Source organism: Brassica napus, chromosome C7, assembly GCF_020379485.1.
Source record: "Brassica napus cultivar Da-Ae chromosome C7, Da-Ae, whole genome shotgun sequence".
NCBI lineage: Eukaryota > Viridiplantae > Streptophyta > Magnoliopsida > Brassicales > Brassicaceae > Brassica > Brassica napus.
The window spans coordinates 44,489,850-44,593,215 of NC_063450.1; the positions used below are offsets into that span (position 1 = coordinate 44,489,850).

The window sequence follows — 103,366 nt, forward strand, 5'->3', positions numbered from 1 at the left end:
ATACATTACGTTGAATTTGCCAGAAATGTTATTGTAGCTCGACTCTAACGTACTAACCACATCCATGTAACACGTCTTCCAAACCCCTAACGCATTCAACGTTTATTTAAAATTGGAGTGGATGGAGATTCGAGGTTCAAAACATTAATAACAACTAGAATAAGACCCGCACCTTGCGCGGAATAAAAATTATATATAAAAATTATTTTATGTATTATATGTTTTTACATATTATGAAATAATAAATATATATTGAATAATTAAAAGTCAGTAACTATTACATATATAATTAAATTGGTGCGAACGTATAAATCAATTTTATTAATCCAAACAATTTTTTTTAAAAAAATTTGATAGGATATGTAATTAAATTTAAATGATATTAACATACATGGTATATTTTTGATATTAATGTCTATTTTTTTTTTAAATGATGTTTTCTACTCATATGTTTTTCTGATCATGTGTATTTTTAATAGCAAAAACTTTAAATTACTGATAACAAAATTTTCATTGTGGGATTAATAATTTTAGTAATTGATAATTTTTAAAAAATTATCAATGTTAGTCCAAAACTTTTATCAAAAAAAATTATTTAAAGTAAATTTTGAAACTAAAATATTTATTTATTCAATATGGTTTATAGTTTAATTTAGAATGATATATATACATATATATTTTAAATCTTAATGATTAATTAAATTAGACTTTTACTTATATAATTTTGTAATTATTTGTATTTTGTCATAACAAAAATTTTAAACCATGGATCGCAAAATTTGAATGTGAGACTTTTAACAGTTTTAGTAATTTATAGTCATTTTTTAAAATTCAAAATATAAAATATACAGAAAAATCTAAATTTTTATAATATGGTTATTGTGTTTTTTAAAAGTTATTTTAATAGTTTTAAATTAAACGAATTTGATAGAAAATATATTTTTTTATCAGATCTTTATTATTCAAAATCATTAATTATCATATATACTTTATCCACATTAGACAATTCCATAATCTTTATTTAAGGAAATAATAAATGACATTAATAATGAATTTATGATTAGTTTAATAAAAAGTTTATTATATAATTAGATGGACCAACCTATTTCTCTAGTAATTCTAAGAATCATCCTAGTGATGACATGTGGCTACAAAAAGAAGTCGTAATATTTCACAAATAATATATAGGGGATATTAAAATATGAAAAGAATTATTGGATCGCAAAACTCAGATTTAGTGACAGCACATCTAGGCCATGCCAGGGTATACCATGGTGGCAATGATTGATTTTAACTTTTTAATGATCAAGAGTGCACTTTGAAAAGCAGGCATAATTATATTAGAAGGGACATGTAATTTAAAGTCAAAACGCTTATATCCGTAATTGTAGGTTTTATGTTTCAAATTTTGGGTAATCATTCAATATTTTTCAGTGGTTGTGTGATATTGAATGAAAGGGATTTGAACTGCTGGTGTTATAATTACATGAAGTTGCTAAAGTAAAAACCAGAAACTAAAAAACTGCTTGTGTTATAATTACACGAAGTTGCTAAAGTAAAAACCAGAAACTAAAATACCAGAATTTAAAACCACCAATCAAGTTTTTAAAAAAGCCAAAATCTATTGTAAAATCAAAAATCAAAAACTAAAAACTAAAATCTAAAAACCAAAAACTAAAATCTAGAATCTAACAAAACAATCATCACTGAAGTTATATTATACCAGGATTGATATATATATAGCTTAATAGTTTGTGGTGCCAGTGCTCAATATCCGTTTTCACCTGAGTTCATTACTTGCATAGTATATTGTGAGAACAAAGTTATATCACTTAGGAACCCTTAGGAATAACTCTTGTTAGATCTATCAATATTCATTTTTTTATCAACATGGAAGTTCCAGTCCTTGTACATATAATCTTTCACAAATCCTAAGTCAGCTTATATATTGATTTTAGAAAAACTTTCGGATAATTCAAAACAATTTGCTTAAAATAATCTCTTATATACTAAAGCACAAGTCACATGTCCAATAAAATGATGACAAGTGGAATGTTTAAAAAAAACAAAAAAAAAAAAAACCAACTAATAGTTTAATGGTTAAAATTCTAAACCAATTACAAAATTAAACAATTGTAATGAAAATAATTCTCTAACAATAAAGAACCACACTAGCCCTAATTTCATGACACAATTCAAACTGTTTCATTGCCTATATAATTATCAATTAACCTTTTGTATTCGTTCTCTTTTTTTTCTTAATTGTTTATTTTTTTCATCACTTTTCTTTGGGTTTTAGGTGTAGCAACAAACTTTCTTTGATTCTTACAAAAATAAAACTAAAAGATCCACAAACCTGATGTGGCAACGCAAGGCTTCTTCCCCGAGAAATATTGTTACCCATATCATATTTTTTATTTGTGTTTGCTTAATATTTTTGGATCTCACTCTGTTCTCTAATTCTATCATCGCCTTGATTTATCAAACCTCACCCACTCACGTGCATGATTTTCTTCAAAAACTCAGTTATAAATTTGCAAAACACAAAACACTAAGGTCATCTTCTTTTCGAAAACAAAAATGTGAGACAAAAGAAAAAATGGATATACCAAAGTTTTTCTTTGTCTCATATGTTACTCTTCAAAAATCTCTTTATGTTTGTAGGTTTTGTATAATTAGATTTTATTTTATTTCATAACTAATAAATAATGATTGACTGATGCAGATTTCAAAAGATGTGAAAAGACCAGAAAATTTAACACTATCCAAAAATTCTATCAACAATAATGAAATTACAAATATAAATATCATATTTACTAATTTTTTATCGTAAAAAGTATCATATTTGTAAACGATGTCTACATGGAAAAGATTAGTGAAAGCAGAAGTGTTTTTTTAAGACTCAAGGAAATTTTGAATTTCATAGCACAATTCAAACTTTTCCATTATATTTTCTGCATGATTCAAGTTAAAGATGTTATGAGAATATACTTCTATTTTTGTAGCTTAATTTTTCACAAAATGGTAGAAAATTAGAGCTTTATTCCACAAAATAAACTATTAGAAACGTGAAGTTATTATTAGTGTAAAAAGGTATTCTTACGAAAAAGGTAACAACATTTACATTTAAAATTATAACACCTAAAATATGTTTAACTAGATGAAACAGTTGTGTTTAAATATGTTTAAATAGTCTTATTTGATTGTACTATCTATTTTTTATCTATTTGTTGGATTTCTGACAAAAAAACAATTTCAGTTAAATTCTAATTCACATATTATTAAATTCTAATTCACATATTATTATTATTTTTGGTCAATGCATGGTTTCATTGTTTAATTTGTTATGCTAACATGAATAGTTTTATATTTTAAAGCAGTATTATAATATTTACTTTTATGCGTTAGCATATTATCTTAATTTTTTTTATAGAAAGAAGCTTTCAAAAACATGTATCCCCTATATATTATTTGAGAAGCATTATAACTTCTTTTTGTAGCCACATGTCATCACTAGGATGATTCTTAGAATCATTAGAGAAATATGTTGGTCCATCTAATTATATAATAAGTTTTTTATTAAACTAACAATAAATTCATCATTAATGTACTTTATTATTTCCTTAAATAAAATTTACGGAATTGCCTAATGTGGCTAAAGTATATATGACAATTAATGATTTTGAATAAAAAAGATTTGAATAAAAAAATAGTGTATCTTCTATCATATTTGTTTAATTTTAAACTATTAAATAAATTAAACAACCACAATAAACATATAATAAAAATTTAGATTTTTATGTATATGTTATATTTTGAATTTTTACAAACGGCTATAAATTACTAAAACTGTTAAGAGTCTCACATTCAAATTTTATGATTCATGGTTTAAAAATTTTGTTATGTCAAAATACAAATGATTACAAAAATTATATAAGTTAAAAGTCTAATTTAATTAATTATTAATATATATATATATATATATAATTTTAAATTAAACTATAAACCATATAAAATACAATATTTTAGTTTCAAAATTTACTTTGAACAATTTTTTTGATAAAAGTTTTGAACGATCATTGACAACTTATTTTTTAAAATTATAAATTACTAAAATTATTAATCCTACAATGAAAATTTTGTTATCAGCATTTTAATTTTTTTTACAAAAGATATAAATGATCAAAAAGATTATATTAGTAGAAATCATCATTTAATAGACCTTAATATTAAAAATATACTAAAATATATTATCTATGTTAGTATCATTTAAATTTAATTACATATCCTATCAAATATGAAAAAAATATTTTTTGGATTAATAAAATTGATTTATATGTTCGCACCAATTTAATTATATATTTAATAGTTACTAAACTTTAATTATTTAATATATATTAATTATTTCATAATATGTAAAAATTTTTAATACATAAAATAATTTAGAGATTATTGGCTAGATATACATGAAAAAGAAAGAAATTAGCTAACTACCCAAAACAATGAACAAATCTTAATCCATGTACACTCTTTCGCCCTCTTTGACCATTATGCCCCTACACCGCAACACGTAGAATAAAAGTGAGGAGGTGAAGATTTGGTTTGATCTCTTAAAGTACAATCTTAATTAGGTTTCTATAGACACATAGGCCTGCAGCTGCTTTTTTTCCTATCCACTACTCATTTTGTTTTATAATTAATGCATTGCTGAAAATCTTCAGAAAATAGGGGACAGTTCACACGCAACACTTGAGCATCAACCTATTCTTTGAGCATAAATCCAACGGGTGAGAACATGACATCCGTAACTGAGTCAGACACGGTGGAACCACTATTTTCAGCTATTCATTGCAGGACCGCTGGATCTCATGGGGAATATTGATCCGTTGCAGCCACGTTTGTTGTCAGGCGATAATAGTAATATTATCAAGTTATTAATGGTCCTTGTCGTTAAAACTAAAGTTAACGGGCATCATAGATGGTGGGGTGTTAACTTATGGCATAAAATATGTTTTCAAAAGGTTTAAAACTAAAGTTAACGGTCATCAACAATTAGTTTGTGCTAACTTATAACGTTAAATAAATGTCTGACTAAACTAAAATTGAGTTATTATTCGTAGTGGTCGCTTTTAATGAGGAGAGTAGAAATAGTTAGTCATTGTTGGTGCAAGTAAGACAAAGAGATCTTATTTACAAATGCCATTGTATAATCTACTGTAATACTTAACATCTACCATAAACAAAACAAAAATGTGTTTGCATTGTCAGCCCAAGGATAAAACCTTTATTTTGTGATGTAGGAACTACTTAAAATCATAGCAAATAGGATCATCTTTTTGCGTTCACATATAACAATGAGGAATAAAAAGTACAAGCATTTAGTGAGGCACACAAACAACATCGGGTAGAACATGCTTAGGGGTAAACTGATGCAACAAAATGTAAAGAAAGCTCTGATCGGACACAAAGAAAATTGGAGCTCCATTCACACAGGTGTTGTGTCGCGGTAGTGCTGGCAGTGAAGAAGGAGTAATCTCCATGCATCCCTACATATCATTTGAAGTGTGCGCCTGTCGGAGTATGGGAAGACATGTTAGCACTTGGAGATGTTATGTGTTACAAACGATAGTAGCAGATATTTTGCAGGGTAACATTAGTTATATGAGTTAAACGTTAAATAGTACACGCAAAAATAAAGTGTATTATGGATACGCTTACCTTAGGTGGATCTGTTGTGTCCGGAAAAAATTGTCATTCAGTTCTTGGGTCGTTATAGACATCCCGTTCCCAACAGTAAAACACTTGAGATATAAACAAAGTGATAGGTTTAGAGAAGGGAATCCCGTTTAGAGAACAATTACTTGGTCCTGAAAATTTTAAATATATGATTGAGAGTGAGCTATGACATACTTGTTCTTCCCGAGACTTTGTCTCATCGATAGATATACCTCTTCAACATTGTCAGTGTTGGGTGCCGCCGCCAAACATTGACTTCTTGAATACATGTTCTTCAGCCGGACCATGTTGTCCACGACCTCGTCTTCTACCTCATCCTCCTACAAAATCATTTTCAGAGTGTAGCATCCTTTATGATGGATATGACCCCTGCCTTCAGCATATTCACAACTGTTAATTATGGTTAACTAACATCATTAATAGCTACTGGTTAAATTGGATGCCAACTTGTAATTTCAGTCTTTATTTGCAAAATGTGGTCATTATCAAACTTGTATAACGAGAATATGAAAATGTCACTGCTACAAAACTCCACTCGTAATCTAGCATTGGTCATACGATATAGGATTTTACATGGGAGTGTGCTATCTATCAATACACATTATTCTTAACAAATACTATAAACTGTAGACGTTAAGTTGCAAGATAGTCCTACATATGAAATTATACCCTTTAACAAATTAGTATTACGTGTAACTAATAGCAGTATTTCAAGGATATTTTTTACTTTGCATTTTTCATATTTTTTCTTCACTCTGAGCATCCACACGACAAGTTACTGACCGAGACTGCCGGAGATTGAAGGGATTTCTACTTGTGATCTGATCTTTCCAAATATGGTGCTCCGCATAAACTCTACCTCTTCTAAATCTAGAGCTTGGATTCAATCCTCTTCGGTTTGTGATATGCATTAACCCTTTTTCCAATGGGTTCTTCGCCTGCTGCAAATCATACATATCCCCGGTTGTTAAGTTTCCGTGCTCTAAAAGAGAAAAATATAGGTTTTGCTTATAAGAAGAGAGATGAATGAAAGGTATTAGTTTTGAGGAAACAAATGAACTCTTTCACTCTCTAAATGCTGATTTTTTATTTTCTAGAATTCTTTTATTAGATCATAGTGCGTAGTATTTGGCATGTAATAGAGATTTGCTATCTAAACACTCTGACACAATATCTATAAGGGGATAGCATAGGTGTATAGTTCCATGGGGGTTGTTTCGTATTAATTAAATTACAACAGTACTTTGTACAGTGATAGGGTAGTTTGCTAATTTTGCGATTTTCTGTGCATATACCCCCTAATTTCTCAATAATTTATATATATAATGTTTATCCCGCGCAAGGCGCGGATCTTAACCTAGTGTTGTATATATTTTTCAAGACCACATCATAGAAATTGTTTAAGAACTTCTAAGTTTATGTATTAATGATTATCAAGGTTAAGAATATATATCAATAAAATAATAATTTATTTGATAAGTCATTACAGTTTATGATCAGAAAATTTAGAAGACATTAAAATTGAAAGGTGCGTAGCACCCGGGGGACAATACTAGTTTGAACTATTTCTCAATTTCTATGTGTCCTCTTTGCAGAGGAAACATGCTAATCAAAATTTAAATTTAGGACACAAAAAAACGAATCTCCTTATACTGCCACTAAGTTACCAACATCTTTTTTTTTTTTTTTTTTTTTGTCATCAACAATACAGACTCATACTGACTCTGTAAACCAAACCGGGTAATCTTCATCCATGTGAACGACGAAAGACGATTGCTTTCTAGCACTGCGTGCTAGACTATCCGCCTTTGAATTGTGCGTTCGTGGTACATAGATAAGCTCTGATCGGGTGAAACTCTCTTTCAGGATTTTGATATCATCCAAATAATTTGCAAAAGCTGGCCATTCTTCTGGTTCCGAAACCATTTTCACCAATTGAGAACAATCTGTTGCAAACGTGACCTGAAATTGACGTAAATTCCTCATACATTCCATTGCCCATAGTAGCGCTTCCATCTCCGCATGAAGAGGCGAAAGACTAGCCCGAACATTCCTCGCCCCCAACAATCCATTAAAACCTTCCAAAGTACTAAGCCAACCTTGCCCTGAAAAAGTAACCCCCTCTTTCCACGAGCCATCTGTGAAACACCATCTTCCTGGGATCGACGGCAATATCATATCTATTATTGGTGGTGGCATCCTCTGGTCATTCACAACTTGTGCCTCAGCCCACAATGTCGATTCTGTTTCCGCCAATTTAAGCGTATCCATAGGATCCATATCCAAATTGCTGAAAACTTTATTATTCCTAGCTTTCCAGATGTACCATAGTATCCATACAAACTGGTGATCCTCCATCTGTGGTAAAACTCTCCAGAATAGATGATCCATGTTTGTGAAGAGAGAACTTGTTGGAAAAATAATTGGATTTGATGGTATCTTCGAAAGAGCCCAAACTTGGAGAGCTGGAGGACATTCAAAAAACACATGATTTATTGATTCCTCAGGAGCTCCACATCTTGCACAACAAATATCCCCTTGAATCCCCCTTGCTTGTAAATTCTTCCGCACTGCTATACACCCTGTCACTAGTTGCCATAGGAAATGTTTTAGCTTTGGCGAACACCGTATTTTCCAGCAGAAAGCCTTCAATACATCCACTGTGGGACCAATCAGTATTGGTACTCTTTCTCTATCTGGATAAATCCGCTCTACCTGATATCCTGATTTGACCGTATATTTTCCATTTTTTGTAAAGTGCCATCCATCTCTATCAACCCGCTGAGTCCTGCTTAGGGGAATACTTTCTATAAGTTTCGCATCCTGAGGGTCCACCAAAGCCCGAATTGCGTCTGAATTCCAAGTACGCGAGGTAGAGTCAATGAGGGACTCTACTGTAAGGTCCGGGTATAAATTATGTTGATTTTTATTAGCTGGTCTCGGGCGAGTGGTTGGGAGCCAAGGGTCATTCCATGCGGATATAGAAGACCCTGATCCCACCCTTTTGATTAGTCCTTTGCTAACCAGAGATCTAGCAGAAATAATACTCCGCCAGCCGTATGACGGAGAATATGAACGAATCGGTTCCAAGGGTGAAGCATTCCTAAAATACCGACCTTTGAAAACTCGAGAAAATAAGGTGTCTGGCTTCTCTATTAAACGCCATAACTGTTTACCAAGCATCGCTGTGTTGAAATCAGTGATATCTTTAAACCCCAGACCTCCATCCTCTTTGTCTACACATACCTTGTCCCATGATTTCCAGTGTATGCCTCTTGTACTTCCCCCTGGACTCCACCAAAATTGTGATACCGCGCTTGTCAGTTTTTTCACCGTTGCTTTAGGCAATCGATAGCAGGACATCGTATGATTTGGTAATGCCGTAATCACTGTTTTAATGATCACTTCCTTTCCACCTTTTGTGAAAAACTTGAAAGTCCACCCATTGACTCTATTACTTAAACGATCTTGTATAAAGTTGAAAACTTGAATCTTTGATCCCCCCAGATTTTCTGGTAAACCAAGGTATGATCCCATTCCTCCAAGATTCTGAATACCCAAAATATCCCTTAATTCTTGTCTGACAGATTCTTCAATCTTATATCCAAATTGAATGGATGACTTATCAAAATTAATTAGCTGCCCTGAAACTGCCTCATATTCTTTTAAAATCCGAAGAATAGTTTGACACTCTTCCTTTTGAGCTTTACAAAAAAAAAGACTATCATCCGCAAAAAGCAAATGAGAAATCGATGGGCAAGCTCGAGCCACCTTCATTCCCGAAATTTGTTGCCCTCTCTCTGCCTTTTTTATATTTGCAATTAAAGCCTCAGTGCAAAGAATAAATAAGTAAGGCGATAAATGATCTCCTTGACGTAAACCCCTATGTGGAACAATGAGGCCACGTGGTTGACCATTTATAAGAACCCGATATTGAACCGATGAAATACATTCCATCATCAATTTAATCCAATGAAGATCAAAACCCATTTTCTGCAATAAAGCCTTAATAAAATCCCATTCGACTCTATCATATGCTTTGCTCATATCCGTTTTTATTGCCATATACTTTCCTTGACATGCTTTATTGGTCCGCAATCCGTGAAACATTTCCTGGGCGATAAGAATATTATCAGAAATCACTCTTCCTACCACAAATGCCGATTGAGTTTCAGATATGAGTAAGGGAAGATAGATTTTCAATCGCTGACACAAAACCTTGGAAATGATTTTATATCCGACATTACAGAGACTGATTGGCCGCAGTTCTGTCATCCTTGTAGGTCTCTCCGTTTTTGGTATCATACAGATATTAGTAATATTTAATCGTGCATCCATTGCCCCCGAAACCAAAAAAATATTCACCATCTCGACCAAATCATTCTTAATAATATGCCAGGAGTGTTGAAAAAATAATGCTGTCATGCCGTCCGGTCCGGGCGCTTTTTCTGGGTGCATCATAAACAAAGCCTCCTTAACCTCCTCCTCCGTCGCCATCCTTAATAGACGTTGATTCATCTGAGGAGTGATACCCGGTGTAATCTCTGTCAGGAAACTATCGAATTCCGATGGAGAGGTGGTACTAAATAAATCTTCAAAATAGCCTACTGCCACCTTTTCCACACCATTATCCTCTGTAATCCAATTCCCATTAGCATCATGTAGTCCTACAATTCTATTACGGACCCTCCTTTGCTTAGTCAAAGCATGATAAAATTTTGTGTTAAGATCACCAGAAGAATACCACATGTTCCTACTTTTTTGGTGCCAATAATCTTCTTCATCCTTGTATGCGTCTTGTAATTTTCTAGACACCTCCAAAATATCCTCTTGACATCTGTTATTATCCATTTGTACCTCTTCAAGTGCCTGTTGTAGCTCATTTATTTTTTCTTTTCCGTAGGGTGGATTATTTTTCCGCCATTTAGCAATTTCATGACGACAATTACTAATTTTTCCTACGATACTCTCTGCTCCCCCTCCTGATCTTCCTTCGCTATGGTCTAGCCAACCCATTGTTATTGATTCCAGGAGACCCGCTTGTCCAATCCACCTCTTATCGAACCGAAATTGTCCTTTCCTTCTGGGAACTTTATCTTCTAAATAAGCCACCACTGGCCGATGATCAGAAGCCACCATCCCAAGATACTCTGTAAAGGAACATGGAAATAGAGTATGCCACTCTTCATTTGCTAGAGCACGGTCCAATCGACATCTAACCATCACTGCCCCTTTCCCTTTTCCTCTTCTCCCTTGCCAGGACCATTTATTTCCTTTAGCCGGAAATTCTAGTAAACCACTATTCCTTATCATGTTATTGAAAGGGATAAAAGAATCCGCACTCCTTATAGACCCTCCATCTTTTTCATGATTTCCAGTAATCTCGTTGAGATCACCAATAATAAACCAGGGTTCAGACCTCGCCAGTCCATATCTAGTTAACCGTTCCCACACGTGTTCCCGCATTTGTTGAACCGGGTCCCCATATACAAAGGTAAGGTAAACCGTTTTACCCAGTGCCTCCGCTTCCACATCAATCATTCGGTTGCTAGAATATAATACCTTTACCTGATACTCATTATTATAGAAAAGCGCTAATCCTCCACTTCTCCCCACTGGGTCTATTGTGACCAGATTATCATATCCAAAGTGAGCTTGCCATTTTTGGACAAACTCTGGCTCTTGTTTTGTCTCTGCTAAAAACAAAAAATCCGGCTTATGTTTATGCCTTATCTCGCTCAAATAGCTTAAAGTTCATTTACTTCCCATTCCTCGACAATTCCAACTCAATACCCGCATTTAAAAAATTGTTCTTTTTGTGCTCCGGAGAGCCGAGTTTATGGGTGTAATGATACACTATATCCACATTCCAAATATTTTCCTTTATTTGTGATCCAAACCATTCCATAACAATCCAAAGTGATACCACTAATATGGTCCAATTGTTATCACTTATCCTCCATAAGAATGTAAAACCGGTTTCATAAGCAAAAGGAGATCTGCAATCTCGTGAACCGCAAGATCCAACTATTATATACCCAAGAAAATCAATTCCATCATCACAGTTAATATCTACAGCAAAACAGTTTATTGCACCAAAATACCAATTTTTTACACTTGAAATACCTATTCGTTTTGAGGATATTAACGGCCTACTTGCATTGACAAATCGATACAACTCACTAGGCCCAAAAAAGAAACGTCTATACATATTCCGAATTGCGTATACGTTCCATTCAAACCAAACCCGGGGTTGACAATATAAAAAACCAGCCACCTCCTTATTGAGATCACCAACGGTTTCCACACCTTTCCACGTCTAGAACCATTAATATTCATTGCCTTACTCTGCAAGTAACCACAAATCCATAACCCTCTTAATTTAATCTGAGCTAAAGTTTGCCATCGAAAAAATTCAATCGATATCAATTTACGCCAAGCCAAGATCAGCCCTTCCATTCCATCTTTCCACCATATAAAATTATAACTATATAAACCATAATGACAAAGATAAGACCATACTTTCATAATAACCACTAGGTACTCAATTTTAATAGCCCACCATATCTCCCACCACCACACTTGTTGAAAAACAAGGCCTAGCGGCCTTAGTTTGTATCTACTCCATGTCGCTTCTCCCCTTAAGCTCAAACCCTGTAGTGCAAAAGCCAGTAGACCTTTGTCCCGATGAATCACCATGAATTTCCATTGTAATCTCAATCTCCGGACCATAATTATTGCAACTCTATCCCATTCTTCCTTTGGGAGAGATTGCGACCTGAAACAAAAATAGATACAAGTAGGATAGCACTGCAAAAATGTTCGAGCCCGCCACCAAATCCATTGTTCCCGATCATTTTCCAGTCCAACTTTGCAAAGTATCCTTGTCCTAGACCTAGGTAACCCGTAGACCAGAACAAAAGCAAACCAAACATATGACTCAACTGTGATAATTATCTCTAATAGACCCGAGTACCAATAACTGTAAACCTCAGTATTATTCCAATGATCAAACAAGCGTGAAAACACAACCGACAACCAAAGACAACACCAACAGCCCGACTCTATAAAACCCATAATACCAGATAACAAATAGATGCTCCAAGAGCTTATTTGGAAAACTAAAAGCTTAAAACCATAACTGAAAACCCCGTTACTTAAACCCAATACGAGAGACATTTGATTCATAAATTATGGATTTTTCATTCCAGTCTTCGGGTTTGAAGTGCCCTTAATCTCCTGGTGCTTGCTGTGATCTTCATGACGTGTACCTACCTTTGCCGGAGCTCGTTTTCGCGGAGACACAAGCGCAGAAGCTATCCTCATCTTCGTACTCCCCGCGGTGCTAGGCTTAAAAAGCCTCTTGCGAGTTCCTTGCTTCTTTGCCACATCTCCTTTAACATGTGCTTTCTCCACCTCCATATTTTCATTTTCTAAATCTGCTGGAATAGCTTCTTCATCATCTTGTTCCTTTAGCATTTCCTCAAATTCCCCATCCGAGCAATCTGGTAGATCGTCTGCTGCATCCATATCTATCCCATGCTCAAGACAGATAGCTCTACACTCGTCCATGTCCAGTACTTTATCATCCTCCAAAGTTGACGGTTCCACTATCAGGCTTTTGATCATCTGAAGCCCTTCCTCTGCATCCATAGGGTCCGAAATTACCTCAGATCCTACAGCTTGAGTCTTGGCCAGCTCTTCTTGAAAATCCTGAGAGGGGAGAGTTTTCTCAGACTCTTTAGGATTTTTTATTTCTCCCTCCTCATGAACTACTTCTTTTGGAGCTCCTGACTGACCTGAGGAGGATCTATTACTTCCTCCCTGCCCCTGACCCTCAGCCCGGGGTTCTTCTCTTCGGGAAGATCTATGTCGAGAACCATCTCCCTCACCCCTAAAGCTCCTGTGATTAGTAAAAGGCCCCTTATTGCCTCTATCAGCCACTTTCACCCATTTTGAGTCAGCCTCTTCCACCATCTTGCCTTTACCCTTCCCATAGTAGTCCCTACCGTCTCTTTCCTTGTGTTGTTGATTCTGATTTCCATTTATGACCACTCCCTTATAGCTCCGAGCTCGATCATCGTGTTTCCCACCATCATACCATCCTCCATTTCCTTCTCGACCCTCTCTTTTCTTCTCAGGCGACGCCTTCTTAGCAAGAGGGCATTTCTCCTCCTTATGGCACAAGCTAGAACAAAGTGGGCAGTATCCAAAGAGCTTCTCATACCTCAATGATATTGCTGCTTCCTCCCCCTCGTAAAATTCTCCACCCTTGAAGTCCAAAGTTGTTTCAAAGCAAAGCTCCTGAAACGCGTCCACCACCACCTGCACTCTGCAGTGCTCTACATCTACTGCTACTGTTCGTCCAAGTGCATCACCGAGGCTCTCAAAGGTAGGCACCGTCCTGAACTCCATCGGAACACCTATCACCCTAATCCAGAACGTTATCTCTGATGGGAAGAGCTGCGACTTCTTCGGTTGCCACCGTGCTAACGCCAACATCCAGTAATCAAAATGATACGGTTGCAGCTTCAGTACCGTATCTATCTCCTCCTCTGTTTCAAAGTCGAACCGAAACTTGCCAAAACCCAAGTCCGTTCCAACAACCCTTTCCTCCAGCTTCCAAATCTTCGGTACGTTCTGGATGAGCGCCTTCATTTCCTGCTCTGGTGGATTCATGCATCGTCCAATCAAGGACTTAGAGTAAGTCTTGATTAGTGCCGAGTTATCAAAGTGAGGCACCGAGATCTTCATTCTTTTCCGAGCCGTTTCTCCTTCCTTCATGTCACCACCATTGCCGAGAAGTTGGCTCTGCGTCATAGTAAACAGAAAAGGGAAAACTTTCTCTTTGTTAGAAATAGTCACTAAAGAAAACGACAATGATATACAACAAAGAGAAGGTTCAATATGAGTTTTATAATAATCCCGGTTTTCCAATTCCTCAATCCCATATCGCCTCCCGTTAATGACATATATCTCAAATCCAATCTCATCATTGAAAATCCAATCCGCCATTTTCCATAACCACTCATGATGATAACAGATCCAATATCTCCATATCTCAATTAGAGCAAAGCCTTGATCACTTCGTATATTTCCTTTCATAGGGTAAGGAAACATGATATTTTTGTAAGCAGAAATGATACCTGTAAATCTCCATAATTCCGTTTTGATGACAATCGAAATCATGCTCCAGTTAAATACCCGCAACATCCGCAAAAATCCCCAATTCCATCTTTCGAAAACCCGTTCAAATCGCCTGAGATCTGAAGATCTCAATTCAGAACCCCCCAAATCTTTCCTTTGCTGATCTTCTGCTCCATTATGTAACTCGTATCCAATTCCAGGATCCCATTTTTGAGAAAGCATCGAAACCCTAGATCATCGCCTATGTCGCCATAGTCGAGAGAAAAAATTTTGTTTTGAATATATCAATATTCATTTATCAGTCAATATTCTTGTTTTGAATATAGTCTCCTTATACTGCCACTAAGTTACCAACATCTAAATATATCAATATTCATTTATCAGTCAATATTCTTGTTTTGAATATAGTTTGAGCAAATATCTTAATAATTGTTTGCAAAACTTCATGGTTAATCTTAACATGTTTACCAAAAATGCATGGTTAATAGTCATTTGGAAGCTAAGAAACGTGTTTCAATCATCTTCCACATCAAAAACATTTCTTATACATAATGATAGTATTATCTCAACATGTATGCAGAAATATATTGCCTTTGTTTTACGTAGTTGGTTTCTACCAATTTGTGATTTTCTTCTTTTTTTTTAGATATTGATACAGTATAATTAACTATGTTATAAAAACAAAGATATTATTTTGTATACCCAAAAGAGATGTTACGAGATTTAGAATCGGTGTACTTTGTGTGTCATGTGTGAGATGATGGGAACTGTCATGGCCCCCATGCAATTAGTTCGTCCGTTATTATCAAAGCCAAACCTTCTACCATTATTATTGTCGCGATTCAATCCAACGTTGGTCTATATCTAATGTCACTGTTACTTATATTTTCCTATTGGATCGATTATTCATCCTCACACTTCATTATCAGTGCCTCTTTTAGACACTTTGTAAAAACAAAACAGTAGTCAAAGAATTTACATAAACCTACTATACTAGTGGTAGTTTTTTTTTTGATTTTGAAGAATTTTACTAATTGTTTATTCATGAGATGGCCAAAAGAAATACTACATATTACCGAAACATTATTCAACATTTAGAGTACATAAGAACTTATCGACAGGGGTCCATGATAAAAAAAAGATGAAATTTAACATCTAAGCAATAATCACATATTAATGATTACATGTCCATTACCATTATAGCACCGACAGTAGTTTCATATAATTCAAAAAGGAATAATTCCATAAGAATCTAATTTGCAACACCGGGAACTCAAAATGTGTAATGTAACCCCTTCTTTTTTTATGATTGAATAAAAAAACTATGATTTGAAATGAAACAACATAAACTTGTTTCCTACAGTCAGAATCTAGATTTGTCTTCAGTGAAACATACTATGTTGATGATATATAAATTTTGAATACCAAATGGATACACATTAATGCTGCAGTAACAGAATTTGTATTCAAGGTTGGTGTCACTAGTGAAAATGGAACGATTACATTTGTTATTCTTTATAGTAAATGTAAATGCGAATGTAAAAGTAAATACGATACTAACAAGAGAGACATGAAACAATTGAGGATAGCCCCAAAAGAATTAAAAATTTTTGGAATTTGAAATAGAGAGAGGGAGCAGAAGAAAAGGAAATAAAAAGAAAAAGATTTGACCAAAAAAAAAAAAAAAAAAAGAAGAGAGACTCTCTTTCTCTCTACTGCGCCTCCTTTTTGCTTCTCTCTTCTTCTTCCTCCTCCTCCCTTGGTGCTGTGTTCTCTGTCATTCTCTCTCTCCGTCTCTCTTGGCCATTGGAGAAAGATAAATCACTTTAAATAAAGTTATACTCTTTCTAATTCAACAACTACTACAAACAAACAAACGACGTTTTTTTCGATTTAGATATTTAAAAAAAACTGTTCCTTTTGTGTAAAGACTTCTCCTTTCAGTTTCCAAACGCCATTTCATCACTCACCAACCAATTCGATTCATTTCGAGGAGGAGCAGAGGAATCAGATTTGCGTTTTCTTTGTGTTCATCGGAAGAAGAAGAAACAAGTTTAGCCCTTTGAGACGGTACCGTGTCTGTCTTCTCCTTCTTTAGTGCTTTCTCTTTCTGGGTTTTTGATCTATTTTTTCTCTTTTGAGATTTCAGATTGAGTTCAGGGGTTGAGAAGGTGAGAGAGATCTTGGAGAAAGTTTAGTGCTTTCTTTGGATTTGAATGTCCTCAACTACTACATTGCAAGGGTTTCGTTTCCTCCATGACTTCTACCAAGCGAGCCTACAAGCTACGTATCCTTTTACATGTCTTCTCTTTGGTATTCACTTTAGGGGTTTGATCTAAGAGTCCTTGATTAGCTTAATCTCCTGCTTTTATTCTTAAGGTGTACTCACGAGATCTGTTTTCATCTTCTTTTTTTGTTTTTTTTTTAACCCGTGGAGTCATTTAAGACCGCTCTCGAGACTTGTGTGTTTGAATTTAAGACTGTGTCAAGTCAAGTTGAGCTTTGACTAGAGAGTAGAGAGTCTCATCTCTGGTAGCATTTTGCTTTAGCCTTGACTTTTGTGTTGTACAAAGAGGAATTCGTGGCACATTCTGCTGCTGTTAACTGTCTCAAGATCGGAAGGAAGTCATCTAGGGTTCTGGTTACAGGTGGGGAGGATCATAAAGTCAATCTCTGGGCTATTGGTAAGCCCAACGCCATTCTGGTTAGTTCTCCCCATCTTCTGCTTCTATCCTCGCTTGCCTTGGTGCACTCTATGTTTGGTTTTAGGAGAAGTTTCTTGCAGATAATGTACTGGAATAGTTTGAGTGTTTATCAACAGCTTTATCTATTTTGTGGTCAGAGCTTGTATGGACACTCAAGCGGAATTGATTCAGTGACGTTTGATGCTTCGGAGGTCTTGGTTGCAGCAGGAGCTGCTAGTGGTACCATCAAACTTTGGGACTTGGAGGAGGCAAAACGTAAGTTTAGCTGTTTATAACAAATCCTTATTGTTTGGCTCAGTTTTAAATCATGTGATTACTAATCCGTTCTTTCACTTGATTTGATGTCTAGTTGTCAGGACTCTCACTGGCCACAGATCGAATTGCATATCGGTGGATTTTCACCCTTTTGGTGAGTTCTTTGCGTCTGGCTCACTAGACACGAACCTTAAGATATGGGATCTGCGTAAAAAAGGTCCCATCCATACTTACAAGGGCCACACTCGGGGAGTCAATGTACTCAGATTCACCCCGGATGGTCGCTGGGTTGTATCTGGAGGAGAGGACAACATCGTGAAGGTTGGTTGCCTCTCTGCATTTGAGCTGAATAGCTTTAAGACCACTGTATTGTTGTTCTGAAAATTCAATTAACTTAGAACCTTTTTCTTTCTCTGTTTAATGGATCTGATATGCAGTTTGTCTTTACCAGGTTTGGGATTTAACAGCTGGAAAATTATTGACCGAGTTTAAGTGTCATGAAGGACAGATTCAAAGCCTAGATTTTCATCCTCATGAATTTCTTCTGGCAACAGGTTTGTATTATTCTTTGAGATTTTGTAACACTGACGCTCTCTTCTTTTGGGAGATTTTCAAAGTCCACTCTACTACATCCTGTGAGATTTTCATCTTATTTTACATAATTTGAGAGTATCCTGTTTTTGCCTGTGGTAAAAGGTTCAGCTGATAGGACTGTAAAGTTCTGGGATCTTGAAACATTCGAGCTAATTGGTTCTGGTGGACCTGAGGTACCAGCTTCTTTTATGTTAGACTCAAAATTGGTGGCATTTTATTTATCAGTCTTACCTTTTAATATTTCTCTTTTTTCGCTAGACGTCTGGCGTCCGTTGCCTGAGCTTTAATCCAGATGGGAAGACGGTGCTTTGTGGATTGCAAGAAAGTCTCAAGGTAAATTCTTTCATACTTTGATACAACAGTATGTAGCTACTAATTTTGCATAAATGTTAAATCAAAAATCACCTCTTGAGGATTCGTTCTTTACCTTTGCTCCTTTTGCCTTCTCTCCTTACGTTACTTTTGTGGTCTAATCAACTGCAAATTGTAGATTTTCTCGTGGGAGCCAATTAGGTGTCATGATGGAGTGGATGTTGGATGGTCAAGATTGTCAGATATGAATGTTCACGAGGGAAAGCTGCTTGGTTGCTCATACAACCAAAACTGTGTAGGCGTGTGGGTTGTAGATCTCTCGGTATTGCTCTCTCCCTACCCTATTTTTAATTCTTTTATTCCTTACTCCCCCACTCATTTTCGGATACATTGCCAGCGCACTGAGCCATGCAATACTGGAGATGCTGCTCAGTCAAATGGACAAGCAGAGAAAAAGTCTGGCTCAGGAAGAGATTCAGTAGTTCTCAATGATAATAACTCAAAGACTATTCCAGGCAAGCTGTCTGTTTCCCAGAACGTAGATCCTTTACTGAAGGAAACAAAGTCTCTCGGAAGATTATCTGTTACTCAGAACTCTGATCCTTCGACAAAAGAAACAAAGGCCGTTGGACGGTCGTCAACATCCCACAGTTCGGAATCAAAGCCTCTAGGAAGGTTGTCAGTTTCTCAAAATTCAGACGTTGCTAAAGAGTCAAGGACGTTATCATGTATGCTTCTTGTTGTCTCTCTTTACTATTTATATCAGCGCTGGTTAAATGATATGCCATTGTTTTGTCTGTTTTGAAGCTACGGGAAGTGTACCTAGCACTCCTCATAGGGTCAGTTTAGCCAGTGTTTCAAAAGCTGCCGTCTCTAATGCTGCAACGTCAAGGAGGAATTTTACAAAAGCTAACCCAAAGGGGAATCCTGTTAATAAGGCTGCAGATTTTATTCAGGTGTTTGTCCCCAGAGAAGACCCTAGAATTGAGCAGGCGGCTGAATCCAGAGCAGAACTTGACATTATTGCAAGAACAATGCCTTATTCGTTGCAGGCAGCTGATTCTAGAAGGTCGCCTAGCAGCAAAAATAACCAAGATCTGCCAAACGCTCCGGTTCTTGAAATGTCCGATTCTCAGCCAGTTGAACCAAGTAACATACCGGATAAAAACACATTTCCCGGTGGCAAGGGTGGCATGCGGGGTGCAGCTGAGCGAAGCATCAACGATTTTAGATACAAGAGATATGGCAGGAGTAACTCAAGGTCACGGATGGGATCACCTCCAAGAAACCACGATGAAAACTGTAAGTTGCTGTGCCTGTTGAGTTTAAATAGATGATGTTCTCTGTTCTTAAGCTTTTAGTCTTTGTTTCAGATGACTTGGTAAGCCACAAATCAAGTAGAGAACCAAGTCCAACTGAAAGTCGAAAAGGAGGTAAATATTCCGATCCAGCTTTCACCTTCTTATTGAAAATGAGTTGTGGTCCCCTTACTCATGTGTCTTACCACATCAGGAAGATTCCAGTCACTCGTCATAAATAGGGAGAGAAGAGGAAGATTTTCCAACTTCGAGGGTCCTGTTTCTAATTTTCCGGGTGGAGGAAATGCGGCGGCTCCTAACATCCACCCTTCAAATATGGTAATAGCCTTAAACTCTTTCTGCTTTCAGGTTGAGATCTTTGATGCTATAACACACTTAACTGTAAAGTAACGAACAAAGGCGTAGCTACTTTTTCTTCTTTATTCAATCTCACATGTTACTGCCTTCAGGGCATCTTAATAGACATACATATTCCTCCGAGATCCAGGCATAATAGATATTGTATTTCCTTCCATGTAGTTCAAGCAGAGAGGAAACCATATGCCAGTTGAACAAGGGATCGAGTCTCCTTCTGAAGATAATATTGTTGAAGACATAATGGGGAAGCACGATCAATTTGTCAGCTCTATGCAGTCTCGTTTGGCTAAGTTACAGGTAACATGAAAGCAGTCCAAGTTGTGATAATGTTGTTGGCTCTTTCCTAATTAGGAATTGGAAAGGCCTCTAGTTTTTTTCTTTGCTAAATTGTTTTACCCAATTTGCAGGTAGTTCGTAGATACTGGGAAAGAAATGATGTTAAGAACACGATAGGTTCGATGGAGAAGATGGCTGATAATGCTGTAAGTTTCCCTCTATTTCTACTACTAATAGAGTTATTATCCGAGAAAAAGATTAGCAGCTCAAGCAACTCTTCTTATTCATTTTTGTTTTACAGGTTACTGCGGATGTGCTGAGTATAATAACCGAGAGAAATGAGATTATGACACTGGATACTTGTACCTCCCTTCTTCCCATTCTGGCAGCTCTTCTAGCAAGTGACATGGATCAGTAAGCCTTAACAGAGTTGAATCTTTACGAACATAGATACAATACATTTGCGGTTTGCGTTCTAACGATACAATATTTTATATTTAGGCATTTGAACGTTTCCCTGGATTTGCTGCTTAAGCTGGTTAGAATGTACGGGTCACCAATTTACTCATCACTGTCCGCTCCAGCATCTGTTGGTGTGGATATCGAAGCCGAGCAAAGGTTGGCTTGGTTTTTAAACCTTATCTCTGCCATCATGTATCTTAATATCGATAGCATACTCTCATGGAAACATGTTTGACTGCTATGTAGGATTGAGCGCTACAGTCGTTGCTTTGTGGAGCTAGAGAAAGTTAAAGCCTGCCTTCCCTCGCTGTCAAGGTAAAAAACCTCATAATCTAGTGAAACGTGAAGGTTTCATAGTTTTCTCATTAATGATGATGTAACCATCTATGTTGGGCTTTGTGTAGAAGAGGAGGTTTGGTGGCCAAGTCTGTGCTTGAACTCAACTTAGCATTTCAGGAAGTTTCATCATAATCACTCCGAACTCCAGAAAAGCACAGAGCAAAGCCCATCTTCTTAGTGGCATCGTCCCAAGTCCTGTGCTTGTTTTTTTTTAAATGTGGATTTGGTTCCAAAGGGGAGTCTAACAAAAAAAAAAACTAAAGCTGATGCTACTCTCTTACTAAGTTAACCAAAAGAGTTTGGAAGGCTATAGATTCACTCCCGAGTTGGCTGCTTCCGGTGGCCACTCCATGACTTTTTATCACCCAGTTACTAATCTTTGTCTTTGCTTTGGGGAAGTGTATTGCTCTAACTATGGTGTGTGTAGAGAGAGCCGTATGGGCTGTGTATTGCTCTCCTAGTTCTTATATGAATACTAAAAATATCTGCTCTTTAGAAATAGACATGTTCAGTGTTCTTCTCTCAACTCAGCAATAGATTTTTTTTTTTAATGGTTTCTTGGATTTGATCTACTGTCATCAATCATATGTTCTACGTTCTTAATTTATGAGCCTGCCATCAGTTTGTGACCAATCAAAGGGATTTAATTCAAATCCTAAATGAGTGACTAAAACTTCTTCAATTTTGAAGAGAGAGTTCTTAACTATAACCACCATTAATGCAATCTGTTACATTTGATGATCACCGAGAAATATTTTACTGCAATTATTTAAAACTAAGGTAGGTAAAGAGGCCAAATAAAAATGTACAACATCTATAGATAAGATGAAGAAGAAAGAATAACTTATGGAAACTTAAAAGACATAATAAAACAAAACATGGAAGAGAAAGGACAGACTCTAGAAACTGCAATGAACCAAACAGACTAGAGATTACTTGAGGAAACGAAATTGCCAAAACGATGTAACGGAATTGTCACCAACTACCTAATAAAAACAAAACAATTTATTTCAACATTTTTTTTTGTTCTGATATAGTTTTAGAAAAAATGGAGAAAATGAAAATGACAGTGAAGAGTAGTAGCAAATCCCATGCCTCTGCTCTGAGCTACGTTAAGAGACAACGACCATACAGTCTTTTTTTTGCTGTACAACTTACTCTTCTTCACATTCTAAAGATCCTCCCCTTATTTTCCGAGGCCAAAACTGGTCACTTTCTTTTGTCTCTTTTGTAGATTTAGATTCTCTTCTTGGATCTTTATTCTTATATATCGACCAGAAAATCTAAGCTTGGTTAATTATCTCGAATGTACTTCTCTTGATTATTAACACATACGATTGGTGAGACCAAAACTACATCCATTTAATTAGTCTTTCTTTGGGTCAAGACGTAAATTATCTTTACCGGCGACTCAAGATGCATGTATATGTGTAATGGATGGATGAAGTAGATGTGTAATGACTCAAGGTTTACATTATGGCGAACACTCTTATATGTCAATAATAAACTCCCACCTTTGCTACAGTGTCTGGTGAAACTGTATAGTCTAAGCAATAAAACATATGCATGTGATGATGCCAACAAATTAATCACATGATATGTAGCCATGAAGTAAATATTGAAGAAAACAAAATTCGAACAAAAAAGTCACAAATTAATTAACAAAAACTAAACAATGTAATATAACAAAAAAAAAATCGAAAATTTAAATGCAAAACAACAATTTGTAATCTCAGGTTAATTATGTGAGAGTCGGTTGGTTAAAAAGTATATAACTATAGTGTTTTTAGATATCAAGAGAGTATTGTAGTCTGAGATGGTTGTGCAGCTGATAATAAATAGTTGGTCTGGTCGCATGGAACTATTTAACTACAAGCAAATTTTACCCACTCTTCTATATGATTGCCTACTTCTTATCGCCGATTTTTAACTACAAGCAAATTTTACCCACTCTTCTATATGATTGCCTACTTCTTATCGCCGATTTTTACTGTTTGGTGGATTACTGTTAGACGGTTAAAAAATAAATACAAACATCAGAAGATTATTTATAGATAAAAGGTGTACACGTGTAAATGTATAATCAAAATATATCTAAAATTAAAAATTGAGAGGTCAACATCAATGCTTCTCCTTGGTACAACTCTACAAACAAAGACAGAGATACTGCTTTTATAAGTAGTCTTCCTTCTCCACAACTGACTTTATTCACTTCACACTCTTTTAGCTTTGCAGCTCTCTCTCTCTCTCTCTCTCATTTCTCACTTTCTACCAAAAAGGAGGAAAGCAGAAGAAAAATGGGATGCATAATGGTAATGGAGCTAGGGAAGAAGGAGAAGAAGCTAATGAGAAGTATTTTATGGAGAATCAGAAGAGAGATTAAGAAGATGAAGAAGAAGATGAAATCCCCAAGAGACAAGAACAAGAAGCAGACAAGTTTCAACTACGATCCTCTTAGCTATTCTCTTAACTTTGATTCTCTTTAAACCTAAAATATGTCTTGTTGCTGTTTGTTTATTTCAAAATCAGTTTGTGCGATATAATGTATGTTTCTAATGCCATGTCTGTTGTCTATGCTACTATGTATTAGCCTATCGGGTTATTATTAACAGCTTTTTAAGTTGATTATCTTCCACAAAGCTAATATTTAACGTGAGATATCACTAATATCTATCGTTTTAAAAAGAAGAAAATAGTTTTGTAGTTTGAATTTAGTTATAGTTCTATAAAATCTTCTTTCTTGCAGATAGAGGTAAAAAGTTAGTCTATAATCTCCCAATGATATCATACACTGTAGAAAACACAGAAGAGAGAGAGAGAGAGAGAGACTACAACTAATCACCTATCTAATCATTTTGACGCAAGATTCTTTTAATCAGTAGATAATATATATTATATACTGTGAAAATGAAGAGAAAGTTAAGATGATGAAACCTTTAGATATTCCGCAAACCCAATCATAACTTGGATTTATAAATTTTTACTATAATCGGCTTCCTAGTCTTAAGTATTTAAATGTGTATATATTTGTTTTACTATAAAGTCTTAAAACTATACACAAAAAGAAAAGGAAGATTTGAAAGATGGAGAGAGAAGGATGTGAGATTCTCTGAGAGGAGGGGCACAGGAAGCAAGAAGTGAGTGAGGGTAAATTCACCTTCCCATCACCCTAAAACCCTAAAAGTCTTTTCAGCTCTGCAACACCCCCACATGCCTATATCTCTCTCTCTCTATTCCCTAGCCTTTCTGAATCTCTTAACTTTTACCGTTAGGCACCCACTGTCCCGTAATTTTACTATTATCTTAATCACAATTACTTTGGATGAGTCCTTGCATAAAAAAAACTCTTCCATCTGAAGTGTATTCGGGGTCTTTCGCCTGAACATGCAAGGCATCAGATGAAAATTATATTCCTCTCTATATATTTTCTTGGGAGTTAACTTATATACACTTTATATTGGGCCGGACCATTATTTTGTTTCATGCTAATTAGTCAAGGACCATTTGAATATACTTTATTAATGGGCATACTGGAATATCTAGCTATAAATGGGCCATACGGCCCAAATAACTTAAACCGAAAAACCCTAATAAATAAACAAAGAAATCGAGGCCGCGAAGATACGGGGATGATAGGTGTTGGCTGAGTGTGAATGCTCTACACAGTCTCTAGAGCAATAAAATCAAAGTAATCAGGCTTTATTAATAAAAACTAAAGTTAGAGCCTAAAATATTTAAAAGAAAATATAATGGATCTAGAAATCAATTTTTCTACAATGCTTTTAAACCTACAACAATAAAATTTAAAGTTAAAGCCACAAAATCTACCGCTTAAATCTTAAAGCAAACAACCGAAAGCTACAGCCTCTACCAATCAAACCCGTACTCACATCGGACGACAGCAGAAAGCGAATCTAGACCGTTTATTATCATCGCGTATGCAAAACGAACGGTGGATTAGATCAACAGCTAATAAAAAAAGGAAATCGCGGGAGTATATAAGCGCCACAAAACAAGTTTCGTTTCTGAAACTTTCTCATCGATTCGATTCCTCGGAGAGATTTGTTATCCTAACTTCCGATCGAGATAAGAAAGAGATGACCAACAGCAACAACACCTTACTTCGCCCCAAATTCGTCAGCTCTTTCGCTATATGGTTACTCTCTCAATCTACGATCTAATTTTGATTCGGATTTTACGTTTCGATCGAAGGTTTGGTTGTTTTAGTTTAGGGTTTAGGTTTCTCACAATTTTTAGTTTAATATTTAAACGATTACAGTGAAGGATGCAACGAGAAAGTAACTGTTAAGTATAAATATATGCACAAGTGCAACCTCGACGCCAAAATCGGTAAATCTAATCTCTTTCGTTTTCCTCGCGTTTGCGTTTCTCATCGATCGTCTCTTTAATCGCTTTTTTTTTTTATTGCGTCTCTAATGAATCAGGAACTGAGGCTAAGAAGAAACCTCCTACCGCCTTTTATTTTTTCATGTAAATATTCTATCTTTTGATCACTTTTGTCTTCTCCTTTTATAATGAAAAAAAAGCTGATTTATTTTTTTTTCTTTTCGGCTTTTGCAGGAATGATTTCCGCGAAACTTACGAAGAAGAGAATCGATATGTTAACCTTAAGGATGTAAGACTGTACAACCCGAGCTTGTTGCATTCACTGGTTTTACAACATGACTATGCTGTTTTAGGTTCCAAAGCTTGGTGGTGAAATGTGGAAGTCTTTCCCTGAGGACGTGAGTCCTTTTTCCTGAGGAGTTTCATGTTGCCTATTTGCTTATTTATTATCTTCTTACTCTCTGTTTTTTTGTTCCTTGGTCCTTTTTTTAGGAGAAGAATGTTTATAGGGATAAAGCTGCTCAACTTATGGAAGAATATAACAAGTCGCTTGAGAGCGACGATGCTGATGATGTAGTATGTGTTTCTTTGCTTAAATGGTTTTGTCTTTCCTTATTTACATGGACTCTCGATTTCTAAGATGATGATATTGTGACTTTTTTTTCTTGGAGGAGGATGAGGAGAAGGAAGTTGATAACAAAGGAGATGCACCAAATGGTTGTCGAAACGGTAGAGGTAGAGGTAGAGGTAGAGGAAGACTTGTTCGGGGAGGTCGTGGTCGGTGAAGTGCGTTTGGCTAATAAGCATACATTGTCGATCAGGTCTTACCAAATACTTTTAATTCGGGCTGTTTCTATGCTTTTAATCAGAAGCTGTTTCAGTCTTCTCGTTTTATCTCGATGTATGATCTTTCATACCACTAAGTAACAGACTTTCATAAATGATGATTTCTATTTTTTTTAAAAAGGGGGTAAAGAACAAGAATGGGAGATTTTTGATGACTACTAGAACTGGAAGTTATTGTTTGGTTTACTCTGTTCTGCTGGTTGAATCAAAGTGATAATAATTTTATTTAGATTAAAACAGAATCACAGAGGTATAGAAGAAGTACAGATTAAAACAATAGGATAGGAAGTGAATAAGTAAAAAGACAAATAGAAGATATCATCTATTTTTTTTTGAAGAAAATGCGTAAAGGGATGGGATTAAGATCAAAGTCAGCGGTTGGACTGGCCACTTCAAAACATGTGTTTGTTTTCACTTCTCAGTCTTCATGCAAGGTGGTAACGGCTTGCCACACAAGCAAAGGTTGTGCAAATAAGCAGCTGCAGGAAAGATGTTGAATGGTCTTCCTTGTGGAATCAGTCCGCACAGTCTGTTAGCCCTGAAACTCGCATGTTTCACTGCCTTGATGTTCAACAAGCTATCTGGGATTCTTCCTGTAAGTGCATTGATCGAGAGGTCGAGCCAGTTCAGCTGGGCGAGCTGTCCTAAAGCTTGAGGTATGACTCCTGTGATGTGATTCCTTGAGATGTCTAGTCTCACAAGTTCAACAAGGTTTGATATTGAACTTGGGATTTGTCCGCCGATTTTGTTGCTCCCTATGTTGAGTACTTTGAGGTTCAAGCTCTCTGCGAAGTCAGGGATCCTCCCTGAGATTTGGTTGTTGGTGAGATGGATCTCTTCCAAGAACCGGCTTGTCTTGTTGTTTAAAAGGCTTGAAAGTGACCCTGCCACTAGATTTGAACTTAGATCAACGGAAGACACCCCTTCCGGCAACTTGAGCTTGGAGAGATCGAACCTGAGCTGGTTCTTTGAGAGCTTAAGTTTCTGAAGACTGGTCATGTTGGCGAGAAGAGCTGAAACATCACCTGTGAGAAAGTTTTCAGACAAGTCTAGCGAGATCACCTCGTGTGGTCTTGTTAGCTTCGGAAAGGTTCCTCTCAGTTTGCAACCAGCTAAGTTGATCTCCGTGAGTGGCTTGTCTCTGATCCAGCTTGGAACCGCTCCAAGATTAAGGTTGTTGTAGGAAAGATCTATCGACAGTAAAGAAGGAAATCCTCTGCCTACAACAACAGGCAGAGGATCAGAGAAATGGTTTCTGGAGAGATTGAGAGACCAGAGATTCTGCAGTCTTGTAATGGATGCTGGTATGTGACCAGTGAACTTGTTGCTGCTCAAGTCAAGGATAGAGAGCGACTGCAAATTGCTGATTCCGTCAGAGAGTGGCCCAGTCAGATCGTTTCGCTCCAACGACATGTCCTGAAGCTTCCCCAAGTTATAAACAGAAACTGGTATTCCCCCGGATAATCTGTTACTAGAGAGATGAAGAGTGGTTAGATCCCGAAACTGGCCTACGAAATCCGGGATTGGTCCAGACAACAAATTGAAGCTGAGATCAAGAATCTGAAGCTTGAGAAGGTTCTTGAACGCCACAGGGACTGGACCTGACAGAGAGTTTCGAGCCAAACTCATCGTAGAAAGGCTTCTCAAGCTCCCCAGACTCGCAGGGACAGCACCCGAGAAGCGGTTTCCAGCCAATGAAAGAGATTCCAGCATTGGAAGGTGGCCTAAGCCAGTAGGAACACTTCCGCGGAGAGAATTATCTTCGAGCGCGAGCTGGGTGAGACTAGTTAAGTTTGAGAAGCTGCTGGGAATCGAGCCGGTGATGAATTTGTTTCCACTAATGACCAAAACCAGGAGAGATCCGAGACTCCCCAGTGAAGGTGATAATGTGCCTTTCATGTAAAGAGTTGGTTCGGTCAAGGAGCTTTGCAGCACCAAGCTTGTGACTTTCCCTGTGGCTGGGTTGCATAGTACGCCTTCCCAGTCTCCATTGCAACAATCTTGGCCGACCCATGAAGACAGAACTCCGGTTGTGTCCTCGACGATGCTGGATTTGAAAGCGAGAAGTGCTGCTCTGTCTTGGCTTGAGCAGATTACTTGTGATGAGGAGTGAACAAGATTATGAAGAAGAGAAGAAACAAACAAGAGATTCAAAACCCATCTCAGGTTTTGCATTTTGGGAAAATGGGTTTCCGATCAGCTTAACGCAAAAGTGGTTAAAAATAAAGATTTGTGCTCGGACAAAAGAAACTGACAGGAGTTAACTTTGACTTGAATTTGGATAATAAAAAAAAAAAAAAAACTGTTTTATTATTGTTCCTTCGCTTAGACAAGAAGGTATAATGATCCATCCATAAAAAAAAATAAAGAAAGAAAAATGAATGAGCTGCAAAAAGTATTTTCTTTTCACTTTAATCAAACAATTGTTGGATTAAGTCTGGTTGGATCTAGAAAAATGATCCACCTTTATTTATAGCCTTGGTGAAAAAGAGTAAAATATTTGTTTTTTTGAAAATTTACCAAACAAGTCTTGAAGAGATTCACATGGAGAATTGTGACCGTTGGATGAATCACGAGGATCCTAGTTTCATTTCGAACGTTGGAGCGCAGATCAGTTTGAAAATTGTTTACACTCCTTTGTTTTTTACATTAGAAGTATTCTTCTTCTTTGTGTCCAAGCTCTCAAGAGGACATCATTAAATAAATTCATGTGAATTCGTGATATAGGCCACTGTTTGTCTCATGATAAAGTTATAATAAATCAACTATACAGTATAATTTTTCAAATAATGCTGTTAAATCAGGATTATATACCATCGGTTGAACGTAAAGTATTTGATCTATATGTTTATGTTCGTAACCATGTCTTAATGATATTGATAAAACCCAACACATGAAGATTCCTTTTCAAAAAAAAAAAAAAAAAAACACATGAAGATTCTTTTTGTCTGAAAGGGGAAATTAATAGACGATAACCAGATGACCATAGTTTAAATATCTTGTTATATATGTTGGTTGTAACTTGTAACAATCAATTCCTATTCTTATTTTATATTTGTTAAGAAAATAAATGAGAATTGATTACCCATTGAACACCAAACTTTTTTTAGCACTTGAGGATATAACTCTTTGATCGTTGAATATTCATAGCGATGTTACTTCTGCCAACCTGTTGATTTGTGATAAATGTACTTCATCACATCATAAGGCAATTTAAGATGGAAATTAGATATGGGTCGCTGAACTTACAAGTCAAAATTATTTTGAATAGTTATAGCTTATAGGCAATACTAGTTTTGGCAGCTCGTTGAATTGATATACATCTACTTTTATATGACAAATGAAGATGGAAATTAAAACATTAGATGTGGGTCGTCCAAACTTTAATATCAAAACCATCATTAAAGTAACACAAATCTCCACTACAATAACAGTTTCGGTCGAAGCTACAAAATTTATTTTTGTAACGACAATAACACAACTCCCAATCCCATCCATTATGTGGTCACCAGAGGCAGCTTTTCATTCACCAATAAAAATGCTAGAAAGTAATAACTCACTGTAAATCATTCAATAACAACTTGCTACATTATTGTTAATCTTTACTTACTTTCAAATATGAAAATTTACTCTATTCAAATCCTGTTACATATGATATTAGTATTATCCGTGATCAGTCAGTCTACTAGGGTTAACTTTTAACCAAAAATATGAATTCTTAATCATTTGGTGTATATATATACTGTTTTTATATTCTTAAATAATATTACATCATCAGTTTCGTCAAGGCGAGAGTAATACTAAATATGATTCTGTCGATAGCGAATCTAGAGAACACAAGCAAAATGGAAATATATGAATTTAATATTTTGAGAATTTGATTTTGAACTTTATTTGCTGTTCTTCGCTGTGTAAGGCTTTTGAGTTCATATTGTTTTTAATTATCTCTCTCTCAAGTGTATTTCAAAAGCGTCAATTGCGGCTTGATAACGGTCCGTGTAGGACATTACCAAGCATTATATAAATATACACACATTAAAATAATTTGTTGTGATTAATTTGAAAAGAAAAACTATTCATAACCTGCCGCATAGACATCGTAATCAACAACACAACATGTAAGTACGACAGTATGAGCCTCAAATGTGGTGGACGCCCACTGTTTTACATACTGCATGGACGTAACTAGGAACGGTTCGCTCTGATTAGGAGTTGATAAACCGGGTTTAGGAAACCGGTTCCAAGTTCTCTAAATCATTCAATTCCACATAATGAAATGGTTAAAGTTATATAAATGGTGTACTGGGATAGTGGTTTCGGCGCAAAAAATAGTTTTGTTGTGCGTCTAATTCAATTTTAGTTGGGAGGAATAATTTACGTTATATCATACTAGTTATTTATTAGTAACGGTTGGTTTCAGATTTTGAAAAAAATTAAAGAAACTTTTTCTTAATTAATAAAAATGGTTAAAATAATATTATTTGAATTGAAAAATGTTTCGTCTTATAAAATGGATAAACATTTCGTACTAACCCAAAATAATTAACGTTCAGAAAGGTATTAGGGATATATATCTCACATAGAGAATTATAATGGACCTTAAGTAATATATAAAGAGTTATGATCAATTCATCACCAATTGATTTTAAGTTGGAAACTCATAACAAACCCGAATCTAACAGGATATCAAAGCCAGATTCCTAAATACCCTAAACTCCTAATTAATATTAACCATTCCGATCAGATATAAAGATCGTATTAAACTCGCTCAACCGAGTATAAATATCCTAAAGTTCCGAGATTTCTGACCGATAAAAACCATTATCTCGAGGAGGATTATTAGGGATATATATCTCACATCGAAAATTCTAAAGGAACTTAAGTAATATATAAAGAGTTAGAATCAATCCACTGATCACCGATTAGTTTTACGCTAGAAGCCCCCGTGAATCGTGATAAACAACAAAAGGTGTTCGGAATTTTGAAACGCAGAGTAAAGTGTATGGACTTTGACAGCTAGAATCGACCATAGTGGGAGTCGTTACTCGTTAATAAGCCGAAAGGGTTGACAACAACAAAAAAAAAAGAAATCAAATTGGTGTGTTTCTGGGTTTTATATTAAAAAGTGTCTTGACCCTACTTCATGCTCGTTTGACAGCCTAAGCAAAGATTTAGAATCATTGTACTTCTGTTTCGCAGTTGTTTCTTGTTGATGAAATTGAACTTTTCTCTCTTTTTTCGGGGGGCCCTTTGGAAAATTAACAAGAGAAATTGAATCTTTCTTTCTTCTGCCCACCAAGAACCAAAAAGTTACCACAGAAACAAAAGAGCAGAGCTTTCGAACTCAAGCCCAATAGATCATAAAGCCCATATAATGATAATCTGGGCCATGTATAGATTCCATTTCATTTTTGCGGGATCTGATTCTCGTCGGCGGCTAACTTGGGAGGTTTTTGCTCAGACGGAGGAGAAAGGGAGAGATGGGTCAAGCTCAGAGTAACGACAACTCTGCCTCATCCACAACGCCGACGAGTAATACTCCTCCTCCTTCCACGAATCCGCCGCGGGATTCTGATGGCGATGATACTTCGATGGGGTCTCTCCTTGCAGGTTCGGCTTTCTATATCTCCATCGAAATGAATGTCTATATATTAGCTGAAAAGTCAATTATTTTTGTGAATTGTTTTAGTCTATGCTTTTGATTACCATTGAAATTGCCTTATTCTCAGTTTCTGTTCTTGTTTTAGCTCTCTGAGTACCATTTATAAGCTCTCTGAGTACCATTTATAAGCTCTTTGTAGTTTTTGTGTTCTTCTCTGAGTGATATTTGACATCCTTGTCCTCTCCATTAATATTACAGAAGCTGCAGCATTTGGTGAAGGTGACAATGAGAACGAGGTTAATCCTCCTACTCTCTCTTACTCTGTTTATTCGCAAGCTCTTTTCTGAGTTTTTTCTGACAAAGCACCAATTCCCATCAGTCGCTTGAAGCCAAGGCACAGAAAGCTCTCGATTGTCCTTGCATAGCTGATCTCCGCAATGGATCTTGCGGGTCTCAGTTCACTGAAGCGTTCCGTTGCTTTCTCATCAGCACTGCTGAAGAAAAGGTAAACCTTGCTACTAGATTGTTTAGGCTGATGGAACCAAGTGCTGACAAAACATTTGTTTGTTGCAGGGATCAGACTGTGTGCATCCATTCGTGGCCTTGCAAAAATGTGTCAAAGCCAACCCAAACGCATTCTCTAAAGAGGTTCTAGAGGACGAGAAAGAGACCGAGAGAAAGGAAGAGCAGCAGCAGCCTGTGCAGCAAGACCATAGAATCATCCCTCCTCTCTGGGCAAAGGACCCTCCTCGCAGTGGCAAATCCAAGCTTTAGAACCTCAACAACAGCACAAGAAGCTTATTCTTTCTCTCTTCTTTTGATTCTTCTTCTCTTACGAACAACAAAACTGAAGAAAGTAAAAGAATACATTGTGTGGCCGTTTGGTTTTTACTTTTTAGTTTACATTCTCATGTATGATCATCCAAAACGAATCGCTTATTCGGAAGCTCAACCGTTTGGTTTAATTCACAGAGCAACGTTTAGTTCAGTGCAATGATTTTTTTTTTTTTTGGTCAACTATGACTAACCGGTTTAATTCGGTTTGATTTGAGATATTTAATTCATTCCAGTTTTGGATAAAAAGAACTGCAAAGCGTGCGTGGGTGATGAAGAATATCTCTCACAGTGCTCAATAGATACAGTTGCGTGACTCGCGAATCTGCGAAGCTTGCACTCAAAGGATAGGAAGAGAGAGGAGTTATCTGAGAGGCGTTCTAGGGTTACGATTCTGATCCGATTGATTGTGCGATGGAAGAAGACGGCGGCGATGCGAAAGTGGGAATGCTGGAGAGCTTCATGAGAAACCAGCAGAACTCTTTGAAATCCCTATTCCACCGCAAGAAATCCTCCGCCGGCCGTGACGGAGATGGTTCTCCGTCGCCTATCGCTTCCCCGAAACCTATCCCTCAGCTCTCGCTTCTCGCCAATTCCGTCGTCTCCCGCTGTTCAATGTACTTTCTCGAACACATTCCATATGATCTCCTAATTAGGTTTATACCGGCGATTGCATCTTCTAATTGATTGATTTAGGATTTGTTTTCGTGTTGCCGATTGTTCAGTATCCTCAAGATTCCAACGCAAGATTTGCAGCACCGATTTGATGTAGAGTTGCCTGAGAGTGTTAAGCAGCTCTTGACGTACGCGAGGAACTTTCTCGAGTTCTGCTCGTTTCAGGCTCTACATCAAGTAATGAAGCAGCCTAGTTACTTAAGTGATCAAGAGTTTCGTCAGCTCATGTTTGATATGATGCTTGCTTGGGAGACTCCCAGTGTCACTAGTGAGAATGAGAGCAAAGTGAGAACTCTATCTTGTTGATTTTTTAACTTATTTGGAACGATGATGCTTTATATCTTATTTTCCAATTTTAGGATGCAGTGTCTCCCTCCACGCAAGACTCTGAGGATGAGGACGGGTGGTCTCTGTTCTATTCAAGTCCCACATCTATGGCAATGCAGGTTATTTCCATCTTAAGACTTCTTTTGTTTATGCGTTAGTCAAATTTGGAAGGAACTAACAGGCTTTTTTTTTTTCTTCCTGAAAATATGCTTAACAGGTTGATGAGAAAAAGTCTGTTGGACAGGACGCCTTTGCAAGAATCGCTCCGGTTTGTCCTGCCATTGCAGATGCAATCACCGTACATAATCTTTTTGATGCACTGACTAGCTCTTCAGGCCACAGGCTTCATTTTCTCGTATATGACAAATACATCCGCACACTTGACAAGTATGAACTAACTACTGTTCTTAAAGTCCCTCATTTTGTTTTTCTGCATTTGTTGACTTGTTGCACCATCTGATAGTGTTATCAACCGTATTTTTCATGTCATTTTTTGTACTTAATTTCGCTTTACTTCTCTAGCATCGCTTTTGCTTTATTCTTACATCAAGCACACTCATGATTCCTTAGCTGGCAACATATAATGTCAAAAATTTATTGTTGCTTGTTAACTAATATTGAGTTGAAGATGAATTATACCGGTGGTTCAATCAGTGATATCAGAATAAGTATGAATCTTTTTGGATATCACGGGTCTGATTTAGAATGAGATCGATCCACAGAGAAACCATGTTTTCTTACATTTGATTGCGGATGTTTATTTCCTCCAAATATCTAGTTTCTCTTTTATTTTTCCTCACCCGTTTTCTATTTTGCAGAATTTACAAGGCTGCTAAAAGCTCTCTTGGACCTTCAGCTGCCAGTCTTCAGCTTGCCAAGGGGGAAATAGTTCTTGATATAGATGGTGGCAATCCTGTTTTACCAGTTTTCAAACACGTGGGCATCTCAGCATGGCCTGGTAAACTTCTGGAGATATCTTTGCATATATCACATTTTATTTATGCTGACCTTCTGAATTGGCAATAAAATCTACCTTAAGAAAAAGGAGAAACCCGAAAATCGTGGTTTAAGTTGGTTGATTTTGTTTCCATTTTAACAAGTATCAAGCATTTCCTTTTGTAGGAAAACTGACACTTACCAACTGTGCCCTGTATTTTGATTCAATGGGTGGTGGTGATAAGCCCATGCGATATGATCTCACTGAAGACACAAAACAGGTCATCAAACCTGAGTTGACAGGGCCGTTGGGTGCTCGTATCTTTGATAAAGCCATCATGTACAAATCGATTATAGTGTACGTGTGCTGGTGAAATACAATGTTATTGCTCTCTTGTTTAATGACCATTCACAATATCTCGTACTCATGGATATATTATTCCTTTTGCGTTATCTTCTTTTGTATGTACAGGCCAGAGCCGGTATATTTTGAATTTACGGAGTTCAAAGGAAATGCTCGTCGAGACTACTGGTTGGGTATATGTCTGGAGATCCTTCGTGTGCAATGGTTCATTCGAAAATACAACTTTAAAGGGATTCAAAGATCAGAAATACTTGCAAGGGCAATCCTTGGCATATTCCGCTACCGTGCAATAAAGGAAGCTTTCCAAGTCTTCTCTTCTCAATACAAAACATTGCTTATATTCAACCTAGCAGAAAGCCTTCCTGGTGGAGATATGGTCTTAGAAGCTCTATACAGACGAGTTTCTCGCATAACCACCGATGTTCAGTCTGATGTCAGTTCTGTTCAGTATATGAAATGGCCCTCAAACTTATCTCCAGTCTCACTTATTTTGCTTGAGCACTTTGGATTGAATCTAGAAACTAGTACGAATATGGGTGAAGAAATGACAATCGTAGGGGATTTTTGTGTTGGGGAGACGAGTCCATTGGAGATAGCTCTGAAACAGTCCATCCTAGACACAGACAGAGCTGAAGCTGCTCAGGCGACTGTGGAACAAGTGAAAGTAGAAGGAATTGACACTAATGTTGCAGTAATGAAGGTATCACGAGATACTTTCTATTCATCTTTAACTTTTGTTTTTGGCTCCGTTGTTACTATATTAACCAATAATCTCATTGTAGGAACTATTACTCCCTTTCATCAAACTAGCCTTGCGTATAAAACTCTTAGCATCTTGGCAAGAGCCTTATAAATCGACAGTGTTCGTGATCTTGGTGAGCTATTTGATAATCAGGTAAGATTTCATCTTTATAAGACATGATGACAAAGGATGATAGAGTTCCGTCACATGATAACTCGTGAAAGTGATGATGCTATGTTTTGATCTGCTGTGTAAGTGTAATGACATCAACGATCTTCTTATGTTGTGAAGTGGGTGGATCGGTTTCATACTACCATTGGTATTAGTCCTGGCGGCTATGGTAATGCTATGGCGTAAGCAATTCAACAAAGGGAAAGAGCCAAAAGCCGTTCGAGTCAAAGCTCCACCGAGTAAAAACGCAGTGGAGCAGCTACTCCTACTACAAGACGCAGTCAGCCAATTTGAGTCGCTAATTCAAACCGTTAACGTTGGTCTCCTCAAAATAAGAGCCATTACTCTCGCAATTCTTCCTCAGGTATGATACTGTCATCAAAACATGATGACGATTAAGGTAAAATGTTGTCTGCGGCTAATATAACTCCCTCTGTTTGTATGTTTTACAGGCGACGGATACATCGGCTATATCGCTTGTGATTGTGGCAGTGATCTTGGCGGTTGTTCCGGTGAAGTACTTGTTAACGATGGCGTTTGTAGAGTGGTTCACGAGGGAAGTTGGGTGGAGGAAAGCGAGTAGTGACCGGTTAGAGAGGCGGGTCAGAGAATGGTGGTTTAGGGTACCAGCAGCTCCGGTTCAGCTCATGAGAGCCGATGAAAGCAAGAAGAAGAAATGATACTTGTCTCTCTCACGCACATTGTCTCTGTTTCATCATGCAGATGTTTTCTCTCGTTTTTTCCAGTAATTGTTCAGGTTTATTCGGAAATATGAAACACTTAAACTCGTTTCTTCAATGGAACCATTTGAGTTACTGCATTATGAGTATATATAATATATATATATATATTTTTTTGCAGAGTATGTGAATATCATTAGAAAATGAGAAGTTTTGTTTGTACAAAAAGTTTAAGCGGGCTAGCCCCTTTCTGACAAAAAAAGAAAAACAGAGAAAGACTACAAGGTACTAACTACTAGGTAGGTTAGTTTGATCACTCATACTTCAGCCAAAGTCTCATTAGGTTATTGAACTTTTTGTGGTTCTTCCTTGCAATGATGGAGTTACGGACGAGTCTATCAATCTTCTTGAAAGTATGCGACACCGGCGTTGAGATCGAGTTATGCAACCTGTTATTACGCTCCCACCAGAGTGAATAAACAGTCGCCTGAGCAGCTAACCGACGAAGCGTGAGGGGACATACATTGTCTTTCAAACCAAGCCAGTCCATAAATGCCGTCCTTGTGTGAAACCGGAACGGGTTATAGCCCAATCTGTGAAGGACTAGGACCCAGAGATGATCACTGAATTTACACCGCAGAAATAGATGGTCTCTGGACTCCAAGTATACATTGCAAACACAACAAGAATCTAGTGTGTTTACAGCCCATATAGCAATGCGCTCCCTTGTGGGAAGACGGTCGAGATGAGTCATCCACATCATGAATGCTTGACTTGGGATTGCTCCTTTGAACCAAACATTTTCAGTCCATGATTGTCGCTCTCGTCTGTTACGAATAGCTTCCCAGGTTAACTTTGTAGAGAAAGCCTCCAGAGCCACATTTTCCACTTCCCACTAACTTTGTAGAGAAAGCCTCCAGAGCCACATTTTCCACTTCCCAAACATAAGCATCCGAGACAGTAGAGATAGAGGGGATAGGTACCGTGCACAGATGAAGCTGAAGAGTCTCTGCAGCTGGTGATCTAGCGTGTCTGAGTTTCCATCCAACAGGTGTGCAAGCATCAGCAACTGTAGAATGAAGTGGAACACCAAGCGCTCGAGGACCCGAGGGACCTAGGAATGTGATGAGAGTTCCCAATGGAGTCCATTGATCATACCAGAAACTAGCCGTTCGCCCATTCCCAACCTTGCATCTTAGAAAACATTCTGCCGTAGTTCTCAGTTTTAGAATAGACTTCCAAATCCATGATCCTTGCTTTGCTTCATCTAGGCTCCAAAGACTGATAGCTTTCAAGCGGTGTTCTTTGCACCAGACCGCCCATAGAGATTCATTTTCTTGATATAGAAGCCAAATAAGCTTCAGATTCAGAGTTCTATTCCATAAAATAAAATCCCTTAATCCCAGTCCTCCTTCTTCTTTTGGGAGACAGCAGTTCGCCCATGAGACTCTTGCAGAGGCTCTAGTTGTGATGTTCCCATTCCACAAAAACCTACAGCATAAGGATTCCACTTGTTTGACACATCCTTTGGGCAGGAGGAAAGTGGAGAACCAGAAGTTAAGAATGCCATAGATCACAGAGGATATTAACTGTCTTCTACCCGCAAAAGATAAAGCTCTAGAGGACCAGGAGGAAAAGTGAGCTCTTAATTGGTCAAGCAATGGCCTGTAGTCACATATTCCGAGCTTCTTATGCATAAGAGGCAGACCCAAATACCTGACCGGGAGCGAGCCAACAGTGAAACCAATGCTGTTCATTTCAACAGATTCTACACTATTCAGTCCTGCAGTGTAAAGTTCTGTTTTGTTGCGATTCATATACAGACCTGACCAAGTTGCAAATCTCTCAAGGGTAGCTGATATGTGGCGGAGTGAACCGTATTCTCCATCGAAAAAAATCATGACATCATCAGCAAAAGCCAGGTGAGTAACAAGGGGGTTCGTTGCAGCTGGATGGTACCCTATCTGACCAGAGGCAAACTCCCTGTTGAGCAATTGAGAGAATACTTCCATGGCTAAAACAAAAAGGTACGGAGACAGAGGGTCGCCTTGCCTCAGATCCCTTGCTCCTTTGAAGTAACCACAGAGTTCTCCATTGATAGAAACCGAGAAGCGGGTTGTTGAAATGCACTGGTGGATCAGGTTCACAAAAGATGGGGGGAATCCAAGCGTTTGGAGGATCAGAATAATGAAATCCCAATTAACTGAGTCAAAAGCCTTCTTTAGGTCGACCTTCAGCATTGAGCGCTTAGAGATGCTCTTCCAGTTGTAGCCTTGGACTAGCTCCGTAGCCATAAGGACATTTTCAAGAAGTAATCTCCACGGAATAAATGCAGACTGGGCATTGGAGATAAACAAGGTAGGGCAAGTTTCAGACGTTCTGCAAGCAATTTAGAAACAGCTTTATAGACTGTGTTGCAGCAAGAGATCGGACGAAAGTCGGCTATACGGTTCGCATTAGTCTTCTTCGGATCAAGGAAAGGATTGTGGTATTCCATTGCTGAAGAAGATATCCTGACGAGAAGAACTCATGGACTGCGTCCATTACATCTCTGCCCACAGATTTCCAATTCCCTGTAAAGAATTCAGCCGGGTATCCATCTGGTCCATGTGACTTATTCTTCGGCATAGCGAAAAAGACCTCTTGGATAGCTGTATCAGTGACAGGTTCATTTATAATGTCCAGAATCGAGCTGTTGAGAGTGGTAGGTAGTAGGTTTGACAACTCAGAAACAACAGCAGTAGAACAAGTCTGATTTCCGCCCAACAAAGTTTCATAGTAACCGACAATGTGCTTCTCAATATCCTCTTTGGATTCTAACAGATTCCCACCATCATCTAGAAGACAAGAGATCAAGTTGATAGATTGCCTGGTCCTGAGAGAACGATGGTAGTAAGCCGAATCACAGTCCCCAAATCCCAACCAGTTAACTTTAGATCTTTGCTGGAGTAAAGAATCCTCAGCTCTAGCTAGAATACTCCATTTGTGGTGAGCTTCCTTCTCAGAGAGTGCAGCCTCAGGTGTCGGGTTATTTAGGGTCCGTAGTTGGCAAGCTAGGAGCTCATCAAAAGCCTCAACAACTCGCTTCTCCAGAAGAGAGTAATTGTCTCTGCTGAAAGATCTAATAACACTTTTAATCGCTTTCAGCTTCCTAGATACCATCAGCATCTTAGAACCCTCAAAAGGCAGAGCACGCCAGCACTCTCTGATGAGAATAGGGAAGTCTGGGTTCTGATTCAGCATACTAAAGAACTTGAAGGGTTTTTTCGGCTTTGAAGAGGTAGTATCGAGGAAGACGCAACATGGACTGTGATCGGAGATTCCTGGATCACCAAAGACACCTAGAGCATTTGGAAACATGGTCAGCCATTCATCGTTAACCATGATTCTGTCAAGCTTCTTGGACACAAGAGTAATGCCTTGTTTATTCGACCAAGTAAAAGAGTTTCCAATGCAAGCCAGGTCTGTAAGCTCAACTGAGGTTACACATTGCCCAAATTCTCTCATTCCTAGAGGGGAGGAGAAGCGGTCCGCTGAAGAGTGTTCATCAGCAAATAGAACTTGATTAAAGTCCCCCAATCCTGACCCTCCTACAGTTAGAGCCATAAACCATTGTTGCAGCAAATTCCAAGTTACTCAGGGGCAGCTTAACAATGCAAGAAATCGACTGGAGGGATTTGTGACAAACTGAGACAGCCACAGAAGGATGCCATAGTAACCAAATTTTTCCTAAATCCGAAAACTCGTAATTACATTCGTATCGCCATTCAGGGAAGACTCTGCTTATGATAACAAGGGCTTTATCCGGGTAGACGTGGGTCTCGACAAGACCACCAAAAAGAGGCTGGTACTTCTTCAGCCATTTCTTTATTCCGCGACGTTTTATTTTATCATTTATTCCTCTAATGTTCCAGCAAAAAATATCCATTAAAAGGTGGAAATCAGAGGTTTAAAGGGCCTCTGACCCTAGCTTTCCTTGCAGACTTCTTCATCCCTTTAGTAACCACATCGATGAAGCGATCTTCTATATCAAGGGGATTATCTTCATCTTCATACTGACTATCAGAACTTGAATCAAGGCCAGAGTCGGAACTTGGAATGGAGTGACCAAATGAAACAGAGCCATTCAAATCAACGACAAGGAGATCCTTTCGGGCAGGGGCCTGAGTTTGCCCAGCTTGGCCTTTCTTCGAGGTACCAGCTTCAGCTTCTTGGCCAGAGCCAGTGTGCACTACCTCTGAGGACTTCTTCTTGACTACAAGAGGCAAGGAGGAGCGAGCTACTGAACCTACATGCTTCTTAGATGTCTGAACAGACAGAGCATTACCAATAATAGGAACCTGACTGGCAATTGGAGCCTTATCCTTCCGCAGACCAGTGCGCAGACGAGTGCAATCAGATGCGCCATGCTTAACTGAGCCACAGATTTCACACTTCAGAGGAGCATTAGGACATTTTGAGATCGTGTGGCCCACTTTCCGACAGTGGCTGCAAAGAGAGGGTAACCATGGACTAGATACAGTGATACGAACAACCTCACCAGAGTCAAACTGAGCGTTGACAGCTTCTGGTAACGGTTTCCTCGGGTCAATAACTGTGTAGACCTTGGCAACCTCAATATTTGTAAGATTTTCCGTCGAGGGATGTAGGCACAAGGGATGACCCACTAACCCTGCTATCTCCTTCAGAGCATCCCTGTTGAAGAACTGAAGAGGGACTCCTGTGAAGTCGAGCCAAACTGGTACCGTAGAAAGCTCAGGTTTTTCTGCTTGAACTTCTGGGGACCATTTGGCTACAAACATCGTGTTCCCGTCCACTTGCCATAGGCATTGACTGAGAATGCGTCGCCGAGCATTAGGACAAGGAACTCTAAACAAGAAGGCATGACCGTCCATCTTAGAGACAGAGATATCACGTCGGTGCTTGCTCCAAATACCATTGACAATAGTGTGAACAGCTCCTCGAGCAGGTGGTTCCTCATAGAATTTTCCAATAATAAAAGAGTCCCAAGCTTTCTTGTTCTTCTCTATGACAGAGTTAGGAATTCTTATACAAGCTTCCACAGAATCAAGAGTGAAGGGAGTGCCCTCTGGCTCGAGTTTCTTTGTGTTAGACTTGACAAATTTGCGCCAGTGGTCCGCCGCACTTTGTGGTCCTGACTTGGTGTTAATTCCTCTGGTTCTTGTTTGGACTGGTTGAACCAAATCAGCAGCGATTTCGGCCGGTACAGAGTGATCTGTAGCTGGTTCTGAAGATGGAGGAGAAACAAACTCTCCCTCTTCTAAGGTATCTGTGACTGTATCTAGAATCTCAGTATTAGGGTTTCCTTGAGCTGAGACAGTGATGGTGGCTGTAATGGCACCAACAGGTTCGACAATCGCCTCAAAGTCGGTAGCTTGAATCTCAGAGATAAGGTTTCTTTGAGAAGATTCGGTGGTGGTGGCTGTGACGGCACTAGAAGAGTCAACTATGGGCTCAGCGTCTGTGATGGTGGCTGTGACGGCACCAGTAGGTTCGACTATGAGCTCAATGTCAGAGGTGGAGGCTTCAGCGGCTACACGGGTCCTGTAGCAAGGTTCGCTTTGAGCAGAGTCGATGATGGTGGCTGCGACGGCACCAGAGGGATCGACTATATGCTTAGAGGACATTGCTAGAGACACAGAGGAGACAGGAAAGCCTAGGGTTCGAAGATCTGAGGTGGAGTCTGCAACGAGCTCCAAAGAGACTTGCGCAGAATCTTGAGATCCGGTAGAGGCAGAGGAGCCTGAGGGGGTCTCGTCCTCCGGATTGATTTTCGGTTTCTTTTTCTTCTTAGCCATCGGATCTGGGGGTGACCGTCGCTTGGAGAGACGGCGGTGGATGGAGAAGGATTGGGATCTCAGTTTCGCCGGTGGAGAGAAAAAGGAGGGTTTTTTTTCTTGTGCATCAGTATATATAATATGGTACAACAGTAACTATTAGATGAAAGCTAAGTACAATTAGTTCACTCACGATTCGATTGTAGCGATCTACCAAGACTACGGAATCATCAGATATTCATTTTATACTTGTTTCTCATGTTAAGAATTGCACTACCAAGACTATGGAATCATCTCTGATAAGTGTAGTTACGAATTTATGATACGACAAAGAGAATACAGTATATAGTTATAGAATTTTTTTGACAGCGTATATAGTATAGTCTATACTGTATAGACTTGTGAATATATAATTTTGGATTTTGTCATGTAATTAAGAAAATCTACGTGGAATGACAATGCACGAGCGAGAGTGCATGGCAAGGCCAACCCATTTACATGCCGGAAAAGCGTGGAATCGTCCTCCAGTGACCAGATATTTCTTTCAGGCTAAGGCAAATTGTCTCTCACGTCACATTTCTTACTTTTGATTTTCTAATTTATAAACTTTTGTTAATAATGTCAAATACATCACACACACGTCGGAAAATATTAACAAGTACATATTTGAATGTGACCCGTCATATTCTGTTATGGTTCTTCTTTTTCTTCACTTTTATTTATTTGCATCTTTTCTTTGACCAATCACTTTTATCTACCTGTCGACATACATATTCGATTGCTGATAAGCTGAGACAGTGCTATGTGAGGAAGCGAAAGAAGGGTCAAGAGAAAGAAGTGGAAGTTCATGCTGAGCTGGATGATTGAAGCTTGATGATTGGATGAAAGAGTTTGTTAGAAGTCAGTTAGAGTCAGTTAGACTTGAGCTGAGTATAAATAGAAGTTGTTGTATTCATTATGAGATAGCTTGTATTTGGATAAGAGTCTTTGACTTGAGGAGTGACGAGTGGGTTAAACCACCGTACTCATTGTTCTTTACAAGTGTATTACTCAGTATCAATATACAGAAGTACTATTCAGTTACGGATAGAGTGAGGAGTATTGTTACGCTTATTCTATCAATTGGTGTGTAGTGTTCCGATCGAAGATGGCGATGACTCAAGAAGGCGGTGGCGACAGAGGTCGAATCGAAGCAGTGGAAGTTTCCGTTGGCGAGTTGCGACGGCGATTCGATTTGTTTGAAGAGAAGATGGAAGCGATGACGGAGATGCTCGAACAAGTCGCAGCTCATACATTCAATCGATTGAAGAAGGATAAGGCAATCGCAGAATCTCTGATCAGATCGGAGTAGATACGGAACTCTCAGATCTTGGAATCACCGGAAGTGGAACCGTTAGGTCATCGGAATAATAGAAGTTCGTTCGCATCTCGCGATAGTTTGGTTAAGAAGATCGAATTGCCAAATTTTGATGGATCAAAGCCATATTGTTGGATTAGTCAAGCTGAGAGATACTTTCGCGCTGCGAAATATGAGGAAGATGAGAAAATGGAGATTGTGGCTTTGAGTCTAATTGGTCCAGTGTTGCATTGGTATTCTTGGGAGGTGACAGTAGAAGCGTTTCAGACCTGGGAAAATTTTAAAGAACACATGCTGGATAGGTTTGCAGAGAGTATCGATGATGAACCAGGGAATAGGCTGTGTGCGTTAACGGGGTCAGTCAGAGCATATGTAAGTGAATGAAGAGCTGATTAACTTGGTGAAAGGATTGAGTGAAGCAAATCTCATCAATAAGTTCTATACGGGGTTGAAACAAGAGATGAAAGAGGTTATAAAAATGAAGGAACCGAAGGGATTGAGAAACCACATTGCAGCAGTAGTAAAGATGGAAACCAGCTTGTTCTGTCAAATGTTGAGTAGGCAGTCTGCAGTGAAGGATTCTTGCCATCACAAATCAGGGTTCAAGTTCTCGCGCAACTATCAAGCTCCACCAGTCACAGACGGTAATCAAAAGGAGATGAACGACAAGGGTAAAGGGATTGAGACGGAGAAAACAACAGCTCAAGCTTACGTTAGACCAAGACAACACCTTACCCCAGCAGAATTAGCAGAACTCAAAAGATTAAAGCTCTGTTTTAAATGCAGAGAGAAGTGGTTCAGGGGACATCTTTGCGGTAAACCAGAACTACAAGTCTTGACATTGATGGATGGTTGGGAGATAGAAGTGATGGAGGAAATGTGGGAGAAGGAGATGCAAGATGAGGATATCTTTATGGAGATATCTTTATGCGGGTTCTTGGGTTATGAGTCACCAACTACACATAAATTGCGAGGCAAAATTGGAAAGTTAACAGTAGTGGTGCTAATTGATTCAGGAGCAACTCACAATTTCATATCTCCAGCATTACTTGAGAAATAACAAATTCCTTGTAAGAAGTTTCCGGACCTTCCAGTTGTGTTGGGATCAGGAGCGACAGTGAGTGGATTGGGGATCTGTAAGCAACTTCAAATCGAACTACAAGGGTTGGAGTTCTGCATTGATTGTGTCTCGTTAGAACTTGGCCAGATTGATTTGGTGTTGGGAGTTCAGTGGTTACGTACTTTGGGAGTATGTGAAGTAGACTGGGAACGACATGAGATGAGTTTTATATACAGAGGAAAACGAGTAATGTTGGTTGGGGAAAAGGACTTACATGTTTTGCCTCATTCTCTCCGATGTATCTCAACAACATCTCAACATGAGCGTCTGGAGTTAGATGAATTGTTCATGACACAAATAAATTCTGTACAAGCCAATAGACCGATCTCTCAGAAGATGGAGGCATTACTATCAACATTCGAAGAAGTTTTTTCATTACCCCCAGGTTTACCACCTATAAGAGGACATGAGCATGCGATTGTCCTTAAACCTGGGACACCACCTATTAGCGTAAGACCCTACAGATACCCGCAGGCACATAAAGAAGCGATGACAGCTTTGGTTGAAGAGATGTTGAGGAAGGGAATCATTCAACCAAGCAAGAGTCCCTTCTCTAGTCCCGTGCTATTAGTCAAGAAGAAAGACAATACATGGAGGTTCTGTGTGGACTACAGGGCTGTTAATCAGGCTACAGTGGAAGATAAATTTCCAATACCTGTCATTGATGAGCTCTTTGATGAATTGAACGGAGCACTAGTTTTTTCCAAACTGGATTTAACTGCAGGCTATCATCAGATCATAATGGAACCTCAGGATGTGGAGAAAATATCGTTTAGAACCAATGATGGACATTACGAATTCTTAGTAATGTCGTTTGGTTTAACAAACGCCCCAGCAACATTTCAGGCCTTGGCGAATGACATCTTCAGGCCATATCTTGGAAAATTTGTGTTGGTATTTTTTGATGACATTCTGATCTATAGCGCATCGGAAGAAGAACATTTGGAACATTTTCGTGTGGTCTTGACGGTGTTAAAGACTAAGGGGTTATATGCTAACAAGAAGAAGTGTAGTTTTGGCCAACAACAAGTGGAGTATCTTGGTCACGTGATCTCTGCAGCTGGTGTAGCAACTGAGGATAGTAAGACCGAGGCAATGAAGTTGTGGCCAACACCAAAGACGATCAAACACTTGAGAGGATTTCTAGGTCTCACTGGCTATTACAGACGCTTTGTTAAAGGATATAGCGTCCTGACAAGGCCTCTTACAGATTTGCTGAAGAAGGACATGTTTGTTTGGTCTGAGAGAGCTCAGGAGGTTTTCGATAACCTCAAGGTGGTGATGACAACAACTCCGGTATTAGCTCTGCCAGATTTCACAAAAAAGTTTGTGGTGGAGACAGACGCATCTGGTTTTGGATTGGGAGCAGTTTTAATGCAAGATGGTAGACCGATTGCATACTTCAGTCATTGCTTATCTCCAAGAGAACAGTTGAAGCCGATATATGAGAGAGAGCTCATGGCTGTGGTGTTGGCAATAAGGAAATGGAAACACTATCTTTTGGGTAGAAGGTTTACAGTTCATACGGACCAGAAGAGTTTAAAATTCTTGTTAGAACAACGCGAAATCAACATGGGTTATCAAGAATGTTTCCGAAGGACTCTCAGTTATCTTCTATCACCCTATTCGCTGTTACATTACCAGCGGTGATTCAATTAGAAGACATATACAAGGAGATAGAAGAGGATGATAAGATTCAACGTTGGTTTCGTCAAGTACAGAGTGGGAAAATGGAGAGACCGGGCTTTGTGATTCAGAAGAATAAGTTGTGGTTCAAACAGAGTTTGGTGATTCCAAAAACATCTAAATTCATTCCTTTGATTCTTGCTGAATGTCATGATGGGTTGATAGGAGGACATTCAGGAGTGTTAAAGACCTTTAAGAGAATTCAGCAATGGTTTTACTGGGAAGGCATGTTCCGCAGGGTACAACAATATGTGGCCGCTTGTGCTACATGTCAAACTCACAAATACTCCACTCTTGCTCCAGCTGGGTTGTTGCAGCCTTTGCCTATTCCAGTTCAGATTTGGGAAGATATTTATATGGATTTCGTCGAAGGTCTTCCTACGTCTCAGAATTGTAATGTGATATTTGTGGTAGTAGATCGACTGAGCAAATATGCCCATTTACTCAGTTTGAAGCACCCATTTCAGGCAAGTGATGTAGCGAAATGTTTTGTAGCTGAAGTGGTTCGCCTTCACGGGTTTCCGAAATCAATTGTATCAGATCGTGATAAGGTGTTCTTGAGTGATTTTTGGAAGAAACTATTCCGCTTATCCGGTACACAGCTGAAGTATAGTACGCCGTTTCATCCACAAACAGACGGCCAGACGGAGGTACTGAACCGTTGCCTTGAAACATATTTGCGGTGTTTTGCTTCGGCACATCCTCGTACGTGGCATAAGTTCTTAGGATGGGCCGAACTCTGGTACAATACGACGTATCATACTTCACTCAAAACTACTCCGTTCAGAGTAACATATGGTCGAGATCCTCCGGGATTGATACGCTTTGAGAAAGGTTCTACGAGTAATGGAGAATTGGAGGTGTTGTTGCAGGAGAGGGATGCTATGTTGGGAGATATCAAGAAGCATCTAGAGCACGCTCAACAACTTATGAAAAACAATGCTGATAAGCACAGAAGAGAGGTTGTGTTTACAGTTGGAGACCAAGTTTATTTGAAGCTGAAGCCGTATAGACAACAGTCAGTTACAAGAAGGGTTTGTCAGAAACTGGCTGCCAAGTACTTTGGCCATTTTGAAGTCATGGAAAGGATAGGCAAGGTAGCGTACCGTTTACGTTTACCAGCAGAGTCCAAAATACATCCCGTATTCCATGTTTCACAACTGAAAGCGGTGATTGGGTCTGTTCATGTTGTTCTTCCATTACCGTCTCAATTGACTGATGAGGATGGGTTGGTAGTACAACCAGAGGAGGTGGTAGCTACTCGTTATAATGATAAGGGTTGTCTCGAGTTATTGATTAAATGGGTGGGACTACCGGTACATGATAATACATGGATTCCCGTGGGAGAGTTCCAACAGCAGTTTCCTTCATATGCGCTTGAGGGCAAGCTTCGTGACGAAGGGGGGGGGGTATAAGCTGAGACAATGCTTAGCGAAAGAAGGGTCAAGAGAAAGAAGTGGAAGTTCATGCTGAGCTGGATGATTGAAGCTTGATGATTGGAGGAAAGAGTTTGTTAGAAGTCAGTTAGACTTGAGCTGAGTATAAATAGAAGTTGTTGTATTCATTATGAGATAGCCTGTATTTGGATAAGAGTCTTTGACTTGAGGAGTGACGAGTGGATTACCGTACTCATTGTTCTTTACAAGTGTATTACTCAGTATCAATATACAGAAGTACTATTCAGTTACGGATAGAGTGAGGAGTATTGTTACGCTTATTCTATCAATTGCTCGTATATTATACAGTTAAAATATCTTATCCGACTAAGGACATAGACCCCGAAAATGATGTAACAATATAAAGCTCGAAACTGAATGGTTTGTAAATATATAGTTGACAATATTCATGCTACAAGATAAATGGGTGATGCGTAAGGTAATGCATACATATTTGACTATTTTTACCATTCAGATATAGAAGAATATATCACTGTCAATCATTTGATTCCAAATATTGTATACAACGACTCAATAAAGAGAAAAAGAATATTAATAATCTTAGAGATAAGACATCGAAGATTATTCAGGGTTTGGTAGAATCGACACTACCCACTTCAAAAAGAAAAAAATGTTGGCATCTTAGATGTCGTTGTGACATATATTCCTTCTTTGAATTTAAATGTCTTGTTAACGACTAGCGAATCATTCATGTCTTAACAACTAACTAATCATTCACCTTTTATACTTTCCGAAATTCATGTATTTAGAATCATCTATAGCTAAATACAATGTCCACTAAATTTCATCATGCAAATTTATAATAAATTAAACTATATTTTTATTAAAACTATATATGGTACATACACCATGTGAATATCACATGGGTGACGAATTGATGAAACAACATGTATATTATATGGTGGGATGGGATCCAATTCAAATGGATCTCCTTTTGTGTGTGTTTATTTAACTATTTTCATGCTTCTTTATTGTTTATATATATGAAATAAATAAATTATAACCGATCTTTCTTATCATAGCATGAAATTAAAGTAATAAAGGCATCAGAAAGTAGCAATGCCAACGCAGAAAGCTCCAAAGCCACGACGTCCCCTTCTGCATGGCTCCATTTGCTCTCACCTATATAAAAAGTTTTACGTAATATCTGATTTTATTTGGGTGTAACTGGTAATCAAGTTGAGGAATACTATGAATGCAAAGAATTAAAAAAATTGGAATGCCAACTAATGGAATGATGGAAGTTATGAAATAATATTAAATGGAATGGATAATTGGAGATAAATATTTTTGTAACACAAATGGTAATTTTTTAATGGAATATAATGGAATGGAATGAAAGTAACTTTTAATTTAAATCAAATTATCAAAACATGTTAAATATACCAATAAACGTGTTTGATATTAAATTAGATTTCATAAAAATTTATAAAAAAAATTTTAAATACAAATATTTATTTAATATGTAGCAAACAAAATGTACGCTTGGCTATATACAACCTATTACCTATAGATCAAGAAACATTAATATTTAAACTTTTTCTGAGGGAAAAAAAAACAGTTTAGCAGACGAAGAAAGGAGAGAAACCAAATTTTGATTTGTGGGTTTGATATCTACGTATGACTGTTTAAATAAGAAAGAATATGTTGTTATTCTTTTGTTTAGTTAGTAACAAATCCTATTTTGCTGCAATAAATAAATTACATAATATTTAAACTTAATTAAGAATATTATTTTTTATTTAGTTTGATTCCATTCCACTCATTCACGTGCTTTTTTATCATGAAAAGATTATCACTGTATTTTTTTTGGTTCCACATATTCCACAGGAATTAATGGAATGGTAACTGTTTTTAATTTCATGTAAATGATACACTTTTTTTGGAATCTCTTGGAATAAGCCATTCCAAATAGTTCGATTCCAAAAAATACTAATCCAGTTAGAGTTATCTTGTTTCATGTTCCAGTTAAACAGGAAACATATCTTATCTCCTATACATATATAGATAGATATATGTGAAAAATTAAAATCAGATTAGAAAAAGGAGAAAGGAAAAGTAAAAAAAAAGAGCTTATTTTGCCAACTTGTAGGTAAAAACAAAAGCTTATAAAAGACTACCGTCATTCCGAGTTATCATGTTTCTTTTATTTTTAAACTTTTTTTCTTTTAAAAAAACATTTTAGGCATCTTTAATACCAACCTTTTAAGTTTAATTTGATATTTGGATCATCAATTTGAATGAAATCCTAAACTGAAATAAAAGGTTTCGAGACATTTGAAGAGGATTAAACTGCATTCCTAAGTTGTTTTAGTTAGGGGCTGTTCGTTTGGAAATCAAAAACAAAAACCTAAAACACTTCACCAGTTTGTGTCTTTACATGGATTAATTTGGTAGTTGCAAAACCTTTATTTATTCATTTCTTTATGTCTCCTTTAACTATATGATTATTTTTTTCTCAAAAACAATAAAGAAAAACAGAGCATATGCTTGATCTTCTTATTGCCTTTAACCCCAAAAAAGTGACTTTATGTGTGTCTTGATGACCCATACATGACTCATGCTTTACCACAAAGGTCTCAAGACTCAACAATTCAAAGCTTTGTTCAACTGGCTCTTGTCTATTCTTTAAATAGTCATCCCACTACACGGTTTCATCATCACCATCACTCATAATCTCTCTCTCTCTCTCTCTCTTACTATCTCAAGATCAAGATTCAAGATCACTACTCAATCCTCCAAGATGACATTGAGCACAGTCCACCAGCAGATTATTGCATTACCAGCAGTCAAGACTGCTCCTGCAGGTTACTTGCCTGATCCAACTTCCATTAACAAGCTCCAAATCCCATCTCCTTCCAAGAAGTCTGAACAAAGCAAGAAAAAATCGATTCTCCGAACCAATAGCTTCACCAATGGAACTAAAGATCAAAGCAAGTTAGGACCAAAGCTAACTGAAACAGTCAAGAGAAAGATATCCCTAGGAGCTAAGATACTTCAAATGGGAGGCTTAGAGAAGATCTACAAGAGGCTCTTTAGAGTCTACGATGAAGAGAAACTCTTCAAGGCCTACCAATGTTACCTATCAACAACAGAAGGTCCCATTGCAGGCTTACTCTTCATCTCGTCAAAGAAGATTGCTTTCTGCAGTGAGAGATCTATCAAAGTGGCTTCACCTCAAGGAGATCTGACTAGGGTTCACTACAAAGTGTCAATCCCTTTGTGCAAGTTCAAGGGAGTGAACCAGGGTCTGAACACAAAGAAACCATCTCAGAAATACATTGAAGTAGTCACGGTCGATGGCTTTGACTTCTGGTTCATGGGATTCATGAGCTACCAGAAAGCATTCAACTGTCTCGAGCAAGCACTTTCTCTCGAGCTATAAGCCGAAGGTTGAAGAGGAAATATTTCATTTCTAATTTAATATATTTTTCAATCCAAGAATGTTAATTAGGAAAGAGCCTAGAAAATTCAGGCAATATTGTACAAACTTTTTTTTAAAAAATTAGAGCTTTAATGTTATTGTTATCCGTTGTTGACAAGAGCATGAAACTGAATATATTTACTGATATCATCTGTTTTCCTTAATTCACAATCCCATCATTCACCACAAGATGCGTTGAGTTTCAGTGTCAAAATTAATACCATTTAATAGCCGTTCCCATTTCTAATAACCAATGACGTTTTTAGCATATGAACAAGGCCGAATCTAAAAAGTAAAATAATTTTTTTAATAAATATATAAATAGGATTTTAGAATTTATAGTTTCGGGATTTTAATATTTATAAAAATTTCAAACATATATAGATGAAATTATTAAGTTTTAAAACTACATTATTAATTTTTAAAAATATACTATTAATACTTTCTTAAACAAAGTTCTGAATTAGTTTGAGAAAAACACTGTTAATATATCGCCTTATGTTCTTGAGGCCTATATAAGATTCCTAAAGTCAACCAACAAGATTGTTACACAAGAAACTCAAAACTGATCTCAAGCTTCTGAATCTCAGCCTTCATAGCTTCATGGCAAGAAAGTTTTATTCCCCCCCTCCTCCCGCCTCCCCCAATAAAGAAAGAAGTCAGAGTGAACGTGCAAGAAAAGATTCAACAAAGTTATACTTGTTAGTTAATTAATTAGTCTGAATGTTTACGGAGGGTAGTAAATTTTTATTAATTTAGTATGAAATTACAGAAATAAAGGCATCAGAGAAAGCTTCCAAAGCCACACGACGTCCCTTTTGCATGACACAATTTGTTCCACAGTTTCATACAGCGTTACGTAATATTTGATTTGATACTTTCTTGTTCCATGCATGTTCCGATTAATCAGGAAACATATCGTATCTTCTATTACTTCCAATGTTCCACCAGAAATGACACTTTCCTCTCTCACACGGATTGTCTCTGTTTCTAGACACGCTTTTGATTATCATCATGCTGATGTTAATTAATTTTCTCTCTTTTTGTCCCAGTAATTGGTCAGGTTTATTGGAAAAATGAGACGCATGAACTCGTTTTTTCAATGGCACCATTTGAGTTATTTCATTTTGAGTATATAATATGGTAAAACATAAACTATTAGATAAAAGCTAAGTACGATGAGTTCACTCTGTTAATGAGACGAGTCAACTGTAATGATCTAGAGCAATGAATATCAAATATTATTGGATTTAAAAAATATTTATGATCATATTTTTTTTTGCTAAATTTATTTTTATTTATCAATACTCTTTTTTTTTATATTGTTTCGCATGTTAAGAATTGCACTATAAAGACTACAAAACATCCCTCTGCTAAGTGTTTAGTTATGATTATGAACTTATGATACGACAAAGGGAATATAGTATATATAGTTATAGACTTCTTTATTTCAACGTATATAGTTATAGACTCATAAATATATAATTTTTGATTTCTGTTAACGTATATTTTTATCAAAAAGACAACTTTTAAATAGTCATTTTTAAGTTTTTGTCACCAAAATAATCTTAAAAAATGACAAAATAGTTTTATTTTTATTTTTATTTTTTAATTTTACTTTTTAAATTTGAAACTTCACCCCTTAACTCTAAACCCTAAGTTTAAATTAGTTAATCTTAGGGCATAAATATATATTTATCTTTTAATTAAAAAATTGGTCATTTTTCTAATTGAGGGCTATTTTTTTTGTGAAAATAAATTAAAAAAGTTATCATTCAAAGTTTTTCAAAAAAAAATATTTTGTAATCAAGAAAATCTACGTGGAGACGACAATGCGAAAGCGAGAGTGCATGGCACATTTACGCTCCGAGAAAAGCCTGAAATCATCCTCCAATGACCAATATATCTTTCAGGCTAAGGAAAATTGTCTCTCACGTCACTTTTCTTACTTTTTCTAATTTATATGGATGGTGCTTGAATGCGTCAATGTAGCCTTCACGACATGGTAGAACAGCGAAGAGATATTCACCTTAAATTGTGACGTTGATATCCAATCCACACCTCGAAAATTCGTCGAAACAAATTCTACTGCATCTTCAGGCCCCAAACGGACCACTCCACAAGATAGTAAGACGGTTATAGATATGGATAAACATCTCCACGAGAATGGAAGGAAAGCACTCCTTAAAAAAGAAGCAGAAGATGATAATGCTGGTCCCGATGAACCCACCGGTAAATGGAAAAATAAACTACTCTTCGAACAAAAGAGATAAAGCTTTAAGTGTATATCTGTTTTGGTAAAAACTCCGATGAACCCACCAAACATTTTTAGCAGATGAATCAAGGAGACCAATCCACCCCACAACAAAGCGGACTGTTCTTCACTTTTATCTATTTGTATCTTTTCCTTGACCAATCAACCATTTCCCCAGCCCTCACCGAGTTTACCTGTCGACATACATATTCGATTGCTCGTATATTATATAGTCAAAATATCTGATCCGACTACGGACATGGACCCCGAAAATGATGAACACTATAAAGCTCGAAACTGAATGGTTTGACAATATATAGTTGAAAATATACATGATACAAGATCAATGGGTGATGGAGGTAATGCATAAATATTGACTGTTTTAATCAATTATACAATATCGAAGAATATTACTGTCGATCATTTGATGTCCAAATATTGTATACAACGACTCAACAATGAGAAATAGAATATTAAGTTTATTCTTATGATAAGACATCAAATATTATCCAGGGTTAGGCAGAATCGACACTACCCACTTCAAATAAAAATATATGTTCGCATCTTAGATGTCGTTGTGACATATATTTTTTTTTTGTTAAGTATGTTAATTTCATTAACTGGTAATGACATAGAGAGATTACAAGAGTTTGAAGAAATCAAATCCTAGAAATCTAAAGCGCTAGTTAAAGCAAATGTGTTAGAGAGAGCCACAAAAAAAGGTAAAAAAGACTCTCTAAAACAAACCAAGGTTTAGCCACACTCTCTAGAGACATGACTAAAGCTTTGCAGAGTACGAATTCCTAGCAACCATTAAGTATCAGGAGATCACAACATGATCTTGCAACCGGAAACCTGTAACAAGAGAGGCGGTCATTAGAGTTCACAACCGGAGAACAGTCCGAGGCACCGCAGACCTTCCCAAAGGCGACTCCAAAAGGAGGACAGGCGAAGCAGGGTTGACTAAGTCCTGGTCCGGCCATCACAACTAGCGAAGTCCACTCCAGACTAAGCTTACTCTAGAAAACGACAAGATCAACTCTCTGAGAAATCCAAACCGAAGCGAAGACGCCAGCAGATAAGCACGAGTGAGATACAGGCTGGCGGAAGCGGAGGTTATACGGCTTGACTCCGGTCCCGGCAAACAAGCAGAGCACTGAAAGATCTGGCAGCTTAGCTTCGAAAAGGGCAGGAAGTGGAAGTCAAATTCTTTCTGAAACTTTGAAATCGGGGGAGGTTTGAGCTCCCATCAACAGGCAAAAAAATGAGGGAACCCAATAGAAGGCAGAGACAAAGCAGAGAACTGAAATCCCTGAGCTATCTCGAACCACCTAAGGATCCGAGACCATCCGACGCCATGGTAGTTGTTGTGAAGACATAACGAAAAAGAAGTCTCCGGCGAAGCCCTCAAAACATTGCTTTTCGTCTTAAACCCGAAGATCTACACGGGAAAGTTCTAGCTAGAGCAACCGAAGACAGAGACAGGGGTAGACAGAGGAGGCAGCAAGGCTGACCAGAGACGCAGCGGCAGCGACACACTGAAGCTCCGGCGAACCCTCCAAGGTGAAACTGACCCAGATCCACCGAAAGCCAAACCCTAGATCTACTTTCTAAACGGTGCCTCCTGAAGAGTTCTGAACATCCACGACCTCGCCATCACTCCAGGGAGGCTGGGTACACACCCAGAAACCGGTTTGATTCGCTGGATCCGGCCACTATCCTAACGAAAAATCAGAGGTGATGAAGCAAGGAGGAGGTGGAGAAAACAGAGCTCGATAGGGGTGAGGTTGGATGGAGGGAGCGATTTGGGGTAGCGACCGACGACTAACGACCACCGCCGGCCACCGGAAACGAGGTTCAGACAGTCAGGTTCGAGGAGACTGAGGTTTGGTGAGAAGAAAGACTTGAGAGAAACTTCCTCTCACCTCTCTCTTCAATTACTTTTTCTTTCTTGCCAAATTGTGACATATATTCCTTCTTTGAATTAAAAACTACCGATCGAATCATTCATGTCTTAACAACTAACTAATCATTCGCCTTTTATACTTTCCGAAATTCATGTATTTATATAATCATCTATAGCTAAATACAATGTCCGCTAAATTTCGTCATGCATATTTCTAATAATAAATTAAATTATATATTTACTAGAGTAGGTCTACGCTTGGAACATTTGTATATTTTATTTAAAAATTATTTCATGTTGGAAGAATTTGGTTATATATGTGCCTTGAATTATTATGTTCGTGATTGTTTTCCTTTTTTCTTTTATTATGTTTTTGGATAAAATTATTTGATGCTAGAATCTTCAACTTCAGTCTTGTTACAATTAAATAAACTTTATAATTTGACGGTTGAGATAATTTCAAACTGGATGTATTCTTTTTATTTTGGTATTATATACTTATATATATTTGTATCATTTTACTTTCATTTATATTCTTATATCTTGTCATTTATTACATTTTTCATCTGGATTTTGCAATTATATACATTTTATTTGTATCTCACTTGTAACTGTCGATCATTGCCAAAGAAAAAATCTGGATCTGCAATCCATATTAAATCCATGGCCTCAAGAGCAATTGAAAATATGGGATGAACAATTGAGAGATATTAATTTAGTTAAGATGAGTTCTTACATAGGTAGACCTATCATTTTAGAAGAATCATGAACTCTTTTTCCTTTGAACTGTCTTTAACACCTCATTACTTCTCTAACCACATAGCAAGTAAGACGCTTTTAATTAAGAGTTTATGGAGCAACGTTTCTACGTGTGGTTACTCTATAAAGGTGTGGATTAAGATGCATCCCCAATGCCCTTTGCAGAAACACTCTTAAGGAAGACATGCATAACCTTTTTCCTTGATGGTTCCCGGAGTAAAATTTTAAAGGTGGGGATTAAGATGCCTCCCCAATGCCTTTTGCAGAAACACTCTTAAGGAAGACATGCAGAACCTTTTTCCTTGATGGTTCCCGGAGTAAAATTTTGAATGCTCCGTCGCAAGACCTCAGATGAGAGAATTCTACCTCTCATGGTTTCAGTTATTCTGCTGCTTCATCTTCACTTTCACAGTTAGCCCATGTCTCCCAATCATCCGAGAACTTCTTAATATCATGTCTCAACTTTTGAGGTCATGGTCTATTCAAAAACATGGAAACTATGTACATACAAAGTTAAGAGAAGACAAACAAATCAAATTCACCTAAATTAATATGGTTCAAGGGGTTGGAGATATAAAATTTAGAAAAACATATAGAAACTTTATAATCTATTCAAAACATAAACATAAATCTTGTACCTGGTTATGTAGCATCTCTGGTTTGTTTGTGAAGACTACACACTCTCATTTCTTACTGTGGTAGAGATACGGATCATGTGCTAGTGTTAGAACATCAGGCCTATCTGCTTGGTTAAATGGTAGACATCAAAATCATATCCTGCAGAAAATGCAACAGTAAGTGACTGTGGAGATATAGTTTAATAATCACCATCTCTCTTCCATGGACTTAACACTCTCAGGCTCAATTTGTCGAACCTAAACTTCTTCAACCTCACAATCCTCCATGTTTCAGGCTCTCGTGCAAGGAACACTCTACTGTACCTCCTTGACCAATCTTCAAAATCCATAGAAAGAAAAACAGAGCAAATCATTTCCTTTGGACTGCACAAAATTCAGACGCGGCGACATTTGAATGTACGCATAACACAAAATTGTAACGAAGCACATAACGTCCTATTCAAATGATTAATCCAATCGGTACTTATTGAAAGAATATACCTTTATATTCTTCTAATTGAATAAGTCTTTTCTGTATCTTCGGTTTCCATGATTCTCTCCCATTTGTTAGGGATTTACTTCAACTGTAATTGGCATATATACGCCCTCCTTTATACGATGTAGATCAAGTGAGAATACAGAAACTTTCATGGTATCAGAGCCATCTCTCTGATCCAATTTTTTCTTTGTTTTCTTTTCTTTTTCGTTCGTTCTTCTCTGCTCTTCTACGTTATCGATGGCTGCCCCAAACGCCCCGACCGAGAGAGCCTATGGAGTAACAAACATAAAAACTCACATTCCTCTGATTTTGGACCTTGATGAACACAATTACGATGCGTGGAAGGAGTTGTTCCTCATGCATTGTCTCACTTTTGATGTTCTCGGTCATCTTGATGGTACAACCACACCAACCGGTGACGATGATGCTGTGTGGCACAAACGGGACGCAATCGTTAAATTATGGTTGTACGGTACCCTAACTAAGCCACTTTTCAAAACCACCTTCAAGAAAGGAGGCTCAGCTCACGATGTATGGACACGGATTGAAAATCAATTCCGTAATAACAAGGAAGCTCGAGTGATGCAACTGGATAATGGTCTTCGCAACAAAGAGATAGGAGATCAATCCATCAACGAGTACTGCCAACAACTCAAATCCATTGCCGATCTGCTGTCAAATCTCGATGCTCCAGTGGAAGAGAAGACACCGGTAATGTACATGTTGAACGGTCTCAATGAGAAATTCGACTATGTACTCAATGTTATCAAACACCAGAAGCCATTTCCCAGCTTTGATGATGCAAAGAATATGTTGGAAATGGAGGAAACCCGATTGAAGAAAGTTACTAAGGTCACGGCGTCTCACACTGATCATGCCTCCTCTACCTCAGCGCTTGTAGCCACAACTACACCAAACACTGCACCGCAACAATCACAGCAATACAACAATCAGAGGCACAACTCAGGCCGTGGCAACAGAAGAGGTAATCGAAACAGAGGACGCTACAACAACAACAACTACCATCAGCGCCCTCCGTACAACAATTGGGGACCTCCACCGTACTGGTACGGTTCCTACAACACCTGGCAGCAGCCTCAGCCCTCACAAGCTCCGTGGCAAGTCCCCCCTAACGCTCAATATGCTACTCGTCCTTATGCAGTTCCGACACAGTCAACACCTACGTCTCAAGCTCACTTAGCCGACGCGAACATGATACCAACTAAGGACTTTGCAGAGGCGTTCAACACCATGACACTGACTGATCCTTCGCATAATGGCTGGTTCATGGACAGTGGTGCCACAGCACATTTAGCTTCCTCGTCAGGTATACTCCACTCTGTTTTTAATAAGAACATCGGAAAGGCTGTTACCGTTGGCAATGGTTCATCGATACCAGTTTCTTCTTCTGGTCACTCTTCCATTCCTTCTCAGTCTCGCTTATTACACTTAAAAAATGTGCTTATTGCTCCAAACATTGTTAAAAATCTTGTCTCCGTTCGTCGTTTCACCACTGATAACTGGTGTTCTGTTGAATTTGACCCTTTTGGATTTTCTGTGAAGGATCTGGAAACGTGGAAACTCTTACTCCGCAGTGACAGTGCAAGTGATCTTTATCCGGTGCCTTCTCATCTCAATAAACCATCGGCACTGGCAGCTATCACCCACGACTCTCCTTCAACTTGGCATAAGCGTCTCATTCATACCAGCAACTCTGCTCTTCATTCTCTTACTTCTTCGGGTTTTATTTCATGTAATAAAGACAACATGCCTTTTTGCAATGCTTGTCAAATTGGGAAACACTTAAAACTTCCATTTCAGAAATCCATCTCTCAAACCAATAAACCATTTGATCTTATTCATACTGATGTGTGGACCTCTCCGGTCAACAGCTTAAGTGGTTGTCGCTATTACGTTTTATTTCTTGATGATTTCTCTCATTACTTATGGGTTTATCCAATTCGCAGGAAGAGCGATGTTTTCTCAAAATTTTTACATTTCTCCGCTTATGTCAAGAACCAGTTCAACACTCACATTAAATCTTTGCAATGTGATAATGGTGGTGAATACGATAATTCTCTTTTTCATACTCACTTTGCTCAAAATGGCATAACTTTCAGGTTTTCTTGTCCTTATACAAGTCAACAAAATGGCAAAGCTGAAAGAATGATCCGAACCATAAACAATGCTATCAGGACTCTCTTGTTCCAATCGCATCTTCCTCCCTCTTACTGGGCTGAAGCTCTACATGTAGCGGCTCATGTCCTCAACATTTTGCCCTCTTCTGCGATTGGTAATATGTCTGTTCATGCACGACCCACGTGAACCACACATGAGTGCCCTTCGCCGTATAATACGCTACATACAAGGTACGAAGTCACACGGTTTGCAAATCTTTAAGTCCTCGCAGCAAACTCTCACCGCTTATTCTGATGCTGATTGGGGAGGTTGCCCTGATACACGTCGCTCCACCTCCGGTTATGCCGAACAAATTAATTTCTTGGTCTTCAAAGCGACAACAGACAGTCTCAAGATCGAGTGCAGAGGTAGAATACAAAGGTATCGCAAATGCGGTTGCAGAAACATATTTCTTACGCAATCTTTTGCTCGAGCTCCATTGTCCTTTACGCACAGCTACTCTGGTCTTTTGTGATAACATCAGCTCAGTATACATGTCTACGAATCCGGTGAAGCACCAACGCACAAAGCATATCGAAATCGATCTTCACTTTGTCAGGGAAAAGGTCGCAATGGGGCAAGTACGAGTCATTCATGTTCCTTCCTCACTTCAGTATGCGGACATCTTTACCAAGGGCTTGCCCACTTCACTCTTCACAGACTTTCGATCCAGCTTGACCGTTCGCTGCGCCAACGATCTCACTGCGGGAGGGTGAAAGAATATACCTTTATATTCTTCTAATTGAATAAGTCTTTTCTGTATCTTCGGTTTCCATGATTCTCTCCCATTTGTTAGGGATTTACTTCAACTGTAATTGGCATATATACGCCCTCCTTTATACGATGTAGATCAAGTGAGAATACAGAAACTTTCACTTATAAACCTCAAAGGAAATGGAAGCTTTGTTTTTCAAATCGCCGGAGATACCTTCGAGTCAAGAAGAAGCATATCGACGCCCATACACTCACCGTCTCTTTTCACATTCATGGAAGGTGGCTTCGAAGTCAGCAAGGAGGAATGATGAGTTCGCCATTCTGCTTCTAAGAACTGAATTAGGAATCGTGCTAGGAGTGGGATAAAAGATTTATGGTCGTTAATGACAATGATAGATTGCATTTCATAACAGTTTCAATTTTCCTTACCGGCGTAAAAATTCCAAACCAAACGACACGAACGGATTGCTCCATATCGATTCTCCATATGAATATCACATGGGTGACGAATCGATGAAACAACATGTATATGGCGGGATCCAATTCAAATGGATCTCCTTTTTGTATGTTTTATTTTACTATTTTCATGCTTCTTTATATGAAATATATAAATTATAACCGATCTTTCTTATCATACCATAAAATAAAGTAATAAAGGCATCAGAAAGTAGCAATGCCAACGCAGAAAGCTCCAAAGCCACAACGTCCCCCTTCTGCATGGCTCCATTTGCTCTAACCTATTAAAAAGTGTTGCGTAGTATCTGATTTTGTTTTATCTTGTTTCATGCTCCAGTTAACTAGGAAACATATCTTATCTCATATACATATATGTGAAAAAATAAAATCAGACTAGAAAAGGAGAAAATAAAAATAAAAAAAGCTTGCTATTTTGCTAACTTGTAGGTAAAAAAGCTTATTGGAGACTAACGTCAATCCGAGTTATCATCTTTCCTTTAAAATAAAAAAAAAACTTTTATGGCATCTCTAATATCAAAACTTTCTAAGTTTAAATTGTGATTTGCATCATCAATTTGAATGAATTCTTAAATTGAGAATTTTTTTTCCTGTGCAACCTTAAATTGAAAATTAAACGTTTCTAGACATTTGAAGAGGATCAACAAAATTGCACTCCGAAGTTGTTTTGCTATTTGAAAATCGAAAACAAAAGTTTAAACACCTAACCAGTTCTTGATATTACTTAACCAGTTATGTCCTTACATGGATTTGGTAGATTGAAACCCTTTATTTATTTATATGTTTATGTTTCCTTTTAACTATATGATTATTTTTTCTCAGAGTACAATAAAGAAAAATAGAGCATATGCTCGATCTTCTCATTGCCTTTAACCCCGAGAAAGTGGCTTAATGACCCATACATGACTCATACTTTACCACAAAGGTCTCAAGACTCAACGATTCAAAGCTTTGTTTCAACTGCCTCTTGTCTCTTTGTCTTTCCCTTTAAATAACCATCTCACCACACAGGTTTCATCACTCACAATCTATCCCTCTCTCTTTCTCTCTCAAGATCAAGATTCAAGATCACTACTCAATCCTCCAAGATGACATTGAGCACAGTCCACCAACAAGTTCTTGCATTCCCTGCAGTCAAGACTGCTCCTGCTGGTTACTTACCTGACCCAGCTTCCATCAACAAGCTCCAAATCCCATCTCCTTTCAAGAAATCTGAACAAAGCAAGAAAAAATCGATTCAGAGAACCAATAGCTTCACGGACGGATCTAGCGACCAGAGCAAGTTAGGACCAAAGCTGACCAAAACAGTAAAGAGAAAGCTATCCCTAGGAGCTAAGATAATTCAAATGGGAGGCTTAGAGAAGATTTACAAGAGGCTCTTTAGAGTCTACGATGAAGAGAAACTCTTCAAAGCCTACCAATGTTACCTATCAACAACCGCAGGTCCCATCGCAGGCTTACTTTTCATCTCATCAAAGAAGATTGCTTTCTGCAGTGAGAGATCTATCAAAGTGGCTTCACCTCAGGGAGATAACATGAGGGTTCACTACAAAGTGTTAATCCCTTTGTGCAAAATCAAGGGAGTGAACCAGAGTATGAACACAAAGAAACCATCTCAGAAGTACATTGAAGTAGTCACGGTCGATGGCTTTGACTTCTGGTTCATGGGATTCATGAGCTACCAGAAAGCATTCAACTGTCTCGAGCAAGCACTTTCTCTCGAGCAATAATAAGCCGAAGGTTGAAGAGGAAATATTTCATTTCTAATTTAATATATTTTTCAATCCAAGAATGTTAATTAGGAAAGAGCCTAGAAAATTCAGACAATATTGTACAAACTTTTTTTTTAAATTAGAGCTTTAATGTTATTGTTATCCGTTGTTGACAAGAGCATGAAACTGAATATATTTACTGATATCATCTGTTTTCCTTAATTCATAATCCCATCATTCATCACAAGATGCGTTGAGTTTCAATGAGAAATTAATACTAGTTAATAGCCGTTCCCATTTCTAATAACCAATGACGTTTTTAGCATGTGAACAAGGCCGAATCTAAGAAATAAAATATATTTTAATTAAATATATAAATAGGATTTTAAAATGGGCAATTCTCAATAGACAATTTTCAAGTTTTGGTCACAAAAATGGGCCATAAGGTGGAAAATGACTAAAATATTTCATTTAATAGGTAAAATGACACTAATACCCTAGATAAAAAAAAATAAAAAAAATGAAAAAACATAAAAAAAAAAAAAAAAAAATTCTTTTTATAGTTTTAGATTATATGTTTTCAAATTCGAACTTTTTTATAAATTGTTTTTTTTTTGAATTTTTTTTTCAAATTTTTTTTTATTTTTTTTTCAAATTTTATTTTTGTAATTCGAAAATACTTTTTGAAACAAATTTTTAAAATTTTTATTTTCAAATTTTTAATATTTATTTTTTATTTTATAAAAATTTAAACCTCAATCTCAAATCTCCACCCCTTAACTCTAAACTCTAAGGTTTGGATTAGTTAACCAGGTATAAATATATATTTACCTCTTTAATAAAACATTTTGGTCATTTTCCTCCTTGTGGTCTATTTTTGTGACCAAAACATTTTTAGTACTATCCTAGAGTATTTCTCTTTTAAAATTTATAGTTTCGGATTTTTTTTCAAAGTTATTAAAACATATATAGATGAAATCATTAACTTAAAAAACTAAATTATTATTTTTTAAAAAATATACTGTTAATACTTCGTTAAACAAGGTTCTGAAATAATTTGAGAAAACACTGTTAATAACTGAATCGATGTCGACATAAGTTCCTGAGTGGCCTAAGATTGCAAAAGTTAACCAACAAGATTGTTACATCAGAAACTCAAACCCCCACCGCCCCCAAGACAGAAAGAAGTCAGAGTGAACGTGCAAGAAAAGATCCAACAATTTTTTTTCTAAGATTCAAAACACTTAGGTTCATCCACGTGGTGAATTGTTAAATTCATGACACTGTTCATAACCAATCAAAGTGCCATGTAGCGGTAGTTAAAAAATAAAATAAAAATAAAAAAATAGCTGAAAAAAAACAACACCGACATTAATTAACGTCGTCTAAACTCTAAAACCATAAATCTAAATCTGAAACACTAAACCATAAATCTCAATCCTAAAATCTGAACCCTAAATCTTAAACCTTAAACCCAAACTCTAAACAATAAACCTTAAATCATAAAATCTAAACCCTAAACCCTAAACTCTAAACCATAAACCATAAAACCTAAAATCTAAATCATAAATCCTAAACTTCTAAACCGTAAACCTTAATCTTATTAACTAGCAGATGGGTTTACGGTTTAGAAGTTTGGGTTTAGGTTTTAGGGTTTAGATTTTAGGATTTAGGGTTTATTGTGTGGAGTTTGGGTTTAGGGTTTAGATTTTAGGATCGAGGTTTATGGGTTAGTGTTTTGGATTTAGGATTTATGGGTTTAGAGTTTAAGTTTTTAGAATTTAGAATTTTGCAGATGGCGCTAATTAATGTAGGTGTTGTTTTTTTCTAGCTATTTAATTTTTTATTTTTATTGTCTTTTTAAACTATTCATACATGGCATTTTGGTTGGTTACGAAGAGTGTGGTGAATGAGAGTGAACCTATGTATTGTTCTTAACTAATTAGTCTGAATTTTTACGGAAACCAAAAAAGGTAATAGATCTTTATTAGGTTAGCATGAAATTACGGAAATAAAGGCATCAGAAATTCACAATGCTAAAGCAGAAAGCTTCCAAAGCCACACAATTACGTCCCCTTCTGCATGATACAATTTGCTCCACAGATTCATAAAGGGTTACATAATTTTGATTTGATATTTTCTTGTTTCAGGCATGTTCCGATTCATCAGGAAACATATCGTATCTTCTATTACTTCGACAAGAATTGACACTTTCCTCTCTCACACGTATTGTCTCTGTTTCTAGACATGCTTTTGATTAATGGTGTACATGAAAGAAGTGTACGTACACATGGATACTATCTTTTTGTTGTCCATTATGTGAAAACATGCACATGTGTGTACTAGATTTGTAATTATGTAGGTGGATCATATGTATCTAACATCATCTAACTATCTAGACATGCTTTTGATTATCATCATGCTGATATTTTCTCTCTTTTTTTTCCCAGTAATTGGCCAGGTTTATTCGAAAAATGAGACGCATGAACTCGTTTTTTCAGTAGAACCATTTGAGTTATTTCATTTTGAGTACGTAAAACATAAACTCGCAGATGAAAGCTAAGTACAATGAGTTCACTCTGTTAATGAGAAGAGTCAATTATATTGATCTAGAGACTAGAGCAACGAAAATCAATTGTATTATTGTTTTATTTTATTTTTGCTAAAAAGGCTGATGTTAACAAACTTGTCGAAACTAGGTTGTTAAATCAAGTATCTATTGGATTTAAACAAAATTTATTGATCGTATTTTATTTTATTTTTTGCTAAATTTATTTTTATTGATCATATACTCATTCAAATTGATTATTGTTTCGCATGTTAAGAATTGCACTATCAAGACTAAAGAAACATATCTCTGGTGAGTGTTTAGTTATGAACTTATGATACGACAAAGGGCATATAGTATATACTTATAGACTTTTTTTTTGTCAACGAATATAGTTATAGACGATGTCAAAAAAAAAACGTATATAGTTATAAAAATAATATAAATTTTGGTTCTGTTAACGTATATTTTGTAATCAAGAAAATCTACGTGGAGATGACAATGCACAAGCGAGAGTGCATGACACATTTACGTGCGGAAAAAAAGCCTGAAATCATCCTCCAATGACCAATATATCTTTCAGGCTAAGGAAAATTGTCTCTCACGTCACTTTTCTTACTTTTTCTAATTTATATACTTTTGTTAATAATGTCAATTGTCAAATTACATCACACACGTCGAAAAATATTAACAACTTCAGGATAATTACATATTTGAATGACCCGTCATGCTCTGTTATGGAACTTCTTTTTCTCTGCACTTTTATCTATTTATATCTTTTCTTTGACCAATCAACCATTTTCCCAGTCCCCACCAAGTTTTACCTGTCGACATACACATTCGATTGGTCGAATACTATAGTCAAAATATCTTATCCGACTAAGAACATGGACCCCGAAAATGATGTTACACTATAAAGCTTAAGATTGAGTACTGGGTTGTGACGGTAGAAACTACAAATAATATGGTTTATATACATATATATAGTTGAAAATTCCCATGCTACAAGATAAATAGGTGATGCTTAAGGTAATGCAGATTAATATCGACTGGTTTTAACTATTCATATATAGAAGAATATCAACGTCGATCATTTGATTTCAATACACTGTATCTGCGGGTTTAAGAGCATGGGCAGCGGTGAACCGCTCATTGGGGTTCAAGAAATTAATTTTTTATTATTATTTTTTTTTTTCGTTTTATTTTAAAAAAAAATTTAAATAAAGTGACCAATAGCGGATCGCCACGGGGTGTGGGGTCCGCTGAACAGTCACGACCCGGGTTCACTCGGGAGAGACGGGACGAACCGAAGTCTTCATTTATGCTTATTTTAATATATTTTTTTCGTAAAACGTGCGACCTCCTCCCCCTTGAACTCCTGATGCGAATGCTCTAAGAGTTGAGCCGATTATACACAACGGAGCAATAATGAGAAAAATAATATTAAGTTTAATCTTAGCATAAGACATCGAATATTATTTAGGGTTTGTTAGAATCGACACTAGCCACAACCCACTCCAAATAAAAATTTATGTTTGCATCTTAGATGTCGTTGTGACATATATTCCTTATCTGAATTTTAATGTCTTAATTACAACTACCGAATCATTCATGTCTTAACAACTAACTAATCATTCACCTTTTCGAAGTTCATGTACCTATTTATAATCATTTATACCTTAATACAGTGTCCACTAAATTTCATCATGCATATTTATAATAATAGATGATTAAACTATATATTCATTAACTATTTATGGTACATAAACCATGTGAATATCACATGGGTGACGAATTGATGAAACATGTATTTTATATAGTGGGATCAAGTTCAAATGGATCTCCTTTTTGTGTTGCTATTTAACTATATTTCATGCTTCTTTATTGCCCTTTATATACTAAACAAGATATGAGTCTGTTGCAACGCAACGGGTTTTGTTTGATGCTTTAATTTAACTATAAAATAATAAATCATTTTATTATAGTATTATGATTGTTTTTTGCATATATTTTCTGAGATTTATTTTATAATTAAAACCTGTTTTCACACATAAGTTCAAGTAAATATTTGTATCTTATAATCATGGTGCATATATGAATTGTTATAAACTTTATACTAAAGATTAGAGAAAATAATATACATAAACAATTTAAACTGAACACAATCCGAAAAAAAAAATGAAAAGTAATAAAAATGGAAGTTATGATTTATTCTAGATATATGTAAATAATTTTATTATAGTTTTATGATTGCTTTTTGCATATGTTGTTTGAGATTTATTTTATAATTAAACCTCATTTTACACATAAGTTTAAGTTAATATTTTTATTTTATAGTCATGGTACATAAATGAATTGTTATAAACTTTATACTTAGGATTAGATAAAATACTATATCTAAACGTTTAAACTGAACACAACCCAAAATAAAAAACTGAATGAAAATTAAAAGAAATGAAACTCAAATACATCAATCGAGTCAATGACAACATTATACATGTTCTTATGTAATAATTTAATGTTTTATTAAATAATTCCTTTAAATTTATTTTGCTAGGATTTTTTTTTTAAAAAGGAAAAAATTATATTTTATAAATCTCATTTTATTTACAATTTAAAAAAAACATTAAATACTCTTTTACAATTTTGTTTAAGATTTTAGAAAAAGAAAATTACTATCATATAACCTATTACAATTATCTTCTCTGTAGAATTTAAGAAAAAATAAATTGCTATGAAATAAATTATTTTTATTTACTAATAAAGAAAATTTACATTTCATATCAATACTAATTTTACACTACTTTTGTTAATGAAATAATTATTTTGTATCATGTTCATCATCAAATACGCTCTTAAAAATATTATCAAATAATATTTTACAATTCTCTTTTGGTTAGGATTCAAATATATGATACAATTGTTTTTTGTTTAGGATTCTTATATAAATAAGAAAAAAACTATCAAATATTCTTGTACAGTTTTTTAGGATTTTAGAAAATGAAATTAATATTACATAATCTTTTACAATTATATTTCTAGGATTTAGAAAAATAAAATTTCTACCAAATAATTAATTCCAGTAAATATTAACTATTTTTAAAAGTTGCCATTTTCAAAATATTTTTTTTCCAATATCACTAATATTGCTTACAAATTTTCCTTTTAACTAAATATTTTTTACTATCATGTTTATCATTAATTTTTATAAGTACAAATTACTATTAAATAAAATTTTACAATTCTCTCTCGTCAGGAATTTTTTAATAAAAAGAAAAAAATTCTTAATTGGTTAAGATTAGAATTTTTTTTTTTTTTTAGAAATCTCTTTTATTTAGGATTTTAGGAAAAGAAGAAGTTATTTTCACATAATCGCAGTTTTTATTGACACATTCACAATCTATTTTTCTAATTGACACATGTCACAATCATATTAGGTAAGATATTTGAAGTTAATTTTGGTTTATATTTTTTTAACACAAAATTATTAATAAGTAAAGTTAGTTAATTATAAGAAAAATAAGATTATTTTTATATATTTATTTTATTTAGACTTTTAAAAAGGAAATTAATTATTCACACATACTCATGTACGATAATAACATCAAAATATAAAATTTTGTTAGCATCACAAGATGTAGTAAGGATAATAAAAAGTTGAGTTGTATCAAGAAATTAAAAGAAAATACCGAGGTAATACTCTTCATGTAAATACTATTGTGTTTTGTAAAAATAATATGTAGAAGTTTAAAACTAAATATATATGTGAAATATTTGTAGCTATTTTTGGTCATACTTTTTTAACATGCAAAATTATCTATTATAATATGAAAGTTAGTTACTTATAAGACAATAATAAGAGTACTTTTAATTTTTTTTTTTAATTAGGCTTTTACAAAAGTAATATTATTTATTTAAAAGTTAGTTTTTATTCATTTTTTTTCATAAATAATTTTTTGTACTTGTAGAATTTTACAATTAGTTTTTGTTTAACATATTTTCTTAAAAGTTAATATTTATCTTTTATAATTCCCTATCTTTAGTATCTATTAAAACAAACATTATAATAAATAATAATAATAAGACTATTAAATAATATTTATAATTAATTTTTAAGAAAAAAAATCGCTTTTTTATTTTAGTATATATATTTTTGATTATGAGAAAGTTTAACACATATCACATTTTCAAATATATAACTAACATTGTCACAATCATGTAAATTAGCAACTTCAAAGAACCAAGTTTTTTATAAAAATACTAACAATAATAATAATAATAATAATAAGACTATTAAATAATATTTATAATTAATTTTTAAGAAAAATAATTTTCATTATTTTAGTATATATATTTTGATTATGAGATATTTTAACACATATCACATTTTTAAATATATAACTCACTTGTGTCACAATCATGTTAATTAACAATTTTGAATAATTAAGCTCAATATAATATTTTATAATTATATTTTCATTAAAATTTTAGAAAAGGAAAATTATATTAAATAAATTGTTTTCAAATATGTTTTTAGGATTTTGAAAAAATAAAATTTCTAAAATAATTACTACTAAATATTTTTAAAAAACTATTTTTACTTAAATAATTTTTAAAAGTAGTTTTTATCAAAATTCGTTTTATTAACTGATTATATATATTTTAAATTATTATATATTTAAACACATGTCACAATATTATAAGAAAAATTGTTATCAAATAGTCTTTTGCAATTGTATTTTGATTAGGATTTTAAAAAAGGAAAATTACTATTAAATAATATTTTAATTACTTTTTAATAAAATTCATTTTTGTTAATATCTTAATATATATATTTTTAATTATGAGATAGATTAACACATGTCACATTCTTAAAATATATAACTGCCATGAGTTGCGATCATGTTAATTAAAAATATTGAAGAACCAAACTTTTAGAAAAAGAAAATTCTATTAAATAAATGGTTTTCAATTTTTTATAGGATTTTGTAAAAATAAATTTCTTAAATAATTACTACTAAATATTAAAAAACAATTACTGTTAAATAATTTTTATAAGTAATTTTTATCAAAATTCGTTTTTATTTTCTTATTATATATATGTTTAATCATTATATATTTAAACACATGTCACAATATTATAAAGAAAATTATTATCAAATAGTTTTTTGCAATTATCTTTTGATTAGGATTTAAAAAAAGAAAAATTACTATTAAATAATATTTTAATTACTTTTTATTAAAACTTGTTTTTGTTAATATCTTAGTATATATATTTTTAATTATGAAATAGATTAACACATGTCACAATCTTAAAATATATAATTGTATGTGCCGCGAAATAATTTTTATAAGTAATTTTTATCAAAATTCGTTTTCATTTTCTAATTATATATATGTTTAATCATTATATATTTAAACACATGTCACAATATTATAAGGAAAATTATTATCAAATAGTTTTTTGCAATTATCTTTTGATTAAGATTTAAAAAAAGGAAAATTACTATTAAATAATATTTTAATTACTTTTTAATAAAACTTGTTTTTGTTAATATCTTAGTATATATATTTTTAATTATGAAATAGATTAACACATGTCACATCTTAAAACATATAATTGTATGTGCCGCGATCATGTTAATTAGCAACTTTGAAGAACTAAGCTTTATATAATAAGATACTCGATAAATAAACTATAACCGATCTTTCTTATCATATCTTGATTTTAAAGTAATAAAAGCATCATAATTCAGAAAGTACCAATGCCAACGCAGAAAGCTCCAAAGCCACGACGTCCTGCATGGCTCCATTTGCTCTTGCCTATTTTAAAAGTTTTACGTCATACCTGATTTTCTTTTATTTTATTTTATCTTGTTTCATGTTCCAGTTAACTAGAAAACATATCTTATTATACATATATAGATATATGTGAAAAAAATAAAAGCAGACTAGAAAAGGAGAAAAGAAAAGTAAAAAAGTTGCTATTTTGCCAACTTGTAGGTAAAAAAAGCTTATTGGACTAACGTCAATCCGAGTTATCATCGATCTTTCTTTTCTTTTTAAACTTGTGGGCGCGCATATCTAATATAAAAAGTTTGAATTGTGATTTAATATTGTAAGGATAATCAATTTAAATGAAATCATAAATAGAAAAGGGGTAGGATTCGTTTTAAGATGATCCATAAAATTGCACTCCTAAGTTACTTTTTATTTGGAATAAGAAACCTATAACACTCCACCAGTTCTTGAGATTTACTTTACCAGTTGAATCCTTACATGGGTTTGGTAGTTTTAAAACAATTTTTTTATGTCTCTTTAACACTATGATTATTTTTTTCTCAAAAATAATAAAGAAAATTAGAGCATATGCTTGATCTTCTTATTGCCTTTAACTCCAAGAAAGTGGCTTTATGTGTGTCTTGATGACCCATACATGACTCATCCTTTACAACAAAGGTCTAGAGTCTCAACGATTCAGAGCTTTGTTTTAACTGCTCCTTGTCTCTTGTCTCTTGTCTTTCCCTTTAAATATCCCTCCCACCACACAGTTTCATCATCACCATCACCCTCAATCTCTCTCTCTCTCTCTCTCTCTCTCTCTCTCTCTCTCTCTCTCTCTCTCTCTCTCTCTCAAGATCAAGATTTTAGATCATTACTCAGTCCTCCAAGATCATGACAATGAGCAGAGTCCACCAACAAGTTCTTGCATTCCCAGCAGTCAAGACTTCTCCGGCAGGTTACTTGCCTGATCCAGCTTCCATCAACAAGTTCCAAATCCCATCTCCATCCAAGAAACCTGAACAAAGTAAGGGAAAATCGTTTCTGCGAACTAATAGCTTTACTAACGGAGCTAGCGAGCAGAGCAAGTTAGCACCAAAGCTGACCGAAACAGTCAAGAGAAAGCTATCTCTAGGAGCTAAGATAATTCAAATGGGAGGCTTAGAGAAGATTTACAAGAGGCTCTTTAGAGTCTACGATGAAGAGAAACTCTTCAAAGCCTACCAATGTTACCTATCAACAACAGAAGGTCCCATTGCAGGCTTACTTTTCATCTCATCAAAGAAGATTGCTTTCTGCAGTGAGAGATCTATCAAAGTGGCTTCACCTCAGGGAGATAACATGAGGGTTCACTACAAAGTGTCAATCCCTCTGTGCAAGATCAAAGGAGTGAACCAGAGTATGAACATAAAGAAGCCATCTCAGAAGTACATTGAAGTAGTCACGGTCGATAACTTTGACTTCTGGTTCATGGGCTTCATGAGCTACCAGAAAGCGTTCAACTGTCTCGAGCAAGCACTTTCTCTCGAGCAATAACAAGCCGAAGGTTGAAAAGGAAATATTTCATTTCTAATTTAACCTATTTTTCATTCCAAGAATGTTAATTAGGATAGATCCTAGAAAATTCAGACAATATTGTACAAACTCTTTAATCCTTTTGTTATTTATATCCTCCATTGTTGACAAGAGCAAGATTGAATATATTTACTTGCATCATCTATTTTCCTTAATCCACAATGATGCGTTGAGCTCCAATGTGAAATCAATATTTAATAGCCATTCCCATTCCTAATAATCAATGACGTTTTTAACATGTATAATTACTAATTAGAGTGGTCGAACAAATTAAACTCGAGTCTAAAAATTTAAATAAAAAATAAATGTATAAATTAAGATTTTAAAATTCTAGATATATTTCTAAGTTTTGGACAGACATTTTTTTTTAAAACGGTAAACATATATATATGAAATTATTAACTTTAAAAACTACATCATTGTTTGTTTAAATTATATATACAGTTAATTTTTTTTTTTTTTGAATACGGTTCAGAAATAATTTGAGTAAGATTCCAAAAGTTAACGAACAAGATTGTTCCATATGAAACTCAAAGCTTCTATACCTTCATGACAAGAAAGTTCTATTTGACCCCCCAAAAAGAAAGAAGTCAGAGTGAACGTGCAAGAAAAGATTCAACAAAAAGTTATACTTGTTAGTTAAATAATTAGTCTAAATAGTATTTACGGAAACCAAAAATGGTAACAAATTTTTATTAAGTTAGTATGAAATTAAAGAAATGAAGGCATCAGAAGGTCCCAATGCCAACGCAGAAAGCTTCCAAAGCCCCACACGACGTCCCCTTCTGCATGACTCAGTTTGCTCGACAGATTCATAAACCGTTACGTACTATATGATTTGATATTTTCTTGTTTCATGCATGTTCTTAAATCAGGAAACAAATCGTATCTTCTATACGTATTTAGATATCTTTTCAAAAATTAAAACTTATTGACCGGGTGATTGTGGTCGAGTGGTAAGGAGACGAGACGGAAACGCCAACACGTTTCAGGTTCGATCCACCTGCTTGTGGATTAGTCTGGGTCTCTCCTTGGGCCTGAGATACCTCAGGTTAATCAAAAAAAAAAAAAAAAAATTAGGGTAAAAAGCAGTGATATTTTGAGCTTGATGTTTGGCCAACTTGTAGGTAATAATAAAAAAAGCTTGTCGGAGTCTAACGTCATACCGTGTTATCTTTCTTTCTCTTTAACTTTGTTTTTGTTCTTTTTTCTTTTGGATCTCTAATTTTAATATTATTTTTACGTATAACTTTAACCTGTGATTTTGTTATATAAAACGATCAATCAATTTGTAAATAACATTAACAACTACAAAATTTTAAGAGAAATGATTGAAATTACTTTACAAATTGTTTTAAGAAGATCCATAGAGGAGCTCTTTTGCACAGCTGAACTGTTTTCGAAATTTGGAAAAGCGAACTCAAACAAAAATACTAACACATTTAATCAGTTATTGAACTAAAATATATTGTAAAACCTTGATTTACGTATGTCTTGCAAAAAAAGGCAAAACAGAGCATATGCTTGATCTTCTTCTCATTCATTGCTTTTAACATCAAAGAAAGTAGCTTTATCTGTGCGACTTGATGACCCCATCCATGACTCACCCCATTACCACGAGAGCAGTGCGAACACTTATAGCTAACATAGAAGCAGTTAGAATAAAATGCCCAACATTTTAAATTACAATAACAAAATACTATTGTTACATAGCAATTTTTTTTTATAAAAAACATCAAAAAAAAATTATTCATTATAAAGTTCTAAATATAAATTTTGCTTTTTTCAAATTAATAATAAAAGTTTCTAATGTTTTGAATCATTTTTCAATGCACAAATTAACCAATATTACTTAACCTTTTCTGAATCTTAATTTTTCTAAGATTAACTATTTTGTTGTCTATTTTTATTTGGTTATTTTACTATTTAAACTACCATAATATCATTAGGTAGCTACCCATTAGACCATTATAACGATAACAATCAACATCTATGATTCTCTTCATCTAGTCTATATTAAGGTTACCCAAATTACTGACCATATATATACATTCTATTATGTAGGATTAAAGAAATATAATTAATAAAAGATGATTTAATCAAAATAATAACTAATGAAAGATGAAAAATGCCCTGGTGTCATATTAAAAACTAAGAAAAGATGGTCTATTAGTTTTTTTAAAAACTGCTGCCCTAAGCGAAAGCTTCATTTTTTACAATGGAAGCACGGCCGTGATTACCACAAAGCTCCTCAAGTCACAACGATATGTTGTTTTAACTGCCACCTCTTTGTCTTTCCCTTTAAATAACCTTCACACCACACAGGTTTCATCATCACCATCTCTCACAATCTATCTCAAGATTATTATTCAAGATCACTACTCAAAACTCAATCCTCCAAGATGACAATGAGCAGAGTCCACCAACAAGTTAGTGCATTCCCTGCAGTCAACACTACTCTGGCAGGTTACTTGCCTGATCCAGCATCCATCAACAAGCTCCAAATCCCATCTCCTTCCAAGAAGTCTGAACAAAGCAAGAAAGAATCGATTCTTCGAACCAACAGCTTCACAAACGGAGCTAGAGATCAAAGCAAGCTAGGACCAAAGCTAACTGAAACAGTCAAGAGAAAGCTATCTCTAGGAGCTAAGATCATTCAAATGGGAGGCTTAGAGAAGATCTACAAGCGGCTCTTTAGAGTCTACGATGAAGAGAAACTCTTCAAGGCCTACCAATGCTACCTATCAACAACCGCAGTTCCCATCGCAGGCTTACTCTTCATCTCATCAAAGAAGATTGCTTTCTGCAGTGAGAGATCAATCAAAGTGGCTTCTCCTCAGGGAGATCTCACAAGGGTTCACTACAAAGTGTCAATCCCTTTGTGCAAAATCAAGAGAGTGAACCAGAGTATGAACATAAAGAAACCATCTCAGAAGTACCTTGAAGTAGTCACGGTCGATGGCTTTGACTTCTGGTTCATGGGGTTCATGAGCTACCAGAAAGCTTTCAACTGTCTCGAACAAGCACTAAACAATAATTAGGAGAGAGTCTTAGAAAGAGACAGACATGATATTGTACAAACACATTGTTTTCCAGTGATGAATATATTTAGCTGATCCAAATCAAAGAAGCTTCATTGATCACAACAAAAGCTTTAGGACAAACACACACACTTTGCTCCATTGTATTACATTAGAGAATCAGATTCTTCCAAATATCAGATCCAACGAAAAATACACACACACTTACTGGATAATAATCAAGGGAGCCGTCACAACCAATTATACAATGCACAATAATGTACAAAATCTTCAGAGAAGGACTCACTGATGAACCATAAGCCATGAGTCCACTCATACACGTGACACAGAGAGAGAGAGAAAGAGAGAGAGAATAGAGTGAGATCACAGAGGGTTTAGGGCACACCACAGACAATCTTCCCAACAGCAACAATCATCAAAGCAGAACATCTGGCTCGGTTAAACTTCCCGAAAAGTTAACTTTACAACACGCAGGGAACTCGAGACCAGCTTCACTGCATCTCACTTCCGTCACATGCGGAAGAGACCTCACATCCAAATACTCCAGAGAGCTGCATTTCTCCAAAAGCTTGCCTATCCCCGCAACTGTGATCTTAGGACAGTTGCTCACCTTCAAAACCTTCAACCCCAAAACATCTTCGCTCCCCAAACCCTGGAAAGCATTGTCAGTCACCTCTTCGCAGCAACCGATATCAAGAGCCTCCAAGCTCTTGCACTGCTTCAGGACGCAGGTAAGTGAAGAGTCGGTTACATTCAAGCACCAGTCCATCCTCAGGTTCTTGAGCCCGTCTCTGCAAGAATCCGCCAGCAATACGATCGACTCATCAGAGATGTCTCTGCATCCACCGATGATCAGAGTCTCCAGATTCTTGCAGAACTGAGACAGGGAGGATACAGACTCGTCCCCAACTTTGTAACAGTCCAGCAACTTGAGCGTCTTGAGCGAAGAAGCACAAGCTTTGGCCACAGAGGAAACTCCAGCGTCTCCCACGTTGCTGCATTTGTTGATATCCAAAGCTTTAATCTTTCTGCATCCTTTCACAAGATCAGCAAGGCCTGAATCGGTTATGTTGGTGCAGCCTTGGAGCCCGAGAGCTTCCAGGTCGCGGCATCTCTGAGAAAGTGATTTCAGTGTTTCGTCGGTGATGAAGCGACATCCAGCTAGATGCAATGCTCTCAGATCATGGCAGCCTTCTGCAACGGCTGAGAGTCCTTTGTCTGAGAGCTTTCTGCAGTATGATACATCAAGAAACTGCAGAAGAGAGAGACATCGCCCAATTGAGGCTAAACCAGTATCTGTAATACCTGTTCACAGTAGTCAAAATCATTACACAATATTCACAACAACCCAAAGGATACAAACAGAAACATATCCCTCCAAAGTATTGGTTTCACCAACACATAAGCCATCCACTTGGCAAAGAAACAGGCTTATACAGACACCAGGAAGTTCAGACAGAACATCCATACCATCAATACACAAAGAGAAGCAATCATAGAGATGTTAATAAAACAAAATCATAGTTCCCCTTTTGATGAATCATCAGAGAACAAATCTAACACCTATACTGTCTTAAAAATTCTTCCTTTTTAATCAGATATGAAACACAAATAGATAAAGAGGAAGACTTTTAATTGTTTTCCAAATCAAGTACCTTTACAGGTATGCAGATTCAAGACTCTGAGGCACTTGAATCCCTCGGCGATGACAGCGAGATCAGAGTCAGTGACGCCTGGATAAAACGACCTCGAGACTGACTGAGACAAGTCCAGCTCCACGATCCGAGTGAACCTGGATGCGAGGCGTCCGAGCATGTGCGGACCAGCACGCGCCGCCAGCTTCTTCCGGTCGGTGCTCTGCAGATACAGCCACCGCTTGCAGACGAGACCGAACACTTCCTTGTCCTTTTCCGTGTCTAGCCTCGACAGTATCCACCTCAGCTCGTCGTCGGTCAAAGCATCGTTAACGCAGACCGAGGCCATGTCCAGAGAGAGAGAGGATTAGGCCTAATCTTAATCTAAACCTCTCTTTCTCAGCTGATGTCTTCCTCTTCTCTCTTGCTGTTAAAAGGGGGTGTTGTTAGATTAGATGAGACTTACTTACGGATCCTGTGGTACAAGGAAAGGCAATAAAGACTCTGATGTGAAGATGACGCAAAGATCCTCCTCATCTCTCCATGTTCGGGTGGATGGGGGCAATTCAGGAATTTTAGTAACAAAGGAGATGCGTCTTATCATTGAGCACTTCCAATGGCGGTCTCCTTTGTTTTTTGTTTGGTCTCTAACAGACACTCAACCAATGAAAGTCAACCAATTGAGAGATTGAGAGAAGACATGTGTTGCTGTCTTTCTTCCTTTACTTTAGTTGCTTGTCTTCTTCCACTTTTCTGGCTTTCAGATATACAAAATCAATATTAAAAAAATTCCAAATTTGCGTCTAAAGTTATAATCTTGTCTTTAAAACACACACACACACACCACTTTTGTAACCGTTATTGAATCTGTTACACAAATCTTTAAAATGGAGTGTCATTTGTGTGAATCCTCCTTCGTTTGCTTGTGTTCTCACCTTTGAGATAAAGCCTGTGTGGTCTGGTCTACTCACATATGATTAAAGTGTCAAGAGTACAAAGGGAATACCAGAAGCAACACTCTCTGCATACTCCACATACTCTACTCCAAAAGACTGGTTCAGAAAACACTCCTCATACGCTATCCTCTCAGCGAAAAACCGCCACACCACAACCGTGAACAAAACAGCTGAAACAGGATTACACAGCATAACCTGTGTGCCAACCGACCAGACGAGAAACCCGCAGTAGCTCGGATGCCTCATCAGTCTATACACTCCATGAGTCACAAGCCTGTGATCCTCCTCCTCGTGGTGGTTGGTCTTTATCAAGTGTGTGAACGATCTCCCCGCTGTTATGATAGCTGTTTTCCTGATGGTTTCGCCGATGATGATCATTACGAGTCCAAAACTGCTGACCCACCACGTGTGTTGTTGTTTCAGCTCCGGGAAGAGGGTAATCTCGGTAAGGTGTTCGACCAGGGCCAATAGCATGGCTAAAGCGTAGCGCTTGCTGATCAAAAGTGAGGTTAGAGATACGTTGGAGGCTCCGTGAATGGCGATGGCTAGAATGTATTCTGATGTGTGGAAGAAGGTTAATGATAGTAGCATCTGAGATAACTGTCTGATGCCGGTGGTGTCACTGAAGATCTCTGTCATTTTTTCATTAATCAAAGAAAGTCTTTTTTATTAAGTCAGGACTAAAACTAGAGTGTTCACTGGGTTGATCAGACACTGAACATGCCACTATTCGATTCTACACAAAACATCAACCAACCAACAGAAACTCTAGACACTTAGCCTTTTGAAACTGTTTATTTAACAGAAAAGACTTCCCTTTTAATAACGCACTTTATGGGCATGAGTCGTAGCGAGATAATCAATTAATTGAGAGCTTCTGCGAGAAACGAATTGGTAGAAACAGGAAACTATGCGACGCTGAGGAAGCAGCCAGAGAGATGATTTTTGAACGTAAGGAAGAAGAAGAAAGTTTATACCTTTACGTCGAAGAGGTAGATTGTGCCATATAGCCAAATCGTAATCTGAGGAGATGAAGACCAAGGAAGGAGAAGAAACCTACTGTTTGTGTATACTCGAAGATTAAATTACTTTGACATATCATATCATATGGAAGGTTGACTGATAAGAGATTGTGATGTTTAGTAACTTTTGACTTGGTTGTTCAAGGAAGTAACTCTACCAAAATCTTTTAAGTAAAATAACAAACAAGTCTGTGTCATATTGAACTCTCTCTCGGTTACATAAAGCTAAAAAAGATCGGTCACATGAGAAAGCACTTGCTTCTTGTTTGGGACCCCTGTTGCAAAAATTAGACTCTGCCTAAAGCCTTTTTGTAAGGATATGGACTCTTCGAGAAAGAGTTTTTTTTTTTTTTTTTTTTTGAGCTTAGGCAATTGGGATGTTGGGTTCACCAAGATTCACAAACGCCTCAGCACGTGCCATCCTACTCATTGCAGCGTTCCACGACACCAAATGGTTCAGAAACGAGTTTATGTACCTACCCCTCTCGTTCTACCACCACCACCACCCCACGGAAAACATTAAAAAACACTCATCAGCCTTTTCTTGAATGAACATTAAAAACAAAAGATTGTTGAAACTGAAGCTAGCTTGTTACCTTGTAGTCTAGGTAATAAGAGTGCTGCAGATAAAGAAATGAAAACGCAGTATATTACAAGATTCATTTCTAAATGTTTCTTGATGTAAGAGAGGAGATAGTATTATACCTCCCACACATCCAAGCTGATAATTGGCTGTAAACAACAACAAAAAATACATGTGATCAAGAGGAAACATCACATTATAACAAGAAAAAACTAATGAGACTCTCTCACATACAATATCATCCCACACTAGTGGGTTAATGGCGTTTGAGGTTTTCACCACTTCAAGTCTTCTCTCTTCCCTCTTCACTGAAAATCCCCCCCAAAAAAAAAAGAGAATCAAGCTCAGAGTCATTCTTTTAGTTTCAAGTTAATCTATAACAAGTGAAAAAGCTTGTAGAGTTATCTCACAAACAAGCCAGACCCAGCCAGAACCAAACTGAGTAAGAGCTGCATCAGTAAACTTCTCTCTGAAATTCGTGAATGACCCAAAATCTTTCTCAATCTGCTCAAGAACACCCTTTTGAGGCATGTCTCCACCACCAGGTTGCATTGACTCCCAGAAGAAATCATGGTTATAGACCTTTAAAACAAACAAACATTAGCTTGTTGTCCCCCCCCCCCCTCAGGTGAACTGTGTACATACAAGAAGCCAGCTTAGAAAGTCAAGTTTACCTGCGCAGCGTTGTTGAACTCAGGCAAAGGATTCCCGTTGTTGTATGTCGCCTTGATAAGCTCTTCCATGGTGTATCCATAGAGCCTATCATCTTTCCCTAACTGTTTGTTTAGATTGTCTACATAGCCTCGGTGGTGTTTACCCCAATGCACTTCTAGTGTTCTTTTACTCATATACGGTTCCAAAGCATCCTAATTCACATATTGTATTCAATATCAACAAAAACATGTTCTAATAAGATCAAGATGCAATTTTTTTTTTCTCTAAGATCACTACACCTTTCACCCAAAATTAACAAACTTTTCACAATCTATGTGATTATTAGAGAATATACCGAAGCAAGAGACACATACTAAACTGAGAATCAATAAGCAACACAAAGATAAAAGCATCTGTCTCATTTAAGACTTACAAGAGGATAAGGAGGGGTCTTTAGACCATAGTAAGCTTCAACCTTTAAACCGCCCCGGGACACAAGAGAGCGTCTTCTCTGCTGATTACTCTAAACAGAAACCAAAAAACACACGAAAATTCAAAAGCTTTAGTGATTATAAGATAACAGAAGCAAAAACCACAAGGGGATTTTCAAATTAAGGAGTCGAACCAGATGGACAAGCTTGGAGGATTTCAAACGTATACTAGAATCTGTAATACTACAGAAACTGCCTGTCGTCACAACACAAGAAGCCATTGTTAGAAAACAGAGTTGCTTCTTCACTCCTGCGATTCCGACAGTGGCCTTATCAATCTGTTGGTTCGATCCGGTTGATATTATAAAATTATAAAAAAAACTAGGGAGGTTTCCCCTCCGGTTAACAAAAATCAACCGGTTAAGCGAACCGGAAGGGAGGTGTGCAACAGCAAGGGTTTTAGCAAATTCTCTGAAACCGACCATCGCAATAGCGTAGCCTCCTCTGTCATCAAGCCGTGAGCTCAAAGCCTAAAACCCTTAGGTATCTATCTGGGTTGTCTGAAAAAGCAATCCTTTTTTTCTAATTCTGTTGACTTTTTGATCAAACTAATGGCTGGAAGAGCTGCGACATCGTCGGCTAAATGGGCGAGAGAGTTTTTGCTCAGAAGGAATCCTCTTGGAGCGATTCGAAACTCTTCTTCTGCTGCTCCTGGCGCGGCTTCCTCTACACCTAAAGTCCCTCACTTTTCCAAAAAAGTAAGCACCTTTGGATCAATCTCTTGTTTGAAAAAATCAATCTTTTTAGGCTGTCTACTAGAATTTGTATCATCAAATGCTTATATAGTTATATATTGTGCAGTAGATTTAGATCATTTTTGGCTCTTACAAGACCAAATCAGTTTCTCAGTTCTCAAAGTATGAAGCTTTAAATTTTTTAGGGAAGGATATTGACAGGAGCCACCATTGGTCTTGCCATAGCTGGAGGAGCTTATGTCAGTACTGCAGATGAAGCAACCTTCTGGTACTAGTGCCTGTGACATTACGTATCTTTGTCTTTTATTCTCCTTGTTAATTTTGATCCATCTTGTGTGTTGGACAGTGGGTGGCTGTTCTCAGCAACAAAGGTTGTTAACCCTCTCTTTGCTCTTCTGGATGCTGAGTTTGCGCACAAGCTGGCCGTCACGGCTGCTGCTCGCGGGTGGGTGCCTAGAGAGAAGAGGCCTGATCCACAGATCTTGGGACTTGAAGTTTGGGGAAGGAAGTTTTCAAACCCAATAGGTCTTGCTGCTGGATTCGACAAAAACGCTGAAGCCACAGAGGGATTGCTAGGACTTGGGTTTGGCTTTGTTGAGGTTGGCTCTGTAACTCCAGTTCCACAAGAAGGCAACCCTAAGCCACGTATCTTCAGATTACGTGAAGATGGGTGAGAATCTCAAAATCCATGACCTTTTAATGTTTCAGATAATCTCAACTACTGAATAATCTTTGCTTCTTGTCCTTCCAGAGCCATTATCAATAGGTGTGGGTTTAACAGTGAAGGGATTGTTGTGGTTGCAAAGCGGTTGGGTGCTCAACATGGTAAAAGAATGTTGGCGGAAACATCAGGCACTTCGTCATCTCCAGGTGATGAAGTTAAACCAGGGGGCAAATCCGGACCTGGTATACTTGGAGTCAACCTTGGAAAGAACAAGACAAGTGAAGATGCAGCTGCTGATTATGTCCAGGGAGTTCATAACTTATCCCAATATGCTGATTACTTGGTAATATATAGAGCATTCATTTGATCTTCCCTACCATAGAATTATTTGCTCCTAATTTTTTTCATTTTTATTTTTCTCTACAGGTTATAAATGTTTCATCACCCAACACAGCAGGGCTGAGGATGCTTCAGGGGAGGAAACAGTTGAAGGACCTTGTAAAGAAGGTACAAGCTGCTAGGGATGAGATGCAGTGGGGTGATGATGGTCCTCCTCCTCTTCTTGTGAAGATTGCTCCTGATCTATCCAGAGGAGAGCTTGAAGATATTGCAGCGGTGAGTTGTAATTTAGAAAAAAAACAAAACTCAATACTTTCCACCAAGTAAAATGGCTCTTACAACATTGTATTGGTATTGGCTTGTGTAGGTTGCTCTTGCTCTCCACTTGGATGGGCTGGTAAGTTATCTTGATACACGAACTAACCTATGTTTCATCAGTGATAATACTGTTTTTTGTGATTGTCCTATAGATCATATCAAATACAACAGTCTCGAGGCCAGATCCTGTAAGCAACAACCCAGTGGCAACAGAAACAGGTGGTTTGAGCGGGAAACCGCTCTTTCCTCTCTCCACCAACATGTTGAGAGAGATGTACACCTTGACACGAGTAAGTTTTTCTTTTTTAATCTAAAAAGAGATATCAAGGAACTAAAACATTTCTGATTCTGGTTATTGGCTTTTTGCATGACATCTTACTTAGGGAAAAATTCCACTGATAGGCTGCGGTGGTGTTAGCAGGTAAACGTCTTTAACATGATTTTATATTGTGAGGAAAACAAACACACAAAATTTTGATTCAGATGATTTTTCTTCAGTGGTGAGGATGCTTACAAGAAGATAAGAGCTGGAGCTACTCTTGTTCAGCTGTACACTGGGTTTGCGTATGGTGGACCTGCTCTCATCCCACAAATAAAGGTATTTTACTGGTCTTTTCTGGGATCGGGGAAGTTTAATAAGCATAGAGAAGTCTAAAAGCTACATTCACAAAGTGAAAATTCACAAGATTCATGAATCTTTTGGTGTTGAGAACTGAAGTAAACATCTCTTCTAGTCAATTCTGCATATAGGCTTCTTCAGATAATGTCTTCGTTGATACTTGTGTTCATGTAATTTTGGTGCAATAGGAGGAACTGGTGAGTTGCTTAGAAAGGGACGGCTTCAAGTCGATCGAAGAAGCAATTGGTGCAGATCACCGATGATGATCAAACACGAACAAGAACAAACTACGGAGAGGATAGAGAGTCCTTTTCTTACAACAACAAAAACAAAAGAGTTGTATTTAAATTTCATTGATTCAGTTGTTTCTTTCTGCCTAAACAATAACATTGATGGCTTCTGTTTCTTTGCTCTTACTTTATGGGAAATAACTAAGCAACAATTGTTCTCTTTGATATTACAGCACAAAGTTCTTATAGAACACAAAACATATCCCGATTTGAGATCATAAGATTCGTTACAAAACTGATCAGACAAAACAAATGTGCAGTCTCAAAACATCAAAATAGTAAAAGCCACAAGAGAATGAAGAATTTTCAGGACGTGGTTGCTGCTTGTAACTGTCTAACTTTACCCTGCAAGATCATCCCGGCTTCATCTGCCACGCTTTTCTTCTTGGCCAACACCTTGCATTAAACAACAAACATTCTTAAACCTCAAAACAAAATTATCGGGTAAGCTGTAGACATAGGTCTTGAAACAAAAGGGTATTGGAACAACTTGGCAATGATGCAAGATTAACGTTAATAAATATACTCATTGAAGGACAAAGAAAACGGAAGGAGAGAGCATCCTTGATAAACGGAAACAATAGGTCAGAACTAACAACAAGTACTGGAACATCACATCGAATGTGGATTGAAATGATGGATACACTACTAAAAATGAATGCTGCATATCTATGGCTCTAAGGAGTGTTTGTTAATGTGTATAAAATAACCAACCAAAGGCTCTAGCAGCTATTAAACTATCATCCCTCAACCTTTTTTTTTTTACATTTACATTGGATCAGTCACTAAAAAGAGCCTATAATGTTGAGATAAAAGGAAACAAAACATTAGTTATAGAATCCGATTCCATTCTATCCACTTACTAATTACACAGCATTGGTAAACGTTAATGAGGACACTTCTAAGGCATAATCTATATGTTTTTTTCCCCCAATCAGGATCTACCCAAAAGCATACCTCAAAGAGTTGTTCATAGTTGGATTTCAACAAGTTGATCTTCCTTTGACAATAGTCTTTTCCATCCTCCATTGTTTTCTACACACACATATTCAACTTCTTCACAGGAGTTAACAAACAACTCCTAATCACACTTCTTTATCTATATTTGTATTGTACCTCTATGAAGTAACCAGTGCCGATATCAACTAGAACCTTATCAGCCTCATCAAGTGTCCCAGGCACGTAGAGAGACGCAGTGAGTGGCACAAGCATCTTCTTACCTTGAGGTCTAAGAGAGAGATCGTTTAGAGCTCCCGCGGCGGATTCGAGGCGAGCGTTGGCTGTGCGGATGTTGTTGAGACTGTCCTGGAGGAGATTCACTTCCAGATCCGCTTGCTCCTTCAACGCTTTCAGCTGATCGATCCCCATCTTCTCCAGCTCTCCTCTCGCCGATGATGACGCCATTCTCTCTCTCTCAGCTGCGGCGAAAGCACTTCTCCGTACTGCGAGACAATGTCTGGCCCATTAAGTGGAGTTATCGTTAGAGACGAAAGCCGGCCCATTAATTACCATACTAAGGCCCATATAAGTCCATTTAACCGCGCGAGAAAGTGTTCCTGAAATTATTTTTAAAAAACATTGTCGACCTTACATGTCGTATGTTTTTTACACACTGCTCCGTTACTATTTTTTTTTTTCCGCCAAGTTATTTTTTATTAATAAAGGAAACTAAGCCCAACAACAGTACCGAAACAAAGTCCAATAAACTACTACTTAAAGCCCATCACGAGAGGGCATACACAAACCAACTAAACGGGCCTACGGCCCAAACCGAAAGTACCCCACTAAGCGGGCCGGACGCGTCCTTAGTGACCCATGCCTCAAGGAAACTGGACGCGTGTTGAGATCTCGTCGTCAGCGCGACACGCGTCACCTATGCCTCAACTTGACCATCGCCGCATCGGAGCACCGCCGGAAAACCACCACCATACACCTCGTTTCGTCGGAGCTTCAATACCGAAAGCCTCCACCGATATTTATATTTTTTGGTAAAAAGTGTCGATATTTATTTTAGGGTTGATCTCTTTAATGTACGATTGAATTATATTCGTAGAATTTAAAAGTCTTGAGTCTTTCTATAATGATTTTTAGTAATCAACTCCTTCTGTTTTTCTTGGTAATATTTAATACGGCACAGAGCTGGTAGATTGAAGCTATTTACTTACATGTGTCGGTCCAAAATGCCATATAGACAAAATAATTTTATTAATATTATCATTTGCCAACCTATAGAAATTATTTTTGGTAGACAAGAATGGGACCATGACCATTATTGGAGTTGGGGTCATTTTGGATGATTCGACAATAAAAGGTACGGTATGTTTTGATACGAGTTGATTACTTTATATCCCCACCTATAATTATTTGCATTATATTAGATAGCTGAGTGTTAATTACTCTAGTACTAATTAAGAAATGAAAACACCAACTTTTCCGTTAAGATCTTTCCATTAATGGAATTCTTATTTTATGGCAAATTGTTTAATTCGTTGATTGGTTAGGGCCGCCTAAATTATCTAAGAAAATCTATCTAATCTTTTTTTGGTCAGCAGAAACCCATCTAATCACTTTGATAGTATTCATCAAAATAGAACTGTGATAAATGAACAACATTCAATAAATGTAGCTATGATCGAAAATATGAAACTACAATTAACATTATCTACGCATTAAGTCATTAACTGTAATATAGCATACTTTTCAATTCTAACGTCATATGCGTTGCATGAAATTTTTACTACTTCAAGCTTTGAATGTATCACGGGAAATTAAACTATAGTTTTAGTAACTAACTTTATTTTTCGCACCTGTCCTTCACCAAGATTTAAATTACTTACTCTGGCCAAAATAAAATAAAAAGCATTAAAATAATCAGTTAGAAATTTTGATTGTGGATGCGCCACATATCTGAGTAGCTGCTACTCTGAGACGAGACATTATTATAACTCCTCTTATTCGTTCAGTTTTGCTAGAGCTTATTATGCCTCTTGAACAAAAATATAGAGAACCTGATTCTACAGATAATCCTGTCACCTTTTGGTTTTAACTCTTCAGCAGTAAAAATTACGAGTCAATCTTCTATCTGACTAACGTGACATAAATTCTTAGGAAACAAGTGGGCAATAAAAGTTGAAGAGATTTCAGACAGATGACACGCCTCTGCTTCGTCTTTTCTATATTTACTTAATCCTCTGTTTTTGAATTCAAACCGAGACGCGAAACCCCAAGAAAACAACCGTCTGAAACTCACAATCCATATGTAGATTCATCCATCCTCCATTTCGATTTCAGCGAGACAATCACACTCACATAAAAGCTTTTGTCTGTAAAATAAATGCAGAGAAAGGGAACCAAACAAACAAACACCAAGAATGGAACATTTATTAAAATAATAATGTGGTTAACAGCTTGCGCACTTTGCTCGCCACAATTGTTGTAACACATTACACAATTAGCAACAGAAAAAAAACAAACAATATAATATAGTATCTGGAATTTTAGACGACGGCTCTATTTCGCCGGAAAAACCAGACAAGAAGGGGGCCAAAAAAAAACCTCCGCGGTTTCTTCATTACCCTACATGAGGTACTTAAAAGTAAAATCTTGGTTCCGATGAGATATCGATCTTCCACAAAAAAAAAAATAACAAAAACCTCTCTGACACACAGGTTCTTAAACCCTAAACCCTAATCTTAAACTTAAAACACTAACCATACTCTCAAATCACTCTTGGAATCATTCAACCAATCTCTAAAAAAAACTAAGACACACACACATAGAGAGAGATAAGCCACTCGGGTAAAACAATGCAGGAGATTGATCGATGACAATAGAGAAGACAGAGATTAATATTTTTATATACCAAACTAAAAAGGGAGCTTTAACTTCATAATCAACGTTGGTCATCCTCTCTCCGACCCGACCCGGGAGCTCCACCAGATAAAGAAGCAAGCAAATTAAGATGACCCGGAAGATAGTTCCCCACTCTAGCCGCCGAAGCTTCACCCATTGCAGCTTGTTGCTGTTGCTGCTGGTGTACAAACAGTGCAGCAGCTGGTTGCTGCTGCTGCTGCTGCTGTTGTTGCAAGAACATCTCTTGATGAGAGGCAAAGCTCCATACTTGTCCGAAATCCGGCCTCGCCGGAACCGCCCAGAACCCAGCCGGCGTAGCAAAAGAACCCATCTCCTCCTTACCGCCTCCTGAATCCTCTCTCAGGCGTTTTCCGAGTATAAACGGTTTATGATCCAGCGGCGAGGACAGAGTGCAGTTCGCGGAAGTGGAGATAGTGGTGGAGCTTCCTCGGACCGCGGTGGAGAAACTCGCCGGAGTTGTGCCGGTTCCCGTCGCGGCGATGATCGACGGCTCGGCTTGGCGGAGCAGCCACTCGATTGTTTGGCCGTCTGATTTGTGCCCGAGCTCTCTCGTGAGCTGGAACACGCGAGCCGCGCAGATGATTGGCATACGGATCCTCCTCCCTCGTCCGTCGACTTTGCTGTGTCTATCTTTCGCCGGAGGTTTCTTCACGGCGAGAGCTCCGTCTGAAGATTGTTTCTGATTCTGCTGGTGTTCGATTAGAGATCCGTTAGAGATCATAACTCCGTCGTTGTTGTTATTAGACATGGTTCGTTTTGGAGGAGAGAAAATGGTGGTGGTTTCTTTTGTTTTAATCAGTTCTCTAATACTCTCTCTCTATCTGAAACACATATTCAGAGGGAGGGAGGGAGGGAGGGAGGAGAAGCTAATGATTGAGAGGCAGGAGCTGGTGGAGACAGGAAGGAGAGCACATGGGTGGTGGGTCCTTTTCACAGCTCACTCCCTCTCTTTCTTTCTTTTTAGAGGGGACTTTTTTGTCACGACGCGGTGACCTTCACGCTCCTTTACCTCCGGTGAGGGCCACGCTCCGGCAATGGAATTTAAGCCAGGTGGTGGGTCAACCCGGTAGGACCCGGTCCTTTCTGCGGTTGATGCAGGCTGTTACGTGCATTTAAGAGACGTTTATCCTATGCTGTTTTTTCGGCCACGTCACCGACGCTACCAGAGTAAATCTCTCACCTTTTACTATTTACTAACTGTAACTCGGGTCTGAATCTAGATACTATTATCACACAGGCCCGGTATGTATTTGGATGCTTTTTTTTTTTTTTGACAACATATTTGGATGCTTAAAACACACACAAAAATTTGGTAGCCATAAAATCAAAAATTTTGATATTCTAAAATTTCTATATAAGAACTTACAATTTCTAACGTTTAAAACAGGTGCTTTGTAATTGTTGGGGAGAAAAAGCAGGTGCTGTGTAAACTTTAGCTCAAAAAAGGAAAAACAATTTAGCTCAGAGCCAGCCATGTTACCACAGTAACTCTTAGCCACTAGATAAAAATCTATTCTCGATCCAGTAAAATTCTTACCAGTTCAGTTCCATAAAACTTTTTAAGTTCGGTGGAAACTAATCTGTTGGATGAAAGTTATTTACATCTTACCTATTGAAAAGATTGAAAAAAAGGAGTCAATCAGTGAGGTAATTGATTGGTAAGTAGACTTTGACATCAAAACTTATTAAGTTATAGTTTTTTATTTAAATTTATAATAGGCTATTTTCTTTGCCATTCGATTTAAATATCTGCAGTCTCACGTGTTTTACGTGAAATGGCAAATGTCGAAAACTCTATTATTCAAATTCCTTTGTCGACAGTTTGGCGGATACGCAAGATTTTGTTATATTTAATTGTCTCGTCGATATTTTCTTTTGTATTATATCGTGACAATAATTTATTTCATGACCTAATGCACCCATAGCATTTGCTAATATATTTTCTAATTATTGTCGCACCTTAACAAATATTTCATTAAACCGGTTTATTTATTGTTAAGTGTAAGAACTTTATTTTACTACGTTAGGGACAACTTATATTTATAAAAAATATTAAAAATATAATTTAAAAATACAATACCGAAACGAACGATTAAAAAAGAATTGCATATTCAGATGATTAATCTCTTTTCTTAAATTTTTAAACGTCCGTAATGCGACGGTTTCATAGCGTTAAGATTATCAAGATACAACTGTACAAATCTTCTGATCTGCATCAATTTATCAAAAGCCTAACAAAACTAGTTTTACGTTGTACTCTCGTATATTAGATAAAAAATACTAACATAACTATTTAAATGTAGGAAAAATTATTTTTGATGTTAATCATCTCAATTCACTATATTTCTACATTGCCATGAGGCTTTATATAGAAAAGGTGAGTACCACAAAATATTACGTCTAGGTTTTTCTTTTCAAAACCAAAAAACGTATATGCATGGTTATGGAGTATTAAGTGTCATGACTACTGACCGTAACTTGCAAAGATAATATTAGTGTTTTTGACCAAATCAATGCTAATATTTATTTTGCTATGGGTATACATTTTTTATATTTTACCAAATATAAAAGATAACCATGAATATGATTTAAACCATAAGTTATTAGAAATAAGTCTATCTAACATATTTAAATCCAAATTCAAACCCAACATCCAATGCGTTTAAGTCACGCATTTTAGGATTCTATTTCTCGTTTAAACGAATTCTACTTTTGATATTCGATTACACTATTTCATAGTGTTTACGGTTATTCCGATGAATGTCTTTGCCGCCCAGAAACTTACTGGTAAATGGTATAAAACCATTTTGTCAAAAATGAGTTAGATGATTAAGTTATATGACACGATACCCTAACAACAACGATCATGTTGGGGGAAGATCATGGCTTGGAATGTAAGTAATAAGCTTCTTAATATCTAAGAAAAGATGACAAGACTTTGTTAATATGTAATTTGTTAATATGTAAGATTAGACGACCCGTTTTCTGAATAAAATTAATCAAATCCTAAAACACCTTTATTAATCTTAAGCTTTTACACTAAAAACATAAACATCATCGCCATCATCAGTATCACCACCATCAACAACACGAGCATACTTGCCCCAGAAACTATGATCCTTCCACACTCTCGCCATCTCCTCAATAGGAACTCCTTTCGTCTCTGGCAACAAGAAGTGAATGAAAACCGTCATGATCAAGACCAAAACGGCGAAGAAGTAGAACAGACCAAACTTCATGTGGCAAAGCATCGTCACGAAGAACTGTCCAATGAGGAAAGTGAAGAACATGTTCACGGACACGTTCAACGATTGTCCCGCCGATCTGATTTCCAATGGACATATCTCACTCGGCACTAACCATCCCAGCGGTCCCCACGACCATGCAAAACCCGCCACGTAGAGACATATCAACCCCAAGAGTATCTGTGTATCGACTGGCGACAATGACCCTTCCCCGTTTACTCCGAATTTCCAACCAATAATCGAACCAACTGCGACCTGAAACCGAAGCAAAACAAGTCTGTCAAATTTCATGGACTTCTAACTAAATCTCCTATATATTATTCATGATACATCGTATGAAAGTTTATAATATCAATGCTTCGAAAATCATCGGTCGATGCGGCATCTAGGCGTACACCTAATCATCAAAATCGACTTAAACAAAATGATTTTTAACATTTCTAAGAAAATGGTCTCGGCGTTTAAAAAATTGGTTTAGGCATCCTCCGTCTAATCAATAATCCCATATAAATCGCCTAATTACCACCTAGCAGATTTTTTTAAAGTTGGTTTATATTCTTATACACACTATTTAAAGATTAAGGTTACCTGAGTCACTATCATCTGGATACCACCAGCAAGAAACAGACCTCGGCGTCCAAATTTGTCGACAGAGTAGATGGAGACGAGGGTGGAAAGGACATTGACAAGACCGGTAATCACCGCGGAGATAAGAGAGGCGTCCTTCCCAAAACCAATGGTCCTAAACAAGACAGGTGCATAGAACATGATGACATTGATCCCGGTCAGCTGCTGGAAGAACGGGATGAACGTGCAGAACACAAGCTGCGGTCGATACTTAGTTTGCGCTATATTCGTCCACGGATGCTGAACGCTTTTGGCAGACTCACACGCCGCGCAGAGATCCATAAACTCATGCTCAACCTCCATGGTTCCTCTGATCTTCTGAAGCATCCTCTTAGCCTCTTCTTTGTTCCCACGTTCGAGGATCGAGTTCGGCGTCTCCGGCAAGAAAAACGATCCCACGAGCAAAACAGAGGCAGGAACCGCGGCTAGGCCTAGAGATAATCTCCATCCCACACCGTTCTTGAGGCTAGGGGTTATGTAGTTGATGATGTTGGCTGCTAAGATCCCCATCGTGATTGCTAACTGGAAAGCCATGTTGAGAGCTCCTCTGATCTTGGCGGGAGCCATCTCAGAGAGGTAGAGAGGAACAGCTTGGTTAACGAATCCGACGCCAACGCCAAGAAGCAGCCTCCCGATGATCAGCATCTCGAGGCTGATAGCGAAACCGTTGAGAAGAGCTCCGGAGAGAAACGCGAGGCCTCCGATTGTCATCGAGACTTTACGACCAAAGAGCCTTGTGATGGATGAAGCGAGGAATGAAGCGAATAGAGCAGCGAGGTAGAGAGATGAGGTGAAGAGAGTTAGAAGCTCGTTGTCGTATTTGCAGTATTCTGTTTCGCGTCCTGTTTCGTTTTGCATTTGACGTTGCATGTCTGGGAAGAATCTCGTTAGAAACTCCTCCATTGATGTCACTCCTCCTACAAACACATATTCACCATGAGAACAATCAACATAATAAAACAGAGAACATGATAAATTTCTTGGTAGGCAAGAAACAAACCTGAGATACCGATATCGTAACCGAAGAGGAGACCGCCCATTGCAGCCACAATGCAGGCAATTACGACAAAAGAGGTCACACCGCCTTCTTCATATTCTTCTCTATGGCTACTATCGGTTACAAAAAATCCTCCTCCCATGACGTGGACGATTAAGCAAACAAACAAAAAATGCAGCGTTTTAGGGGCTCTAGATGATAATTATGGTTGCTCGAGCGATCAAGAAGGCAAGAAGAAGTCAAGTTTTCTCGTCTTTGTAATACAAACAAATAGAAGAGAAAAAGATGAAAGAAAGATTGTTCTTCCGGAAACTCCTTTCTTGCTTCTTGATCGTTCTTGCAACCTTGGTAAAAGTTGTCTGAATATTTTTTTCACAACCTTGAATGAGTTTATTAAAGACTATTTTGGGATTGTTACCCATTCTGTCTAAATACATAAACATCTATTTTCAGTGAAAATCCTTAATAAATCCATCAGATATTACAAAGACACTAAGCTGGATCCTTCTTTATGTGCAATCAATAACCTAATTTGAGTTATTCACTCTTTCTTTAGCCTGACAGGTATAATTTGAGTTAAGCTAGCCATTTTAAAATCGCGTTCGCGTTTGGAATCTCATGGGGGCTTTTCAGCTGGCCAACTGTTCTCAAGACAAACATCAAATTTTTATAGCAGAATCTTTACTGTGAAATATCAGAGAACAACAGCTTTTTGCCAATGTTAATAAACATTATTGTATCCAGCGAAACATGATATGTAAACAGTTGACCTCTATTTGGCAAATGTGTGATGATGATGATTGATGAACAAATATTACCAAAAAAAATATAATGTAATGATGATTGATTATATAATTAAAGTTTCATTGTGCTTCTCATGTGAATTGTACTTCAAACAAAGGTTCCATAACCACACCAAACAAACACAAAATAAGACATCAACTGGCCAATTAAAATAGGTAATAAAGATAGAAATGATACTTCATTCATTCATTTGTCTCCTGATAGTAAGAGTAAAAATGGCCGAGGATTAATTATCGTTTTGAAGATTAGGCTGAGCAAGCTGGAGATGGTAATTAGGATCAATCTCCGAAGGAAGCGTAGCAAGCTGAAGAACACTGTTTGGTTGTTGTTGCTGCTGCTGATGATGATCGTTATAGTACTGAACCTGCTCTAGAAACTGTTGATACTCCCCTGGTTTGGTCTCTATCCCAGCTTGCTGAAACTCCATCGCGGTACGGTGCTCATGAAGCTGCAATATAAGTATACATAGTAAAAATATGTCATTCAATCGTGCAAACAAAATTAACATTGTCTAGCTAATAACCAAACTTACCCAACGGTACATATTTTTGTTATCGTCTTCTAGCATCCGCCTCTAAAACATGCATAAAACATGGTATTGATCAATAAACCCGCCGTATGAAGGTCAGTTTTGGAAGGAATAGTTTAAAAAAAAAAGAATGATTCGAGAAGCGACCTTTCTGCTTAGATTCTCCAACTGTTGCTGCAGCAACTCATTCTTCAATATATTAACATTAGAGATAGAAAAATAGAGATAAATCAGACAGAAATGTAATGAAATATAGTTTTAAGGGAATATATTTGTATGAGCATATATTACGTTTACCTTACGCTCGCGGACTTTAAGGACAGAATGCTCGAGCTGCTGCTCTAGTGCATCGAGCTCGTGTGGAGGAATGGAGGCTAAGTCATGTCCATGGTATGGACGCAGACGGAGCTCAAGCTTACATGTCTCTCTTCTTAGTACTTCAATCTCCTGGTACAGTTCCTCCTATATATATACACACAAAAACTCCATACTAAATTAGATTCTTGTGAATTTTTTTAAATTTTTGTTGTTTTGGATTGGTAAAGACCAAATGAATAAATGTGCGTATATATATTCTACCTGGCCGTCATTAGGGTCAGGAAGTCGCAATCCGTTGGTCTGCAGGTATCTCTCAATGAGCTGAGGCATCCTGTTCAATAATATTGGTAATTATGAAATGTGTATATTCAATCTCACAACGTCAAGACTTCGATAATCAATGGAGGAACACAAAACTCAAATAACGAATCATCTATTCTCAAGATTATGATCGATATATAATTATATATACTTTGACAAACAAAAACTAAATGATTAATATATATTCTGGCCAAAAGAATCGGTTACAAGGTAAAAAAATTAAAAGGTGTTTTCCATTCTTTGTTTTGTGAAAGAAAACTTAAAACTACTAGAATATATTTCTTCTCACATTGCAGGGCAATATATTAATAAGTTTGTCTGGTTTAGGAGTTAGATCTAAAATTTCTAATTAGCACATATTTATAATTAATTGTACTTGAATCGAATTATTAAACAAGACTTATATATAGGTATGTTTGTATATACGTTGTAATTATTACTCAGTATTTTACAAACACAGACTGAGATCTTTTTATGAGAAAGGTTGTTCAAGAAATGTCAAATCTTTGCAGATCTCTTTGCTCATCAGGTGTTGAAAATATATAGAATTTGACCCATCTATACCATTAATGATTATATATATACATGCATGTACGCATATATACAAAAAAATACTACAAGAATAAAATATATAGCATCGGAGAGATTCTTAAATTCTGGACCAAATTAAAATCTTAAAACATTTTCATGGTACCTGCTACTTCAGAAACTAATGATGAAAACTCTGCGTTCATCACAAGCACGAGGAGATATCATATCCTCATTTAATTAGATCAAATACAGTTGACCAAACAAAAAAAAAAGATATCAATACATACACATGTATGTATAGATCTCAGAAACCCTAATTTGAGAGAGAAGAGAAGAGAAGAAGGAGCTAACTTGGAAGGGTCGGAGCAGTACTCGGTGAGCTTTCCGGTTGCGGAGAAGACGATGAGACCGATGTGAGCATCGCAGAGAACAGAGAGCTCATGAGTCTTCTTGATAAGACCACTTCTTCTCTTGGAGAAGGTCACTTGTCTTGATGTCCGATTCTCTATCCTCTTTATCTCGATCTTCCCTCTTCCCATCTCTCCTCTCTTCCTCTTATTCACTCCTTCCTCTTCCTCCTGATTCAAATGTTTTTGTGAGGTCAAAAGTTAGATCAACTAAAAAGAAATCTCTAACTAATTAACTATAAAACGAGCCAAAAAAAACAAAAATCTAAAACCCTAGAGTTAATTACAGGATTCATAAAAAAAAAATTACAGTATTCATTTCAATGGTGGTTTGATTCTTGAATCTTGATGTGTGAACTAGAGAGAAGCGAAAGAATGTGTGTGCGTGGGTTATATAGTGTGAAATATATAGAGATAGAGAGTGAAAGAATGAAGAACAAAAAAGGAGAAGACAGTCTTTTAAAGTACTTTTTGTTGAGCTGTGTTCTTCTAAGGATCTGGAAATGGAGATCAGTAGTATATGAGGTTGGATGACACTAAGAGGAGAGAGGTTAATGGCTTAATGCTGAAGAATGTGCTTAATTACTCTTTCTATTTTCTCTATAACTCCGTGTGTATAGCGTGTGTGTTTTTTGGTCATCTGAAATTTTATTAAGCTTAAAGATTACAAGATTGCATCAATTATAGCTTGTGGTCTCATCTTACCATTTCCTATAATTCTATTTTTTTTGGTCAAATCTATAATTCTATTTTCTCTTTTTTTTTCAACTATAATTCTATTTTCTATTTTCTCTATATGCTAATATTTTCATCTCTTTTTCTTCTCCTTTCTTACATATATATTTTAAAAGTTTTCCTCTATAAATTGGAGAGTGAAAATAATGTTTATATAAGGCTTACCTATTTCAACATCAACAACTTCTTAGGGTTAGTTAATTTACATGTTACTGCTAATATCGTAAAAATAAACTCTATATATATATATGTGTGTGCTATAATATGGTTAAAATTTTCTTTATGTGTGTGTGTGCGCGCTAATATCGTTAAAAACATTATATATCTCCGTTTTATTTTATCTGTAAAGTGAATTACTCAAGATATTATACCAAACACTTGACTACAAAGTAAATAAAAAAAAACCAGTTAGTTGTAATCTCTAATGGCAGTTATGGTAATTTCTTGAGCAGAGAAGTCCCTTTTCAGTCAAATTTAAACCATTAATTTCTTTGATCTGCCATGCATGACGCAATCGTATAAAGATTCCAAAAAGGAAATTTCATGAAAAAATGTTATAAGGAAAGGAAGTTACCACAAAAGGCAAAAGGCAAAAGAGAAAGTAGCCAAATGGGAAAGGACAAAGTGTAACAATATTTGAAAGTGACTTTTTATTATTTTTCTTACCCACCTCCTAAGCGCCCTTGATTCTTTTATTTCAATAGTAAAATCAATATATGTGTAGTTAAGCTAGATTATCTGTGAAGTTTATATCATCATCTTCTTCTTTATTCTGTCAATTTGAATCAAATATTCACTTACGAAAATCGAATTCAAACCTGAGATGGCAAAGCACAAGACATGCTACCCTCGTTTCATAAGAAATAATTGTTAATCTTTTTGTATGATTTGAATTTTATAATAATTTGGTTACAAAATGAGAGGAAAACAAGAGAGGAACATGCGTCTTTTAATTAGACATCAACATCACCACACAAAGCACAGAAAAAAATTGTGGTGGCAAATTATACAGTTTATGAAATGAATCTGAATATTGTGTGTGTGTGTGTTTGGATGGTTTACTATAGCTTTATGACATACTGAAACTGGAGTGTTGAAGTTTTGAAAATCAAAATTGGCATATAGATCCTCTAGCTATCAAAATATCTAACATATAAATTCGTGACATGTACATTATATAGAGTTTCTGAAAAATGTATACCTTAATAGTAATATCAGCAGCTGCATATCAGATCAGATTGCTTTTAACTAAAGAAAAATCGGATAATACGAGCTGATGAACTACTATTTTAATGGCATGCTTGTAACAGATATGCCAAATAGAAGCCAAAATGTCGATAAAGTAACGAACGAATTTACACAGTGGTAAAGTGATCATCATAACGAAAATAATAGTACATAGACAATTTACATATATGTGACGTGAGCAATACAATAATAACAGTCGTTGGAGGTCAAATGAAAAGTCTTTTCCTTTGAATTTTGGGTCATCAGATTTTTTTTAAGGAAGCAGCTCTTGTGTTCTGTCAGAGACTCGCAGGAAACATGTTATGGTTTCTAAATTAAGAAACTAATAATTAGAGACGAAGAGTTGGGTCCAAGGCTGTTTTCGTCATTCCAGCTACCCCACTCTCCTGCATCCCTCTATCTTACAGGCTTGTTTGTCTACGTATAGATGTAATTATAAAGTTTTATTTATTTATTTACTAACATTCCTAATTAAATGATAAATGTTCTGATTCTTTTTTATTTTCCTTTTGAGGCTTACGTAAAATCTAGACACAGAAAAAAAAGAGTAAGACGTATGACATGAAATCACATGTTTCCACCGCCCACCACCCTTCCTTGTCCCCCCTGACCCTCCAGATCCCTCCCACTTCCCTCCTCTTGGCACCATCCCTCCTTCTCGAAAATCCCCTGTCAAACCCTCCCCCTCTTTTGTTTCTCAATCTCCCACCAAACACACTGTTGTTCAAGTTGTTTCTTCAGCTGTGAACTCCCACCCTCCCTCTAATTCTGCTTCTGCTGCTTCTCTCTTATCTTCTTACTTCAATCCCCCTATCAATCTCTCCAATTTCAATTCTAGATCTGTGAACAGTAGCAACGCTACAGTGAAACGCAGAGAACCCTATTCTAATTCTGGAATTTCTGCTTCTTTTCCCCACGGATTACTCGGCTCTGCACCACCGCCCCTTCAGCATCTTCCTCCCGCTCTCAATACATCCGATCCATTCCCCAATTTATCTAACTCCCCGCCACCCCCACCCACTACCCGAAACTTACCCCCGACTGCCCATGTGCTCCCTACTGGCTCCATTCAACCTAATAACACTTGGGTTAATAAGGTCAAGAACAATATCGACAGGTCGCTACAAAGACTCTCTCCTCGCTCGTATGGCCCTACTGGGAATCCTAGAGTTATCATTCCAGATGAAGTCTATCAGTTGGGAGCTGAACTTCATCGAGATTTTGTGGTCTGCAGATTCCTTGGTAGAATCCCTGCTTACTCCCTGATTCAAAATGTCCTCAACTACATGTGGGGCAAGGGTAAACATTTGGAGATTCACTTGTCACCTGCGACCAACTCTGTTCTTGTTCGCATCCCCAATGACTATATCAAACAGAAAGTGCTCCTGAAGGGCTATTGGTATGTCGACACCACCATGTTCTATGTCTCCCAGTGGACTGCAAATGCTGACAACTCTTCTCCCTCACTTCAACACGTTCAGCTGTGGGCTCATCTTATCAATGTTCCTCTTGATCTAATCCACAAAAAAGGTCTGAGTCACATTGCTGGCCAGATTGGAGAACCTAAGGAGACGGATGATTGGACTTTAAAAGTCTCAAGTACCAGCGTTGCTCATGTAAAAGTCGAAGTAGACGCTAGTGTCCCATTACCAAAAATAGTTGAAGTTGGCCGTCAAGATGGCTCATTTGTTAACGTCACTGTGGAATACCCGTGGGTGCCACCGATCTGTGCAAACTGCAAAGAGATTGGACACATTTCCAAGAACTGCCCCAAGCTTCCTCCACCTCCGAAACCCGCACCTTCTGGCTCTAGACAGGGGCATCTTTCTCATACTTGTTACTCTTGTAAGGAACAGGGTCATCTCATGAAGAATTGCCCGAAGAAATCTCAAGAATGGACCCTAGTCAAAGGTAAATCAACGTCCTCTCCTAAAAAGACTAGCAATGACTCCTCGGATACTACTTTGCAGCACCCTCCCCCAGCTATCACCACCCTTCTTTCCCCAAATTCCACTGTTTCTGACCCCGCCTCAAGTCCACAACTACCCCCTACCCCCCTGATCCTCCTATTGCCTGTCCCCAACCGTCCTCGATGCTCGTTGATAATCCTCCATTACCATCCCTTTTGGAAGAGAAGACCTTAAACATCTGCGATTCTGAAATGGATGATGCACCCGGTCCCTTGCCTCCTGATTTTATCCTTGCGCTCCCTGCTCCCCATACCTCTCGCCCAATTATCCCTACCCTTCCTTCGTCCACCTCAAAACTTGTTACTCCCGTCACCTCCACTTCCTTTAACCCTTTTATCCCTACATCCACACCCGTACCGAACCTGATCTCTCCAAACCACCTACCCGAACAATCTCCACCCTCATCCTTCTCAGCTATCCCCACATCTAACCTTTTTCTCCCCCTCTCTTTAGAAGCCTCTTCCACCCCTTCTACCTCTGGACCCTCGTCTCCTCCCTCTGCCTAAGGGAAGGACGACCCCCATATGTAATTATGTCTATAAAAACCTTTTTTTGGAATGTCCGTGGACTTAATGATCCGGACAAGCATCACCTTTTTACTAGTTGGCTATCTTCTAATCAGCCTGTTGCTGGTGCTATTTTGGAGTCACACATAAAAGAACCGAACCTGAATCTTGTTATGCAGCGAGCCTGCAAAGGTTGGAGTTACTTCGCTAACCACGATACTGATGATGATGGGAGGATAATTGTAATCTGGAAATACCCGGCTACTGTCCAGATTCTTCACCAATCGCGGCAATCAATCACTTGCTCTGTAGCTGTTCCTGGGTCGACAACTTTTCATCTATCTGCTGTGTACGCATCTAATCTTAGAGATGAACGTTTGCGCCTGTGGGAAGATCTAAAAGAAGTGCAAACCACTTTATTCTTGGAGACAAGAAACTGGATTGTTGGTGGTGACTTTAACCAGATCATTCATCATTCCGAGCACTCTTCCCCGGCTGTTGATCACATTACCCCAGACATGATCGAGTTCCATGATACTATACTTGATCTGGAGATGGCCGATCTCAGATATCAAGGTAGCTGTTATACCTGGACCAACAGCTCACCCTCTAACCCAACCACTAAAAAGCTTGATCGTGCACTTGTTAACTGCCAATGGCTTCAGTCATACCCAAACAGTGTCGCCTCATTCCTACCCTTCGAGTTCTCTGATCACTCACCTTGCCTCATAGACCTCTCCTGCCTCCTCCCTTCCTCAGGAACCAAACCATTCAAATTCTTCAACTTCCTCACCAACCACCCTACTTTTGTGGACACGGTTGAAACGGCTTGGATTCAATGTGGAAACAGGGCAAAGGACCTCTGTGTGTTAGCTTATAAACTAAAACACCTTAAAAGAGCGTTAAAAACACTTAATAAAGAGAGCTTCTCGGATATTTCTAAAAAAGTGAGTGTAACTAACATTTTGCTTAAAGATGTGCAGGCTAAACTACTGGAGGACCCATCCACTGAGAATTTTGAGGCTGAAAAAGAACTACACCATCACTGGAACTTCTTGCGGGGTATTGAGGAGTCGTTCTTCAAACAAAAATCAAGGATCAAATGGCTCCATCTCGGCGATCAAAACACATTATTCTTTATGAGAGTGGCTACTTCAAGACTGTCATACAACTCTATCAGGTCTCTCATGCTCTCCAATGGTGTCCTCATCACTGATCCGGAGCTGATGTGCAAAATAGCAGTTGACCACTTCACGTCGATCCTTGCTCCTTCAGAACTCCCTCAGCTACACTCTCCTTTCCACTGGTTCCTGCAGATCATTCCCTTCCGCTGCAGTCAGGAGCAAAGATCCGCCATTGGCTCCTTTCCTTCTGATCTGGAAATCACCACAACAATCCTCAAATTAAATCCCAACAAGGCGCCTGGGCCTGATGGCTTCACATCTGCGTTCTTCAAATCTGCATGGAGCATTGTTGGAGAGGAAACTATTGCGACTGTCAGACAATTCTTCTTGTCTTGTTTCCTGCCTTCAGCAACGAACGCCACAATACTCACCCTCGTCCCAAAGAAACCGGGAGCTTCATCAATCACTGACTACCGGCCCATTTCCTGTTGTAACACGACGTATAAGGCAATATCTAATCTGTTGGTGAAACGCTTGAAGATCATTCTACCAGAAGCTATCTTGCCCAATCAAACGGCCTTCATCAGAGGAAGACTTCTAATCGAAAACACCCTCCTTGCTTCTGAAATTGTGCAAGGTTATCACAAGAATGGGGGACAGAAACGAATCACCATCAAAATTGACATAACAAAGGCCTTCGACACAATTAGATGGGAGTTCATATTCCAATGTCTTCGAGGTCTACACTTGCCTGAGATTTTCATTCATTGGATTCAAGCGTGTGTGTGCTCAACCTCCTTCTCTGTTGGCTTCAACGGTTCCCTACATGGGTTTTTCAAGGGCAAACGAGGACTACGGCAAGGAGACCCTCTTTCCCCTTACTTATTTGTAATTGCCATGAACTGCTTATCCCTTTCTCTAAATATGGCAGCTCAGAGAGGAGACTTTAAGTATCACTCCAAATGCGACCGGACGGGCCTTACACATCTATGCTTCGCTGATGACCTCCTCATTTTCTGTGATGGGTCCGCTGAATCTGTCAACGCTATCCTAGGCGTGCTGAGGGACTTTGAAGCACGATCAGGACTCGGGATCAGTATTGAGAAGACATCTATCTACTATGCAGGGCTCAAACCCCATGAGATGGATGCAATAACATTCGCGACGGGTCTAACTGCTGGCGTGCTACCTGTCAGATACTTGGGTGTACCCTTATGTACAAAGAAGCTCTCGATTCTTCACTGCGCTCCATTGATCCAATCGATTAAATCAAAATTTCAAGGTTGGAGCTCGAGATCACTTTCATTTGCAGGAAGGCTTCAATTGATCTCAACTGTAATCTCAGGAATAATAAACTTTTGGTCCTCCGCTTATATTCTTCCCAAGGCTGTCTTAGCGGAGATCGATGCTCTTTGCTCAAAATTTTTATGGAAAGGGAAACTAGATGGAAGTGGTGGTGCAAAAGTGGCGTGGGAAAAGGTCTCTGTTCCTAAACAAGAAGGAGGGTTGGGGTTGAAGAACTGGGTATGCTGGAATGCTGCGTGTGCGATAAAGCTCATCTGGATACTATTCTTTAAACAAGACTCTATATGGGCTACTTGGTATCTCGCTGAGGTGCTTGAGGGAAACATCAACAACTTTTGGGTCATCAACACCAAGCAAAAAAACTCTTGGCTCGCGAACTACTTACTGTTACAGCGTGACACTGTCTTCGATTGGATCAAGATGGTAGTGGGAAACGGCGAGACTTGCTATTTCTGGTCAAGTAACTGGTCCCCTTTCGGAAGCATAACGAAATACCTTCGAGGAGAGAGCTCCCGCAATACTGGAATCCCGACAGCGGCGACCTTGGCGGAACTTTGGGATCAGGGCACTTGGCAACTCCCCCCGGCGAGATCAGAAGGTCAAGTTAACATACAGACTCATCTCACTACACTTGC

The 103,366-nt window shown here is 37.1% G+C and overlaps 21 protein-coding genes across 24 annotated transcripts; 10 read left to right on the top strand and 11 right to left on the bottom strand.

Moving 5' to 3' along the window:
- Positions 1 to 12,317: 12,317 nt before the first annotated feature.
- LOC125589685 lies at positions 12,318 to 15,151 on the bottom strand. The gene is made up of 2 exons (XM_048761992.1): positions 14,883 to 15,151; positions 12,318 to 14,547 (listed from the first exon to the last, which is right to left on the bottom strand). Exon 2 carries the CDS (start codon positions 14,518 to 14,520, stop codon positions 12,928 to 12,930), a length of 1,593 nt encoding a protein of 530 aa, XP_048617949.1. The 5' UTR covers positions 14,521 to 14,547; positions 14,883 to 15,151; the 3' UTR covers positions 12,318 to 12,927.
- A 1,415-nt stretch (positions 15,152 to 16,566) lies between these two features.
- On the top strand, positions 16,567 to 22,053 carry LOC106439878 (katanin p80 WD40 repeat-containing subunit B1 homolog KTN80.4). The gene is made up of 20 exons (XM_013881416.3): positions 16,567 to 16,718; positions 16,814 to 16,953; positions 17,033 to 17,170; positions 17,457 to 17,587; positions 17,726 to 17,843; positions 17,938 to 18,164; positions 18,295 to 18,397; positions 18,540 to 18,610; positions 18,696 to 18,770; positions 18,928 to 19,071; positions 19,147 to 19,477; positions 19,557 to 20,051; positions 20,123 to 20,182; positions 20,262 to 20,386; positions 20,588 to 20,722; positions 20,833 to 20,907; positions 21,003 to 21,115; positions 21,203 to 21,319; positions 21,410 to 21,478; positions 21,568 to 22,053. Exons 3-20 carry the CDS (start codon positions 17,140 to 17,142, stop codon positions 21,632 to 21,634), a joined length of 2,487 nt encoding a protein of 828 aa, XP_013736870.2. The 5' UTR covers positions 16,567 to 16,718; positions 16,814 to 16,953; positions 17,033 to 17,139; the 3' UTR covers positions 21,635 to 22,053.
- Positions 22,054 to 25,227: 3,174 nt separating this feature from the next.
- On the top strand, positions 25,228 to 26,806 carry LOC106439881 (high mobility group B protein 7). Of its 2 annotated transcripts, none has more exons than XM_013881419.3 (7): positions 25,228 to 25,658; positions 25,782 to 25,852; positions 25,948 to 25,993; positions 26,084 to 26,138; positions 26,203 to 26,247; positions 26,342 to 26,425; positions 26,524 to 26,806. In XM_013881419.3, the coding sequence occupies exons 1-7, from the start codon at positions 25,441 to 25,443 to the stop codon at positions 26,632 to 26,634; spliced, it is 630 nt and encodes a 209-aa protein (XP_013736873.2). In that variant the 5' UTR covers positions 25,228 to 25,440; the 3' UTR covers positions 26,635 to 26,806. The 2 variants fall into 2 exon arrangements, with proteins under 2 accessions (XP_013736873.2, XP_013736872.2); XM_013881418.3 differs by having other exon boundaries at positions 25,465 to 25,658; positions 26,521 to 26,806.
- An 89-nt stretch (positions 26,807 to 26,895) lies between these two features.
- LOC106439879 (DNA damage-repair/toleration protein DRT100-like) lies at positions 26,896 to 29,136 on the bottom strand. Its single transcript, XM_013881417.3, has one exon. The coding sequence runs from the start codon at positions 28,868 to 28,870 to the stop codon at positions 27,107 to 27,109; it is 1,764 nt and encodes a 587-aa protein (XP_013736871.2). The 5' UTR covers positions 28,871 to 29,136; the 3' UTR covers positions 26,896 to 27,106.
- A 2,784-nt stretch (positions 29,137 to 31,920) lies between these two features.
- On the top strand, positions 31,921 to 33,285 carry LOC106444262 (mitochondrial intermembrane space import and assembly protein 40 homolog). The gene is made up of 4 exons (XM_013885756.3): positions 31,921 to 32,305; positions 32,556 to 32,593; positions 32,677 to 32,802; positions 32,871 to 33,285. The coding sequence occupies exons 1-4, from the start codon at positions 32,176 to 32,178 to the stop codon at positions 33,069 to 33,071; spliced, it is 495 nt and encodes a 164-aa protein (XP_013741210.1). The 5' UTR covers positions 31,921 to 32,175; the 3' UTR covers positions 33,072 to 33,285.
- A 98-nt stretch (positions 33,286 to 33,383) lies between these two features.
- On the top strand, positions 33,384 to 37,161 carry LOC125589686. The gene is made up of 10 exons (XM_048761993.1): positions 33,384 to 33,748; positions 33,857 to 34,091; positions 34,166 to 34,252; positions 34,351 to 34,520; positions 34,952 to 35,091; positions 35,256 to 35,427; positions 35,542 to 36,133; positions 36,216 to 36,328; positions 36,467 to 36,710; positions 36,799 to 37,161. The coding sequence occupies exons 1-10, from the start codon at positions 33,546 to 33,548 to the stop codon at positions 37,024 to 37,026; spliced, it is 2,184 nt and encodes a 727-aa protein (XP_048617950.1). The 5' UTR covers positions 33,384 to 33,545; the 3' UTR covers positions 37,027 to 37,161.
- A 178-nt stretch (positions 37,162 to 37,339) lies between these two features.
- On the bottom strand, positions 37,340 to 37,786 carry LOC106442430. The gene has a single exon (XM_013884118.2). The coding sequence runs from the start codon at positions 37,784 to 37,786 to the stop codon at positions 37,340 to 37,342; it is 447 nt and encodes a 148-aa protein (XP_013739572.2).
- Positions 37,787 to 39,468: 1,682 nt separating this feature from the next.
- On the bottom strand, positions 39,469 to 40,632 carry LOC125590643. Its single transcript, XM_048764292.1, has one exon. It carries the CDS (start codon positions 40,630 to 40,632, stop codon positions 39,469 to 39,471), a length of 1,164 nt encoding a protein of 387 aa, XP_048620249.1.
- Positions 40,633 to 44,659: 4,027 nt separating this feature from the next.
- LOC106442431 lies at positions 44,660 to 48,402 on the top strand. Its single transcript, XM_013884119.2, has 3 exons — positions 44,660 to 45,155; positions 45,276 to 46,812; positions 46,887 to 48,402. Exons 1-3 carry the CDS (start codon positions 44,660 to 44,662, stop codon positions 48,400 to 48,402), a joined length of 3,549 nt encoding a protein of 1,182 aa, XP_013739573.2.
- Positions 48,403 to 50,972: 2,570 nt separating this feature from the next.
- On the top strand, positions 50,973 to 52,018 carry LOC106444263 (GEM-like protein 7). Its single transcript, XM_013885757.3, has one exon. The coding sequence runs from the start codon at positions 51,188 to 51,190 to the stop codon at positions 51,827 to 51,829; it is 642 nt and encodes a 213-aa protein (XP_013741211.1). The 5' UTR covers positions 50,973 to 51,187; the 3' UTR covers positions 51,830 to 52,018.
- An 8,281-nt stretch (positions 52,019 to 60,299) lies between these two features.
- LOC106444265 (putative GEM-like protein 8) lies at positions 60,300 to 63,210 on the top strand. The gene has a single exon (XM_048761994.1). It carries the CDS (start codon positions 62,358 to 62,360, stop codon positions 62,997 to 62,999), a length of 642 nt encoding a protein of 213 aa, XP_048617951.1. The 5' UTR covers positions 60,300 to 62,357; the 3' UTR covers positions 63,000 to 63,210.
- Positions 63,211 to 71,541: 8,331 nt separating this feature from the next.
- Positions 71,542 to 73,026, top strand: LOC106444266 (putative GEM-like protein 8). Its single transcript, XM_013885758.3, has one exon. The coding sequence runs from the start codon at positions 72,205 to 72,207 to the stop codon at positions 72,844 to 72,846; it is 642 nt and encodes a 213-aa protein (XP_013741212.1). The 5' UTR covers positions 71,542 to 72,204; the 3' UTR covers positions 72,847 to 73,026.
- Positions 73,027 to 74,063: 1,037 nt separating this feature from the next.
- On the top strand, positions 74,064 to 75,926 carry LOC106439885 (GEM-like protein 7). Its single transcript, XM_013881425.3, has one exon. It carries the CDS (start codon positions 75,288 to 75,290, stop codon positions 75,924 to 75,926), a length of 639 nt encoding a protein of 212 aa, XP_013736879.1. The 5' UTR covers positions 74,064 to 75,287.
- Positions 75,927 to 75,998: 72 nt separating this feature from the next.
- On the bottom strand, positions 75,999 to 78,297 carry LOC106439884 (F-box/LRR-repeat protein 4). Its single transcript, XM_013881424.3, has 2 exons — positions 77,582 to 78,297; positions 75,999 to 77,231 (listed from the first exon to the last, which is right to left on the bottom strand). The coding sequence occupies exons 1-2, from the start codon at positions 77,907 to 77,909 to the stop codon at positions 76,342 to 76,344; spliced, it is 1,218 nt and encodes a 405-aa protein (XP_013736878.1). The 5' UTR covers positions 77,910 to 78,297; the 3' UTR covers positions 75,999 to 76,341.
- A 72-nt stretch (positions 78,298 to 78,369) lies between these two features.
- On the bottom strand, positions 78,370 to 79,532 carry LOC106444267 (protein-S-isoprenylcysteine O-methyltransferase A). The gene has a single exon (XM_013885759.3). It carries the CDS (start codon positions 79,153 to 79,155, stop codon positions 78,538 to 78,540), a length of 618 nt encoding a protein of 205 aa, XP_013741213.1. The 5' UTR covers positions 79,156 to 79,532; the 3' UTR covers positions 78,370 to 78,537.
- Positions 79,533 to 79,683: 151 nt separating this feature from the next.
- LOC106442432 (superoxide dismutase [Fe] 3, chloroplastic) lies at positions 79,684 to 81,691 on the bottom strand. The gene is made up of 8 exons (XM_013884120.3): positions 81,401 to 81,691; positions 81,209 to 81,298; positions 80,796 to 80,987; positions 80,532 to 80,703; positions 80,356 to 80,429; positions 80,244 to 80,270; positions 80,135 to 80,158; positions 79,684 to 80,028 (listed from the first exon to the last, which is right to left on the bottom strand). The coding sequence occupies exons 1-8, from the start codon at positions 81,689 to 81,691 to the stop codon at positions 79,903 to 79,905; spliced, it is 996 nt and encodes a 331-aa protein (XP_013739574.3). The 3' UTR covers positions 79,684 to 79,902.
- Positions 81,692 to 81,728: 37 nt separating this feature from the next.
- Positions 81,729 to 84,356, top strand: LOC106439886 (dihydroorotate dehydrogenase (quinone), mitochondrial). The gene is made up of 10 exons (XM_013881426.3): positions 81,729 to 81,964; positions 82,147 to 82,229; positions 82,308 to 82,631; positions 82,713 to 82,968; positions 83,052 to 83,240; positions 83,332 to 83,361; positions 83,435 to 83,572; positions 83,666 to 83,703; positions 83,781 to 83,880; positions 84,090 to 84,356. Exons 1-10 carry the CDS (start codon positions 81,818 to 81,820, stop codon positions 84,162 to 84,164), a joined length of 1,380 nt encoding a protein of 459 aa, XP_013736880.1. The 5' UTR covers positions 81,729 to 81,817; the 3' UTR covers positions 84,165 to 84,356.
- Positions 84,334 to 85,681, bottom strand: LOC106439887 (probable prefoldin subunit 5). Its single transcript, XM_013881427.3, has 3 exons — positions 85,308 to 85,681; positions 85,149 to 85,226; positions 84,334 to 84,587 (listed from the first exon to the last, which is right to left on the bottom strand). Exons 1-3 carry the CDS (start codon positions 85,593 to 85,595, stop codon positions 84,498 to 84,500), a joined length of 456 nt encoding a protein of 151 aa, XP_013736881.1. The 5' UTR covers positions 85,596 to 85,681; the 3' UTR covers positions 84,334 to 84,497.
- A 1,871-nt stretch (positions 85,682 to 87,552) lies between these two features.
- Positions 87,553 to 89,511, bottom strand: LOC106439888 (transcription factor TCP7). Its single transcript, XM_013881428.3, has one exon. It carries the CDS (start codon positions 88,810 to 88,812, stop codon positions 88,084 to 88,086), a length of 729 nt encoding a protein of 242 aa, XP_013736882.1. The 5' UTR covers positions 88,813 to 89,511; the 3' UTR covers positions 87,553 to 88,083.
- A 1,490-nt stretch (positions 89,512 to 91,001) lies between these two features.
- On the bottom strand, positions 91,002 to 93,319 carry LOC106444268 (sugar transport protein 11). Its single transcript, XM_013885761.3, has 3 exons — positions 92,937 to 93,319; positions 91,898 to 92,853; positions 91,002 to 91,564 (listed from the first exon to the last, which is right to left on the bottom strand). Exons 1-3 carry the CDS (start codon positions 93,073 to 93,075, stop codon positions 91,091 to 91,093), a joined length of 1,569 nt encoding a protein of 522 aa, XP_013741215.1. The 5' UTR covers positions 93,076 to 93,319; the 3' UTR covers positions 91,002 to 91,090.
- Positions 93,320 to 93,747: 428 nt separating this feature from the next.
- LOC106444269 (protein TRANSPARENT TESTA 16) lies at positions 93,748 to 96,673 on the bottom strand. 3 transcript variants are annotated; one of them, XM_048761846.1, is made up of 7 exons: positions 96,154 to 96,673; positions 95,788 to 96,014; positions 94,846 to 94,915; positions 94,564 to 94,728; positions 94,414 to 94,440; positions 94,270 to 94,311; positions 93,748 to 94,185 (listed from the first exon to the last, which is right to left on the bottom strand). In XM_048761846.1, the coding sequence occupies exons 1-7, from the start codon at positions 96,160 to 96,162 to the stop codon at positions 93,964 to 93,966; spliced, it is 762 nt and encodes a 253-aa protein (XP_048617803.1). In that variant the 5' UTR covers positions 96,163 to 96,673; the 3' UTR covers positions 93,748 to 93,963.
- Positions 96,674 to 103,366: the final 6,693 nt, after the last annotated feature.

Excerpts from the sequence above, each read along its gene's own strand:
- LOC125589685 (XM_048761992.1), bottom strand. The coding sequence starts at position 14,520 with ATGAAGGAAGGAGAAACGGCTCGGAAAAGAATGAAGATCTCGGTGCCT.
- LOC106439878 (XM_013881416.3), top strand. The coding sequence starts at position 17,140 with ATGACTTCTACCAAGCGAGCCTACAAGCTAC. Across the intron at positions 18,165-18,294 it reads GAGAGGACAACATCGTGAAG|GTTTGGGATTTAACAGCTGG; the intron begins GTTGGTTGCCTC and ends TGTCTTTACCAG. Across the intron at positions 20,183-20,261 it reads AACTGAAAGTCGAAAAGGAG|GAAGATTCCAGTCACTCGTC; the intron begins GTAAATATTCCG and ends TTACCACATCAG.
- LOC106439881 (XM_013881419.3), top strand. The coding sequence starts at position 25,441 with ATGCAAAACGAACGGTGGATTAGATCAACAGCTAATAAAAAAAGGAAA. Across the intron at positions 26,248-26,341 it reads GGAAGTCTTTCCCTGAGGAC|GAGAAGAATGTTTATAGGGA; the intron begins GTGAGTCCTTTT and ends TCCTTTTTTTAG. Across the intron at positions 26,426-26,523 it reads GCGACGATGCTGATGATGTA|GATGAGGAGAAGGAAGTTGA; the intron begins GTATGTGTTTCT and ends TTCTTGGAGGAG.
- LOC106439879 (XM_013881417.3), bottom strand. The coding sequence starts at position 28,870 with ATGCAAAACCTGAGATGGGTTTTGAATCTCTTGTTTGTTTCTTCTCTT.
- LOC106444262 (XM_013885756.3), top strand. The coding sequence starts at position 32,176 with ATGGGTCAAGCTCAGAGTAACGACAACTCTGCCTCATCCACAACGCCG. Across the intron at positions 32,306-32,555 it reads GATGGGGTCTCTCCTTGCAG|AAGCTGCAGCATTTGGTGAA; the intron begins GTTCGGCTTTCT and ends TTAATATTACAG. Across the intron at positions 32,594-32,676 it reads AAGGTGACAATGAGAACGAG|TCGCTTGAAGCCAAGGCACA; the intron begins GTTAATCCTCCT and ends AATTCCCATCAG.
- LOC125589686 (XM_048761993.1), top strand. The coding sequence starts at position 33,546 with ATGGAAGAAGACGGCGGCGATGCGAAAGTGGGAATGCTGGAGAGCTTC. Across the intron at positions 34,253-34,350 it reads CCACATCTATGGCAATGCAG|GTTGATGAGAAAAAGTCTGT; the intron begins GTTATTTCCATC and ends TATGCTTAACAG. Across the intron at positions 36,134-36,215 it reads CTAATGTTGCAGTAATGAAG|GAACTATTACTCCCTTTCAT; the intron begins GTATCACGAGAT and ends ATCTCATTGTAG.
- LOC106442430 (XM_013884118.2), bottom strand. The coding sequence starts at position 37,786 with ATGTGGATGACTCATCTCGACCGTCTTCCCACAAGGGAGCGCATTGCT.
- LOC125590643 (XM_048764292.1), bottom strand. The coding sequence starts at position 40,632 with ATGGCTCTAACTGTAGGAGGGTCAGGATTGGGGGACTTTAATCAAGTT.
- LOC106442431 (XM_013884119.2), top strand. The coding sequence starts at position 44,660 with ATGAAGGAACCGAAGGGATTGAGAAACCACATTGCAGCAGTAGTAAAG. Across the intron at positions 45,156-45,275 it reads AACTACACATAAATTGCGAG|TTGTGTTGGGATCAGGAGCG; the intron begins GCAAAATTGGAA and ends CGGACCTTCCAG. Across the intron at positions 46,813-46,886 it reads CACTATCTTTTGGGTAGAAG|AATGTTTCCGAAGGACTCTC; the intron begins GTTTACAGTTCA and ends TGGGTTATCAAG.
- LOC106444263 (XM_013885757.3), top strand. The coding sequence starts at position 51,188 with ATGACATTGAGCACAGTCCACCAGCAGATTATTGCATTACCAGCAGTC.
- LOC106444265 (XM_048761994.1), top strand. The coding sequence starts at position 62,358 with ATGACATTGAGCACAGTCCACCAACAAGTTCTTGCATTCCCTGCAGTC.
- LOC106444266 (XM_013885758.3), top strand. The coding sequence starts at position 72,205 with ATGACAATGAGCAGAGTCCACCAACAAGTTCTTGCATTCCCAGCAGTC.
- LOC106439885 (XM_013881425.3), top strand. The coding sequence starts at position 75,288 with ATGACAATGAGCAGAGTCCACCAACAAGTTAGTGCATTCCCTGCAGTC.
- LOC106439884 (XM_013881424.3), bottom strand. The coding sequence starts at position 77,909 with ATGGCCTCGGTCTGCGTTAACGATGCTTTGACCGACGACGAGCTGAGG. Across the intron at positions 77,232-77,581 it reads GAATCTGCATACCTGTAAAG|GTATTACAGATACTGGTTTA; the intron begins GTACTTGATTTG and ends TACTGTGAACAG.
- LOC106444267 (XM_013885759.3), bottom strand. The coding sequence starts at position 79,155 with ATGACAGAGATCTTCAGTGACACCACCGGCATCAGACAGTTATCTCAG.
- LOC106442432 (XM_013884120.3), bottom strand. The coding sequence starts at position 81,691 with ATGGTCGGTTTCAGAGAATTTGCTAAAACCCTTGCTGTTGCACACCTC. Across the intron at positions 80,988-81,208 it reads AGACCCCTCCTTATCCTCTT|GATGCTTTGGAACCGTATAT; the intron begins GTAAGTCTTAAA and ends TATGTGAATTAG. Across the intron at positions 80,271-80,355 it reads CACTAGTGTGGGATGATATT|CCAATTATCAGCTTGGATGT; the intron begins GTATGTGAGAGA and ends TGTTGTTTACAG.
- LOC106439886 (XM_013881426.3), top strand. The coding sequence starts at position 81,818 with ATGGCTGGAAGAGCTGCGACATCGTCGGCTAAATGGGCGAGAGAGTTT. Across the intron at positions 82,632-82,712 it reads TTCAGATTACGTGAAGATGG|AGCCATTATCAATAGGTGTG; the intron begins GTGAGAATCTCA and ends TTGTCCTTCCAG. Across the intron at positions 83,241-83,331 it reads AGCTTGAAGATATTGCAGCG|GTTGCTCTTGCTCTCCACTT; the intron begins GTGAGTTGTAAT and ends TGGCTTGTGTAG.
- LOC106439887 (XM_013881427.3), bottom strand. The coding sequence starts at position 85,595 with ATGGCGTCATCATCGGCGAGAGGAGAGCTGGAGAAGATGGGGATCGAT. Across the intron at positions 85,227-85,307 it reads GCACTGGTTACTTCATAGAG|AAAACAATGGAGGATGGAAA; the intron begins GTACAATACAAA and ends ATGTGTGTGTAG. Across the intron at positions 84,588-85,148 it reads ACTATGAACAACTCTTTGAG|GTGTTGGCCAAGAAGAAAAG; the intron begins GTATGCTTTTGG and ends GTTTAATGCAAG.
- LOC106439888 (XM_013881428.3), bottom strand. The coding sequence starts at position 88,812 with ATGTCTAATAACAACAACGACGGAGTTATGATCTCTAACGGATCTCTA.
- LOC106444268 (XM_013885761.3), bottom strand. The coding sequence starts at position 93,075 with ATGGGAGGAGGATTTTTTGTAACCGATAGTAGCCATAGAGAAGAATAT. Across the intron at positions 92,854-92,936 it reads TTACGATATCGGTATCTCAG|GAGGAGTGACATCAATGGAG; the intron begins GTTTGTTTCTTG and ends ATGTGTTTGTAG. Across the intron at positions 91,565-91,897 it reads TCCAGATGATAGTGACTCAG|GTCGCAGTTGGTTCGATTAT; the intron begins GTAACCTTAATC and ends CTTCGGTTTCAG.
- LOC106444269 (XM_048761846.1), bottom strand. Across the intron at positions 94,441-94,563 it reads TTAAAGTCCGCGAGCGTAAG|CAACAGTTGGAGAATCTAAG; the intron begins GTAAACGTAATA and ends GAGTTGCTGCAG. Across the intron at positions 94,186-94,269 it reads ACAAAAATATGTACCGTTGG|CTTCATGAGCACCGTACCGC; the intron begins GTAAGTTTGGTT and ends CTTATATTGCAG.